Source organism: Ahaetulla prasina, chromosome 7 (assembly GCF_028640845.1).
Source record: "Ahaetulla prasina isolate Xishuangbanna chromosome 7, ASM2864084v1, whole genome shotgun sequence".
In the NCBI taxonomy this organism is placed as follows: domain Eukaryota; kingdom Metazoa; phylum Chordata; class Lepidosauria; order Squamata; family Colubridae; genus Ahaetulla; species Ahaetulla prasina.
Window position 1 is genome coordinate 69,146,499 of NC_080545.1, and position 144,179 is coordinate 69,290,677.

Genomic DNA, 144,179 nt, shown 5'->3' on the forward strand with positions numbered 1-144,179 from the left:
ATGAGCCTTGGGAGTAAATGAAATCTGAGATGATAAAGCACTAAAATTAAAAATGGAGTAATGGCAGCTCTTTGTTTATGTAAAGAACCAAATGGATTTTTGTACAGTTTTATAATAAAAAACTCTTTTCCCAGTGGGAGGGTATGTCCTGTCAGATATGAAACATCACTAAAAGAACACATGGCAAAAGTGTACAGTCCTGAGTAGAGGCAAACTGATATAGATGCTGCACTATAGCCAGTAAGTCTCAATTTTAGACTTCTTTATATAGTTGAGTCTTCTTTATCTGGTGACTTGGAATCTGACATGTTTGGAGAAATGTTCCCCTCAGAATTTGTATTATGCTTTTCACATAAAGAAAACCAGCATAAAATTGTGACGAGACCTGTAGGTTGAGAAATCCAATAAAGAAGACTGTGTATTCCAACTAGTTCGCTGCAAACTATAAAACCTCCCTTATTACAATTTAGAGTTTTACTAGATTTATTGTATTGACCATGGTTCTCAAACTTCATACTTGGTTTACTTTAATGCACAGTTGGAAGAACTGAAAGACCAGGTTAGGGAGAGATAATATAGGAGAAAATCTAGGTGATGTATGTGACCACTATGAGTCAAGAACATTTAACAATGGACAATTCCTGCAGAAGGGAATTATCTGAATATGCAGGTTTTCAAGTGACAATGGTGAAGATTTTTTTAGCTATGAATGGGAACACTTGCCCAAAGAAGGACAAAGGAAAGCAAGGATGGTAGGAATGTTCTGCAGGAGAGGCAGCATGATAAATGAATCTTTGCAGCTGGTTATACTTCTTATCGCAGTGTATGTGACACACATAAAAAACAAAGGAAGCAATTAAAAATGGGGAAAACCCCTGGTACAGATGGTCTTACAGCAACTTATTATAAAAAAACACAGGATGAAATATTAGGCCCACTTAAAGAATTATTTAATCAGATACAATTAGGAGTGGGAATACCCCCGTCATGGAAAACGTCTTTTATTTCACTGATACCGAAAGAGGAGCAAGACTGCTCTAAACCTGGTAACTACAGGCCGATTTCACTTTTAAATAATGATTATAAGATTTTTGTAAAAATAATAGCAAATAGATTAATGTTAGTTTTACAACAAAGAATTCATACTGATCAATCTGGTTTTATAAAAGGGAGGCAGATGAGGAATAATGTTAGACAGATTATTAATATATTGGAATATTTGGAAAAGAAGAATACTTCAGCGCACTTATTTTTTGGATGCAGAGAAAGCCTTTGATCGATTGCATTGGGATTTTTATTTAAATTAATAGAGAAATGCAATTTGGAGACTGTTTTATTAGAATAATTAAAGCGATTTATGGAGAGCAAACAGCACAGATTATAGTAAATGGTAGTTTGACAGAAGTTATTAAGATTATGAAGGAACAAGACAGGGATGTCCCTTATCACCATTATTGTTTGTTTTGACTCTGGAACCATTATTAGATAAAATACGAGAATTAATGAAAATAGAGGAATTAAGATTAGACAATATGAGTACAAAGTTAGAGCTTTTGCAGATGATGTAGTGGTTACGTTAAGGAATCCTATAAATTCAAGTAGATATTTGTTGGAAGTAATTGATAAATATGGAAAGGTATCAGGATTTAAAATAAATCAGAATAAAACAAAAGTGATAATTAAAAATATGTCTATACAACAGAAACAAAAACTAGAGGAAATGACAGGATTTGAGGTAGTAAAAAGGTTAAATATTTAGGGTCTATATTAGCTCATCGAACAAGAAACTTTATAAGAATAATTATGACTTGCTATGGCAAAAAGTTCAGAATGATATGAGTGGCTGGAAGAAATTGCAGTTATCCCTATTGGGGAGGATTGCGGCTATTAAAATGAATGTGGTACCTAGATTTTGTTTCTGTTCCAGATGATACCAATAATTAAAAAGGATAAAATTTGGAAGATTGGCAGATTGGGATTAACAAATTTATATGGCAGGGTAAAAGGCGAGGTTAAAATGAAAATAATACAGGACTCACGGGAAAGAGGTGGTTTAAGAATGCCTAACTTTAAACTATATTATGAAGCAGTAACCCTTTCAGTAATAAGTGACTGGTTTAACTTAACAGAGGAAAGAATTTTGAATATAGAAGGTTATGACTTGTTATATGGATGGCATGCGTACTTATTTTATGAAAAAAGTGGATAGGGCTTTTAAGAATCATGTGTTGAGAAGTGCTCTTTATGGTCTGGAAAAATATTCCTATAAATTAGAATACAAGATTCCTATGTGGGCGAGCCCTAGACATGCAATAGAGAATATAAATATAGAACAGAAACAGGAAATGATTACATATAAAGAACTTTTGTATGCTGAAGGAGGTAGATTGCAATTAAAATCATTACAGGTATTAAATGAAGAAGGGAGGAATTATACTTGGTTTCAATATGGGCAAATAAGTGCTAGATGGAAAGAAGATCAAAAAATTGGTATAATGCAAAGGGAGGAAAATTTAATAAAGCAAATTAGAAATCAGACCCAGGAGCATATAAAGAGATTGTATAATGTGTTGCTTGAAATAGACTCGGAAAAGGATTTGGTAAAGGATTGTATGATAAAATGGGCACAGAATATTCAGGAACCAATAATGTTGGAAACATGGGAGAAAATTTGGGTTAGAAATGTTAAGTTTACACAAGCACAGAATTTAAGGGAAAATTTTTATAAGATGTTTTATAGATGGCACTTAGATCCCAAAAAATTATCATGTATGTATCCTAATATCCAAGCGAAATGTTGGAGGTGTGATTGTGATGATGCTACATATTTTCATATTTGGTGGACTTGCAAGAAAATTAAGGTCTTTTGGATAAGAATTTGGTGGATTATTCAAAATGTACTGAAGAAGAAGATAAAGTTCCTGCCACAATTTTTCCTTTTGGGAATTATAATGGATTGTAAAGGCAGTTGGAGCTGCTAATGTTGTAGATCTGGAAATTCATATTTTCCCCCCAAACAGGTTGTCTTTTTTCCCCCTTCGTGTACATTTTGTGAGGAAAACTCATATATTATTTTCTCCACATTGATAACAGCAGCTGCTATTCTTTATTTTAAAGAGTAAACAACACCTATTTCTAGCATCAAGCTGTACATTTCGGAAAGCAGGCTTCAAGGAAAATATCTCCAACTTTACCAATCATAGCTTTTCAAATATGGTAACCTTAATCAGCTGTACGTCAGCTGATGAAAACTTGAAAACCATCACGGATCCGCTGTTAGACCCCTTGCAATTTGCATACCGAGCAAATAGATCAACAGATGATGCTGTTAATATGGCTCTGCACTACATCCTACAACATCTTGAGTCTCCAAAGACCTATGCAAGGGTCCTCTTTGTAGACTTTAGTTCAGCATTCAATACAATCATTCCAGACATTCTTCTAACTAAGCTAAACCAGCTACAGGTACCGGAACAGACTTGTAAGTGGATCACAAGCTTCCTAACAAACAGGAAGCAGCAGGTGAAGCTAAGCAAGATCACATCAAATACCTGTACAATTAGCACAGGGGCCCCCCAAGGCTGTGTGCTCTCCCCACTTCTCTTCTCTCTGTATACCAATGACTGCATCTCCAACGATCCATCTTTTAAGCTACTGAAGTTCGCAGATGACACAACAGTGATTGGTCTCATTCGAGACAGTGATGAATCCGCATATAGACGAGAGGTCGAACGACTAGCCTTGTGGTGCAACCAAAACAATCTGGAACTGAACACACTCAAAACCGTAGAAATGGTGGTAGACTTTAGGAGAAACCCTTCCATACTTCCACCTCTCACAATACTAGACAACACAGTATCAACAGTAGAAACCTTTAAATTTCTAGGTTCTATCATATCACAAGATCTAAAATGGACAGCTAACATCAAAACATCATTAAAAAGCACAACAAAGAATGTTCTTTCTGCGCCAACTCAGTAAGCTCAAACTGCCCAAGGAGCTGCTGATTCAGTTCTACAGAGGAATTATTGAGTCCGTCATTTGCACCTCTATAACTGTCTGGTTCGGTTCTGCAACCCAACAAGAAAAACACAGACTTCAGAGGATAATTAGAACTGCAGAAAAATAATTGCTACCAACCTGCCTTCCATTGAGGACCTGTATACTGCACGAATCAAGAAGAGGGCCGTGAAAATATTTACAGATCCCTCACATCCAGGACGTAAACTGTTTCAACTCCTACCCTCAAAACGACGCTATAGAGCACTGCACATCAGAACAACTAGACACAAGAACAGTTTTTCCCTGAAGGCCATCACTCTGCTAAACAAATAATTCCCTCAACACTGTCAAACTATTTACTAAATCTGCACTACTATTAATCTTCTCATCGTTCCCATCACCAATCTCTTTCCACTTACGACTGTATTACTGTTGCTGGCAATCCTTATGATTTATATTGATATATTGACCATCATTTGTGTTGTAAATGTTGCACCTTGATGAACGTATCTTTTCTTTTATGTACACTGAGAGCATATGCACCAAGACAAATTCCTTGTGTGTCCAATCACACTTGGCCAATAAAATTTCTATTCTATTCTATTCTATTCTATTCTATTCTATTCTATTCTATTCTATTCTATTCTATTCTATGAACTAGTTACCTACTTCTACAAGAGAACATTTCTCAGTGTTTCAAACATTCAAAACTGTGCAGCTTTCAAAGCTGCATAATATTAACCCAAGGGCCAATCTGCAGAGAAGACTTGTTTAAACCATTAAAATAGATGTTATTACAAAAGAGAACAACTATTAGGATGACTGCTACAGCATTCTCCCCACAGTTTAATTACAAAACAGTGTGGTTAATTAGGAATGACAAAGAAATGATAGTGAAATACATGAAATACAACTCAAAAGTTCCTCTTTATGCTATTTTCTATTAAACCTGAGGGAATATCTAAATTACCTGAATTATATGCAGTTTGTACAAGGAATTATTATGAATGGCTTTGAAAGCTCACAATTATTTTATCTATTTAGTTGTTTAGGACAATCTTTTCATACAGTGCTCAGAGTATTCTTGGCAATCAATGAGAAAGGTAGGAATTAAACATGCAGTAACAGTACCCATTACTTATATTTGGAACTATAGGTCTTTGCGCCCACTTCCCCTCCAACACCTTATTAAACATCAACTGATTTGTCATAAAATCTTTCCATTTTTTTGATTTTTCATAACCATAGCATTTGCATTCTCCAAGAAATGCACCACAATCTTTTTCTTTCTTTAACTAGAAATTCTGTGTAGAGTATGGTAACATGTGAATTTGCCTTTATCTCTTCTCAAAATAAAGGAAGGAGCTGGATGTTTTAAAGAACGGAGAAAAAGAAGAAGCTGACTGAAGGCAGTTAATGCTTACAACATCAGATAGGAAAGCGAGAAAGAGATAGACAGAGAGATAGACAGAGAGAGAGAGAGACCAAGAGAGAGAGAATCTTTTTGTTTTATTCTCCACCCTTATGTAAAACCAGTCAAGAATTGTGATGGTTAACCGAGGCTTGACAAGGAAGATATCCAAAGGCTCTCAAGACTAAGAATGGGATTCTCAAGAACTTACAAGAAGCACCAGCAAGGATGTCCCACAAACAAAGGCACTTACGCAGGGTCTGGGAATGAATAAGCCAAGAAGAAATGACCATACTAACAAATAAACAGATATTAGCCATAGGAAAAGCCTTCCATGAGCCTTGGGAGTAAATGAAATCTGAGATGATAAAGCACTAAAATTAAAAATGGAGTAATGGCAGCTCTTTGTTTATGTAAAGAACCAAATGGATTTTTGTACAGTTTTATAATAAAAAACTCTTTTCCCAGTGGGAGGGTATGTCCTGTCAGATATGAAACATCACTAAAAGAACACATGGCAAAAGTGTACAGTCCTGAGTAGAGGCAAACTGATATAGATGCTGCACTATAGCCATTAAGTCTCAATTTTAGACTTCTTTATATAGTTGAGTCTTCTTTATCTGGTGACTTGGAATCTGACATGTTTGGAGAAATGTTCCCCTCAGAATTAGTATTATGCTTTTCACATAAAGAAAACCAGCATAAAATTGTGACGAGACCTGTAGGTTGAGAAATCCAATAAAGACTGTATATTCCAACTAGTTAGCTGCAAACTATAAAACCTCCCTTATTACAATTTAGAGTTTTACTAGGAGATTTATTGTGTTGACCATGGTTCTCAAACTTCATACTTGGTTTACTTTAATGCACAGTTGGAAGAACTGAAAGACCAGGTTAGGGAGAGATAATATAGGAGAAAATCTAGGTGATGTATGTGACCACTATGAGTCAAGAACATTTAACAATGGACAATTCCTGCAGGAGGGAATTATCTGAATATGCAGGTTTACAAGTGACAATGGTGAATATTTTTTTAGCTATGAATTTTTTTTTAAAAAAAATCAGTTTTTTGGGTTGATAACATATATCTTAAACCAGGCTTTGGAGCTAGTTTTTTAACACTTAATTTCTTTATTAAGCATTAAGAAAAATATACAAGACATTAAGGTTAGGTCTCCATGAATTTCCTTACCAGGAAAAGTAGATACGGATGCTCAAAAATTCAGCACCCTTCTAAGAATACTGATGTGTTCCAAATCCGTTGGCGATATTCATTTTGATCTCTGAATTCGTGGAGAGCCAACCCTAAGTGGATTTCCCCCCTAATGGGATTTTCCCATGCATTTTACCAGGAAATGTAGACCAGGCAAGCTTGAAAAGTCAGTGTCCCCCCAAGAATACCCATACAGTCTGAATCCATTGGCGATGTCCATTTTGCTCTTTCAATTAACCGAGACCTAACCCTAAATGGATTTGCTTCCTAATGGGATTTTCTCATGTATTTTACCACAAAACATAGATAGGGCTCAAAAAGACAGTGCCTGCCTAAACAAATGCATGCATTCTGAATCCGTTGGCGATATCCATTTTGCTTTCCAAATTCATGGAGACCTAACTTTAAGGGGATTTCCCCCCCAGTTAGGATATTTCCATGTATTTTTTGCAGATAAGGCAAGTTCAAAAAGTCAGTGCCCTCCTAAGCATATCCATATGCTCTGAATCTGTTGGCGATGTCCAAACAAACAGAAATAAAATAAGTAAAATAGAAATAAAGAAATGAGGAATGTAAAAATATATAGGAAATTAAAAATTTCCAGCTGAAAAAAGTCTTCACCTTTCTCACTTGAAAATCTGCACATTCAGATAATTCCCTTCTGCGGGGATTGTCCACTGTGAGCTCCATGAGCAGATAATGTTTTAAAGATCAGGTTGGAATACATATTGTATAAAATCACTATACTCAACTATGATTTGTTGAAATAGCCCCAAATAACTGGTCATAGATTAGCTAAACCATAAACTATAGTGTATAACCCCAATAGCTGGCTTCATGGAACGTGTTAAAAACATAGCAAATAAAACACAGCATGGCTTACATTGTTACATGACCTGATAGATACTCAAGTTTCTATAGTGTGCCCTTACCGGATGCGCTCCACTGGCTGTGCTGACTCAAGATGGGCATTTTATTCAGCAAATTAGAGCAGTCAACCCAAAAGGGTGCCATACAGTATGCCAGACTGAAGTCTATATTTACTTGCCTGAAAATAATGGCAGAAATTCTGTATAGACTTCTATTAGTATTTCACTGCAGAACACAATAAATATATCAATATATCTAAAATACACAATAATGGCATCCATTTAAGGAGATTAACATTTCTAATGCCGCTTTGTATATTTGGGTGAAGGCTGGATAAAGGACCAGTCTCTGAAAACTTAAGTGGTGGGTAGACGAAATTAGGTTTTACATCCAATATATAGTTGATTTTGCTGTAAAATATTCTGTTACTTGTTTTATGAAAACTTTTATGAAGAGTCATACTATTTATGGAATTATTTTATCCAGTTATATTTTAAGTTTACTTTCATTTACTGATGATGTAGTTTGTATTTTATCATGTAGCACAATAACCATTGACCAAGTCATGGTGTTTGTGTTTTATAAATGCCAGGATGATAAAGTGATTACGTAAGTTCTAGTCCTTCCTTAGACATAGAAGCTGTCAGGATGATTTTGAAGCAGACTAGAAAGTTAAAAAAAAAAATCATGTCTACCAACTTCTACTGTACCAGAGTGGTAAATTACATTCCATAATGTATGGAATTTATATTTCATAATTAGTGAAGAAGCCCTCATCTTGTAGTAGATTGATTCAGTCTGATAATAACAAAAATATTAAGATTTATATCTTGGCTTTATTTTGTATCAATCAAAGTGGTGTATATACTGCTTTCACTTCCTACTTTCTCTACAATCACAACCATGTAAATGCATTGGGGTGAGGGAGAGTGACCGGCCCAAAGTCACCCAACCAGCTTTCATGCCTTTCATTCCTTTCACATTTCTCTCTTTCTCTGTCTTTACTATAATTTGTACATGCCAAGCATACACAGCGCTGTCAGCCATCGCGTCACCTTGATTTAATGCTTTATTATGGTATCTTCCATAGATGCCGATGACTGATTAGTTGTAATTATTTAATTCCCCAACCTGGAAGAATGTTACTGTTTTTCATTCATTCCCAGAGATTGCAGAGAGGGGATTCGTTTAACTGGGGAAATTGCAGGCACCCTAGTTAAAAGAAGAAACTCTAAGACAGGCAGTCCAAAATTCACTTTAACTATGAATTGCTTAGAACTGGAGTAAACTTGATTCACATAATGTACTAAGCCAAAATAAATCAATCCACCCGATGGCTTAGTATCGAGTTCTCCAATGTAGTATTGGGAGGTACCAGTGTGCTTCTGGAACTTCGCTGGACTATGATGGACTCCATGACACGCCTCACTGTTAATAATATTTTAATTTTGAAAGAAGGAAATGGGAATTGGGCATTCTGGAAAGCACCAGTCTCCATCAACATCTTTATTTTCAAGAATGCTTCAAGGCCTTCAATGGATTCCAGAAGAATGATTAGAAAATAAACATTGTAGGTGACATAGGGCTTTATTAGGAAATGGGAACACTTGCCCAAAGAAAGGACAAAGGAAAGCAAGGATGGTAGGAATGTTCTGCAGGAGAGGCAGCATGATAAATTAATCTTTGCAGCTGGTTATACTTCTTATCGCAGTGTATGTGACACACATAAAAAACAAAGGAAGCTTCTATGGTACCATAGAATTTTTTTTGACCACAGCCTTGTCACCAATTGGTTTTGCTGAATGGCCTGAGAATCCAGATAGAATAGAATAGAATAGAATTTTTATTGGCCAAGTGTGATTGGACACACAAGGAATTTGTCTTGGTGCATATGCTCTCAGTGTACATAAAAGAAAAGATACGTTCATCAAGGTACAACATTTACAACACAATTGATGGTCAATCATGCTTACAATGCAAGGCTAATACCACTCAGTTTTATAGCAATTTTGTATAAAATACGGAAGTTGTTTGATGAAAGATTTAGGAAGCAATATAAAAACTAGTTTTTAGTATTATAGTATTCTATAGAGGAATTACTGAGTCTGTCATTTGCACCTCTATAACTGTCTGGTTTGGTTCTGCAACCCAACAAGAAAAACACAGACTTCAGAGGATAATTAGAACTGCAGAAAAAATAATTGCTACCAACCTGCCTTCCATTGAGGACCTGTATACTGCACGAATCAAGAAGAGGGCTGTGAAAATATTTACAGACCCCTCGCATCCTGGACATAAACTGTTTCAACTACTACCCTCAAAACGACGCTATAGAGCACTGCACACCAGAACAACTAGACACAAGAACAGTTTTTTCCCGAAGGCCATCACTCTGCTAAACAAATAATTCCATCAACACTGTCAAACTATTTACTGAATCTCCACTACTATTAATCTTCTCATAGTTCCCATCACCAATCTCTTTCCGTTTATGACTGTATGACTATAACTTGTTGCTGGCAATCCTTATGATTTATATTGATATATTGACCATCAATTGTGTTGTAAATGTTGTACCTTGATGAACGTATCTTTTCTTTTATCTACACTGAGAGCATATGCACCAAGACAAATTCCTTGTGTATCCAATCACACTTGGCCAATAAAAATTCTATTCTATTCTATTCTATTCTATTCTATTCTATTCTATTCTATTCTATTCTATTCTATTCTATTCTATTCTATTCTATTCTATTCTATTCTATTCTATTCTATTCTATTCTATTCTATTCTATTCAGATCAGCTGCATGGCAAGTAATTTCAAATACAAGCAAAGGTAAATAAACCATGAGTTTAGATGAACTAAAATAAAGACAGAATATTACATAATTTCAAACTTAAATTTTTAACTAATAGAATCTATTAAGAAGAAAGGAATATCCAAGGCAGCATTTGTCTGGTTTAAGGGCCCATTTTCCCAAACAGGAACTCTATTTCTTGTGTTTGTTGTCTTTCAGCTTGTCTTCTGCAAACTTTACTAGATTTTCATTTAGGGGCTTATTTAAATTTAAATATTTTTCTATCTCTATGTATTTTTAATAGTTAATTTGTGGTTTTTTGTATTTTAGTTTTTGAAAATTATGAATAGTTAATGCTACTGGGTGGTTTTTATTGTTTCGATTGTCCTTTTAATATTTTAAATATTTTAATTGGCTTGGTTGCTTTGATGTTTTTTTCCTTTCATTTTAAGGGCTGCCTCAAATGTTAACCAGAATGCAGTTCCTCAATTTAAAAAAATGCATAACGAGTAGCACTTTTTCATGCCTGCTGTGACCAATCTTCCCATTTGCTGGAATGAGGTGTCCCATTTTATAGATCAGATTTGGAAGATGAGGTTGTTGCACTATTAAATACAACAAAAGATCAGTTTAATAAAATATAGGGTTTTAAAAAAAAAAATACATAGGATATATACCAATTTTATTTTTTTGCCTTGGGGAACTGAATGCGTGAACTGCTATTGCTGCATATTGATATGTAAGCGTTCCCTAGAAACCACTGTAGATTTCTTCTCTGTCCCCCCACTTATGCACACAGGGGAGGCATTTGTCTTCCTTGTGTTATTTCCTAATAGCTGCAGACTCAGAAGCTCTTAAAATTCTTTATTTGTCTTGCATAGGAAAAAGATTTATAGCCAACACTAATCATTAGCCTATGCTAACTATTAAAAATGTATAATATCAGAAAAATAAAATATTGATTCCACTGGTTAGTCTGATTTTGTTTTCCTATTATGCAGCTTTGGAGGTGATTGTGCTAAGAAAAACTAGGTTGCTTTTGTGCTTGATTCCAAATTGGGCCAATTCTAAGATAATCACAATTAATCCAGTTAAAAACAGAGAAATAACATTTCTTTGCTCAAGATTCCAGAATGCCTCTGCCACTCAGAATAGAGACTATCATGGACTACATAGGCATATAGTTCAAAATCTGACTGCCATACTTCAGCTTTGCATCGAGAAGATCACAGGTTGTCTTTTGCAAATTTCTCTTTTCTCAAACCTATAATATGCTAATAATAATCAATGGAAGGACATTGTTTGGGAATGTAGTTCAATGATTTCTTTTTCCAGGGCAGGAAGAACAATATTGTCTGTCCAAATGCTAAATCAGGCAAGAGAATCAGAGGACACAAGTTTTTGCCACAATAGCACAATGTTCAGGAATGAGGGAAGTAACAAACAAAAAACAAAAAACAAAAAACCAACCCAAAACAAAACCCACACCTTTATTTTAAACTGGGACCTTAATTCACTCTGGAAATTTAAATAGGAGCCATCTGGAAATCTTTGGTTAATTTAGATGGAGTTAAATTAAACACCCATAGGTTTAATGGCATTTTCTTTCAAATCACTGGAGGCATTTCAATGCTTTTGTTACTGACTACAACACTGGCACATATACAGCAGAGGTGTTCTGCATTGCAAGTGGTACCCAGATATCAGAGGTGGGTTTCAGCAAGTTCTGACCAGTTCTGGAGAACTGGTAGCGAAAATTTTGAGTAGTTTGGAGAACCAGTAGTAAAAATTCTGACTGCTCCTACCCCCATCTGTTTTCTGCCTCCCAAGTCCCAGCTGATCGGAAAGAAATGGGGATTTTGCAGTAACCTTCCCCTGCCATGCCCAACAAGCCACGCCCACAGAACTGGTAGTAAAATTTTTTGAAACCCACCATTGCCAGATATGGAAGTAGAAAAACAAGGAGGCAATCATGGAACACCTAGACTCTTCACATTGTTGTATTCACTTTGTGCATTAAGAGAAGCAAGGAGACATGCTGGCCACTGTCAAGAGAGTGGGAAAAATTTCCACCATTCAACAGGTAAGGACAAGAGAAGGAAGTGGAGGTGTTACTGTGGTTTGGCTTCAGGAAGGAAAAAGTAATGGCAGATATTCTTATCAAAGCTGCTAAGAAGGGCTGCTAAGTTATGCTTGAACATTTGTCCTGGACTGAAATCTATCCCCATCATTGACCTTTGAAAACCCAATGGCATTGGAGGAATATGCAAGGGTGGCATTGATCTAAATTGGGCATGATCCTTGCGTACCTCATGAACCTATGCAGAAGTTATTGGGTTACCCTGGTGTGTGTTTATACTGTGCTTACTTAAAAACCGTGATACAGTTAATCCTTCTGGAACCCTAGTCCTTCTTTAAATAGCCTTGTGGCTTACTTGTCAAAAGCACTACAGGTAGTCCTTGACTTAAAACATTTCATTTAGTGACCGTTCAGAGTTACAACAGCATTGAAAAAAATGACTTACAACCATTTTTCACAGTTACAACTTTTGTAGCAAACCCCCCCCCCACCCCTCAATCAAAATTCAGATACTTGGCAACTGGTTCATACTTATGACCATTGCTGTGTCCCAAGGTCAACCAACCTCAATGGGGAAGGCAGATTCACATAACAACCGGGTTACTAATTTATCAATGGTAGTGATTCACTTAACAACTGTGCCAAGAAAAGCCATAAAATGGGACAAAGCTCACTTCACAAATGTCTCACTTAACAGAAACGTTGGGCTCAAATTTCATTAAGCCGAGGACTACTTGTATTTTGCACCAGAAAAACATATTACCTTTTAGAACTAAACATATTAAAAGGAGCATCATTAACTATGTAGAAGCTCAGCCAAATAGCAAAACATTTTAAAAAAAGAAAGAAATGCAAAACAGGAGATGGGGCCAAGCCCTCCGGCGTATTATCATAACATCGCCAAACTTCTTCTTTTCTGCCCCATCGCTTGTTGCTTTTCAGATGGCGACATGTGGTCCTAGCACCGCACGGCAGGTGCCTGGATTTCTGACCCCAGGTACAGCTCCGAGGCAAACTCTGTACGCAGACTCCTCCCCGTGGAATCCACGCATTCCGCGAAAGTTTAACCATAATTTATTAAGCTAAGCACAACCGGCTAGGTATATACAACCCACCAAGCCGGGCTCTTAAATCCCAACGGGGGATTCCCTCCAGGCGCGAAACCAAAGCTATCGCCTTATGCCTGAGCGCGGCTGCCAACCCAGCCACAGACCCTCCCGCTCCTTTGCTTTGCCAGTGACCACAACCACCGGTGGCTGCTAACCTGTTGAGGCCAAAGGTGTATGCAAGGAACGCGTGAAAAGCGCTGGAGGTACAATACAAAAAAAAAAAATCCCGCCTAGCCACCCCGCCTGCGCCTTGCTACAAAACAGAGTTAGGTTGAGGATGCCTGGGCCGCTTAGCTGGCGGCCACTGGCCTCCTCCGAGTTCTTTTCGGCTTTTATTTGCCATCCCCGGCCGCGGGGGTGAGTTTCTCCCCCTCTGGGAATGGAATCCAGCCGCGCGCATTCCTGAGCTGGCCGAGGGGCTGCCGGGACTTGTTTGGGCTCAAGCCACCTCGAATACTTCATTTCAGTTGCCAATCTGCCTCTGCCTCTGCCTGCCTTTCCGCCCACCTCTCTGGCCCGGGAGGAAGCGGCTGTTGACTGCGGCCGTCAGGTGCGCGTCTCGGCTCGAGGCGGGCAGAATGTGTAAGTGAGGAGGAGAGGGCGAGGAAGGCAGGCGGGCAAACGCGAAGAAGGACCCTCTTCAGCTCGGGAGTTTCCTCCCTCTGCAATTAGCCCGTCGGCTGAGAAGTTTTAAGGTAACGCGAGCCCTCGTGGTCCGAGTGGTGAGAACAAAAAAAGAAAAGGGGGGGAAAAAGCGCATTTTTCCGGTGCTGGCGGCGGTCTTAGGGATCTTTTGTTTCTGCTGAGCAGATGTCAACAAATCCTGCAGCAACTAAGGCCAAGGATGTAAAGCTGAGGTGATGCCATATTTGTCTTTTGTTTTCTCTTTCTCTCCCTTTTGCCCCACTTCTTTGCAAAAGGGTCTAAATGGTGCTGTTTCAGGGTTGATAGATAACAACTTTGAAGAAGCACAGGCTACATGATGTTTCTCAAGTGGCTTAGACATGAGGCCCAAGATAACTTGGGAAAGCTTGCTCTACCTTTGTCTCTCTAAGTCAGGAAGTTTGTAGAATCCAGCCATTGTGATTTATTCATCAGATAGTGGCTAAAAGTCATATTTCCCCCCTCCCCCATGAGGATGGAGACATTTGTCTGCAGTTTCTGCTGTGAAGGAGTAGTCCTGTACCTAGGACCTTGTCTCCTTATTTTAATTCTCTCACACCTGCAGATCTGAGTTGTGTGGCATTAGGTCTTGGTTCTGGGGATTACCCTTCGGTGGTTTGACTTAAACCCAACTGTGATTGCAGATTTCTTAAACTGCCCGCACATTGTTGTAATTAGACCATTGTTTATATTTGAATAACAAGGTCATTTAAGGTGGAGTAAAAGTTTTAATATCCATAACCTTTCTCTTATAATTGATTCATAATATTATGTGACAAAGTGCAAGCTACGTGTACTTTAAATATTCAAGTTTCAGGAGAGAGAGACAGGTGTGGCAAGGGAAGGAAGGATATTTAACTATGTAGAGATGAAAAGAAACATCAGCATTTAGCAAATGAGATAAAAGGCAAGTATTGTATTGTAGTACTGAGACAAGATACTGTGCATTTTCAGACTAACTTAGGATACTCCAAATTCCCTGAGAAGCATGATGGACAAGAGATGTTTATTATGGCACTGAGAAGAATGTGTAAACTTAAAAGGTTTTCAAAAGAAAACTTGGTTTAGTACTATTTGGATCTGTGGCACGGCAAATAAGGTAATATGGACAATGCAGTGGCTATTAATGGCTATTTTAAATAATAATTTAAATATAATAATTTAAACTTAATGGCTATTTTAAATATTTTAGTTTTATATGAATGTATGTTTTGAATCTGTTACTTTCTTTCACTGTCAAGGAATAGATATATAGTTCTTTGGATTCAGGATTTATGCAGTCTAGTAATGCAGAAACTACATAGCCTCAAGGAAACTATGTGTATGCGATGAGATATGTACGCTATGAATCAGCACCATGTTTGCATGTCTGGGATTGATGATTCAAAACATTTCCTTAGAGTTCTGGCCCTTTTCTCTTAATCTTAGTTAGACTTGAGAGAATTAAAGACCCGAACCTGCTCATATTTAGCTCATAGAGAAATAGGACTGTCATTTTCACTGCTCTAAGTAACATAAATGGCTTTTTCCAATCTGAAGTTGTTGGTAAATATAAGCTAGCAGTTGTTAAAGTTTCAAGAACCCAATTGTGTTTTGGTGTAACTAGTTCATAGATCATGCCATGAATACTTCTACACAAATATGCCATTGTGCCGTTTTCATTTTCCCATCCATTCTAATTGATTAGAAGATGATGTGCATAGCTTGAAACATGAAAACAACTCTATGGTGACAGAAGGAGAAGTGGTAGATGAAAGGAAGCTAGGAGATAGGAAATGATGCCTTTTTGCCAGTGACAGAACAGACTCCTGATAAATGCTGCCATTTCAGTAAAATATCAATTGAGCCATCAGTAGGTAGATTTGGCTCTAGGATGCAGCAAACATCATGAGATTGGATAAATTGTGACCTTAATATGAACTAGCACAAAGATCTCACATGGAAATGCCTAATTCACAATGTCGTTTGAACTTAGTATATTGTGAACTCCCAGTCATTATGGATGATGACTTTGTAGCTGATTAAACAAACCATAACAAGATAGAACATGTGTTAATATGATGTGTAAGTCCAGACTATCTCTGTGGCTTCTCTACATTTATATAATTTGTTGAAACAAGCCATAATGAACTACGTAGCTTACAATAAAGCATGATAGGAAAATTCAGTCATTATAGTAAGCCAAAATCAAACCATTATGAAACCCACAAACCAGGGATAGATACAGGAAAGATATCATTTGATAGGGACCTAGCAATTTCTGTTTTTCTGTCTTTGGCCCTTTATTTACCATGTAGTGCCTTATTGGGAACCATTATTATGGGAGACAGACTACGGGATAAACTTTTAATTTTAATCTATGAATATACGATGCTTCCTTATGCTATATCATATAATTGATTTTTCTAGCCTACTTCCATTTTCTGGTTGCTCTCAAGCATTTCCACTATTCAGAATTGAAGTTGGTTTATCCCAAGAATTCCAAGCTATGGATTCTCCCCACAAATGGCACATCTCAGTTCCTTTGGACACAGAACAAGCTGGTCTGTATACTTTGAATTTATCTTTTTAGCTCTCTTGTCTTGTTGCTTGTATGCCATGAACAGAGTAGACCACATTATTTTATCTTCACTCTGTTGCTTCTGTTTATAAAAAAAATATTGCTATAGCAAGATTGTTTGGCTGAACAAGGCTGGTGTGGAAATGGAAGCACAATATGCTGCTATAGAATTTAACTTTGTATGAACCAATTTCCCCCCAACCTAAAGTCCTTCAGATGTGTTAAACTAAAGAGTTCCCATAACCCCCTCACCATGAGTGGCAGCTGGGTTATGGGTTATTCAGAAAGTTGTTTAACTAACTTCCATAATGTACAGGCTTCCTGGTAATTTGCCTTGAGTTCTCAGTAACTTGTCAAATTCCAATTCCCTTTGTTAAGGAAAGGCAGTTAAAGTTAGACTTCAGAATCAAATATGACCCTTGTTTCCACAGTTGTGTAATGTATCCATTCCTGCTGGCTATAACTGAAATTGCTAAAATGGTTTTGGTAGAAAAGCAACTATTTGGATCTGTATCTGTGAAGACTTTGGATATGCTAATCTTCTACTTGACTGTTTAGTGCTTTAGAGAAGGCTGTGGGAACTCCTTGAAGAGAGAATAGAAGAACAGCAGGAACTCCTGCTCAGGCAACCAAACAGCTTATCTTGCTGCTTTGGAAGCTCTTAGAAGCTTTGCTCTTTTTTGAGGGAGCGGACTGCATGCATTCCTAGTAATTTTGTCCCCTGGAGTAAAGTCTAAGATTTTTTTTTTAGTGGAGATAATAATTGTAGCTTACTTAATATTAGGGGCGTTGGTTTATATTGGAAGGAAGGGCAAGGGAACCTATGGCTCTCAACATGTTCTCCTTATTGACTGGGATATGTAAATAATAAATAATAGTTAGGACTTTTGGGATTGTAGTTTAGCAATATTTGAAGGGCCCCAAGTTGCCTACATCTGTTTGAATAATTAGTATACTGTTGTTTGCTTATTGAAGCCTTCTTCACATTATTGAATTGCTGGATTTTCCTTCTATGTGGAGCTGTATAGACACTAAAATGCCCTCCCACTCTGCTTGGTTTGGCCAAAAAATGATGGTCTCTAATATGTATGTATTAAGTCAGTGTTTCTCAATTGTGGTCACTTTAAGAGGTCTGGGTTTCAATTCTCAGAATTCTTTATCTTGAAGTTGGGAGGATTTTGTAAATGGCTACTATTAAAGTCAGTCAAGGCTATGGTCAGTCAGTCAGATCTGAAAACACACTGTGGCATTGTGGTATTGTGAGAGTATATGACTATTGTCTTTCTGCATGCCACTTTGGCCCTTTTGCTTCTTCTGTTGTTGTATGATGTGCTAAATTTGGTGTAGCCAATTGTATGAATGCTACCATTGTAGTTTGTCAGCAAATCATGGCTTGATACAAGAAAGAGAGTGAGTAAGATTAGATTTGGAGACTTGGATGATACTGAGAGTTTCAAACTGAGACTGAAGGCTGAAAATTGCATGAATCACTTGAGCCAGAGAACTGCATTTAGATTATTTCATGTTTAAGACAGGAATAAGAACTAAAGCTTTCACCAAGAAGATAGGTTTTTAAATAGATTAAAAATAGGAAAAAATAGTGACAAAATTTAGATGTTTGGTCAGGGACTTCCAAGACTTCATATATCAGGTAATTCTAATAGATGCCGTCAGTTAAACTGTCGTAATCTCCAGCTTGCACAGCCATCTGAAATGCATTATAATTTGGAATTCTTTTTACTCTGTGTCCTCGTCATCCTTGTTGACAGTATTTATTTGCAGGTAATTGTTTTCTCTTTTAAGCAGGAGTTCATAACTTGCAGACTATGCTAGATGTGGCCCCTAACTTCCCTTTTTACAACCCTTGGAGCTATTTCTGACTTTAATAGTTCTTGCCATTTTGAGATGGAAAGCATAGGAAAATTATTATGTATATTATTATTATTATGTATATTATTATTATTATTATTATTATTATTATTATTATTATTATTATTATTATTATTATTATTATTATTATTATTATTATTATTATTATGCTGTGCAGAGATTTGCATTTGAAAGGCAGATTGTGATTTAGAGATTTTGTAGGTAGATAGCACATGCTTGGAACACGTTAAAACAGCCACATCTTTTCTTAAGCTTGTGCATGGTCCCTATTATTTTGTGTGCCTTAAAATAAGAATATTATAGTTTTAAAAAACAAAGAAACTCCCCTAAGACTCCCCTCCCAAATTTAATTCCATGTTTATGCAGAACGTAGGTCTTGGCATGGGGTTATTTGAATGCCCACCTTGCTCCAACTTCATATGAATGCTCCAATACTGGAAGCTTTTAAGAAGTGAGTGGACAGCCATTTGTCTGAAATGGTATAGGATAGCAGGGGTTTGGACTAGAAGACCTCCAAGGTCCTTTCCAACACTTTTATGCCCATCTCACCAGATCCAGCAGACAGGGCATGTTACAGGTTCCGTCGTCTAGGGAGTTACATTTAATGGGCCTTATGCAGCGGACCTTCTCTGCAGCAGCCCTCACATTCTGGAATATTCTGCCCTCTGAGATGAGGTTGGCCTCATCTTTTCTGAGCTTCTGAGGCTTTTTCAAGATTTGTTTGTGTCAGCAGGCCTGGGAACTCCAGGGATTAGTGAGCTAGTGAGGTGGGTCTGCTATTATTAACATTCCTTCATCTGCCTTTTATTTTTTACTTTAGCTTAGTTTTCTATAGTTTTGATGTTTGATGTTACTAATTATGATTTTTAATGTGTTTATTGAATATTGTAAGCTTCCCAGAATCTAAAAGTAAATATACTTTGGTGCTCACTCTCCAATAAAGAACAGCCCTAGGCCGGTTCAATTTTCTGTGCAGAAGTTGAAATCCCCACTTTAACCTTCAGTATACATTAAAATGATGTGAAAAATCCAATTCCCAAACTGTTTAAAAGCACCTCAGGAAAGTAATGTCCTTAATTTCAGTATTACTCAATATGTGTTCATAGGGCTTGAAGATGGTATCAAACAGGTCCAAAATCTTTCTGAAGAAGAGGAAGAAGAGGAAGCTTTGTGGGAGAAGATTGAGAGTGTGAGACACCAATTAACTCGCTCTTTGAATCCAGAAAAGCTGACACCCTACTTGCGCCAATGCCGTGTGATAGATGAGCAGGATGAAGAGGAGGTGCTGAGTGCCTATCGGTTCCCATGTAGGAGCAACCGAACAGGTGAGAGATATTTGGAATTTGCATGGAGGAGAAATCAGTGGAAAGTCTCTTTTTTTGCTTAAAGTACAATACAGAGAGTTAGTTGGGTTTTGCATGAAAGGAAAGGCCTGTTCAAGGGATTCCATCGTGACTCTGTGGTACCTTAAAAAAGCCATGCTACAGCAGACCAAAGCTCCATGTAACCAGCAATTTCTTTACCTTAAGGCTTTATGGAACTGAAGTCTAACTTAGATATTCTGAAAGCCCAGCGAAAAGAAAAACAAAATCCACCTTCTATATTTTTAATTTCTGTTTAATTTCTGTTATTGATATTTTTATTTCTTTTTGCTGTTGATGGTGATGGAGCATGCTAATGGTATAGTATTGTATAACTTTATTGATTAGTCAATTGACCACAGCAAGAGCATGTTAATATGGCCATTGACTTAAGTCTACAATTGGTTGTCAAGTATTGGGGTCATAAAGTGAATTTACAACATTTTTTAGCTGTGTCATTAAGTGAATAACCACATTTACTGCTAGTTTTCAGCATAATTACATCCATAATAAACCATTGATGGGCAGACTCCATTTGAATCATAACTTGAGAACTACCTGTATTTTTTAGAGCAGGGGTCTCCAACCTTGCCAACTTTCAGACTTGTGGACTTCAACTCGCAGAGTTCCTCAGCCAGCTTTGCTGGCTAAGGAACTCTGGGAGTTGAAGTCCACAAATCTGAAAGTTGCCAGGGTTGGAGATCCCTGTTTTAGAGAATAGATTACGGTTTCTTTTTTGCTTAACCTTACATAAGACCTAAGGAATTTCCCTAAATCCTGCTGTCTTGACTTGGCTCTCACATCCGGTTAATTTAGAAGGCCTTATAAAGCTGTTCTTATAAAGGTTAAACCAAGTGGCCTTTTAACAATTTTCGGCTTTATATTTCTAGAACAGGAATAGGCTACTGTCTTAAATCCTAATTTATGATTTAGTGTGATTGTAAGCCTAGCTAATTGTTATTTATTCAATCATGGTTTAATGAGCCAGAATTAAGCACATGATGGCTTCATGTCATATGCAATCACCAAATCTAGAATTCTGTTTGCTAATCATTTGTATCCTATCCATGTGATTTTTTTTTTTTTAATCTCTGCAGGACTCCTGATGGATATGCTTCGAAGGCGAGGGAAGCGAGGCTATGAGGCATTCTTAGAGTCCTTGGAGTTCTATTATCCTGAACATTTCACCCGATTAACAGGAAAACAACCTGTTCAGCGTTGCTCTATAATCTTGGGTAAGAGATTGTAAGCAACACGATATTCAGTCAGATTTAGAGAAGGTTGATTCTACTTTGGAAGAAGGAGGGCCTTCAAAGCTCTTGATAATGTAGTTTGTATGTATGCATAAATGGATGTTTTATTCTGCTGGTATGGAGAATTTTATGTGAGATATCTGGGCCCGAATTGTACTGAAATTTCTATATTTGTCATTTTTGTTTTTGTTTTGAATGCCTTCCTAACATAAAGTGGTTGCCATTTAGAAGATGATATACTCTAGAACTGGCCTTTTATTGGCTGATCGGACACTGGTTAGGTCCTATACTAGGACCTACCTAGTGGCAATGAGGGAAGCGAGACGTTGCTACGTCTCCTCCCTCATTGCGTCGGCAGATAACCGCCCGGCCGCCCTGTTTCGGGCTACTCGCTCTCTCCTTCAACAGGGAGAGCGGGATGACCCGTTGCAGGGACGTGCTGAGGAGTTTAGTGGTTATCTATACGACAAAATCGTTCAGCTTCGGGACGGCCTGGACCAAAATTGGGTAGATCCAGGTGGGATGTCAGAGAGCCGTCTTGTTGAGACTATTTGGGATGAGTTTGACCCTGTGGCTCCCGAGGACATGGACAGGTTGCTTGGTAGGTTGAACGCCACCACATGCTTACTGGACCCGTGTCCCTCGTGGTTGGTGCTGGCACAGGAGGTGACACGAGGCTAGCTCCAGGGGATTACAAATGCTTCTTTGTTGGAGGGGGTCTTTCCGGCCGCCTTGAAGGAGGCGGTGGTGAGGCCTCTCCTCAAGAAGCCTTCCCTGGACCCAGCTGTTTTAGGTAATTATCATTACCTAAATGCTTCGCGGCGAAGGTTGTAGAGAGTGTGGTGGCATGTCAGCTACCCCAGTACCTGGAGGAAACCCTCTATCTAGACCCATTCCAGTCTGGTTTTCGGCCCGGTTACAGCACTGAGACGGCTTTGGTCGCGTTGGTGGATGATCTCTGGAGGGCCAGGGATAGGGCTTATTCCTCTGCCTTGGTCCTATTAGACCTCTCAGCGGCTTTTGATACCATCGACCATGGTATCCTGCTGCATCGGTTGGAGGGATTGGGAGTGGGAGGCACCGTTCATCGGTAGTTCTCCTCCTATCTCTCCGATCGGTCGCAGACGGTGTTGACGGGGGGGCAGAGGTCGGCCCCGAGACGCCTTACTTGTGGGGTGCCTCAGGGGTCGATTCTCTCGCCCCTCTTGTTCAATATCTATATGAAGCCGCTGGGTGAGATCATCAGTGGTTTTGGTGTGAGGTACCAGCTGTACGCTGACGACACTCAGCTGTACTTTTCCACACCGGACCACCCCAACGAAGCTATCGAGGTGTTGTCCCGGTGTCTGGAAGCCGTACGGGTCTGGATGGGGAGAAACAGGCTCAAGCTCAATCCCTCCAAGACGGAGTGGCTGTGGATGCTGGCATCCCGGTACAGTCAGCTGCAGAGTCATTGGCCCCAATGGAGAGGGTGCGCAACTTGGGCGTCCTCCTGGATGGACGGCTGTCTTTCGAAGACCATTTGACGGCTGTCTCCAGGAGAGCTTTTCACCAGGTTCGCCTGGTTCGCCAGTTGCGCCCCTTTCTAGACCGGGATGCCCTATGCACGGTCACTCATGCTCTCGTGACATCTCGTCTGGATTACTGCAATGCTCTCTACATGGGGCTCCCCTTGAGGAGCACCCGGAGACTCCAGGTAGTTCAGAATGCGGCTGCGCGGGTGATAGAGGGAGCCCCTCGTGGCTCCCACGTAACACCTCTCCTGCGCAGACTGCACTGGCTGCCTGTGGCCTTCCGGGTGCGCTTCAAGGTTTTGGTAATGATCTTCAAAGCGCCCCATGGCATAGGGCCGGGCTACTTACGGGACCGTCTGCTGCCACCGAATGCCTCTCACCGACCCGTGCGCTCTCACAGAGAGGGACTCCTCAGGGTGCCGTCGGCCAGGCAGTGCCGACTGGCGACACCCAGGGGAAGGGCCTTTTCTGTGGGGGCCCCCACCCTCTGGAACGAGCTTCCCCCAGGTCTTCGCCAACTTCCTGACCTTCGAACCTTCCGCCGCGAGCTTAAGACACATCTATTTATCTGCGCAGGACTGGACTAGAATTTTAAATTTTTAAATGTTTAAATTTTAAATCTGGTTTTAAATGGGTTTTATTATTTATATCTCTATTTTAAATATTCGGCCTATGTAATAAGTTTTTTAAATTAATGTTTTACCCTGTATATATATATGTTTTTTTTATATGGCTGTAAACCGCCCTGAGTCCCTAGGGAGACAGGGCGGTATAAAAGTGTGAATAATAAATAAATAAATAAATTAAAACAATCTGCTTTTAAGATTTGAAGAAATAAAAATAGCCACATGGATATTTTTTATATCTACCTTACCAGGAAAATAGCAAGAAGCTTAAATTTGTCTTTGGTTTATGGATGACATCATTATTCAGGGCAGTACTATAGAATGCTTCATGATACCAAGATTATGTTTCTGTATATTGGTTAACTGTTTTGCCTTTTCTGTGCTGCTTCCACTGATATATTTTTTGTTGCTGTACGTGAATAGATTCCTATATTGTCATAACACTGTTATCTGTGAACAAATGTTATTTTTATTTGAACAGATCTCTTGCAAAAATAAAACCAAAATATATAGTTTGAGCTCACTTATTCTTAAAATAACCCACTTTGCTTGCATTTTTATAAATTGCCATGTGATTGTACAGTTTGTGTTTACTGAATGCAGAATATGTACATAATAGATATGCATTAGAGAAACATTTCCATATTAGAAAGAGGTATGTAACAATAAATAAGCGTCACAGAGAATCTGGTGCAATTTTCAGGAAATACAAGTTGAGATGCACGTACATTCATATAGATTTGAGCAAAGGAATTTTGTGTGCCAGAAGCGTCAGATACTTAAAATTTTCTAATAGAACAGTTTTATCACGAATAAGTGGTATTTTGCACCTTATGCAGCTAAGTGTGTTGCTGCATGCTTGCAGTGATGATTGCCGCAAATTTTAAGCATACATGCATGTTTATAAACATGCTATTTCACATATTAAGTGCTTGCAAGTTAAGTAGATGTTTGACAACTTATTTTATGAATAGAATAGAATAGAACTCTTTATTGGCCAAGTACGATTGGACACATAAGGAATTAGTCTTGGTGCATATGCTCTCAGTGTACGTAAAAGAAAAGTTACATTCATCAAGAATCATAAGGAATTTACACATGAGATGTTCTGACTGATGACTCCTAGCATTTTGTCTACTCGTGGCACTAATTCGATGACCATCGTCTGTCCCTTTTCCAGATGAGGAAGGTCCTGAAGGCCTGACTCAGTTCCTGATGATGGAGGTGAAGAAGGTGAGGGCCCAACGAAAGGAGCACCTGGCCAAAGAGCACCAGCTCCAGATAAAAACCCAAGGCTTAGAAAAGGAATGTTGCCAGTTGAAGCAACAGCTCCAAGGATTACAGAAAGTGCAAGAACGCTGCCAGAGGTTCCAAGAAGACTGGGATACCAACAGCCTGGAGCTGCTGAGGCTGAAGGATGAAAATTATTTGCTGGCCATGCGCTATGCACAACTATGTGAAGAGAAAAACACTGCTGTCTTAAGGAGTAGGGATCTGCAACTTGGGGTATGGTGAGCAATTCAGTATACTGGAATCATGTCCAAATTAAAGCAAGCTCTCTTCTCTTGATTGATTAAAGGTTATTTTGTTACTAAAATATTTGGGTAAATGTGATCCTAGTAAAAAAGAATTATGAAAAAAGTACCAGAAAATCAGTTCATCTTGGTTCCAATGTCTTGGCACTTTATGCTTTGTTGTTTTTAGTTGCGAAATCGTGTCTAACCCATCATGACCCCATGGACAACGTTCCTCCAAGCCTTCCTATCCTCTACCATCCTCTGGAGTCCATTTAAGCTCATGCCTACTGCTTCAGTGATTCCATCCAGCCACCTCATTCTCTGTCGTCCCGTTCTTCTTTTGCCCTCAATCTTTCCCAGCATTAGGCTCTTCTCCAGTGAGTCCTTTATGCTATGTCTAGTATAAAATTGCTTCTCTTGTCCCTTAATTTTTTTTTTTTTTTTTGCAAAATTTTTTTATTTTTCCATAATAATTCCCACAATTTGACCAGTGTACAATACAATCACTTATCCAACAATCAGTCCTATACTCAAATTATACTCAGTCAGGGCTGCTCGACTGCCACTCCCCCCTTTAATCCTTTCTTCCCTTCTCATCCTTCTTAAACTTCCCCCACCACCTTCTCCTCGCTTCCTACTTCCTCCTCTTTCCCACTTCTCACTACCATCCTTTCTAACCCTCTATCTCCTTCTTCTCCTCCTCCTATCCTTTCTTCTCCCTTCCTTCTTTCCTCCCTACCCACCTACCTACCTACTTTCTTCCTTCTTTACTCCTCTTTCCTTACCCTTTCCCTTCGGGAGTGTTTGCCGAGCAGTCCCGACATTACACCATTCCAACTTGTTTAATTCTACCATTATTCCTGTACAATGGCAACCAATCAATTTATAGTCTTCCCCTTCCCCACCTCCTTCCCTCCTTGCATCATAGTACAATTTCAAATTAGGCATTTTTAAACCCCCTCTTTCCCTAACGTCTTGCATTATTTTTAACTTTATCCTCGGTTTTTTACCCTTCCATACAAATTTATTAATCCCTTTTTGCCATTCTTGTAAATTTGCATCTTTCTTCAAAATTGGAATCATTTGAAACAAAAATAAAAATCTAGGCAAAACATTCATTTTTATAGCTGCCACTCTTCCCAACAATGATAATTGTAACTTCTTCCATTTCTCCATTTCTTTAATTACTTTTCCCCACAATACCTCATTTCTTTAATTACTTTTCCCCACAATACCTCATAATTGTTTTTATATAATTTTACATTCGATGCTGTAATGTATACTCCTAAGTATTTAACCTTTTTAACTACTTCATATCCAGTTATTCTTTCTAATTCTTCCCTCTGATGTGTATTCATATTTTTAATTATCATTTTTGTCTTCTGTTGATTCACTTTAAACCCAGATACCTTACTATACTGATCAATTGTCTCCATCAAATATACAGCTGAATGTATTGGTTGAGATAAAGAAACAACCAAATCATCTGCAAACGCTCTTAATTTATAATCTTGATTTTTAATTCTAATTCCTTTTATTCGATCTAAACCACGTATCTTACTCAATAATATTTCCAAAGTTAGAATGAATAATAATGGTGACAAGGGACATCCTTGTCTAGTCCCTTTCTCAATCTTGAAAGATTCTGTTAATCCACCATTTACTATTATTTGAGCTGTTTGCTTTTGATATATAGCCTTAATTGCTTGAATAAAATAATCCCCAAATTGCATTTTTTCTATTACTTTAAACAAAACTGCCAATCCAATCTATCAAAAGCTTTTTCGCATCCAAAAGAGGAATGCTGCTGGAACCTGGCTGTTTCCTTCCAAATATTCAAGTAAATTTACAATTTGTCTCATATTATATCTCATCTGTCTCCCCTTAATAAATCCTGATTGGTCATTATGAATTAATTGATTCATCAGTGGCATCAATCTATTCGCTAGTATCTTAGCAAATATCTTATAATCAGTATTTAAAAGCGATATTGGCCTATAATTCTCTGGTTTAACACCATCTCGATCTTCTTTAGGTATTAATGAAATAAAAGCTGTCCTCCATGAAGGAGGAGCTTCTCCTCCCCTTTGTATTCTGTTAAATAACTCCTTAAGTGGTACAATCATCTCATTTTGTAAATTTTTATAATAAGTAGTTGTCAAGCCATCTGTACCTGGTGCTTTATTCGCTTTAAGCTGCTTAATTGCAAACACTATTTCCTCTGAAGAAATTAATTGATTCAACTCTTCCTTTGATCTACTGTAATTTCTAAAATACCGTGGCCCTGTAAATATCTATCTATATCTTTATCACTAATCACATCTCTAGAATATAACTTAGTATAATATTCTAAAAAAGCTTTTTTAATCAAATTTTGCTGATATACTTCCTTACCTCTATATTCTATTTTATCAATTATCGTCGTTTCTGTTTCTTTCTTAATAAATATGCTAACCACCTTCCAGGTTTATTAGAATTATTAAACAAATTATGTCTTACATATTGTAAATTAGTTGCCACCTGATCTGCCATTAACATATTAAATTGACCTCTTAATATATTTATTGACTCTTTTGTTTTACTATCTCCTGGATTGCCTACCAATAACTGCTCCTTCCTTTTAATTTCCTCTTCTAGTTCTTTTCGCCTTTTGTGCAGTCTATTTCTATATTTATTATTCATCTCTAATAAAATTCCCCTCATATAAGCTTTACTGGTGTCCCAAACTATCTCTATAGGTGTCCCTTTATCCATGTTCAAAGAAAAAAATTCCTTCATTAGAGTTTTACATTCATTTACATTTTGTTCATATTTAAACAAGTTCTCATTCATCCTCCACGACCTCCTGGCCTCTTTTTCCCGATCTAACTCAAGCCATACCGGCTATGATCAGACAAGGTTCTAGAACAAATTTTGTCTTCTTCACTCTGAAAACAAATCATTAGTAATTAAAATGAAATCAATCCTAGAAAAAGATTGATGTCTGTCAGAAAAAAATGTAAAATCTCTCTCTTTTTCATTGCGTTCTCGCCATACATCTCTCAATTCTAAATCTTCCATCAAATCAAAGAATGCCTTTGGCAGTTTTACACGATTGGAAATATTTCTAAGACTTCTTTTATCTTTCTGGGTATCCATCACTCCATTCCAATCACCCATTAATATATAAGTTTTATAATCCCAAGATGTTATTCTTTTATGTAAAAACTTATAAAATTTTTCTTGTTGTTGATTTGGTGCATAAACTCCTATTAAAAGTATTTTTCTCCCTTCCAATAAAAGTTCAATAGCAATATATCTTCCTTGATTATCCGCTTCAATTAATGTTGCAGATAAATTACTCTTTATATAAACAACTAGTCCATTCTTCTTTTCTGTAGCAGATGCAACAAAATGTATTCCCAATTTGAATTTATCAAATATTTCTGGTCTAATGTTCTAATATGTGTTTCTTGTAAACATACAATGTCATTTTAAATTGCTTCAAATAATGAAATATCTTTCTTCTCTTTTGTGGTGAGTTTAATCCATTGACATTCCAAGATAAAAGTCTAATTGCCATTATCAGCAATCGGAAACTTTTGAAGCACCAGCCGCAAATCATATCTTTCTTTGGGCCTTGCTCCTCCCACTGTTTCCGTCTTGGTAATAGCAGATTGAGCCTGTTGAGCCTTTTCTTCTTGTTCCTTGCGTTTGACAGCTGCTCTTGTCATCCTTGGCTCTTTTGGAATCTCTGATCCCATCTTAGACACATCCAACGCTTGTAAACGGTCTTCTTCCATTACTATCACTTCTTTTTCTTTAATTTCACCTTCCTTTCTCCTACCATCCGGAGATGGTGGACTTCAGCCTTAAGCACATAAGCATAAAACTCTTGTGCTTTACTGACTGTATTAAGATGTGCTATCCCTTCATAGTAAACTATTATACCAATTGGGATGTCCCATCTATACTCAATCTGACGTTTTTTAAGTTCGTTCACCAAAAAAGCAAACTCCTTCCTACCTCTCAACATTTTGGGGGGAATTTCCTTTAGTATTAAAATGTCTTGGCCGCTTGAATCTTGTCTCCTTTAAAAAGCTTGTAAAATCTCATTTCTCACTGTTCTAGTAGTAAAATAAATAACAATGTCTCTGGGAAGATTTCTTTGTCTTGCTATCCAGGAATTCACACGATAAATTTTATCAATATAAAGGCCACATCTGCTGGCGAACTGCCAAAATCTCTGCAAAGGCCTCCGAAAAATTTGCTTCAAATTCTCATTTTACATTCTTTAAGTCCCCGGATTCGTAAAGCAAGTTCCATTGCTCTATATTGTACCAAAACAATTTCATCATCAACTTTATCCATTTTACTTGAACTGCCTCAATCTTATTTTCCAATTTTAAATTAACTTTCTTTATTTCTTCTACTTCCTGCTCCAATAAAATCACATTTGATGCCAGACCCTGTACTGCTGACACCAAACCTTCTTTAACTTCTTTATTTCCAGTTTGAATTTCTAACATCTGTTTTTTCATCTCTGACATTTCTTCTGTAATTAATTTAAACTTATCCTCTATCTGGGAAGTTTGCCAATTCATAGCATCGTTAAGAGATTCTTTCATAAATTCTTTCAGGTTATCCTGAAGTGCTTCCAAATTTAATGATTTTGTATCTGCTGTATGTGCTGGAGAGACTCCCGGTGTTAATGTTCCTGGGGTTTTGTAACAGTTGACTTTAATTGTTTTGCTGCCATCTCTTAAAATTTCTCTTTAACTTAATATTACGTATAAACCTTTTAAGTCTTTTTTTTTTTTCCAGTCTCAGTATCTCTTCTCCCTTCTCATTACAATGTTTAAAAAAAAAAAATTTTCCAGCTGGCCTCAGCTATAAACAACAGACAGTGAGACTTGTAACACTTTCGTTTTCAACTGTGTAGCTCATTAAAGAACGATCGGCATTTTCACTTTGAAATCAGATCCAAAACTTAAAAAAAAAATAACAGGGAATTGATTGATTACTTGCTTTTATAATTAGAGCTCTCCTGTTTCTGTTCAGTCCGGTATTATCTTCTTTAAGTTAAAATTGGTCCCGGCTAATATTACGTATAAACCTTTTAAGTCTTTTTTTTTTTAAATCAGTCTCAATATCTCGATTTCTTCTCCCTTCTCATTACAATGTTTTAAAAAAATTTCCAGCTGGCCTTCAGCAATAAACAGTAGACAGAGAATTGTAACACTTTCGTTTTCAACTGCGTAGCTCATTAAAGAACGATCGCCATTTTCACTTTGAAGTCAAATCCAAAACTTAAAAAAAAAATAATAACAGGGAATTGATTGATTACTTGCTTTTATAATTAGAGCTCTCCTGTTTCTGTTCAGTCCGGTATTATCTTCTTTAAGTTAAAATTGGTCCCGGAAGTTGGTCGCGGCAATTAGGTCTGCCGGAGCAGGAAAAAAGCCTCAGATCTGGAGCACTTTGAAGTTCTGAGGGGGCTTAACCCTTCGAGCCCCCTGGTATCTTCCAGGAGCTCTAGGGAAGCTCTACCTCTGCTTCCTTTTGCTCACCACCGCTTCTTCTCCCGAAGAGGGGGGTTTCCGAACTGCTGGACAGCTGATTGTCGCTGTCTTAGCAGTCCAACATGATCCAGAGGTTGGTGACCAGAAAGATCACCTCCATTGCCAACGGAGCCAACCAGGAAGTCTTGTCCCTTAATTTTTCATTACATTGTTCATTTGGAGGCATTCTCACCTTCACCTGTTACTTTCTAATTCTGTTCTCTGCTAAGTTTACTGCTGTCCCTTCCTATCTGCCCTAAGGTTTTTCTCCTAAGTGTGCCCAAATACACTTAATCTACTCTTAGCTCCAGTATAACTCATGACCCGGATGATAGTCTTAAATGCCAACCCCCTCCTCCCCCGGATTTGTGAAATGCCAACTGTTAAACATTTTGAAATTTGAAAATTAGATTGTATTTGTGCCAAGTTGAGTGTAGTTTCTATTCAACATGACTTTCCTTTATGTCTGTGACCCCACTTAGCTAGGAAATTCCGTAGTTTGACATTGCGGGTGTCTTTTTTTTTCTTTTCTTTTTTAGAGAAGATAGATTTATAATTTTAGATCTAAGCAGAATCTTGGAAAATCAGTGACTGAACAAATATGTTTGGCACTTGTGTTTATGAGTCTTTATATTAGAGATGTTGATAACAAAATCGTGATTTATAAATGTATTTTAAAATTTACTCTGTACTAACAGTTTTCCGTTTGCTGTAATTGTGCACTTCTGCTAAATCTGTTGTATGATCAGCAAGTATTCATGCAATTGCAAAATACCTAATCACCTTAGACAGAAAGCTAATTTCCCAGGGTAATCTTTGTCCCTTGGTGATGGAATTCCCAAGTTACCATTTATGTCTCTGAAACATTTTTTCCACTCTTTAGCTCAACTGTCTCCCAAAATCACTTTCAACCCTCTGTTGGCAATAGTCTGTTTAAAAAACAAGTCACACAAAGACAACAGATGGGGAGAGATGAGGAAGAATAAGATTAAAATACTTGCAATATTATAGTTATGATAGTGGCTTGAGTTGGAGAAAGCAGGGCATTTTTCCAAATGTCTCAAAAGTGTTTTTTAAGGTAGGAGATTGTTTTATGTGTATAATCTAAAACTTAATAGCAGCAAATATACAGTGGGTCCTAAGGTCAGATGATTAACCTCATCAGCATTTTTTAAAATGCAGCAGTTTCAGATTGTATTTATTATTGGAAGAAAAGAATAGTTTGTGTTGTAAATTAGGTATCTTTTGGATGTGGTAGAACTGTGTGGCAGCAAAATAGTTAAAACTGTTGGACTTGATCCAGTTTCAAATTCCCACTTTTCCATAGAAAATTACTGGCTGAATTGGGCAGTCTCAGACACTCTGATATTGAATTGCAGTTCTGGGAATAAAACTACCGTGTTTCTCCAAAAAGACGACCCACCTTGAAAAGAAGCCCTATCATGTTTTTGAGTGCATGCGATCAAATTAAGCCCTATCTACAAAATTAGCTCTAATTAAGACCCCGCCCCCCCCGGGGTGGGACAAGGCACATAGGTAAAAAATAAGCTAGGGTGGGGATGAGGGTGTGGAGCTGCCCTATTTACCAGGCCTTGCACACCCTGACACCTGCCTTGTCTTCTGTGGCCGCTTCTTCTGCAGCCGCTTGCCACCACTTGCACAGATCGCTCTGGCCTCTGTTTTGCCTTCAAATGCTTGCTGGCATCTACTATCTGCAGCCGATAACAGAGTTCCAGATCAATCTGGAGCTCTGTTATTGGCTGCAGATGGCTTTTGGCAGGCATCTGAAGACGAAATGGAGGCCAGGGCGATGCATGCGGGTGGCGGCGAGCGGCTGCAGAAGAAGTGGGCCAGCAGTGGGCTCCTGCTGGGTGGGGCTGTTGGTACCACCACCATGGGGGTGAGTCAATAATTGGAACCCTCCAAAAGAAGGTCTAGCTGTCTTTTCGGGGGTCAAAAGAAAATAAGACCAAGCCTTCTTTTTGGAGAAACACGGTAGGAGAGACTTTCCCCCATTTTTTATGCTCCTGTAAATTCTGAGAGGAAAGCTGTAATATCTATGGAGAGTCTCAGTCATCAAGGTCATGGTTGTCTGAAAGGTGCTTTTTCAAAAAGCGTCAGGACTTAAAGGAGAACCGAACAAGTGTCTTGGATGAGAAGCGAAACATCTTCAAGGAAAATCAAAGTCCTGTCGCCTTTTGAAAAAACACATTTGGTATAGATGTGATACATCCCCTGCCCCACTGTATCCATCTTCCCAACCAGTATAGCCAGGGATGAGAATTTACGAATTGCTTACCTGGGAGTTGTAGTCCAGGATGGGCAAGATTGTTCTAAATGGCAAGTGCAAACATAGGATTAAACCCCGAACCAGAACCAACAAGGTAACAAACAACTAAGACGAGGACATAGAAATAACCAAACCAACCCGGAATACTATGATATTCAATATTTCAGATATTATTCACATACAGTTTTAAAATAAAACCCAGGCACAAGTGTTGGATTCAGTACTTATTGATCATAGCAAGTTTAACCATTCCTTGCCATTTTAATCTCAGCCTGCCTAACCATTTAGGAGGGCATCCTTTGATTCCTTGAAGTATTACTCAGTTTCCATTGCAAACTCTCATTCTAATCTTTGTAGATGGAATACAGGTAATCCTCGATTTACGACCACAATCGAGCCAAATTTTCTGTTGTTAAGTGAAAGATTGGTTAAGTGAGTTTTGTCCCATTTACTATCTTTCTTGCCACAGTTACTAAGTAAATCACTGCAGTTGATAGGTTAGTAACCTGGTTGGTAAGTGAATCTGGCTTCACCATTGACTTTGGTTGTCAGAAGGTCGCAAAAGGTGATAACATGACCTTGGGACACAGCAACGATTATAAATATGAGTCAGTTGCCAAGCATCTGAATTTTGATCACATGATCATAGGGATGCTGCAAAGGTCATAACTGTGAAAAATGGTCATAAGTCACATTTCCAGTACCATTGTAACTTTGAATGGTCTGTTGTAAGTCAAGGACTACCTGTAGTCACCAGTTCTTGCAGAGTCAGAAGACTGAGCCAAGTTCTTCAACCCAATGTAGGATTCTTTCTTACTATAGACTCTGTTACATTCTTTGTAACACATATAATGCTAGTATTATGACATAAGCAATGAATGAGAGGGAGCAAAGTGTCTCCTATAAAAATGGCAAGCCTCAGGTGATTCTTTTGACTAAATCAAGAAAGGGTTTAAGTCAGTGATGGCTAACCTTTTTGCCATTGTGTGCCTGGGTAGGTGGGTCACACGCTGTTGTGTCTTGCCCGCTCTCACCACAGCCAGGGTCTGCTTATCTGCTTCCGAACGCTGAAGAATGTCCTCCCGGCCCCAGCCCTGGCTCCATGCCCAGACAGGCTGAGGAGGGGGCATCTCCCGGCCCCAGCCCTGGCTCCATGCCCAAGCAGGCTGCAGAGGAGGGAGCACCCCCCGGCCCCAGCCCTGGCTCCATGCCCAGGCAAACGGAGCAGCTAGACCCCTCCCCCTCCTCCACAGCATGTGAGCCTGAGGAAAGTTTATTTCCAACAGCTGCTGATTGGAGTGACCCTCGCATCAGAAGACTGGATAGGCAGAGGCAACAGAAGGAAGGGAGGGGCAGGCCTTAATGAGTGCTGAGTCATGGAGCCGCACCCCATGGCCTATATAAAGGATCTGCTTTCTGGCAGTCTCTGAGTCAGGCAAAGTCGAACTTATCTTGCTGAAGTCACTTTCTGGTCTCCTGCCTGCTCTGAGGACTTTGCTAGGACTTTGGGCAGAGCTGCAGAGGCAAGCCTGATTCGGATTTCCCTGACCCGGCCGTCAGCGGAGGAGTGGGACACGACACACGCGCTCACATGCCCACATCCATAATTCTATGCGCCCTGCCCCTGTGCATACCCCCCCACGCTCCTGGCACATGATGGCCCGGTAGGCCCGTTTCTTCTCTCTCACCAGGCTCTGGAGCCTGGGGACAGAAAAAAACCAGGCTTTCTGGTCCCACCAGAAGTTGGCAAAGGGGCAGTTTCTGGCCTCTGGAGGGCCTCCGGGGGGGTGGGGGTGGAAAAGGCTGTTTTCACCCTCCCCAGACTCCTAAAAAGGCTCTGGAGCCTGGGGAGAGAGAAAAACGGGCCTTCCCCACCACCCCCTGAAGCCCTCTGGAGGCAGAAGTTCCGAAAATCAGCTGGCAGAGCTGAGCTCGTGTGCCCACCAATATGGCTACGTGCCATAGGTTCGCCATCACAAGTTTAAGTCTTGACTTATGGTCCCTCCTCAATATTCTCATCTCCAGTTCAAAATTTCCAGAGTTCCAAATATTTCCAGTCATCTTTTCCAGACATCAATAAAGGTAAAAAGAAGCTGCCTTATTCTAGGTCAGGCTATTGATCTATTTAGTCCATTATTGCCTATTCTGATTGGCAGGTAGTTGTCAGAGGTCTGAGACAGGGGTTTTACATATCTCTTGGGTCTTGATCTTTTTAAGTGGATATATCACATTGCATGCAATTCAAGCCCGCTACAAATAGCCTATGAACTTCAGGTAAAGTAGCAATTCTAGATAGCCATTCAGTTTTTCCTAGCCTTCCTAACACATCATAAAATTCTGGGCCTTTTTTGTTTTTACTCTTTTGCTTGGCCTTATGTCTACCCTCCAGATTATAATTTATCTAAGGATATGTGTAAATTATAATTGCATTTAATAATGTGGTGTCAGATATTTATTATATTCCCCCTTTTTCCCCAATTATATTATGTCCCTGAAGAATAAGCCACTACCTGCTATTTTACTGTTCAAAACCCTATGCATATTGATGATGCTGTAAAAATGATAGATGGTGGCAGTTCTGGCCTTTTTTAGTTAGATCTGCGCTTGAAGTGACTTTTGTATTTGCTCTGGGAAGGCATTATTTTATGGGCCAGGGCAGAACTATTCCTAATTTTCTTTTTAGCAAATTAAACAAGTTATAATTGAGGTGGGACATTTTTTCATGTTAAATGAAAATGTAGGATGAATTTTGAGAGTGCATGTATATATACTTATATGCTTTGAAATACTGCATATACATTATTCTGGTTATTTCAAGATTTGCTATAGATTTTGATTATTTCAACATTTATCTTTCTTTGTGCTTAATTTAATAGCATGATACCAATTTATTTGTATATAATATTTGAATTCAGTCATCTTCATTACTTTATCTCAAAAATCTTTAAAACTATCAGAAAAACTGGTATTATTGTACCATATTGCAGATGAAAGTTATTGATTTTATGGTAAAGTCAAAATTTGAAATACATGGTTCATGGTTCTTCACAATTCTACATGTAGCTTATTGTTGCCTCGTACTATGAGATAAGCTGCATATAAATTTGATAAATTTGAACAACTCAGGCTAAAATAGAATAGAGCTATGGTTAATGAAAGACAGACTCATTCTTATATATTCATTAATCCCTTTAGTGTGTGACTATTTATAAAAGAAAGAAAAAAACTTAAGAATCTCATAGCATTGATCACTTTAACATGATGGATTATTGTGTACTGCAGTTTCAGTGTGTTGTATATGTTTTCCATTTTTGTAGGAATGCTTGATTGTTAAATGCATAGATTGGTAGTGCTTTTTTTTTAAATTGTAGCTCCTAAAATAATTTTGATCACACTGTTGAAATTTCTGGCATGATTTCCAAAATTGGAGGCATTCATTTTTTGCCATTTTTTAATGGGAAAGACATGGAAACTTGAAAGCATAAACCTAAGATAACAGTGTTAAAAAAGCATAATTCCCACTCAAACAGAAAAGAGGAAAAATCTCAACCCTGCCTGTGTGTGTGATGCAACCCATCAATTTTACTTTAGTATGGCTTTTCTTCCACTTTCCTACCACCAAACACTGTCCATGGTGGTCTAAGATGTAGGTTTAACTAGATTATCCTTGTGTCTTTCTTTTAGCTGCTTTCAGCAGTCTTAGAATTGCTCCAAATTAAATGCAACCCCGGGATTCATCTGAAGTGCCAATCACTAGAATTTGTTCTGGAGTTTGGTAGATTCTTCAGATAAATCCCAGGTAAGATTACATTTGAAACCATTTAAAAGCAGGTAGAGGTATAAAATAGATGTCAAGTCCCCATTTTAAATAATGTTTTCACTCCAGATACTTGACAGAATTTATTAGACAACCCCTTGGTTATTTGATTTAACCTTAAGCAATAGGCATGTCTATTTCCTCTTTATGCTGGAAACTTTAAATTTAAATCTATATATGTGTTTAGATTAGAAATTTTCTTTAAACCACTATTCTGCCTTCTTTAAACTAGTTGTCACCAATCATGTTGGATAGCAATGTCCAACATCCTGTGTCAGTGAACGTGGTTGGATGTGTTGGCCAGGAAGGATGAGTGTTGAAGTCTAGCTGGAGGAAATAAAATTGGAGAAGATATGTCTAATCTCCTGGATGTTTTTTATCTATTATTTTAAACGTTTTGAGCATGTGTCCAGTAAATGATTGGCTTGCCAACCCACAAATCCATCATTACATTCAGAAATAGGGCATATATTGTGAGGAGAACTCACTTATATTCCAAAATACTCCTTTCTTTTTACTACAATATTTATTGACTGTGAACCATTCAAACGTTTTATGTAGGACTTAATTTTGATTAACTTCCCAATCAAAATGAAGCCCTATATAAATGTAAACTATTTGTTTCTCTAGTGTTATAATCAATGTAGTGCTGTATTATCTGTTTCAAATTTCAGATAGATCAGTTGAAGTGCAAGATCACTGGTATGGAGGAAGAGTGTTCCCTATTGAAGAAACAAACATTAATGGCTCCTCAGCGGGAGGTGGAGGATCATGGATTTACTGACATTTCTGATTTGCAAACTGAGAATCAGAGGTTAATTGCTTCACTTCAGGAGTTGCAGAACGTAATGCAGGTATATTCTGAAAAATGTGGATTTGAGAGTAATTTATAGAAGCATTCTCTACTCTGAACCTTCTCCTGTGTGGGGTCATTTTTGTATTTAAACTGGGTCAGCATCTGAAAGAGCAACCTTGGTTGCAGAGGAACCCAAACATCGTAATTCAGAGTATCAGACAGTTATACCAGTGGTGAAATTCATTTTCCCTACTGATTCTGTGGGCGTGGCTTGGTGGTCATCTGACTGGGAAAACCAACTATCACACTTTACACAAAAATAACACAAAAGCTACACAACTGACTCACGCACAATGCAAAAACAGCTGGACTTCACACAAAATGGCCCCTGCAACAAGCAGGTACCTCACAGTCACAGAGAGCGCAAAAACAAACTATCGCACTTTACACAGAAATACCAGTTTGGGCAGTAGATAGTAAAAAATGCTTTAAAAAGTAAAAAAAAAGTTCTGACTATGTGAGAACAGCTGATTGTCCCAGCTGATTGTCAGAACTATTTTTTTTTACTTTTTTAAAACATTTCCTAATTATCTATTGCCCTAAACCAGTAGTAAAAAAAATGTTTAAAAAGGTTCAATCAGTTGTGCTGCGTGATTGTCGGAACTTTTTTTTTCTTTTTAAAGCATTTTTTTACCAGTTCGGACGAACCAGTAGCATTTTCACTACTGCTTCAGGCGAACTGCCCCGAATCGTAGCATTTTACCCCTGCATTATACCTTCATTATTTGATATTGTGCCCTGAGACTCCAGCTATGGACCTTCCAAGGTACTTCATTGTTAGTCCAGATTTCCTACTTGGTGCCTTTGAGAAGTTTTGAACTTCACATAATTATTCAGGCAACAAAGTTAAATTGGCTTGGGGTAATTTGTGCATTGATTTATATGTTTGGAACTCAGATATCAGGGAAGGCTGCTGAGGACTTTAAAGGAAACCATTTAATCTGCATATAATTAAAATTTCTGTTTTAGAATTTCATTCTGGGCCTGTGACTTGGTTGCTACTTCACACTAACTCTTTTTGTTTTAGATGTGATTTGCTTAACAAGTAAACAATTGATTCATATATTGCATGTAAGTCATAAACAATGGCTTGCAAAGCCTTGTTCACATATTTAGCTGTGTCCAAATAAAACAAATCATTTTGGTTTGATGTATAAATCCAGTCTCTTGGTGCCAGGACTATTTTTTTTTTAAACCAAGTGATAAAGACTTTACTATTATAATTGAAATGGCAATGGGTTAGTCAAGAAGAAATGATGGCAGGTAGGCAGTCATAGAATGGATTCCACTTCATAAAAAGTGTCCATGAAAGAGACCTAAAACAAGATGAATCTACAGCATCAGCATGTATTGCGGGCCCAATTAGCAAAAGAAAGCTCAGGACTGTATTAGTTGGAAGCATGCGGAAGAGGCCTTCATCTTGCAATAGATAGACAATGGTTAAAATGATGATGATGATTTTTTTACTAGCACTATATTTCTACTACTGTTGTTCTAGCTGGAATTTAAGCATACCGATGGTAGTCCAATATAATTAAAAGGGCATCTGATTGGTAAACACTAAACTAGTTATATGTGTGATTTTACGTGTAGACCTTAAACAATTAAAGGGTGAATGCCAGCAAGCCTGTTCCTTCCTTTCCAGCAATGCCTTGTATTTTTGTGAATCACAGTCTTTGTTCCCTTCTAAATTACCTCATCACAACATTGACAAATGTTTTTCCTTGAGTGGCTTCAGTACAAAGTAATCTTTTATAATAAGTGTAAGACTTGCCACCCAGCCAAACATACGACGTATTGCATTAGAGTTGTGTTCATTCTTGCACTGGTGCTGGATCAGAACCTGAGTCGATAGAGTGCTAAAAATAAAATATATTTTAGAAAGAGGGCCTCCAACACTGGCTTAGATGCTGCTAAAATATCAGTGGGTGGTATGAACAGCTGTGATTCTCAGCTGTTTCAGAGATGTAAACAGCCTGTTATATCTGGGTTACCAAATAACCCCTATTTTTACTCTGGAATATATGAATATATATAGTTTTGAAGTTTTTCTTTAATTTATGATTTAAAACTATCCTGTATTATGGGTTCCAGTTATTTGGTTATTTACATAAGTTATCTCATGGTGCACAATTTACTCTAATTTGTTTTAGTTTTGGTGAATATTACTTCAATACATATAGTTTTTCTAGTCAACATTTTTTTTATTGAATTATAAAATATTATAAAATACAAAATGCAAAGTAAATAGAAAATAATAAATAAATAAAATAAAATATATTTTAGAAAGAGGGCCTCCAACACTGGCTTAGATGCTGCTAAAATATCAGTGGGTGGTATGAACAGCTGTGATTCTCAGCTGTTTCAGAGATGTAAACAGCCTGTTATATCTGGGTTACCAAATAACCCCTATTTTTACTCTGGAATATATGAATATATATAGTTTTGAAGTTTTTCTTTAATTTATGATTTAAAACTATCCTGTATTATGGGTTCCAGTTATTTGGTTATTTACATAAGTTATCTCATGGTGCACAATTTACTCTAATTTGTTTTAGTTTTGGTGAATATTACTTCAATACATATAGTTTTTCTAGTCAACATTTTTTTATTGAATTATAAAATATTATAAAATACAAAATGCAAAGTAAATAGAAAAGCAGTGGGGGTGGGGAAAAGGAAAGGAAAAGTGAGGAAAGATAAGAAAAAAAGAAGCATTGACGTCTGACACTGTCTGTTACAATAAAATTAATATCATATCACAACTTTTTGCTTTTTCATAATATGAACAAGCCATTTCTATAAAGCTCTATCAGTCTAATTGGTAAAACCCAAAGTAAAATTTTCATTCCTTTCCACATCAAGCACAAAGTTCAGAAGCGGTCTCCATGTGGAAACAAAAGTATTTATGTTTTTTTCTTTAATCAAAGTAGTCAATTTTGCCATTTCAGCCAACCCCATCAACTTCTGCAACCATTTGTCCATAGTAGGAAGTGTCCTTCTATTTTTGTGCATACAATAGTCTTGCTGAGGTCAACATATAACAAAGTTCCAAAAAAAATTTTCAATTATTTTTCCATTACACCCAAGAGCAAAAGCTCTGGTATCATTTTTATTTCCATTTTCAAAATTTTCTGTAGTAAAATACGAATCATACTCCAAAAATTTTATGCTTTATAACATGTCCATCATAGATGGTAAAAAGTCCCCTCTTTACTTTTACACTTCCAACATTCATTTGACATACCTTTATGTATCTTAGATAACGTATCTGATGTTAAATACTAACGATACATCATCTTATAGAAATTTTCGTTTAGATTATAATTTAATGTAATGTTTAAACCCATCGTCCACATATTTTTCAATTGTTCAAGCATCACATTATATCCAAAGTTTCTTGCCCACTGAGTCATACAATGTTTTACATGTTCATTTTCCAAGTTCAATTTCAATAACATTTTATAGATCTTAACAGTAATATGTTCATCGTTACCACATAATGAAATTTCCAATTCATTTTTAACCAAGTCAAATCCATAACATTTTTTATCTAGCTTAAACCTTTCTTTCAGTTGTTGATAGGTAAACCAATGGCAAACATAACCTTCTGATTCAAGTTCTTCCCTCATCTTTAGTATTGGGTCACCAGAGTTAAAAGATAAAATTTTACCGTAAGTCAATCAATCTGGCTTTGCCACCATTTCTTTTATAAAGAAGGCTTCCTGTGGTGACACCCAAAGGAGTAACTTCATAGAGAGCCTTGTTTTATATTCATTCCAAACTCTTGGTATGGCACGTCTAACAAAATGGTTATTAAAATCCACATTAACTTTACTTGTATCATACCATAAGTAGCCGTGCCATCCAAATCTAAATTCATGGCCCTCTATTTTATTTTATTATTTTATTTATTTATTATTTAAATTTATATACCGCCCTATCTCCCTAAGGACTCAGGGCGGTTCACAGGCAATTAAAAGCAAACATATAAATACAATTTAAAATAACACATAAAAAACTTATTAAATAGCCAAATTATTAAAACAATATAAATACTAAAAACCCCATTAAAACCAATAAATTTAAAAAACTAACCCAGCCCCGCGCAAATAAATAGGTGTGTTTTGAGCTCGCGACGAAAGGTCCGGAGGTCCGGAAGTTGACGAAGTCCTGGAGGGAGTTCGTTCCAGAGGGTGGGAGCCCCCACAGAGAAGGCCCTTCCCCTGGGCGTCGCCAGATGGCACTGCCTAGCCGACGGCACCCTGAGGAGTCCCTCTCTGTGGGAGCGGATGGGTCGGTGAGAGGTATTCGGTAGCAGCAGGCGGTCCCGTAAGTAACCCGGCCCTATGCCATGGAGCGCTTTAAAGATTGTCACCAAAACCTTGAAGCGCACCCGGAAGGCCACAGGTAGCCAGTGCAGTCTGCGCAGGATAGGTGTCACGCGGGAGCCACGAGGGGCTCCCTCTATCACCCGCGCAGCCGCATTCTGGACTAACTGGAGCCTCCGGATGCCCCTCAAGGGGAGCCCCATGTAGAGAGCATTGCAGTAATCCAGACGAGACGTCACGAGGGCGTGAGTGACCGTGCATAAGGCATCCCGGTCTAGAAAGGGGCGCAACTGGCGCACCAGGCGAACCTGGTGGAAAGCTCTCCTGGAGACGGCCGTCAAGTGATCTTCAAGAGACAGCCGTTCATCCAGGAGAACGCCCAAGTTGCGCACCCTCTCCATCTTAAAGCCAATGACTCGCCCCCAACAGTCAGCCGTGGACTCAGCTGACTGTACCGGGACGCCGGCATCCACAGCCACTCAGTCTTGGAGGGATTGAGCTTGAGCCTGTTTCTCCCATCCAGACCAGACGGCTTCCAAACACCGGGACAGCACTTCGATAGCTTCATTGGGGTGGCCCGTGTGGAAAAGTACAGCTGGGTGTCATCAGCGACAGCTGGTACCTCACACCGAAACCACTGATGATCTCACCCAGCGGCTTCATATAGATGTTGAACAGAAGGGTGAGAGAATCGACCCCGCGGCACCCCACAAGTGAGGCGCCCGGGCCGACCTCTGCCCTCCTGTCAACACCGTCTGCGACCGGTCGGAGAGATAGGAGGAGAACCACCGATAAACGGTGCCTCCCACTCCCAATCCTCCAACCGCGCAGCAGGATACCATGGTCGATGGTATCGAAAGCCGCTGAGAGGTCTAATAGGACCAGGGCAGAGGAACAACCTCATCCCTGGCCCTCCAGAGATCATCCACCAACGCGACCAAAGCCGCCTCAGTGCTGTAACCGGCCGGAAACCGGACTGGAACGGGTCTAGATAGACAGTTTCATCCAGGTGCAGGGGAAACTGATATGCCACCATATTTCTACAACCTTCGCCACAAAGCGAAGGTTGAGACCGGACGATAATTACCTAAAACAGCCGGGTCCAGGAGGTTTCTTGAGGAGGGCCTCACCACCGCCTCTTTCAAGGCGGCCGGAAAGACTCCTCCAACAAAGAGGCACTCAGAATCGCCTGAGCCAGCCTCGTGTCACCTCCTGAGTGGCCAGCACCAGCCAGGAGGGGCACGGGTCCAGTAAACACGTGGTGGCATTCAACCTACCCAACAACCTGTCCATGTCCTCGGAGCCACAGGGTCAAACTCATCCCAGACAATATCACCAAGACCACCTCAGACGCCCGCCTGAATCACCGCAATTTTGGTCCAGGCCGCTCAAGCTGAACGATTTTATCGATAGATAACCGTTAAACTCCTCAGCACGCCCCTGCAACGGGTCATCCCGCCCCCCTGGTGAAGGAGGGAGCGGTCACCAAACAGGGCGGCCGGGCGGTTATCTGCCGACGCAATGAGGGAGGAGGCGAGCAACGCCGCATCCTCAGTGCCACTAGGTAGGTCCTAGTATAGGATCTAACTAGTGTCCGATCAGCCTCTGAACGGCTAGACCTCCAAGAGCTCTCTAGGCGCCTTCTCCGGCGTTTCATCCCCCTCAGCTCCTCGGAGAACCAGGGAGCCGGTTGGGATCTGCGCCAGGTCAGAGGCCGCAGAGGCACGACACGGTCTAAGGCCCAAGCCGCAGCCCATTCCCAGGCTGCGGCTAGTTCCTCTGCCATGCCGTGAGCCAGACCTCAGGAAGTGGCCCAAGCTCCGTCCGAACCTCTCGGGTCCATCAGGCGCCTGGGACGGAACCAACGTAACGGTTCCGCCTCCCGCGGTGTTGAGTAGCGGTCAGAAAGTCCAGGCGAAGGAGAGAGTGATCTGACCATGACAAAGGTTCTGTGACTACATCTCTCAAATCCAGATCCTTCAACCACTGACCAGAGATAAAAATCAGGTCCAGTGTGCCTCCCCGATGTGAGTGGGGCCATCCACTACTTGAGTCAGGTCCAGGGCCGTCATGGAAGCCATGAACTCCCGAGCCACTGTCGATGATGAGCCGGTAGATGGCAGTTAAAGTCCCCATGACTAAAAGTCTGGGGTCTCCACTGCCACCCCCGCAAGCACTTCCAGGAGCTCGGGCAGGGCAGCTGTCACGCAGCAAGGCGCCAGGTACGTGACCAGCAAGCCCATCTGACAACTATGACCCCACCTCACAAAGAGGGATTCACATCCAGCAATCTGAGGGACAGCGGTCTCCTCGGCTCTAGACTCTCTTTAATAACAACCGCCACCCCCACCCCTACCCTGGGCCTCGGCTGATGGAATGCACGGAAACCCGGTGGGCACATCTCAACCAGGGCACACCCTTCAGTGCCCAACCAGGTTTCCATAACGCCTATAAGATCCGCGGCACCCCCCTGGATAAGATCATGTATTAGGGGGGCCTTATTGGCCACGGACCGTGCGTGGCATAACATAAGACGAAGGCCCAGGCTCTGAGGGTCTTGACCATCCGGGGAACGGGAGAAGTCAGAGGATCGGGCACGCGATCGCCTGCATACATCGAACGCGTGACCCCTGAACGACCGACAATCCCCTTCCGCCATATCTGCCCCTCCCACTTACCGTGCAAATGGACTCACCTCACACAAACCACTGATGATCTCACCCAGCGGCTTCATATAGATGTTGAACAGAAGGGTGAGAGAATCGACCCCGCGGCACCCCACACGTGAGGCGCCTCGAGCCGACCTCTGCCCTCCTGTCAACACCGTCTGCGACCGGTCGGAGAGATAGGAGGAGAACCACCGATAAACGGTGCCTCCCACTCCCAATCCTCCAACCGCGCAGCAGGATACCATGGTCGATGGTATCAAAGCCGCTGAGAGGTCTAATAGGACCAGGGCAGAGGAACAACCCCATCCCTGGCCCTCCAGAGATCATCCACCAACGCGACCAAAGCCGCCTCAGTGCTGTAACCGGCCGGAAACCGGACTGGAACGGGTCTAGATAGACAGTTTCATCCAGGTGCAGGGGAAACTGATATGCCACCATATTTCTACAACCTTCGCCACAAAGCGAAGGTTGAGACCGGACGATAATTACCTAAAACAGCCGGGTCCAGGAGGCCTCTTGAGGAGGGCCTCACCACCGCCTCTTTCAAGGCGGCCGGAAAGACTCCTCCAACAAGGAGGCACTCAGAATCGCCTGAGCCAGCCTCGTGTCACCTCCTGAGTGGCCAGCACCAGCCAGGAGGGGCACGGGTCCAGTAAACACGTGGTGGCATTCAACCTACCCAACAACCTGTCCATGTCCTCGGAGCCACAGGGTCAAACTCATCCCAGACAATATCACCAAGACCACCTCAGACGCCCGCCTGAATCACCGCAATTTTGGTCCAGACCGCCCCGGCTTGAACGATTTTATCGTATAGATAACCGTTAAACTCCTCAGCACGCCCCTGCAACGGGTCATCCCGCCCCCTGGTGAAGGAGGGAGCGGGTCACCCAAACAGGGCGGCTGGGCGGTTATCTGCCGACGCAATGAGGGAGGAGGCGAGCAACGCCGCATCCTCAGTGCCACTAGGTAGGTCCTAGTATAGGATCTAACTAGTGTCCGATCAGCCTCTGAACGGCTAGACCTCCAGGAACTCTCTAGGCGCCTTCTCCGCGCTTTCATCCCCTCAGCTCCTCGGAGAACCAGGGAGCCGGTTGGGATCTGCGCCGGGTCAGAGGCCGCAGAGGCACGACACGGTCTAAGGCCCCAGCCGCAGCCCATTCCCAGGCTGCGGCTAGTTCCTCTGCCGTGCCGTGAGCCAGACCCTCAGGAAGTGGCCCAAGCTCCGTCCGGAACCTCTCTGGGTCCATCAGGCGCCTGGGACGGAACCAACGTAACGGTTCCGTCTCCCTGCGGTGTTGAGTAGCGGTCAGAAAGTCCAGGCGAAGGAGAGAGTGATCTGACCATGACAAAGGCTCTGTGACTACATCTCTCAAATCCAGATCCTTCAACCACTGACCAGAGATTAAAAATAAGGTCCAGTGTGCCTCCCCCGATGTGAGTGGGGCCATCCACTACTTGAGTCAGGTCCAGGGCCGTCATGGAAGCCATGAACTCCCGAGCCACTGTCGATGATGAGCCGGTAGATGGCAAATTAAAGTCCCCCATGACTAAAAGTCTGGGGGTCTCCACTGCCACCCCGGCAAGCACTTCCAGGAGCTCGGGCAGGGCGGCTGTCACGCAGCAAGGAGCCAGGTACGTGACCAGCAAGCCCATCTGACAACTATGACCCCACCTCACAAAGAGGGATTCACACCGCAATCTGAGGTACAGTGGTCTCCTCGGCTCTAGACTCTCTTTAATAACAACCGCCACCCCCACCCCTACCCTGGGCCTCGGCTGATGGAATGCACGGAAACCCGTGGGCACATCTCAACCAGGGCACACCCCCTTCAGTGCCCAACCAGGTTTCCGTAACGCCTATAAGATCCGCGGCACCCCCCTGGATAAGATCATGTATTAGGGGGGCCTTATTGGCCACGGACCGTGCGTTGCATAACATAAGACGAAGGCCCAGGCTCTGAGGGTCTTGACCATCCGGGGAACGGGAGAAGTCAGAGGGATCGGGGCACGCGATCGCCTGCATACATCGAACGCGTGACCCCCTGAACCGATACAATCCCCCCCTACCGCCATATCTGCCCCTCCTACTTACCGTGCAAATGGACTCACCCTCACACAAAGGAACACACTCCCCCCCCATAACCTCCGAACCCATTAGATAGTCGCCACGAGCACGCGCTGGGGCTGTTTTCCCTCCCGACGGGCTACCCCCATCACCCGCCCTAACCCTCCCACCCCTTAAAAATGGGTTCAAGTAGTTCTAGTAACCATATAGTTTCTAAGAAAAGTGTTCGTGAGGAAGAAGCATATGGATACAATCAGTTATATAAATCTATTACACACTCAGCAAAATATTGCCATTTCCATTATACTCTGTAATTTTTTTCTGGAGTAGTTTAAGGACTCGTCCCGGAAAGCATGAAATTGTACGGTTCTTATCTTGGAAGACCTGAGCCCATCTGCCCATGTTCATAATCATCCATAAAACATTGCTTAGCTATGATGTTTTGGCTGTACGGTTTCAATCTGACATAGCTTGTCTCTTTAGCGTAAGTATTTTTCACTGCTTAGATCCCCTCATATCATTCATCTAAATATAATCAAAACTAGAGCTCTGCCTATACATTATTGACTTCGACAGCTACTGTGGCTTACTGGTTTAATGCAGGCAGATGCAGAGTCAGCTTATGGAAGCACCATCAGGGCTGACATTACTATTACAGATACTGAGACAAGCATCTTGGGCTTCAAAAGGAAGCCAGTATATAATTGTGGAATATATTTCTCTACTGACAAGGAAGAGAGAGATCTGCTTGTGTGGTTTTCAAGACAGTAACTTGATTGACCTTAGAATCAATGTATCCTGATTTTGCATTGCTCTGTCTCAGACAGCAGAATACCCCAGGTTTCTCTTGCTGGGAGTGAAAAGGCTGTTAAACTGCATCAATCTTATAGTCTCAAATAGATTTAACAGTCATTCTTTGCTTAGAAACTAAGGGGCCAGACTTGCTAATTGGCAGTTTTTACAATTCCTCCTAGACTAGAGGATTCAGAATTATTTAAAAGCAGCCGTGAAATTAAAAATGGCACAGCACTGGTATGAAGTTAGTTGCATAAATGCACCTTTCACTTTTGGTGGTAGTGAGGATATATAGATATTGAATTGATAACCCTTTCTTTTTTTTAAAAAAAAAAAAAGGCCCTTCCAGTGTTAACTGAGGATGAAGGGTGTTAAACATATCTGGAGGTTGTCAAGTAAACAAAGAGTAGACTAGATAGAGAACTCCACTCTGGAGCTCCTGCTGGAGATATTTTAAAATATTCCCTAGGCAAGCCTGCTAATTCTCTTCTTTTTTCCCCAAAGGCCTTAATTATCCTGAAATCATTATGTCCTAACACAGTGTTGGCAAACCTTTTTGGCACTGACTGCTGAAATGGGAGCGCACGCATGGGGGAGCACCAGAAACCAGAAGAGCAGCTCCTGGTTGTTCATGCGCATGCCAGGAAGCTGAGCTTCCGGTTTCCAGTGTGCGCATAAATGCTGGTCACCTGGTCTTCTGGTTTCTGGTGCGCATGCACATGTGAAGACCACCTGGCCGGTGTGCATGTGTGCGTCGGACCCCGGAAGAACAATGGGTGACGGCTCGCGTGCCCAGAGAGATGGCTCTGTGTGCCACTTCCGGCACTCCTTCCATAGGTTCGCCATCATGGTCCTAGCAGATGAGTGACTTTGCTTCTTTACTACTTAGAAAGCAAGGGAAGACCAGGCTCCGGGCTCTGAGAGGGTTCTTCTAGACATTCTGGAACATGATTGGAAAGAAGCACAAGCAGACAGACAGGAACTGTGTCAGAAGCTCAACTCCTTACAAAACGAGCTACAGTGTGCTGAACAGCTGAGAGATAAGGTAAGATGCCGTAACACTAACCCCAAGACATTTAAGCTTGGAGATGCATGTTCCAGACATTAGTGAGCAGGGAATGTCTGTGCCATGGGCTAAAGGCAGTCAAGATATTTTTGGACTCTAATCACTGATAGTCCTTAATTTGTTCTACCCTTTTGAAAAAAGCCAGTAAAACCTATGGAAGGAATCGTTTGCAAATTGAGACAGACAATGGAAGATGATAATGCTCCCATTTCCACCCCTGCAAACATATATATATATGTTTTCTGAGATTTTCGCAGGTGTTTGTATGTAGGTCTTTGGTTATTCGGGTTTTCTCCCATGTAAAATTGGAAGTGTCTTGGCAACGTTTCGACGAAGTCTCATTCGTCATCTTCAGGCTTCAGCTTTGCTCCCAGAAGCACGACTAAGGTGCCTTTTCCCTTCCACTAGAAGACATGTAAGAAATGAAAATATCCTCTACTCTGGTAGAGGATCGAAATCAATTGGTTTTGACTCAGTGGTGGATTGCTACTGGTTATCCGCGGTTCGGGAGTGACAGTAGTGGAAGTGTTGATGTGAGAGCGAACCGGTTCACTCTGACTGTCAGCTGGGCCCTCCCAGGTATATAAAAAGGAAAATAAGATTCTAATACTATTCATGGATCTCACTATTGTTAGAATGAACACCTTCATAGAGGTTAAGCAGTTTGGACCTCAGCAGGAAAAATCTTCCCTATCCTCCTTCCAATGTCTTTTAAACATCAGGTACATGCTTTCTAGACTGGAAATTCTAAATTTAGTCTCTTTGTCCTAAGCTATGCATGATAATTAAAAATGAGGTGTAAGCAATGCAAAACAGATGATGTACACTTTCTTCTTTCTGAACTCGGGCATTTGAAAAGAGATTGCAAACCCCCAACTGCCTTTGTTTAAGACCTGAACATTTACTTGGGAAATAATCCATCTCTGGAATGTCTTTCTCAGTATCTGCAAGAAATGGAGGATTTACAATTGAAATTCCATACTCTGCAGAAGAACTGTGATCTGTATAAGCACAGAATGAACACCGTGCTGACTCAGCTAGAGGAGATTGAGAAGGAAAGAGATCAGGTAAATTGCTTCTCCTCTGAAATATTTCCTTGGTTTATAATTACAGTATACAGTTAAGATTAAACCATGTGTTAACCATGAGGTTCTCGCTACTCCATTTCATGCTACTCAAAGTAATGGAAAAATACAGAAACCATATAGGAATGATAAGATGGAAGAATTGTGCTTGTTTCCAATCCATCCTGTTTCCCAGGGTGGTTCTTCATAGATATTTGTGTAATATGATCTCAGCTCTTAGATCAGATAGAAACATCTAGAAGTCTGTCAGAATTGTTTATTTATACCAGTTCTCGGTTATTTGGGTTATTTTTATTGAATGTGCTCTGTTCCATTGCTATTGCTCTGCAAGTAGTTGTATACTGATTGAATTATATGTCAATGCATTCTCATTTCTCTGTATTTCAGAGAGCTATCTTACTGTAATTTTACTTTCAATCAGGAAATTCTTTGTTTAGAACGGCCTGGTGAATACCAGAAGGGAGCTGAAAAGAACTTTAATAAACCATGGCATTTTATCTTTTTGATTATTGGATATTCAAACAGCAGAAATTATGCAGCAATGTGCAAAATTGGATATAACTTATTTAAAATGTGTTTTAGAGAAAAGAAGAGCATATGCTATGCACAATTCTGCCTATAATCTCACCCATCAGTTCCCCTTCTTCACTGTTTCCTTTAGGCCATTCAGAGCCGAGATGACATTCAGCTCCAGTATTCCCAAAGCCTCATTGAGAAGGACCAATATCGTAAACGTGTTCGGACCTTGGAGGAAGAGAGGGATGACTTGCTGAGCAAACTCACACAGGCTGAGGGCAAGATCCTCACCCTTGAAGGACAGTTGCAGCGATGCTCGTGTAACAGGGGGCTTGCCAAGAAGGTATGTTTGGAGGAAAAGAGAAAGACAATAGAGGAGAATATTTGTAACCCAGGGTTCAAATGAGAGGTCCTTGGTGTTCTCTGAGCTTGGTTGTTTTCTTGCAGATATTTCATTACCTAAACTAGGTAACACCACAGACTGGCATTGATGATGTTGCCTAGTTTGGGTAGTGAAATGTCTGCGAGAAAACAAGCTTAGAGAGCACCAAGGGAACTTTGAAAGAAAGACGAGAAGGCCAATGTCTTGTTGGGAAGGGAGACTAGAATTTAAGGGAATTGTCAGGCACAAAAGACAGGACTACACAGTTCAATTAACAGATTTATTGCTAAAAGCCTATGCATAGGAATCTTCTCAACTAAAGTGCAGCATCTGTTTAGAGTTAGATAAGGGTCAATAGCACTCAAGGGGGGGAGGGATTGGACTTAATTCTCTTGTGGCTACATAAGGATTTTAGGTCGATTCCCCCTTTCACTCTGCCCCTCCAGGTTCTGCCATTCCTTCTACAGGAATTCAGTTAAGCTTCTTAGAGAGGAAAAGGGCATGTGAGTGGCGATATAAGCTATCCTCCATGCCCTCATCTTCTAGATAATTGCAAGAGTGAGAAATCAGAAGATAAGAAGTACATGTAAAAAATAGCCCTACCCATAGTCCATCAAGAACAATAGTCCATCAAGAACAATAGTCCATCAAAAACTATTATCCAATAGTCCATCAAGAAGGCAAAAAGGACAGATAGATATTTTAATTTTAAACTACATTAAAGTCTGTAGGATTTAAATTGTCCCAAATTCTTCTTCAAGCCTTTGATATTTTATCAGAATGAAACAAAGACAAATCCCATGTCATTCATAGGATTCTAGCCTGATATTAAAAAATCGAACAAATTTTGGTACTACAAAAATGAAATTTCCCTCTGAAATGATTGAGTCAGCCTGGATGACTCTTAAAATCAGAAAAGGAATGCTCTTTTTACACTCCATAGAATCAATGCAGTAAATGAAGTAATGCAAAGAATTCTTGTCTGAAAATTAAGGCCCAGTGTGTGTCTGTATAGGAATAAATCTTAAGGGATGAGTTTCTTTATTGAAATATCTTGCATTCATTCTCTTTTTTTCTCTCCTCCTGGCTCCCAAGATATGTTCCTCTTCTCATTCACTCTACAGCAGCAGTTGGAGCATAATAGAGAAGCCTATGTCCCCGGAGGATGGGATTGTAGATTCACCAGACATCCTGGACATTGTGTTCCCAAGAGACTCTGTAGGGCCAGATGTGGTAAGAAGAGATTGCATAAGCTATGAACTAAAAAGGCACATTCTTAAATGCTCAGTTAATTACAAAGAATTAGATGGCAGAGACTAGTCAGTGCTGACCTACTGAGGTATAATTTTCAAAATCTGTCTGATAGTGAGAAATGCTGTAGAAGTTGTAATTCAGCAAAATGTGGAGGTCTATCTTGTGGTGGCTATTAATGAAGAAAGACAATTGATGCTTTTTGGAGGAAAGAGCTGATCTGGTACAAGATAATTTTATATGTTCTTGGAAACGATTGCTGGTTTTCTGTTTATATGGCAAAAACTGATATCCGAAGCTGACAGTATACTTAGTAAGGGCAAAGTTGAGGCTGTAAGTCAGGTTCCTACAACTAAATACCACCAGGTTGTATTAAGAATCTTGTTATAATCCCAAAACATCTAGAGGGTTCTAAATTGGGGATTCCAATCCCAGCATATCTGTGGGAACTTGCTCTTTTATGATTTTTGACAAGAACTGATGAAATCTCTGTTCTAGAACCAATAAAATTATGTAATGTTCTGCACTGTGTTCAGCAGGTAGGCAAGACTGTCACAGCCACTACTATTGGCCTATTATGTACTGGACTCCTACATTAGGTAAATACTTTATTGCAGGAAGACATACTAATCAGTTAATGAGAGAGTGCAATGAATCTGAATCAAGAAAATTCAATTGAATTGAAAATTTGGTGGAGTATTATGACCACACCGTTAGTTCCCAACACCATTTCTTTAGGAGACACTAACATCTAATTTTGAGCATGCAGGTTTAGATGAGTAGGGTTTCATGTTTATTAAACCAGGAAATATAAAATTACAAATGACAATCCAACTTTTTAATGAAATCTGTGGCAAGTCAATATATTTGTGGGGCCCTTTTTTATTCTGGTGTCTTCCATATGTACTGGAATACATGCAAACTTGTATAGTTCAATTCTGTGGTAGAAGATTGGGGCCAGCCTCAAAACTACCCTTGGTTTTCCATACTTGTTTGCTTCTTAAAGAAGGATCTTCCGGCTGTAGCCTATGTTCTCTTCACAGTTGGCTTCCCGATGGAGGAGTAGATTCCAGGAACAAGTTGGCTTCTATGCCATTTGCTTCCTGAAGTTGTCTCTTTCCTCTCAGGATGGCTTTTGCTTGGGATGTTTTTAATATTCTATGAAGTTGCTGGTGATAACAAAATGATATAAGTACAAATAGAACTTGAAACTTCCCCTTGTATTCTATCCTAAATCTGCAAACTGGATACATTAACTTCTCATTAGAGTTCTGGTATTTAGGCTACCATTCACCAATTTGACATTTTCTAGAAGAGTTGGGTTTATAGTCCATTGGATTCCCACCCATTATGACCACTCAGAATAACTCAGTTATCAGGTTAATGAATAGTGCTAAGTAGTTGAGGCACCAGGCTAGAAACTGAAAGACTAAATTCTAGTCCTGTCTTAGCAATGAAAGCCACCTGGGTGACGTTGGTCGGTCACTTCCCCTCAGCCCAACTCATCTCATAGGGTCATTGTGGGGAAAGTAAGAGGAAGAAGGTGTGCTGGATATGTTTGTTGTGACCGAAGCCCAAGTAGTGATTACCAAACACAATTCAGTTCTGAACAAACTTATTTTATTAAAACAGCTGAGAATTAATTCATTCTCAGCTTAGTCCAAAACAAATTCTTCATAAACAGTCCTTTGGCCTTATATTTCTTGTCTCTGGCAATCTGCCAAAGGCTTTTCTTGACAACTCCCCCACAAAGTTCAAGAGTTGCTGACAAGAAGCAATGAAATCAACGTTGCTTTTCCACAAAGAACCCAACAGCTCGTTGCTGCTCTTTTAAGCCTTATGGGAAAAGGCCAATCATCTTCTCGCCTTACTCCTGAGTCATCCTTTTTTTCTTCAGCTGCTCTTGCCTTCTGGCAGCTCTTCTCATGCATGCACTAGGAACAGGCTCCTCCTGTTCCTCTGCCTCTCTGCTGTCCGTCTCTGGAGGTTCCGGAGTCCGCGCATCGCTCCCAGATGGCCCTGGCCCCATCCCTGCCTCCGATACACAGCCCTCATCCGGGTCTTCCCCTAACTCCAGGACTGGCCCATCGTCCTCCCCAGCCTCCTCACTGTCCGACTCCGCTGCTAGGCTGCTGGCAGACAACAACGTTCTCCACTTTGAGTTATTTGTAAAAATATAAAGATGGGTTAGAAATAATGAAATAAAAAATATCAAGCCTAGCTAAAGAATGATTGAGACAATGAAATGTGGGATGGAGAGGTAAGAACTTGTGTAAATTAAACATATGTTTTCTGCTTTTCTTAGGAAGTGACTCCAGACAGAGAGAAAGAAATTAACCGGCTCTCCATCTTTCCCTTCCCACCATGTGCAGGCTCTATACTTCGACGGCAGCGTGAAGATGGGACAACACCTTTCAAGAGGTATCACTTAGAATAGGCTATAAAGAAATTTCTCTCTCATTACCTTCCTGAACCATGGGCTTGTCTTTGGGAGAATATTTCCTGCTGCATCACACACTTCAACATTAATGCATTTTTTTCTCAACTTTTGCAACTTTAAGGTGTGTGTGAACTTCAATTCCCAGAACTGGCTGGGGAATTCAAAATCCACACATCTTTAAGTTATCCAGGTTGAGAAACAATGCATTAATGTATGACTGGTAGAGAAATATTGTACCTCAGACATGTAGAACTGCAGTGTTACTGTGAATTCTGGATTGACTCCCTTTCACTTAGTTTAATTCAGATTGTCAAATGTTTGGTAGAAACTCATTCAGTGCTGAATTTGAACAATCCAGTCTCTCCTCTTTCTGAAGGTTCTTTCTGCCAATCAGTTTTCTGTATGAGAATTAAAATATTTATGTTCTGGAAATGGAATGAAGGGATTGAAGTCATGTCAGAGAGCACAAATAGGCCAGGCAAGAGACAGGGGCACCTTAAATTCTAACCTAATCCCCAGAGGTTTTAACTGTTCTGTTTTGGTGTTCCAAGTAAGAGATTTTAAACTCTCGAATGAAGGAGACAGACAAAGTGGTAATGAAGTTACCTCGCTCAGGTTACATTTTTTTTTTATCAATATAGATAATACGATAACATGGTGGAGCATTAATGAACACTGGAAAGGAACTTCCCACTATTTTATATGTCCTATGAATTATTTGAAGAAATGAAAGAATATTAATGTAAGAGATTTGATTTTGATTTTTTTGTAAAAAAATATGTTTTTCCTCATTGTGTTCTGTGTTTTTTTTTGTCTTCAGTTGGTCTTATGGGTCCTTTGGTAGCATGGATGACCTAACAGGTATTGCTAGTCATGATTTCCTATCAAACATGTTCATCTTGAAAGCTACAAGAGGGATTATTGGGGCAAGCGGAGAAGAGACAAAAATCACCTGCATGAATATGCATCCACTAGGGGGCACACTTGTCCCATGCTTCAGCTGCTAGTTCTGGGTTAATTATCCAGGGGCTCACTGGTGTCCTGCATGCATGCTTGGCTCTCAAGTTATTCCTGTTTGGTGTACTTAATTTATTGGGGAGGGGGAGTGGTTAGACAATGAACGTGATTCAGATTCAGAAGAGTAGAAACTGGAAAAGATGAATGTTTCAGCTTCTGGCTGTTATTGGTTCTTGGTGACAGGTTGTAAATCTCTAAAGCCTGTCTCACTGTATATCCTGAGAGATCAGATAGTTTTGTGGCATTCACTACCAAGGCATCTAACAGGAAGATTAACATTTAGCCCAATCCTGTCCGGAATTTTGCATTTAGATGTTAAGGATGCCAAAATTATGCCCAAAACCCAATCATTCAATGCCTAAATTCAGTTCAAACTTCTCTGCTGATTCCTTGAATGGACATTCACAGTCCTGATTTTAATGTAATATGGGGGTTCTTTAAAGATGCCATATTTACTCCATGACTTGCTATCTTTGGAGGGCTGATATCACCCAAGCTTGTGACCCAAGCTTGTAGGTGTGTAGGTCCTTTACTGAGTTCCACCCATCTGATGGCACATTAGCCTTGCAAAGGAAAGAGCCTTTCCATTTGGGGTTTTGTTCCCATATTTATGTCAGTGTTTTTCCTCCCCTGAACCTCCCCAGCTCTCTACATGCAACATAAGAATGAATAATTTGAACTTGCTCTCCATCTTTCTCCCTATCAGGAAGCATCACCACCACAGCCTCTTCTGCCAGGTCACCTTCATCTTCCAGCAGTGCACACACCAGAGCAAAATCAGAAGCCTGCCTGTCCGATGATTCTGATCAACAGAACTTTGCCAGAAGGTCTGTTTGGCTTCCTCCTCGGTTTCTAGAGACAGCTTTATTGACACAAGTGTCATAGATAATAAGACTGTCCTCTACCATCCCAGCTCAAAGCTCAGCCCCCTGATGCTGCAACCTATAGGTACTATTTATGATGCTACCACCACCTACTTCCTTGCCAGTTCAGAACAGCAGGCACCAACTAGGGAAACTGCTACATCATGAGAAAGGCTCATCCTACTGTTAGAATATAGTCTTTTCTTTTTAGGAAATGGAATCCAGATTTGAAATCATCTTTCAAATTTTCAGTTATTTTCTTACTGCAATATACTTCTCTGGGGCAGTTCACATTAAAAAAGAAAGAAAATGCACCCCCCCTCCATTAACACACAAATTATATTAGATCCAAAGAATTTCAACAAAACAAAGCAAACCTTGTTGACAGGTAAAATATAACTTTTATTAATCTGGCATCTTCCAAATGCAGTCCAACATGAGCACTGCAAACTCTCATATTCTCCAGTAGGCCTGGTAGCTGGGGGTGATGGGAATAGTGGTGCATTACATCCTAATATCAGGTTGTTAAAAGCTGGAAAATTTCCAGCTTAAAATCTAGCAACAATCTTTCTTGCACAAGAAATGGAGGCTGTTGCCTAAGGTGTTGCTGTAGCTGAGATTAGGTAGATCTATATATATAAAAAAAGGTACTATTGTGTCAAGACAAAAAATTAAGTTTGGGATTCATGTGTCCTTAGGCTGCACAATAAAAATACCTTGCCTCCCTAGGACCTAGCAGTGCCATGAATTTAGTTATTGCACAGCTCTTCAGATGAAAACTCTGCAGTAGTTGTAGAAAATCCAGCCTGTCATGGTTCTGTGATTGATGCATGGTGTAAACTAGAACATTTTACTGGATGTGCCTCTATTGTTCTTGTAAAACAGAAGTCATAGCCATCTCTCCATTTATGCAGAGGCCAGAATCTAAATCCCTTTCATGGTTTGCTTTCCCTTTTAGATCGGTTATGGTGCATTTGTCCAACACAGGTTCCCTGAGTGTTCCAGGAGCCCAGAGCAGGGGACTGACAGAAGACATTTCCATCCTTGGAGGAAACAGAACTGGGATTTATATCCAGTGGGTGAAACCAGGCTCAGAAGCTGAGAAGGCAGGACTCCAAGAGGGATGTCGGCTCCTAGAAGTATGAATAGACCTTGCTTCTGCAAAATTATGGCTAATTTCTATGAAGGAAGAGTTGGATAAGAAAAGGGAGAAACACTTAAGTTTTGGACATTAATATTTGAAGCATTTATTTCAGTTCCACTTTTCAACATATATCTGCCATTCCCATGCACAATTTTAAAGCACTTTTTCTAACATTCCCTTTCAGTTTAACATTTTCAGTTAATCTCAAATCATTTTATCACTTTTATTTTTAATTCCATTCACCAATGAGGCTCCTTGTCTTGATTTTCTGCCAAATTCCAGAATTTAAAAAAAAAACTCCATCAAAATTGCTCTGTGTTTTCTTCATAACGATTCCTTCTCTTTTATTACATTATTTGCCATAAATACTATCATTCTCATTTTTGCTGCAGCAATCATTTTCTTATATGGATTTTTTTCCCCTCGTCCACAAACTCTTTCAGTTTATCATTCCACCAGGTGTCCATTCCAAACTCCCCATTAATGTATCTTTACCTACTTTTGTGATCCTCAGTAACATAATTCTCTGCTTCAGGCATCTTCTATATCCTCTTAACTTACATCTACTTTCCATTCATTCTCTTGGAAGATTAATCTATCGTCTAATACTTTTTCATGTGAGGCTCATACTTTCTTTTCCGCCAGACTTCATAACTTCAGACTTATATCTTTCATGGCTTTCTTTTTTTATTCCATGACAATTTTACTCTCAAGATTTACTCTTGACAGCAAAAAAAAAAAAAAATCTGTCCCATATTCAGAATCGCTCAGCGCTTTTATATCCTTCACTAATTCTCATCATAAAAGGTCAAAATAATCATGAATTTAGATTTGTATTAATACCTTTGGTACATGTGCATGAAGAGACTTATGTTTAAATCACATTTTTGAAGCACACCTTTTCCTGAGCAGGTGCTCAACATATAGTCACCGTTCTTACTTAATTTTCAATTTCTTGAAGATCCAGTCTCTTTTTCTGTATTCTCTCCTCTTGCTCTCATCTATCCATTCAGGAAACCTAACAGTAATTTTTACCATGCATCACACTCATTCAGAATACTGCATAATTTCCACCAAAGTCTGTTTCTTCTGCTTTTCTCACATTAATACAATTCATTACAATTATTAGCAATCTATGGATTCCAAACTCCCTATACGCTAATAGCAACCTACTGTAGATGAAACCAATTCATACTTCCTGATATAAATTTTAGTGCTTATTTTTCATATATTCTAATTCATAGTCTTTTATGTGCCATGGTTATCGCAAAATTGTCCGAATATACTAATCTCCATCCCACACCATAGATTTGGTTAATTTAGGCTTTTACTGAATATTATTTAGTGATATAGAAAATTTAGATGAAGTTACCAGGTCACATGTAGCTTTCTTTGCTAATGATAAAAACAGTTAGTTTTGCACATTTTGGCCAATATGCTATAAGATAAGATCCATTTTACTCCAAGCATATTCACACTATTCTGATAGCTAGCAACCCCAGTCTAGTGATTACTTTGGAAACCAACATATTATTCCTGCATTCTATAACTTAGAGGCATAACTCCGTAATACTTTTTCATGTGAGGCTCATACTTTCTTTTCCGCCAGACTTCATAACTTCAGACTTATATCTTTCATGGCTTTCTTTTTTTATTCCATGACAATTTTACTCTCAAGATTTACTCCTGACAGCAAAAAAAATAATAATCTGTCCCATATTCAGAATCGCTCAGCGCTTTTATATCCTTCACTAATTCTCATCATAAAAGGTCAAAATAATCATGAATTTAGATTTGTATTAATACCTTTGGTACATGTGCATGAAGAGACTTATGTTTAAATCACATTTTTGAAGCACACCTTTTCCTGAGCAGGTGCTCAACATATAGTCACCGTTCTTACTTAATTTTCAATTTCTTGAAGATCCAGTCTCTTTTTCTGTATTCTCTCCTCTTGCTCTCATCTATCCATTCAGGAAACCTAACAGTAATTTTTACCATGCATCACACTCATTCAGAATACTGCATAATTTCCACCAAAGTCTGTTTCTTCTGCTTTTCTCACATTAATACAATTCATTACAATTATTAGCAATCTATGGATTCCAAACTCCCTATACGCTAATAGCAACCTACTGTAGATGAAACCAATTCATACTTCCTGATATAAATTTTAGTGCTTATTTTTCATATATTCTAATTCATAGTCTTTTATGTGCCATGGTTATCGCAAAATTGTCCGAATATACTAATCTCCATCCCACACCATAGATTTGGTTAATTTAGGCTTTTACTGAATATTATTTAGTGATATAGAGAAAATTTAGATGAAGTTACCAGGTCACATGTAGCTTTCTTTGCTAATGATAAAAACAGTTAGTTTTGCACATTTTGGCCAATATGCTATAAGATAAGATCCATTTTACTCCAAGCATATTCACACTATTCTGATAGCTAGCAACCCCAGTCTAGTGATTACTTTGGAAACCAACATATTATTCCTGCATTCTATAACTTAGAGGCATAACTCCGTAATACTTTAAAGCAGGGGTCTCCAACCTTGGCAAGTTTAAGACTTGTGGACTTCAACTCCCAGAATTCCTCAGCCAGCAAAGCTTAAACTTGCCAAGGTTGGAGACCCCTGCTTTAAAGCAACATTGAATTGAACGAAGCATATCATAAGCTTATTGGTTATTCAATATCATCTATTTGACTGTTACAAAATATGAATGCTACACTTTTGGTCTATCCCAGGGGTCTCCAACCGTCCACAAGTTTTAAAGGGACCAAGGTTGGAGACCCCTGGTTTATCCAATACAGCTGTTGTTATGTTTCTAAAGCACTAAAAGAAACAAAATCCTATTTGATAGATTATACATTTTTGTCCCCAAAGTGAAAACAGAATACTGGAAACGAAGCTGCTCTAAGTTCCTTTCCAATTTCTATCTTTTGATTCTGGTCATTGCACTATACCAAACATGATGGAGTTGCTTATGTTTCTTACTGATCGGCCTTCTCATCCAGTATCTGATTAAATGTTATATTTCTCAGCAGCTGATTGATTTTCAGTGTATGTTATACTAGCTTGAGGAATTGCTAGTGCAGTTAGTAATTTTTGATTTTGAACTAAATTGTCTCCCCTTCTCTCTCCCTCAGGTTAGTAATATATATTATATCATTTGTTTAGAAATACAGCAAGTCAATTCTACCATATTTGAGTACCTTCTGTTGACCAAAGTTTTGGATTGTTGTTCCGAAAGAATGCCCTGATGGTGGCAAGCCCTTTGAGACAGACAAATTCAGAAAAAGATAATTACTTGAATTTCTGGAACAAACTTTAGTTCTAGTAGGATAATGTAGCAGAATCTTGAAAACCTGCCAAAGCAATTCTTCAGCTGAATTAATACCCACCATAATTAAGATGGGGTTACTCTGGGTCTGTTTCTTACAGTATATTTCTCCCTCTTCTAGATCTTTAACAGCCCTGCTGTTTTTTTAAATCTTTAATCTTTCCTACAATGGTCTTCCTTTCTCCTCCTTCTATATTTCCAAGGTCTGTTAGATATTCCATCACAATAAGAGAATAATAAAAGTGGAATTGTTTATGATGTTAGATTATTCCATGTGTCTGACTTAGTCACTGCTGTTCATCAATTTTATTTACAGCCAAAAGGTTTTAAAAAGGTTTTTAAACACATTTTGGGCCTTTTGGCCATAAATAAAACTGCTGTTAATGTAGCCTGCATACACAAATTTCTCTTGCGTATAGTTTTCTCATATAATGACATTGGGCAGAAATAACCAAGCACGGAGCATGCATCTACCAATAAACAAAAGGCTATAGCCTGTTTGAGAAAACTTTGGAGAAGTTGTTTGTTTTAAGAGCTTACAAGACTTCCATTCCTTGTTTAAAGGAAGATCTAAGAACCCAGCAACAGCTTTTTTTCAAAGATCTGTTAAGGAAGCCTCCTATCTATTTTATATTCATCAATTGTCTCTTGATTTCTTGAACAGCTTACAGTTACAAAGAAGGTAACTGTAAGCCCAGAAATGTTATTCTGAAGCTAATGATTCTTCTCCCTCCCTCTCCCTCTCCCTCTCCCTCTCCATCTCCATCCCTATCCCCCATCTCTCTTAGCTTAGGGAGGCACAGCTGAATGGAGAGGGGCTCTCTTTGGAGAACTGCACAATGGAGGTTGCTCACTTAAGCTTGTTGCAATGGAAGGACCCATCTGCTCTTCTGTTCTCACATGACATCAGAGGTAAGTAGCTAAGCAGATGGTGTTGTGTTTATTTATCTTAGATTCATTTGGACACCAAACTTGAATATATTCTGCATTTGTGTTGACGATATGAAAATATATACAAATGAACACCTGATTATTTATTTTTCATCTCTAAAGAGCATCTAATTTTCTGGTAGGATGCTGGTCTATATTGATCCTTAAAAACTTTTTCCTTTCTTGTATTCTCTTCTCTTTATTAGGCTATCAGCCTCTCAAAGAAGCATTTGATTCCAGAAAGAAAATTCTTGGTGACTCATTTTATGTGCGTACTAACCTGAGCCTCCTGGAGCTTTCAAACCCTTATGCTCTATGTGTGAAGTGTCGAGAAATCCTTCATGTTACTGATACCTTGTATAAGGGGCAGTTGGAATGGTACTGTGCTCGTGTGGACCCCTTCACACTTCGAGACTTGGACAAGGGCACAATACCCAACTACAACAGGTAATCATCCTGGAGCATGTGCCCCTTGTTCATGTACTAAAATTACTATTTTGTGCTTCAGAAGGGGGAAAAAATAGACCACTCCATTTTCTTCACCAGAGATTGTAGCTCAGTCATTGAAGATGAGCTACGAGTGCAAATTCTAACCCTAATATCTTCAGCTAGGTAGAGAAAGAAGCAAATGGGCGTATGACGTGAAATCAGAGCATGCAATGTTTTAATAGATTCTTAAGCCAGCTTTCTATTCTTTGTATAACACCATTTTTGTGCTTATTATAATAGAAAAATTGTGGTAACACGCAAAGCAAAGCATCACTATGATATGTTGGTGTTGTAAATGCAAGGTTTGTAGGAAAGCAGGGTTTTGTTGCGGGGGGAAGGAGATTCTGATAGCCCAGCTTATTTTACAAAAGGTCCTGTCTATCATTCATTCGTTCGTTCGTTCATTCATTCATTCATTCATTCATTCAATGAATGAATGAATGATGATCTTAAGTACATTTTGCCTACTAAATGTTGTTAAACTCTAGGCTGCTGGATTTCTCATCAGTTCTGCAAAATGTTATTTTTAAAAATATTTTAAAGTTATTTGTACTATTTAGATAGTATTATTAGAATAACTTTAGATACACTTGTGTTTCCAGGGTTAGCTGAATTTTATTCAGTACTGTGCTCTTACTATCTTGCCATCAGAATTCTAGAGAAAACTGGGCTGATATGTGTGGATAAATGCATGTAGACGAGATGGAACTGACAATCTGGAGTAAGTAGGGTGCTCAGTGGAGAGATTTTAATTTGCCAGGCTCATGTTCAAATGAGTCAGAAATATCCATAGGAATATTCATGATCAAAAACTTTGAGATTTCCTCCAATATCTCTGGGGAGAAAGAAATGACAATTGGATAAAGATAATGGAAATAAATATAAATTTATATATATATATATATATATATATGTATGTATGTATGTATGTATGTATATGTATATGTATATTTTAAAAAAAATTTGCTACCCCAACCTAATACCACCCAGTATGTTGAATTACATATTCTGTTGTACACAGCCTGCTGATGGAAATCATGGACATTAAAATTCCAGTGTAATTAATTATAGTATCAGATTGGGGAAACATTTTGTTAAAGAAACCATTGATTTAATAATCTATTACCTACTATAAAATAAGTTTTTTTAAAACCCTGTGCATTGGCAGCAGGTTTCAGAGTTGAGCTTAGCAGAGTTAATTCTCAATGCAGATGGTTGGCATAGTGTGTGTGTATACATACACACACACACACACCCTTTTGAAAAAAAGTTTTCTTTAGAGTTATTATTTTAATTATACATTATTTTATGCATAATTAATTTAACAGTGAATTGATTTGGTCTATAATCTGAAGTTTCCTGGGGCTGGCTGAAGAATCATATGTTGCTTCACCAGCAAAATAGGGGGCTATACAGTAGATCCTCCTGGCTATTGTCTAGATGTGTAAACTTCATTCTCAGAATTCTCAGTAATGTGAATGCTCAGTGGGAGGTCTAAGAACTTATGGTTATTCATGCCTTGCTCACTTCCCAGCTGTAATACACTATATGAGGGTGCCCTTGAAGTTTCTCCTGGAGTTACAGTTGGTCCAAAATAGCAGCTCACGCAGTGCTGTGTGCCTTTTGGTTTTACCCACCTTATAACATTGTTGTGCAAGCTGCACTGGCTTTCTCTATTTCTTTCTGCTGCTGGTTACCACCTTTAAAAGTCTTGCATGGCATAGAGCCAGGTTACCTTGGAATGCAGGTTACCTTGGGATCATCCATTCTGCTAGATTGGCTAGAGTAGCATTGCTCCAGGCCCTTCCCTTAAATATTGCCATCTAGTCTTTTCTACAGCCATTAAGGGGAAGAATGTCCTGTGGAACATTCTTACCCTTGAGATCTGAAAGCTATCATCCTCTCAGCCTTCTGTGTGGATATCTGACCACCCCCTCCCAAGGTACTGGGACCTTAAGGTTGTAGCCTGGGAATTGAAGAGATGATTTGAAAATTTTTTGCTTGGGATCCTGCCTTTTCTTGATTTTTCTTCCCCCCATTATCATTGTTGTTTGCTGCTCAGAATTGTGTACCACAAGATGGGCAGCTATATAATGTATTTAAACAAACAAACAGGAAGTTTGTCAATTCATACATTTGGGTGGGATCCAGATTAAGTTAAATTGTGTAGCTACTTCATTCTGCTACCGCTATGAGTGGAAAACATGGTCCATTAGAGTGAGCATACCTGAAATAGGCAGCTGATCCATCTGACTTCATATTTACTCCGGGATTAATGTAGCGATTTTCCTACCACGGTAGTCATTTGGTGGGGAGAAATCAATACTTCCCATTCTGCCAAGGCATAGATAAAAATGGTGATTTGCCAACAGATTTCATTCTTCTACACTGTAAAATACAAGGTGGAATTGCTCTCAGATGCCTTGTTGGTAGCTGTTTTACTCCAATCCCATTTGGGATTATGTCTCTTTATTTTAGGGTAGTGTTTACATTGTATTATGGGAAAACATAAAATGCAGCTTTTCACCTGAAGGGCAGATCTATGCAAATAGAAGCAGTCTTGATTCTCAATGGTTTCCATTGTGATCTAAAGGACAAAGGATAAAGGCTTGCAAAAGGCCAGGACATGCTGTGAGACATGCATGGCAGCATTTTAAGGGTGGAGGGGAGGGCCGAGGAAACTATTCTGCTGTCTCCTATATAAGTTAATGTTTATGTTTTGAAAATGAAAATTTAAGGTACCCTGTTGTGGAATACTATTACACAGAGGACACAAGATAGCTCAGTCTTTATTAAGAGGCATTTCCCCAGGAGGAAGAATAGGAACTAGCACATCATTACGAGAAACGGAAGTTGGAGTTAGTAACAACCTCCTGTTCTGGTGCTATATAAAATGGAGAGCTATAGTTACGGCTTTTAGTCACCAAATGATCATAAAAATGACAGCTTTTTGGCATTGGTATGTCTTGGGATATCTCTAGAGCAGGGGTCGGCAACTCACAGCTCTGGAGCTGCATGTGGCTCTTTCATCCTCTGCTGTGGTTCCCTGTCGCCGGTCGGCTCCACAATTGATAGATCTTTCAGTTAGGACAGGTAGAGGAAAAAGGGCGCTAGGAGGAGACTCTATGGTAGGGGAACCGGACTTCCGGTTGGCTCCAGAATTGAACAGGGGACTTCCGGTTAGGAGCTTTGTGGCTCTTTGAGGTTTAAGGTTGCCGACCCCTTCTCTAGAGAGTGCTTGGCATTTGTTCTGTTTCATTTTAGGCTGCCAAGAGTCTGATTTTCAACTGATGTCATTCTTTCAGGGCTTACCAGCTCTTGAAGATACAGGTAGCAATGTGGCAGAAAAGCTGCAGGAATAAGGTGAGCTGGAAGTGAGAGACCGGGGATGACGGATGGGTTACCTAGAAAGAACTAATAGTTCATCATTGATTGGAATTTCCATCCAACATATCTGGAGGCCACCAAGGTGGAGAAGGTTAATTTTACTCATCTATATTCTGCATCACCAACAGTAAAAGGTGACTGCAAATATTGCTCTTCTTTCCACTAACCCAGATAAATGCAGATTGAATACCGAACAGTGAGAGAATAATATTTTATACAAGTTCAGAAGGACTATTTTTTATTATTATTGCATCATATTATTAGAGTACAAAGCCTTATTGTTGTTAGCCATAATGGAATCTGTTCTTTCATCTAAGGGTCTCAACCTGGCATAAAAGTGATTATCTAAATTTATTCTACCCTGTGAGATGGGCTAAACTGAGGTAAAGATTGAACGGCACAAGGTCATCAAAGAAACTATTTAACTGTGGGTGATTTGAACCCATTTTCTTTATTCTAAATCCTGCATTTTATCTATTACTTTATAACACATCATAATCCAGTTGAATTTAAGTCAGAATTGTTACTTTGTCTTTATCCTACAGAAATAAACTCATTTTCATAATCAGTCCACTGCAGGGGCCAATTTGTTAGAATCTGATAAATAATCTGTTAATTCCTGTTCCGCTGCTTTCCTATTTGCTTTTATATTTTGTATTTTATTTTATCTTATAATTCAATAAAAATGTTAATAATGAGAATTGGATTAATAATCAGTGTTAAATAGTAAAGTTAAGGAGGAAGGAACCAGATAGCTGATTTCCTACCATATTGGTAAAGTAAAAATACTTTATCAGGAGGTAAGAACCCTGTGTGGTAGTACATTAGTGGTAGCTATTTCTGTGGTGTATTTTCTTTCTGGAGCTGAAAAAAAAATGCACTTTTAAATTTTATTTACTTATATTTTGTATTTCTTAACTGCCCATCTCCCTTAGAGATTTACATTTTTTCTTTAGATTCCTCTAAAACTAGTGATATGTCTTACCTTTCTCAGCGAGCTGCATCTCGACAGTCTACTTAGCTTCCAATAATAAATATGTGGGTGTAATTTTTGCTGAATAATGCATTCTTTGTGTTTCCTCTTTTCCCTTTCTTCCCTCTTTCCTTTGGTCCTTTTAGCTGAAGAAACGGACCTTGAAGCAGCTTCGCCTGGTGAAACTCAAGAAACAGGACGAGAACCTTTGGCCGGACTCTTGCCCAGGTAAATTGTGATTTCTCGTATGTCTCTGTCCACAGATGGATGGAAGAAGCTTAAAGCTGTACTTCCATTTTAGATTAGTAACTTCTGAGGGACAGTTCTTCCTACCAGGAGGTGTTCTCTATATTCTGGGACATTAAACCTTTGCACGTTCATAAGAAGTTAGAAATCGATGCTTTATTAAGATTCTTAGCCTGCCTTTGAATCATGCTGTCAGGACAGTTTACAATAAAATATTAAAAGCCTGGTAAATAATTAACATATACAAATAAATGTAAAACCAGGGAGTCTTCTAAAATCAGCATACAAATAATGCACTGTATGAAACATCCTAAAATAAGTTAAAGGGGTAATAGAAAGCAAAATCAGCGGGCACCAGAAAGACATTGGATTAGGTGGCAGGCGAATCTTCCTAGGAAAGAGTTTTCAGAGCCATTATAGCTCAGTTGATGAAGAATTGTTTCTCCTAATAACTATCACAAATGATTGGGGAGAAGAGCCTCTGATGAAGATCCAAAATAAGAATATGTTGTAAATCCGGTGTGTATAGTACCTTTATCTGTGAGTGTGCATGCATGGGGAGATAATAATGGAAACATAGATTGCTATATGTAATTGAGAGTTTGGGATCTTTCCTACAATACATTACTCACCAGAGGAACAATTTACACTGTCTTTATATGCATGCACATATTTCAGAAGCTTCTCCAATCTGGGGCCTTCCAGATATACTGTTCCGACAATCCTGTTACTCTCGACCTGCTGCCTGGGCACAATAGATATGTACTTCAGTATATCAAGAGGTTACCAGAGTGCAGATGTTTGCTTCATGGTTCCACACATTCCTTCATGTATGTTGAACAGGGTGCTGCTTATTTGTTTTTAATCTCGGGACATGGCTGATTTAATTTGTAGCATTGAGACAGTAGTGGTTTAAGTAATGCATGACCCAAACAGCTCCACCCCTTCTTTGCAAATACAATATACAACTAGAGGTAGTGCTCGACTTAATGACCATAACTGAGCCCATTGCTAAGCAAAGCCCATTGCTAAGTGAGCTTTGCCCCATTTTACAAGCTTTTTTTTGGCCACAGTTGTTAAGCAAATCACTGCAGTTTTTAAGTGAATCATGCAGTCATTAAGTGAATCTGGATTCCCCCATTAACTTTGCTTGTTGGAGCCTGCTGAGAAGGTTACAAATCATGGTTACAGGATCCCTGGACAATGCAAACTGCCATAAATACTTGCCAGTTACCAAGCATCTGAATTTTGATCATGTAACCATGGGAATGCTGCAATGGCCATAAGTGTGAAACTGGTCATCAGTCACTTTTCTCAGTGTCTTTGCAACTTTGAATAGTCACTAAACAAATAGTTCTAAGTCAAGGACTACCTGGAATCCTCCTCCTTATCTGGTATCACTCACAGATCTTCCCTGGTAAACCTGCATCTAGAAAACCAGCAAAGTCTCTCCCATTACTCATTGCTTTCTACCTATAGTTGGAGTTGAAAAACCATACAGTCTGGTTCGTCCTGTAGTGGTTCAGACCCGTCGCCCCGTCATGCTTTCCCCTGGATGCTTAGCCCCTCTGCTCCTGAGGAACCTTCTGGACCTCCCTTCTTCAAGTCACGATTTCTGCTTCAGCCCAGCGGGTAAGCTAATGTACGGAGTGTCCTAGATCAGGATTTCTAACTCAGAGTCATTCCGGGATGTGAACTTCTGAGTTGAATGCAGGTAGCCCTCGACTTACGACCACAGTTGAGCCCAAAATTTCTGTCGCTGTGCGAGACATTTGTTAAGTGAGTCTTGTCCCTTTTTATCACCTTTCTTGCCACAGCTGATAAGCGAATCACTGCAGTTGTTTTGCTAGCGACGTGGTTGTTAACTGAATCTGGCTTGCCCATTGACTTTGCTTGTCAGAAGGCTGCAAAAAGCGATCACATGACCCCAGGACACTGCAACCATCATAAATACGAGTCAGTTGCCAAGTGTCTGAACTTTGATCATGTGACCATGCAAATCCTAAGTGTGGAAAATGGTCATGAGTCACTTTTCTCAGTGCCGTTGTAACTTTGAAAGGTCACTAAGCAAAACTGTTGCAAGTTAAGGACTATCTGTAATCTTCCTTTCTTATCAGGAAGCACATAAGCAGTTTCTTTCTCTCTGAGAGTGTCTCCCCATTCTGCATCTTGAAGAGAAGCGGAACAAAACCTTGGAAGGAGGCCTCTTGCTTGCTGTTTCCACATTGCAAAGAGTTAACCATGTGGGCCAGAAAAATCGAATTCTGAGACACTGCATTCATTTATAAAAAATAAAAACCACACCAGCCCATTTGAATGCTCTGCGAGATTGCAGCAAAAAGCTGTTCTTTTCCTAAGAGCTTCATCACAGGGGTGAAATCCAGCAGGTTCTGACAGGTTCTGGAGAACCGGTAGTGGAAATTTTGAGTAGTTCGGAGAACCGGCAAATGCCACCTCTGGCTGGCCCCAGGGTGGGGTGGGAATGGAGGTTTTGTAGTATCCTTCCCCTGCCATGCCCACCAAGCCATGCCCACAGAACCTGTAGTAAAAAAATTTGGAATTCACCACTGCTTCATCTGCTAATTCTACAATCATTTGCATGGCAGGTTGAAATCTATCCGTGACCTGGGGAACATTGAGATAGTATTCAGACTGTGTGCACAATAGGATGCATAAGAAACTCCTTCTGAGAGCAGAATCCTTGGATAGGTCTTGAAGAAAAATGGCTTTCCCTTCATAGATCATCTTACAAAAAACATTGGAAATTACGATATAGTAGAAATTCTTTATCTAGACAACCTTGTCTTCTATTAATTCTGCTGTTTCTAAGAGCTTTCTTCTATTGCTGCTATCTTTTTTGCTGTCTCTCTCAACACTAACTTTTTTCCTTCCCTGATGACAATGTGGGAGAATAAAGGGAATCATCTTTTGGAGGAAAAAGTAAAATACTGAATAAACTAATCTGCAGTTTATTTCTTTGTAGTCACAGCAAAAGTAACAGTAACAATGCTATCCCCTTCACCATTTCTTCTGAATCTCCATGTTTTCTTACAGGAATGCTTTGTATGTTGTATGATGGGATATTATCCCATCACATCTGCATTGCATATTTTAAGATGTGTCCAGTTGACCTTGTGTGGGATGATGCCATTTTGCCTTTTGTTTCAAGACAATAAAAATGTCTTGGGTTAACCCCATTTTCCCCCCAATCCTTACTTAGTCCTAGTATTCAGCAGACTTCAGTCCAGACTGCAGGATTAGGTTTTAATCCTCTGAATACTTAATGGGAAGTAAATACTATTAAATTCAGTGGGGTTTATTCTGATTAAAGATGCATAGGAGGATTGAGGGTGACTGTCTTAACTTATAACTTGGAAGCTTTTTGTGGCATTCAGCCCATGCTTCTTAGTGCTATTCCCCCCCCTCCATATGTTTCACTATCCATCTTTTGTTGTTGCCTCTTTTCACAGATAACCTTGCAAACCAAAGAGGATTCTGTGCTTCTTCCAAGAATTTTGTTAATGCTGAGAGACTCTTTCAGACTCAGAGGGACTGTGGGATGATCCACATGATCCAAGAAGCTATTAAAAAGGTAAGAAAATGGACCCAGCAGTTCCCGCTACTGAGAGGTGGGGGTGAATTGATTTTATTTATTTGTTAGATTTATATCCACCCTTTTGTTCAGGAACTCACGGTAATGTACACTCCTCCCATCCACAACAACAAACCTGTGAGGTAGGTTGGGTTGAGAGAGAATGACTTGGCCCTGCACCCATGCCTTTGGTACTGGTGACCACCTTTAAAGCGCTCCATGGCTTAGGACCAGGATATTTACGGGACCGTCTACTGCCATCTTCTATCTCCCAGCGACCGGTGCGTTCTCACAGAGAGGGACTCCTTAGGATGCCGTCAGCCAGACAATGTCGACTGGCGGCCCCCAGGGGGAGGGCCTTCTCTGTGGGGGCTCCTACCCTGTGGAACGAACTTTCCCCTGGACTTCGTCAACTAGCCGACCTTCGGATCTTTCGCCGCGAACTTAAAACCTATTTATTCCGTTTAGCTGGACTGGCTTGATTTTAAAAATTTTAATTTGTTTTTATGGGTTTTAAATTTTTGTAAATTTTTTATTGGGTGTTATTAGATTTTAAATTTTCGGCCAATTGAATAAGTTTTTTAAGGGGTATTCTTAATATTATATGTATTGTTTTTCTTTGTATTTTTATTCTGGCTGTGCACCGCCCTGAGTCCTTCGGGAGAAGGGCGGTATACAAATTAAAATAATATTATTATTATTATTATTATTATTATTATTATTATTATTATTATTATTATTATTATTATTATTATTATTATTATTATTATTATTATTATTATTATTATTATTATTTGTGCATTGGAACCAGTGCAGCATTGGAATCTCAGACATGATATGTTGAAAGGGGTTGCTTTAGTGTGGGAACTGTATGAATTAAACAAACGGTCCACTTTTTGCTTGTGCTAAGTGCTATTTAAAAAATATATCTGTAGAGCTGGAGGCAGAACGTCTATGTTGCAAATTTAATGTCATGAAGAGACTGATGGCCCATAGGCTCTTCTCCGGTAGATTAAAAATGCAAGATCAGCAAAATAGACAACGGAAGGTATAAAGCAGTCTTCTCAAAGTATGCTTTTTGGATCTGACGACAGTGCACATAATCCACCAGCCATCAGAGGGATGGCAGTTCAGGAAGATTAGTATAAGCTTATCAGAATATAGAAAACCAAGAGGATTTCCCTCCCTGTATGAATAGGAGAAAAATGTGGTCCAGTTTTGGACAACCTTACAGCATTCAGTCAATAAAACGGAACGAAAGTAACAAATAAAAGGATTGGTAACTATTTGTGGCAGGGATCTTATGGTTCTGAGAGCAAGCCAAAATTTATTAGGATGAAGCTATCCCAGCCTTCTGGATGACAATTGAGAACATTCATCCTGCTTAAAATCCTCCTATTGAGTGGCTGATACATGGAATTACATAAAGGGCATAAGAATGTGGGCAACCACTTTGCAGAAGTTCAATGAATTCTTATTAAGTTGTGCCTGGTTACTGATTTCCGTGTGAGAATCAGCACTGCTCAGGTCATAATTTCATCTTGTTAATTTTTTCTTTCATTCTCTGACCTTTGCCGAGCTCATGAGATGTATATATATATCTGTGGGAATATTTAGTCTTCAGATAACTCAGAAGACACTTTGTCCCTGAAAGAGTCCAAATCCAATGTTGACATATAATAGATAATATTGTGTCTATTATATCAACTGGCTCGGCCCTTCAGTTCTTTTTTCTTCCTTGTAAATTGGTTGTAAATTCCATCTTTTAATAGAATTACTATTGGAAAAGCAATAAGTTTTCATACTGTGGGATTTGATTTAATATAACTAATCCGAAATAGGTTATTTCTTTTCCATCTGAATCACTAAATCTGTTGGATTTCTTCACAGAACCAACACTGTCTGCTGGAACTGGAGGTCCAGCTGGTAAAGGACCTAATTAAAAGTGAAATATACCCTATCATTATCCACGTTAAAGTCACTGAGAAAAAGATCAAAGGAGTCAGGTATGAATAAAAGCTCTTCTCAGAATTGGAATGTGGGTGGAAAGAGCTACTGTCTTCCCAAATACAAGGCAGAGATAAAGATTGGAAGAGAAACTGCTATCAAACAAGAGTCATAGAATGGGTGGGCAAAATTTAATCTTGTAGGATCTACTTTATTTTTATTAATACCCTAAGATCCATTAAGAAGATCTTGTAACAAAGGATGAATATTAGATGGATGCTAGGAAATAAATCGGCATGCCAAATTCATTCTACCACCTAAATAAATAAATATATAAATACCCATATCAATCATATGTTGTACATCACCAAAGATCTATTAGATCAATATTCTCTCCACCACTTCCAAATCCCATCTTGACTAATTTATAGGGCTTATTTGGATGGTTATTGTATTTGTTGCAGTTGAAGAAGTTCTCAATATATACGATGAATTAAAAATACAGTATAACATACGGATAACCATGCTAGTTTTCAAGTCTACGTATTCAGAGATCTTTCATGTTCTGCAGCCAGTACATTTGGAAGTGATCAGAAAAGAAACTGTTCTCAGGATATTCAGTGATGGACTGGTTAGGGCATCAGGCTAGAAATCAGCAGAAGGTGAGTTCTAGATCTGTCATGAGTCGCCTACCTAGGAAGAAAGCAATGGCAAACCACTTCTGAAAATCCTTGCCAAGTAAACTGCAGGGACTTATCAAAGCAGTCTCCAAGAATTGGACATAATTAAATAGAAGAAGAAAAAATACTACTGAACCCTAAACAGTGATATTTGACTACCTATCATAGCCTGGCATTTACAGTCTGTAGTATAGTAAACCTTCAATTTCATGGACTAATGTGGAAAGGTCCTTTAAAAAGCAAATGGCATTATGGCATTTTATGCATGAATGAAAAGAGTATAATATGCATGAAATGTAAAAAAATGTACAAATAGCGTCTGGACTGATTCACCAAGCAGCAGACTTTTTCAGATGTTCAGGCAGCTTACTGCCAACAGGTTGAATTTTCAATATGTGTTGTGATGACAGGAAGGTGGATCCTAACGGCTGTGAACCAAATATTTCTGACAAGGAAAGAGACGTTCTGATTTCTGTGTTCAGCACAAAATACGTACAAAAACACTTGGCTTGAGGCTTTGGTTTAATATAAGTGTAAATCCTGAAATGTAGCTTAATCAAGAAATTGTGGTTAAGCAATTGATAAATTAGCATGAAGAATGAATCTAGCCAATGAGTAACAGCAGCTAAATTTCCTTGGATGATATATGACTCTCCTTGCCTGTTTTGTCCAGAAATTGCCACCTCAACAATATGCATTTGCTATAGTTTATTTACAGTTTCATGGAAGAGCACTAAGAAACAGTTGGCTTAGCTAGAGATTTGAATGAATTAATATTGACTTTATATGAATATCCCTCACCTGTTGCCACCTGTCATTCTTTTTATATGCAGAAATGTTTTAATCTACATGTTAAAAAACACTCTTGATAAGAAATATAAATTATTTTTTTATTTTAAATTAGATTACTGATCCATCTTGGCAACATTTACTAGCACTTTCCCAAAATGTAAATATTCTTGCTTGGGGACATATGTTCTATTTAGCCAAGTACCTCCCCAAATATATTATGAATGACCAGGTTTCACTAATACCGGTAAACTCTGACTTGTCAGAGCAGAAAGTCCACTCTCCGCTATTATTGTTGAATAACAATATTATAATTTGTAATATTGCACTAATATAATTATTAGTGCTAACAGCAGCCAAAGAATTTGTACAGTGGCCCATCTGTCAAGCAATACAAGGACTGCAAACTTAGGAAACAAGAATTACTGGGATTTCTGGAAAGATTTGTATTGCTATTAGAGTAATGCAACATAATCCTGAAAGCCTGTCAAAGCAATTCTCCCGTTCAACTGTTACCTAGTGTAATTAAGGTGGAATTGCTCTGAATGTCCTTTTCCTTATTTCCCCTTCTTCTGGACTAAGGAATCTCTTCTTTAAAAGCACAGTTTTCTCCTTAACTTTCCTGGGATCTATTAGACATTCCATCACACCATCAATTCTTGGAATTAGAACATTAGACTTAAAATATGCTTTACTAAGCCTCCATCAACAAAAATGTCATCCGTCTCTAAAAAGTTACATGATTAATGTTGCATTTCACTTCTGTGTTCTTTTTAGGACCCTATTAGGGAAGCCAGGACAGCGAGAATCTGAGGTGCTGAAGAAATGTCAAAGAGATGAATGGGTTCTCCATACTTTACCCTGTTCGTGGGTATGGGTAGATCCTCAATCCTGGAGCAGTGCAGAGGACCTGGTAAAGGTGGTACGGGCTCACATCTTCCAGGAACAAACCAGGATGGTGTGGGTTGAGGAGACTGATATGTGATAGATGATATTGGCGTATTCACTCATACAGAAGAATGGCCTCTGCAGGACAGAGGCATAGGCTCTATAACTCACCAACATTGCCTTGTATTTGTCATTTACCCCACATAAAGTGGACATTTGGTATATCTGGCATGTTCATCATCAGGGACATTTCTTTTTTTCTTAAGCTAAAAAATTGGGGGTTAATCAATGAATGCATATAAATAAAAGGAAACTATGGCTAAAACTATTGGTTTTGGTTTTGTGTGGTTTCATACTTTTTAACTATAATTAATTTTATCCACTTCATCAACTGATAATTTTAATATACTTTACAAACATATATAAACATTTTTTACGTATGTTCTTGTTAGACATATTTTTGCAAGTCTTTTTCCATAATATATTTACATGTGGATTATATGCACTTTTGTACATAGCTTTATTAGATACTTAAACTGGAGAACCATTTTGAAAATTATGGAGACATGCAAATTAATACATAATTGTATTTTGATTCTTGCATTGATACAACATGTAGCTGATACTAGCTAATCCTGAATATCTAAGCAGAGATAAATGAAAGAGCACTAGAAAATCCTGAGGCTATAGGCTGCTCTGGGAATTCAATTTTTTTTAAATCCTGAAAGATGGTAATTAATGACAAACCACTTCTGTATTGTTCCCAAGAAAACCACTTGAATATGTCATGAAATCACCAGCAATAGAACCAGTTCAGGAAATTTGCATTAGCTTGCATTAAATGTGCCCAATGAAGCTTGCATTAACATGGGAATTCAGAATTGTCACCATTTCCAAGATTATTGTCTGATTAGCAGGGCTGATTCTACCATCAGGCAGAGTAGGGTTACAGTTTCAAAAAAGTAGTTTAAGATAATCATGGAATTCTAACAAGCTACTGTATATATAAAATTGAAGTCTTCAATTCATTGTTTTAGTTTTGCTCTCAAGATAAGCTTGATTTTCTCCCCCCAAATTTAAGAAAAAAAATCTGAGTCTTGACTATTAATACATCTTTATTTAGGGAGATCAGGAATTCTTTTGTTGCATTACCTCAGCTAGCAAAATCTCTTACAGATTGTGACATGGATGTTGGCAGAGGTACATTGGGCCACCTCAATGAACAGTTGAGGCAGAGCTGATCAGCTTTCTTTGGCTGATCTGCCTTCTGAATGAAGGCACTGTTGCCTAGTGAATCAAAGTGACTGTTCCACTGATTAAAACTGCTTCAGAGAATATTTCAGAGGGGTGCTGTAGAGCATAAAGAAGATGATCAAGATGACCTTGATGGAACTATGCAGGTACTGTTAGGCAAATGGGCTGCAATAACAGTCAGAAGCAGCTCAGCCCTGATTGTTATGTAGGAAGACAGCACAATCAGATTTACAAGATTCTGTTATAATAGTCAATCTCAATAAAATTGTTTTAATCTTATGGAATTGATTTCCTAGTCTGGTTAACTAGTGAGGCTGATAGCTGCTTTGCTGATCTCTATTAAAGTGAAACACCCTTTCCAAGAACTGAGTCTGTGCTGGCCCTATACGCTTCTACTCTTATCTCCCCCAACTTTTCTTTTCATTTTCCATGTTCCCTATGATTCTTAACTCCTCCTTTACTGCAAGAGAACCGCATGGTTAGGTGTTTGTGGGATGTTTATAGTGGAGGATATGTATATAGGCATTGTATTCACACATTTCAGCAGGTAGTGCCCTTCAATTGATATAAAAATAAGCTCGAGAGTCTTTTCATTACGCGCTTTATAGCATGTAAATTATTCATGCTCTCCCTTTTTCTGATGACCTGATGCAAAATAAAATAGCATTTGCAGTGAAAATGAATTGTTCATGGTTGTACAAATTAGGAAAAGTATAGCACAACTAAGATTAAAGGAAGTTAAAGCTGCTCAATATAATCTCTTGGGCAAGAGTTGCATTGCCTGTTTTTCTTTAATTGGTTTCATAGATCCGTCTAGGACTTACTTACTAGAGCTGTTGCATTTCTGAGGGGGGTCAATGGCACGATTCTTTGTGCAGATGGAGGCAGAAGAGAAGACACTGAAAAATATTAACTCATTGCTTACTCTGGCCTGCTATAAAATGAAAACAACCATGGCTTAATGTGGCCACTAATAATATTTAAATCTGCAACAGATCAATCGTTAGAAATACTTTGTAGAAATCAGGTAAAAAATTGTTTAAAGTACCTTTTGGGTTAAGGAAGTGACTTAAATAGCTTCCCAAGAAATGGGACTCCTCTTGCCCCATCCCAACAAATGAAGGGAAACAGAAAACAGTAAGAATTTAAGCAAAATACAAAATTGGAGCATGACATTTAAGGCAGTGCAGTTTTTACCTTCAGATTTTACTTTGGCAAAGTCATCAGAGCATATGCCAGTGAAGTTAGGAAGCATAGAGCAAAACCAGGGTTTCTTAAATGGGACACTCAAGTTCCTGCCTATCTATATACCATTGTTAAAAATTGAAGCATTCTGGCCCTTCAGCTTCATCAGTGCTCTTATACACAGGATAGTATTCCTTCTTGAGGGCCTTGGATCCAAGAGGGCTCAAATGTAGATGTCCGGTTAGCCTGCAGATTGTCATTTCAAAGGGAATCATGTTTGGGTACTAAATCTGGTGGCCCCTGTTACACAGAACAGGAAGGCCTTAAATTCTGCTTTTGGCTGGTTAACTATATTGTCTTGCAGGTTTACCATGTGAAACAGCTCTAGTTCTTTTTGCCTAAAGAGATCTGTCTGCATGTTTTCTTTGTATCCATGCATTTTCCCATTTCTTGACATTTGCATATGCACCACATTTCATGTTTCCCCCCATATTGACAAATCTATGAGACTAAGAAACCTGAGTCAGCATTTGAAGGCTGGAGGAAGAAATCCTTCAGACCCCTCTCAGCTGAAAGCAAAAACAGGTAAAGGAAGATTAACCAGCCACACTCCAGAGTGCATAATTGATTATATAGCAGCTGGAATAAGAGTTTAGTGTCATTTAATAAAAGTCATTAAAGATAACTTGAAAAAAATGTCTTCCATGGTTAGAAAAGCATCTTCATTATTAGCAAAAATAAAATCGTTCAGTTGATTTCTCTCTCTTGTCCCTTCCTCTTCCATGAAATGCTTCATTTTCCAAGTTCTAGAAATAGTTTAATAGTATTAATCCTGGCTGTGTTTTTTGCCTGAAATTTTGCTAACATTTGAAGAATTCATGATCAGAATGCATAAGGACTCATGAGAATTCATTCCAGGTGGAGACTTTGCAATTTGAACCCTGCTTAGGTATATTTACCATGCTGTTTTGGATGATGGGAGTTCTAATTGATCAGATCTATTGATCTTATCATAGGTTTTGAATGAGGTAGCCTCTTGTGGTTCTAGCTGTAATTCTGCTGTTGAATGTTAATGTAAAGTTAGGTTGTATTGGATTGCATCATGCTGAAGAAGAGAGATGCATGTCTTCTCTTTTTGGTTGCATATATGTTTCAGCCCTGCATCTCAATGCCTTGGTTGGAAATTTAATACATTTAAAAATGCAAATCCCTCTTTTCTTTATCACACAGTGTAGCTAATCATATAAGAGTACAAATAAAAATCAGGAGCAGATCTTACTATAAAATGCAAATTGCATCTAGATTAAACATCAAAATCTATTGGATAATAAAACAAATCCCTTAAAAGAAGGGATGCTGGCATATTAATGCCAGAATGTCAATGCCATAGCAGAGAGGATCTTATTTAACTTCCAGTGGAACTTAATAGTGATGCTATTACTATAGGCAGAAGCTCAGGAATCCAATTAAACTGCACAGGAGGATTGTCACCCATAGCAGGGCTGACTTGCCACAGTCTGAAGTAATAGAAGGAACAAACATTACTTAAGACCAGTGAGTCCAGAGCATTACATTATATTAATATGCCAACATCTTTTAAGGAGAAGGGAGATAAATGGGATAAAGGCAAGGCCTAGTTCAAGCCTCTCAAGTACAAAATGAATGGTACCAGGATGTTGTGAATCCATGCAGCTTTGCTGGATCAGGATAAATACGCAGAAGTTTTTTTTTAATTGCACAAGGAGACAGGCTGTGGCATCCTGCACAAATTTGCTTTTCCAGACAGTCTTCCAAGTGTTGCTCTTCTTAAAGTACCTCATTACACTCAACCCTTGAGTTTAGCAAAGCATGGAAGATAGCAGTTGAGTTTGACCAGGAAGGTTTGAAGGATATTTACTGTAGCAGTGAGAATGAAGGATCCAGATGATTTTATGCTGGAAGAGTAATATAATAATAATTTATTACTCATTTAAACAACTCGATGCTGAACAATCAATAAAGAACAATACAGTAAATGGTCCCAGCAATAGGCTTGCTGTCTGTAAATCAAATAGGCAGCAGATATACTAAATTAACAGCACTGGTAGCAGCCCTGTGCAGGCTTCTGGCTCCAAGTCAATTCCTCTGCAACATACATCTGCAAATGTCAATGGATGAGGGTGCACACTGCTGTGTTCTCCGAATCCTAGGAATAAATGTCTAGGGTACAGTTGAGGAGGTACTATTGAATCATATTTATGAATGTTCTACATCAGTCAAGAAAGACTTATCACTGCAGGAAACTCCAGGAAGCTGTTGGAGTTCTTTACTTGTTATGCATTTTCTGTTCACACAATCAACCAGTTTTGGGTTCACAGTGATTGCCATTTTCTTAGTTCTCAGACTTATTTTTAAAAACATTTAAAACCTGTTTTTGGAAATAGGTGGTAACAATCATATTGGTGTGCCAACCGGTTTAGCTCTGCCTGGTAAGGCCTGTTATTAAGAACACAAAGCCTGCAATTACTGCAGGTTCGAGCCCGGCCCAAGGTTGACTCAGCCTTCCATCCTTTATAAGGTAGGTAAAATGAGGACCCAGATTGTTGGGGGGGCAATAAGTTGACTTTGTAAATATATACAAATAGAATGAGACTTGCCCTATACATTGTAAGCCGCCCTGAGTCTTCGGAGAAGGGCGGGGTATAAATGTAAACAAAAAAAAAAAAAAAACCCGATTCATTCAGTTCTCCAAAGAAGTAGTGATGACAGCTATATATATGTACAAAATTAGCCACTGCAAAGATACTATGTGAACTATAGTGTCGTACAAAATCCGCCATAATCCACCTAAAGAATATTTGGTTGCAAGGTCTACATACACTTGCCGAATGAAACGTGCTTAAAGCTGAGGGGCAGAGCTACATCTTGGAGGATGGCAGGATAAAGTAAAGACAAATCATGGAAAAATGAAGTCCCAAAAGCACGTGCCAATGGGTAGGTTAACAAGCGCAAACCAAGAGAATTTCAGAGACCAACCAGCTTAAGAAGAAGCAGGATACATCCTCACCAATCTGAATGATGTTAAGCTGGGAGAAAAAGAAAGGGAGTCAGGTCCCTAAGGACATGTTGGCTAGAAAGTTCTCATATCTAAACAGCATCCCTGAAGTAAATGAACAAATTACCTTGGAAGACATCAAAGGCTGCCTTCAGATAAGAACCAACGGATGGGAAAAAACGACGAAATGGATTCACTCCAGAAAATCAAAATCTGGATACTCATCCAACTATCTCAAGGATGGAAAGTATTTGGGTATAAATAGACATTTAAAATTAAATATAGCTCATAAGAGGTAGTGGAACAGTAAAAGGCCAGCTTCTCCCTATCTTAATGTATGACCTTGAACTGCTTTCTCATGCTTGTCACTTTTTCAAAACTGAAGTTACTGCTGCTATCCCCTTAACAGTTCATCCATTTCTTCATCAAAGTCATCTTTACATTTCTCTATGTGAACTGACTAAATTAGTGCTATGCAACAGTTAAAAAACCCCACAAAAATAACAAATTAGTTCCCAATTCAAGTAAAATTAAAAGATAAAGATCCATAAAAGCTATAAATATAGGAGTGTGCAGTTGCCCATCAACCATTTGGAGCAAGCTAAAGAGGAACACAGAAAATGCGCTCCCAACTTTTTCTGTTTATAATAGTTTGAGACAGAGCATAATTAACTTAACATAATTACTTGGCTATTTCTTTTCAATAATTTTGTTATTCTTTATAACAAGGGTCTCCAACCTTGGTCCCTTTAAGGTTTGTGGACTTCAACTCCCAGAATTCCTCAGCCAGCTTTGCTGGCTGAGGGACTCTGGGAGTTGAAGTCCACAAGTCTTAAAGGGACCAAGGTTGGAGACCCCTGAATTATAATACTGTATCTTTCTTCCGCTTATAGTACTAAGGCAATGTTTTAGAGTTCTAAATAGTTGCAAACAGTTGCGGTAGGCATAATTTTCAATAAAATGTTATTCCAACATTTAAGAAAATGGAAACCCCCCAGATTCAGGTCTGTCATGTTTTAGCAAGACTACTGTACAGGGAATCCTTGATTTATGACCATTCATTTAGCAAACAGTTCAGAATTTTTCAGTACTTAAACAAATTGACTTAGGAGTGGTTTTCACACTTAATGTCCATCGCATGATCAAAATTCAGGCACTTGGGAACTGGCATGTATCTGCAATGGTTGCAGCATCCTGGGGTTATGTGAATGCCACTTACAACCTTCCCAAGAGGCTTCTGACAAACACAGTCAATGCGGGGCGGGGGTGGGGAGAGCTGGATTCACTTAAGGACTGCAGCAAGAAAAGTTATAAAATGTCAGGCCCCAAAACCCAAAAAGGCAAGTGGTGATTTTTCCAAGCAGATTTCTTCATTGTTCCATACCTATAGACAGATTTTTGGAAATGCTCTACTATCTATATCAAGTATACACTCTGAGAACTATTAGGGAGGGACTGTCTTCACCCTCTTTCCCTAATAAAATATCTGGACTGAGCTGCCTCTTATTCATCTGGAATGCACCCCTCCCTTCTATGTTACTACATTCCATCACGTCAGTTGAGGCATGACTTGCTTAATGACCCCATAACAATAGCATTTAGACTTACATACCACTTCATAGTGCTCTACAGCAGGGGTGTCAAACTCGCATGGTCATGGTGGTGTCACATGATGGATCAGGACTCCCTCCCCCTTTGCTAAACCCGGCATGGGCATGGCCAGCGCATGACGCATTTGGCCCTCAGGACCATGAGTTTGACAACTCTGCTCTACAGCCTCCCTAAGCGGTTGACAGAGTCAGCATATTGCACCCAACAATCTGAGTGCTCGTTTTACCGACCTTGGAAGGATGTCATAAGCAACTGTGTGGGCCAAACCTTGAGCTGGTCAGGATCAATCAAACGCCATACTGTATTCTAACCACTGCACCACCATGGCTCAAGTGACGGCATCTCTTAGCAATGGAAATTCCTGCGCCAATTGCAGTTTTAAGTCAAGGACTACCTGTATCATGTCTATTCTTTTTAGACTCACAATTGATCCATTATGTCAGATGTAAGATAGCAGCTTAATGAATAATGAACTCCTTTACATATTGAATTCCATGAGATTTACTCCCAGGGACATGTGTCTAAAAAGGTTATTTGATTGATCCCATGAGTGATCTATCAATTGTCTTTGCATAACAATAGGAACGTTGTTTCTGTGGAAAGCAGAATACTGTGTTTTTAAATGCCATCCATACTTAACTTCAAATCAGTGGAGGAAATCCACTGTTACTGCCTGAGAGAGAGCAACTAGCTTCTGTTTAAAAATCTCTAAATACAGAGAGTCCATTTCCTTCCAAAGCAATTTGTTCCATCACTGAACAGCTTCTGTCACAGGAGAGTCTTCCAAATGTTTGATCAGTGTCCCTTTCTAGTCACTTCAACCAATTAGTTCCGGTTCTACTTACCAGGGCAAAAGAAAATGTGAACTACAACAAGCATCATCTTCATAAAAGATACTTTGAGAAAAGAAAGAATGAAATTTAAAGGCAGCAATTGCTGTCTGCAGCAATTATCAGCACTTATATTAAACTAATGATTTTCTAAAAAAACTTGGGACATGCTTCATAGACATTTTCAGTCTAATAAATGTTTTAATTGATTCATTTGTCAGGTATATTGATTAAATGTTGAAGCCCTACTTAGGATCCCATTGTGCATTAGTTATGCTCTGCAATATATAGTAAGTTGAATTTATATTAAACATGTTGTATTCAATTTTTTTGCTATTCTGCTATTATCCTGTGATTGTTGGTTGATTATTTTCCTAGTTGGCATCAATGCTTGGCAACAGGACCAGATAAATGTGGTAGTAGCAGTTTATTGATTCATGTTTGTTTTCTCTCTTTCTCAATATATAGTTTTGCCTTAGTGTCATTGTTAGAGACAGATGGGACTGACTCATAGCTTTATGCCATTCTGTAAAGGACAATCTGATGTCATTTTCACATCATCTGCAGATCACCCTCTACCCAGTGGTGGGATTCAGCCAGTTTGCACCACTTCGGGAGAACCAGTTGTTAACTTTCTGAGCAGTTTGGCAAACTGATTATTGGAATAAATCATTAGGGCAGAGAACCAGTTGCTAAATGACTTGAATCCCACCACTGCCTCTACCCTTATATAGGATAGACAGTTCATGCAAGGAGTTACCTGGAAGTTGCTTGTGCTACAAACAGTGCAATAGTCCAGAGTTCTGTGCTTTTCCCACAAGCCACGTGCCACACATTTTGCAGAATTACAATTCTGGAGAACAGTGCATGTTGGACATAGGACCAACCAATGATGTCTAGGGATAGCATAGGGAGGACCTGTAGGTCAACAGCAGCAAACACAGTTTACATGCTGAACTTTCAAATATCAATATCCTTGTCGTGTCCCACTCCTCCGCTGATGGCCAGGTCAGGGAAATCCGAATCAGGCTTGCCTCTGCAGCTCTGCCCAAAGTCCTAGCAAAGTCCTCAGAGCAGGCAGGAGACCAGAAAGTGACTTCAGCAAGATAAGTTCGACTTTGCCTGACTCAGAGACTGCCAGAAAGCAGATCCTTTATATAGGCCATGGGGTGTGGCTCCATGACTCAGCACTCATTAAGGCCTGCCCCTCCCTTCCTTCTGTTGCCTCCGCCTATCCAGTCTTCTGATGCGAGGGTCACTCCAATCAGCAGCTGTTGGAAATAAACTTTCCTCAGGCTCACATGCTGTGGAGGAGGGGGAGGGGTCTAGCTGCTCCGTTTGCCTGGGCATGGAGCCAGGGCTGGGGCCGGGGGGTGCTCCCTCCTCTGCAGCCTGCTTGGGCATGGAGCCAGGGCTGGGGCCGGGAGATGCCCCCTCCTCAGCCTGTCTGGGCATGGAGCCAGGGCTGGGGCCGGGAGGACATTCTTCAGCGTTCGGAAGCAGATAAGCAGACCCTGGCTGCAGTGAGAGCGGGCAAGACACAACAATCCTGCATCTCTTCTTAAAAGGATCATGGAGCTAGTGGCAAAGAAATTTCCCCAAAAATTTGTTGCAGACAGGATGGGTTATTCTGAGATAGATCCCATATGAGTAAATTATGATATTCAAAACTGGGTATTGAATTAATACCCTCCATTGCCACATTTTACTCCCCAGTGAGCTTTTGACACAGCTGTTTAGCAGGCTACAGGAAATGTAGTTGGTTGAAAAAAGGATGCAACAGTGTCCCTTCCGAAACACTCTCCTTGATCACAGTCATAGATAGAAGATTGAAAGGTTCGTGACTGAGTGTCATTTTTATTTCCTAAATAAATCATACGCAAAAAATGTGACAGATGAGCAGGCATGTGATTTATTTGGTTCATTGATGGCCTACTTTGCACCATCCTCATCTGATGTTCTTTGTTTAATAATTGAATTGTGATTGAATTTGTTTGTGTTTTGAATATGAGTACATGACAAGGAAATACTGGCCCAAGCTCTACTTTTTATGAACACCTGCTCATTTCTTATTCATTGCATCCCCAAGAATCTGCTCCCATGCTCCACTCCAATGTCATATGCAGTTTGTGGGCAAAACAACTGCCGCTACTTTGCTAGATAGACAAGATGACCTGGTACAGGGAAACTTCCTACAATCATAAAGTCAAAGCATTTTAAAGATTTTTTAAAAAAGATTAGGAGATGGTGCAGTTTTATGCTATTCTAGAAAGAAGAACAGCCTCAGAGTGGTTGCATTTCCCTTCCATGTCATTTTTATCGGCTGAAATGACTGTTTATATAGCTGCCCTTTCTCAATAAAAGGGAATAGGAGCAATTTGAGAATGGAAAATGGCACAAAATTACAATAAACAAATTATTAAAATCCTAGTTCTAGATGCCTTTCTATATTACTTGTGCTACAGCTATTATGTTTTGAGAAATGATGATCCTGTTTACGCATGACACTGCAACAGAGATGACTCTGAAGAGTAGCAGCTTTTACATAAACATGTTCTTGAAACATTGTACTATTTAAGTGACATTGCCAAACAAAGCAATTTCACTGGATGGAGACTGAGCTACTCCATATCATTGGGAAATTGGAGAGTAAGGACATGTAGAAATCAATGCTGATGTAACTGCTATCTTCCTTCTAAAATTAAGATAAAGGACATAAAGGTATCCTTTAAAAAGTTGAGCAAAGTATGATCTCCAAAAAATACTACTAGAGCAGGGGTGTCAAACTCGATTTCAAGAGCTGCGGTGGGGCAGTGGTTAGACTGCAGTACTGCAGGCTACTTCTGCTGATCACTGGCTGCCAGCAGTTTGGCAGATCGAATCTCACCAGGCTCAAGGTTGACTCAGCCTTCCATCCCTCCGAGGTACGTAAAATGAGGACCCAGATTGTTGGGGGCAATATGCTGACTCTGTAAACCGCTTAGAGAGGGCTGTGAAGCACTATGAAGCGATATATAAGTCTAAGTGCTGTTGCTATTGAGGGCTGCATCTGGGTTGTGTTTGACCTCGGGGGTGGGTGGCCGTGGCTGGGGTGGATGTGGCAGTTTTGCTTTTGTTTTGCTAGCCCTCTGCCAATGCGCAGTCCCCCTGAGCTCTGTTTTCGCTGGCAGAGGGCTGTAGGAGGTCATTGCGGCCAAAAATGGAGCCTGGGAGGACTGTGCAGGCCTCCCCCCGAGCTCCATTTTTGCTGGCAGAGGCAACATAGGCTGATCCTTTGCTGTTTCCACGGTGACCCTGCGGGCCGGACCTGGCCTGTGGGCCTTGAGTTTGACACCCCTGTGCTAGAGGAATCTAAAAGTTATTACAACAGTTCATTCTGCCAATGTCTTCCTCTTGTGTATCTGGGTACCTTTATGTTCAGTATTGTTATGAGCAATTGGTGAGCTATACTAAGATGAAATGGAGGGAAACACCTTGCATTAGAGTTGATGGACGGATAAAACTGCATAGTTGGGCACTCTCACAACTGGAGATGTCAAAAGGGATTTGAAAGCCGAAAAGGAATTTCAAAATCTAGGTCAAACGACAATATGTACGTATCTTTTTTTTTGAGATGCCACTGGTAATATTCTAAAATAAAACAATTTTAATCAGGTCATATGCTCATCAAAGCAAAGAAAAAAAGAAGGGTGCGTATAAAATGCAGAGCAGCACGATCTGGTTGAAATGAATGACAGTCCCTTATGGGGAAGAGTTTAAGAACAGAAGAGGAATATAATACAAGAGAGATATTTAAAAGATGGGGAAAGATGCCAACTTGTAGCAACTTGTCTGTAAGGTGTTATGTAAAATTAGCTTATATTTGTATGTGTGTGTGTGAGAGAATATTTAGATAGCATCAGCATTTTTCTTCTCTTACTAGGCTAGAACTGCCAGATATCCATTATTTTGCAAAACTCCTACTTATTGAAAAAGCATGTAGTACACTATGCTACAATATTTTTCCAAACTACTATGGAGCTTTGAACATCTTTCTAAAATTCTGTGTTGGCCAACTGCAACAAAGACTCCTCATTCAAATTACACTGCAGATCTTAATATATTAATGGAATAAGAGTCATACACAAAGTCTAGTAAACATGAAAAAAGCAGCAAGACCTCATTAAAAAATGTTGAAGACATGACTGGTATCTTGAGTTTGTTAATCTGAGAATGCTGCATTTGAAATTGAAGCTTTTGGATGAGAACAGTGGTGGTGATGGGAGATGAAGTGAAGAAAAACAAAAACAAAAGATACTGCTCTGACACTCCCAGTTTCTCCTCATAGACAGAAAAGTGCAGTGGATACAAATAGTGAGAAGAACAATGGCAACAATGCCTTCCAAGAATCTGGGAACTAACATCTATACTGAGTGAGCATCAGTCTCAGCTAATGGTTACTGGGCAAAATGGCTCTTTGGAAATAAATATTGTGGTCCTTTAATGGGTACAAAAATGTCCAGTGGGATTTTTGATAAACCAAAATCTGAACTATTATAGTCCAAGATATAGATTTATTACCTTATGTATTATTATTTGTGGGACGCGGTGGCTCAGTGGCTAAGACATTGAGCTTGTCGATCAAAAGGTCGGCAGTTCAGCGCAGAGGTGGGTTTCAGCAGGTTCTGACCAGTTCTGGAGAATTAGTAGTGGAAATTTTGAGTAATTTGGAGAGCCGGTAGTAAAAATTCTGACTGGCCCCACCCCCATCTATTCTCTGCCTCTCAAGTCCCAGCTCATCAGGAGAAAATGGGGATTTTGCAGTAACCTTCCCCTGGATTGGGGAGGGAATGGAGATTTTAAAGTATCTTTCCCCTGCCACGCCCACCAAGCTACGCCCACCAAGCCATGCCATGCCAGCCAAGCCACACCCACAGAACTGGTAGTAAAACTTTTTGAAACTCATCACTGGTTCAGCGGTTCGAATCCCTAGTGCTGCGTAACGGGGTGAGCTCCCATTACTTGTCCCAGTTTCTGCCAACCTAGCAGTTCGAAAGCACGTAAAAAATGCAAGTAGAAAGTTACCTTTAGGAAGGTAACAGCGTTCCGTGCACCTTTGGCATTTAGTCATGCCAGCCACATGACCACGGAGATATCTTCAGACAGTGGTGGCTCTTCAGCTTAGAAATGGAGATGAGTACTGCCCCCTAAAATGACTAGCACATATGTGCAAGGGGAATTTTTACCATTACTTATTATTATTTACGACCACAAATTTGTAGAATGGAATATGAATGAAGGCAAAAATTCCATATTTTGTAATATAAACATTTAACCAAGACAGGGGCATGTATATATTCTCACTGAACCAGAAGGGGTGGGACTTTTGTCCAGGGAAGCAGGTCTGAATCCTAGTGGAGTGGGGTATCCAGAAGTTTCTTCCCTCCCCCCACAATAAAACTGGAAATGGGAGAAAGTTCTGCCCTGCTAGCTGTTGCTCTGGTATCTGCCATTGGTGCAGGTTGTGTGAAGTGTTGCAATTGCTCTGGAGCGCAAATGGCTTTGAATGTAGGAGCCAAGATCCCCCGCGTCACCCCTGTGAAATTCAGTTTGCAGCAAATAAAGGGAAATGGAATTTATTCCTAAAACAAATATTATACCCTGGTCCTGTTCTTAAAAACACCCTGCATTTAACTTGAGGATGTTGAAACAAAGGAAAAGTTCGTTTTACTTTTTTCAGCATCTGGATACGATAAAGCTAGAATGTACTCTTGCAGCTCTTCAGTTAAACAGTCTTATTTATATGCAAGCGAGCTTGAGAAATCAGCATTGCAGGGTTAACGTCTGCAATACCCCTGTAATTTTTCATTACTGAGAAGTTGAATTCTTCATCAGGAATGGGATAATTTTTATTGCCTGACAAAGCTGCAGAGGAAGAAAGAACTGGGAGAGAGGCAGATGGCTGGGAGATGGGAGATTTCCCTGGAGACAAACAGGGACCGTCCTAACTAAGGCTGTCAAATCCATAAAAGGGCTTGGGTGGAGCCTGCCATTTACAGCTCAAATAAAACCAAGCAGGGAAAGGGGCCAGCAGACAGCTGGCAAGACTAGAGAACAGCACTTCCCTTTTCAGCCTTCGTGCCATTTCTGCAACCCAGTAGGCAAATTGCTTTGGCTTTTAAACACTCAGTTAGAGGGAGAGAAAAAATGAATCTTCTCTTGGCAGCTCAGGAATGTTCTGCACAACGTTTGTAATTTATTTTGCAATGAGAATTCAAAGAGACACAGGGCAAAATATCACCATCATCAGAGTGGTGGGATTCAATTTTTTTTTTTACCACAGGGTTCTATTGGGTGTGGCATGGCTTAGTGGGCATGGCAGGGGAAGGATACTGTAAAATCTCCATTTCCTCCTGATCAGCTGGGACTCCGGAGCCAGGGAATATATGGGGGCAGGACCAGTCAGAGGTGGTATTTACCGGTACTCCAAACTACTCAAAATTTCTATTATCGGTTCTCCAGAACTGGCCAGAACCTGCTGAATACCACCTCTGATCACCATCATCACCAACATCATCTTCCTGCTTTAGACTGCATAGTTTTCTCACCTGTTGGCCAGTTATCTTTTACCCCAGTGTTCTTCAGGTCACCCCAATTCCTGCAACTCTTAATGGAATGAGATAGAGAGAATGATGAAACAGAGCTTTTTGGTAATTTCTGCATGGTTTAAAAAAATGTTGCAATCTCATTTGGTTTCATTCCACAACATTTTAGGAGTATTGCTTACTCAAGCCTCACCTGTTAGTTTCCTCTTTGAAAACACAAAAACTGAATTTGTAGTGCAGACACCGAAGCTAGGAAGAAGAAGGTCCGTTCCAGGAAAAAATAGACTGGCCAAAGAATGTAAAAAACAAATAATGTAAAAAAATTGTAAACATCCTAAAGGAAAACAGTAGCTATGTAACCAAGCAGTTCTGCAAGTAGGAAAGTTCACATTTGTAAATTAATGAAGCCAAGACTTTGTACATATAAAAGAGCTTAGAGGAGAGATGATAGGTAAAGGAAGGATAGATAACAATAATACACATAGAATTTTAAATGGACTAGTTAAGCCAATCTAATTAAACCAATTACATATCAATCTACTTAAAGTACTGAGTTTCAGAGTATGCTAAGGTATTTACTCCAGTTGTAAATATTTAACTGTAGTAACATAATCACATTGTAAATTTTTGCTCTTTGTGTTTTTCAAGGTTTGCATATACAGGAAGTGATATTCTCTGAGCCATACAGGACTGTTCTTAAACAAGGTATTCATATTCCTGAAGGAAGAATGAATAAATCAAGATGTCATCTAAGCAGAAGAGGACAAACTTGCTTGTAAAATCCTGAAAAATACTGTTCAAGTGTTGAACTATTATGGGAATATTGCATAAGCCAGATGTCATCACTGTATAGTCAAAAATGGCCAGACTGGGTATGAAAAGCTGTCTTCCAGTTTACATTGTTTTGCATACTCTGAGAATAAATTTTGTAAAAATTTGGAACTTCCTCAGATGTTTAAAAATTGGATTATGATCAGTAATTATGATCAGTTTAGTAATCATTTGTTGCAAAGTTTGTTATCCTGAATTTTTCTTCACAAATATATATATATATATATATATATATATATATATATATATATATATATATATATTTATATATATATATATATATATATATTGGTTTCCCAACTTCATCCTGCGGATAAAGGAGAGGAGCAAATGAACTTGCTTTAAAAAAAAAATTCTTATGAAGTCTTGCAGAATCATAAGATTAGGTTCTGAGAGAAGTAAATCCACCCTCCTGGGATCTTGGCTCAAGGGTTCAATCTATAGGGAAATAGGGCATCCATGGGTATGATATAGTGATAGACTAATTAACTTTATATTCACCGAAGATGTCACTGAGATTTACATATTTGTTTTGAAGGCTGGGCATCCCTTCTATTCCAGTTGCTAGAACTGCTGGACGCATGGAGGGGAAATGCTTCATGCAGCTGGGGTGAATTGTATAATATGATTCCTTTCAAAGGGTGATCTGAGAGGCAAAGTTATGGAGCTATTGAATGCCCAAAATCACTGGCAGATGGGCAAAAAGTCAGGTGCTCTATGTACTTTTAAAATTCCAACACAACCCAGGCCTCTGGCCCAGATATAAGGGATCTCCCATCAATTCTTTCTATGTAATGAGGAAATTAAGCAGCATGTCTTAGAAACTTATGGATCTCAGAAAACGTGAAGCCCATGAAATTTCTCATGGCTCCAGAATCAGTCATGGCATGGTTCATAAAGTTAAGAAACCATGAATTTGAAACTTTTTTTTAATCTTCTCCTCCTTCTTCTCCTCCTATCCTTTCTTCTCCCTCCCTTCTTTCCTACCTACCTACCTACTTTCTTCCTTCTTTACTCCTCTTTCCTTACCCTTTCCCTTCGGGAGTGGTTACCGAGCAGCCCCGACTTTACACCATTCCAACTTGTTTAATTCTACCATTATTTCTGTACAATGGCAGTCAATCAATTTATAATCTTCCCCTTCCCCCTCCCCCATTTCCCCCCCTCCCCCCCCGAGACTTCCCAGAACAGAATACAGGGTATTGTAACTAACAAACATAATCTAATCTAAAATATAACATAGAACATATTCCATTTCACACCATTACCCCATCACACTATCAATTCCCTTCTTTCTTAAACTCTAATACATGTCAATTCCTAACTTCACTCAAAAACTAATTGATATTTTTTAATCTGATACCTATTTTGAATATAATCAATCCACTTTCTCCATTCCAAAATATATTTTTCTTGTGTACAGTCTTTCAAATAGGCAGAAATTTTTGCCATTTCTGCTAAATTTGATACTTTACTAATCCATTCTCCAATTGTAGGTAAGTCTTCTTTCTTCCAATATTGTGCAATCAATAGTCTTGCCGCAGTTATTAAATTCAAAATCAGTTTTGTCTCTATAACAGTGCAATCTGGAATTATTCCTAATAAAAAGAACTGTGGAACAAACTTGATCTTCTTTTTCAAAATGTTCTGCATAATCCACCATATTTTAATCCAAAAGGCTTTAAATTTTTGCAAGTCCACCATATATGATAATAGGTAGCATCCTCACAATCACATCTCCAACATTTTGCTTTCACATTTGGATACATACATGACAGTTTTTTAGGATCTAAATGCCATCTATAAAACATTTTATAAAAATTTTCTCTTAAATTTTGTGCTTGCATGAATTTAACATTCCTCACCCAAATTTTTCCCCATGTTTCTAACATTATAGGTTGTTGAAAATGTTGTGCCCATTTTACCATACAATCTTTAACCAACTCCATTTCTGAATCAATTTCTACCAATACATTATATAATCTCTTTATATGCTGTTGACCTTGATCTTTTATTTGTTTTACCAAATTATCATCACTTTGCCTTATACCAATTTTCTGATCTATTTTCCATCTAGACTGCAATTGTCCATACTGGAATCATGTATAATCTCTCCCTTTATCCCTCAATTTATCCCTAGATTTTAGCTGTAATTCCCCTTTTTCCATAGTCAAAAGCTCTTTGTAAGTAATAACCACCATTTTTTGTAATATATTTATATTCTCTATCATATGTCTGGGGATAGTCCATATTGGTATCTTTCCATCTAACTTATATTGATATTTTTTCCAAACCCTCAACAACGCACTTCTGACCATATTATTCTTAAATGTCTTATCAATTTTGAAACTTGACAGGCAAGCTCAAGTACTGGCTAAGCACAGTAGTTCTTGGCACTGTGAGGCTAGCTGGATGGCCATAGTCTAGAGTTCTATAGCCTGTTTCTTGGCATGATTTCTTGGCTGGATATGTAGTGGCCTAATGCTGTCTCTAGACATCTGCATTTAGTCCTTTTATTCCAGAGATAAACATGGTATTATTCCATCTATTTTCATGGGCTCTGCAGGTTGAAAGGATGTGACTAAAGATCTTGACTTTGGGGGGTCTGAAAGGAGGTTGCAATCCAAAAGGGGATTCAAGGAGACACATCTTGGTGTGTTTGGAGGTACCCATCAGTGGTGGGTTGCTAACAGTTTGCCTGGATTGGGTGAACCCATAGTGGTGGCGGCGGCAGGAGGCTCTGCCCACCCACCCAGACATTTCTGTGCATGCACAGAAGCATCATGTGCGCGCGTGCCGCGCATCCATGAGCAACCAATAGTGATGGGATTTGAATCCCACTACTGATGCCCATCAACAATATGCAGGCATTGATGGATGAAGTTGTGCAGAAAGGCAGAGCATTTTAATCTGATGAATTTATTCAGGATCCTATATACAAGTCCTTCCTTAAACTGGTCCATCAGAACTGCTAAATTCCACTCCAAGTTTGTCCCATTAAAGTGATGTTACTTACATAAACAACTACTACCTGGCTTTCCTGCTGTATCTCGCAGTTGGCTAGAGATGACTTAGTTTGAGTCTTCAAATATTATCTCTAAGAGGTTGACAGCCTCATCATAATTAAACAGTAATGGGTTCTGTTGAAACAGCAGAAGATTAGTCCATTTGACCACTTAGCCAAAGAGTAAGATAATTAGAACCCCAAATTTAAATTAGCTTGTGGAAAAGTCTTCAGAGTGAAAGCTCAGGTATAGATTGCATTGGGCCAGAAAGACTGAAACAGAGCCAAAATCCCATCAACATTTTCAGGTTCCAATACCTCAGGGGTTGCCACAAAGAAGAGGGAGTCGGGCTGTTCTCCAAAGCACCTGAGGGTAGAACAAGAAGCAATGGGTGGAAACTGATCAAGGAAAGAAGCAACTTAGAACTAAGGAGAAATTTCCTGACAGTTAGAACAATTAATAAGTGGAACGACTTCCCTGCAGAAGTTGTAATGCTCCAACACTGGAAATTTTTAAGAAAATGTTGGATAACCATCTGTCTGAGATGGTGTAGGGTTTCCTGCCTGGGCAGGGGATTAGACTAGAAGGCCTCCAAGGTCCCTTCCAACTTTGTTGTTGTTGTTGTTGTTGTTGTTGTTGTTGTTGTTGTTATTATTATTATTATTGTTATTGTTATTGTTATTGTTATGTATTGCTACAGGGCATTTACACCTGGTGCATTCCATCTACCTCACATGGTCAAATGGAAAGCTTTACTTGTAGTTCTTGGTTCCACTTGCTCCACTTCGGTTATTGCAAGTACTGTAAAAGGGCACTCTACAATATGAGCATATATGGGGGGTGGCAACCAAGCTATTCTGTGTTGCCAATTACAAACGCACAAGGTATTTATTGTAGTTCTAAATTTTTATTTTTGGTACATATTGGAAACTACATACTTTGTACTTAGCAAATAGAAAACTGAAATCTTACTTTTTAGATAGTCTGGATCAAACTCCTGGCCCACAGACCGGATGCATCACGCGCTGGTCACGGCCACACCTGGTTTAGCAAAGGGGAAAAAAGTCATGTGATGCCACTGTGATAATGTGAGTTTGACAACCCTGATTTGGATTGATGGTCTGGAATGACATAATGCTTGCTCAGATATAACCCCAAAGTGGTCAGGTAGCAGTCCAATGTTCAGCAAGGAATCCAAATACAGAATACAGATCAGATCATAGCAAATGGCATCAACAAAGTTTAATTGCCACAAAGAATCAGTTAAGGTGCAGCTTCTACAGCCCTTACTATCAGTTTGACTCCTTTGCTGTTCACAGTGTATTGCTGGGCTAGAGACTTTGCCTAGCTCAGACACTGGATCAGCTGACTCAGCCTCTATTGGTGTTTCCTCAGATGTGTTTTCTTCAGCTAATTGCTCTGGTGTGGGTTGAAGAGGTTCATTTGGGTCAAGCACTTCAGCTCTTACATCTGAAGACTTAGACTGATCCCTAACAGATGGTCCATGAAAGACAGACTTGACCTCTTGCTTGAAAGATATTTGGCAACCCTTTCTTTTTTATTTCTCCTTGATGTTGTTTCTTGCCTTTCACCCCATTTTTTGTTGCATTCTACTCACATTGATAGGATGTTGAAGGCATAAGTTAAAGTCAGTCTCTTTGTGGAGATTGATTGTTGCTTTATTAAGTCAAGCTTTGTTCCATGTCTGATGTCATGAGACTAATTAACAAATCAGTGAATTACTTGGTTGGTAGGTCCACATTTCTAATAACTCTATGGCTGAATAATAAGTTGTAATATATAGCAGTTATGATATTTGAGAAATATTTTGTGGGAAAGGTTTTTTGAAGAACAAAATATGAAATTGGTCTATTTGAGCATTTGAGGATGGGTCAGTTTATCCTACCATTGCTTTGTCATTGCAAATAAAATAAAAAGTTGTTTTCATGCCCACAACTAATTGGGATATCTGGTTGAGCTCAGATGCCATAAACCTCAGATAGAAAAATGTAGTGTTGTTATATGACTTATAGTATCTTTTTTTTCATGTAAAATCATGCAAGACCAAAACAAAAACAAAAACTTTTAGCTTTTATGCAGTAACACCATAGAAAGGGAAAAGAGCCCAGAAAAATTTCCCCCGTTTGAATTTTTTTTCTACAGCAAGACAAATCTATATTAACTTACACTGCAGGAAAATTTCCGTAGTTTGCAACTGGGAATTGGAAACATTCAGGGTTTTTTTACAGACTCTTTTTACAGCTTTCTCAATCTGGTGCCCTCTAGACATGAGTTATAGTTTAACACATTTAAAGAACACCAGGCTGAAGAAAGCTACTCTATCATAAAACCTTAAAATCTGCTCCGGTACAAGAGAGTGAAAGTCATAAGCTTCTGCTGAGTAAGGCTCAAGGTTGGAAGCACCAACCAAGCTGATAGCAAAGTACACATGATGAGTATGCCTTAAATCAAGATTCCTCAGTTGATTTTCATTTGGTTCTAGGTTCAGACCTGACCTGTTTTTAATCAAGGTGTGCCTATAGTTTGGCAGAATTCAAAACTATTTACAACGTCAAACTGTCTATAATGGGCCTCTGGTGGCTCAGCAGATTAAGTCTGTCTGTTATTAACACAGCTGCTTGCAATTACTGCAGGTTCTAGTCCCACCAGGCCCAAGGTTGACTCAGCCTTCCATCCTTTATAAGGTAGGTAAAATGAGGACCCAGATTGTTGGGGGCAATAAGTTGACTTTGTATATAATATACAAATGGATGAAGACTATTGCTTAACACAGTGTAAGCCGCCCTGAGTCTTCGGAGAAGGGCGGGATATAAATTCAAAATAATAATAATAATATTTTGATATAAATTCAAAATAATAATAATAATATTATAGAGAAGAGAATATAGAGAATATATAGAGAATATAGAGAATATTATAGAGAAGAGCAACAAAGATGATTAGGGGACTGGAGGCTAAAACACACATCCTCGCATCCTGGACATAAACTGTTTCAACTCCTACCCTCAAAACGACGCTATAGAGCACTGCACACCAGAACAACTAGACACAAGAACAGTTTTTTCCCAAAGGCCATCACTCTGCTAAACAAATAATTCCATCAACACTGTCAAACTATTTACTGAATCTGCACTACTATTAATCTTCTCATAGTTCCCATCACCAATCTCTTTCCATTTATGACTGTATGACTATAACTTGTTGCTGGCAATCCTTATGATTTATATTGATATATTGACCATCAATTGTGTTGTAAATGTTGTACCTTGATGAAGGTATCTTTTCTTTTATGTACACTGAGAGCATATGCACCAAGACAAATTCCCTGTGTGTCCAATCACACTTGGCCAATAAAAATTCTATTCTATTCTATTCTATTCAAAGAACGGTTCCTGGAATTGGGTATGCCTAGTTTAATGACAAGAAGGACTGGGGGTGACATGATAGCAGTGTTCAGATATCTCAGGGGTTGCCACAACGAAGAGGGAGTCAAACTATTCTCCAAAGCACCTGAGGGCAGGACAAGAAGCAAGTGATAGAAATTAATCAAGGAGACAAGAAACCTAGAACTAAGAAGAAATTTCTTGACAGTTAGAACAATTAATCAGTGGAACAACTTGCCTCCAGAAGTTGTCTGAATTTTCCATTTGTCTGAAATGGTATAGGGTTTCCTGCCTGAACAGGGAGGTTGGACTAGAAGACTTCCAAGGTCCCTTCCAACTCCTCTCCTCTCCTCTCCTCTCCTCTCCTCTCCTCTCCTCTCCTCTCCTCTCCTCTCCTCTCCATTCCATTCCATTCCATTCCATTCCATTCCATTCCATTCCATTCCATTCCATTCTATTCTACATAAACAGTAGTGACTTTTCTGGATCCCAGATAGATTTATCCTTTTAGCCCTTTCTGGAGAAGCAAAGCACTATATTTGACACCTTGTGTGTCAAAACATAAGTTGTAACCCTTTGGATGATATAGTTCTTCTGCTGTGTAAAAAGGAAGAGATAAAGTCATTTTCATTTTGAACTTACTATTCTAGTAAATCCTTGAGGGCAGGTGCTGCATGCCTATGCAGTCTTTGCTGCTAGATGGTGCTATGTTAGTATATTTCAGAACTTGGCCACTGAGGGAAGGATTAGTTATTGTAGCAAAATGATTTCTGCCCCTGGCCTGGGCTCTAATCTGAATCCTCTCACTCTAAATAGAGAAATCGATTAGCCACATGTGATGCAGATGCCAAGCAAATATCTTCCACAGCAAGTTCATGGATTTGTAACTCTTTGAATATTCTATTGCTTTCACTGCTCATTATCCTACTGGTAAACTGTCTCATCCATCACTTCCTTTTATCCAAGAAAAATAACATTAGTGTCTCAGTGGAACTGAAAACAAGGAGAAAGAATGAATCACATTGATCTGAAGAGGTTTGGTGGGGTGTGAGAAGGAATGCATTGTTGAGCTTTGACTTTTTCATCTAGCTTCGTCCAATATGGATCTTTCCACATGAGTTGGTCTGCAAGTCCCATCATTCAGGATGTCTGTACAACTCAAAGATCATCAGAATTGTGAACTGTGTAATGTTGAGAAAGGCTGTTCTAGGTCTTCCTACTACTAGGTCTTTGGGAGATACTGGATGAATCTGCCTTTTGTTATAGGTAGTCCTCAACTGACAACCATTTGTTTAGTGACCATTTAAAGTTACAATGAAAAACATGAGCAACGTCCATTTTCCACACTTACAATCACTGCAGCATCCTTGTGGTCATGTGATCAAAATTAGGAAACTTAGAAAATGTTCTACAGATGGCATTTGCCTCCAGCAAGAATAACAAAGTTGTTCCAAAACACATTGCCAGCAAGCTGGAAATGTAAACAGATACCGGGTTCCCATTACTATATGTAATGGACCTGTCCAATGGCAAAAAAATATTGGTTAAAGATAAAAAGATGGTTAGAAGAAATGACAACATAACAAATAGATTTAAAACCAGAATTATTCTTGCTAGGCATATTACCGGGAAAATATAATAAAAGAACTACATGTTTAATATTACATGTGATTACGGCAGTGAGAATTATGTACGCACAAAATTGGAAAACCGGAAATATACTTATACTTGATTATAGATTAAATTGTATAGGGTGATTAGAAGGGAAGATTACATTGTATGTATTATTTTCACATTATGAGAAAAATGGTTATAACTATGTGTATTTAAAAACTATGTGTATAACTATGTGTAGTTAAAAACTATGTGTATTTAAAAAGATGTGATACAGACAGTGCACTGCTGTTGTAGAACTGGAAATGTTATGTATAACAAAGGAAAATGCATAATAAAAATGATTTTTTAAAAAAGGAAACTTGGCAGCTGGCATGTATTTATGACAATTGCAGTGTCCTGAGATCACGTGATCACCTTTTGTGATCTTCTGACATACAATGTCAATGGGGAAGCTTGATTCACTTAGCCACTATGTTGCTAACTGAACAACTGCAGTATTCACTTAGCAACAGTGGCAAGAAAAATCATAAAACGGGGCAAAACTCACTTATCTTGCTTAGCCATGGAAAATTTGGGCTCAATTGTAATCGTCAGTTTAGGACTATCCGTACATCTATTTTTGTTTTTCTTTGCACATACATTATTTCACTTCTAATTCCAAACTCTTTAATACTCTTTTCACTAGTAATCTCATATAGCTAGGCCAATTATATATTTCACTGAGGTAGATTTGCATGAAGAGCTTACATCTGTCAACTCTGTATGAGTAATTCTGCTGAAAATATCCCAATGACCCCAAAGGTTAGTAGAAGCAGACAAAAGAGAACACCTGATTGTCCAAAACACATATTCCTTGTGGGCTTTTTCACACCTATTCTTTTTAGATGTACGTACGTAACAATGTTCTACAGCACATTTATTTATTAAATTTGTATAGCTACCCAAGTCACAAATGTAATTCTGGCCGATGCACTTAATTAAAATAACAAAAACCAAACAATTAAAAAAACTATTAAGAAATTAAAACAGTTAATAACTATAAACAAAGAAAGCAAAAGTACAGAAGAGTGTATTCCAAAACTTACAAACATTACAACCATTTTGTGGGTTCCATACTTTTATGGGATCCCCAGGCTGGATGATAAACCAGCTTTCAAGGGCCTTCTGGAAGGTCTGTAGGCCAATCTCACCTCAAAGGGATGATGTTCCAGAGCACAGGTGATACAGCAGAAAAGAAATCTTCTCCTGAGTCCCACCAGATGAAGCTCCTTAGCAGACAGGAGTTAATAACATCCCCCATTTATTGGACCTGATGGCATGGAAAGATGTAATGTCACTGCCTTGTCTCAGGTCATGTATGGCTTTAAAGCTTATAACCAGCACCTTGGATTGAATCTGGAAGCAGACTGGCAACCAATGCAGCTCATGGAACAGAGGTGCTTAGTGCTAGGGTCACAAATAACTGCCCAAACCACCACATTTTGCAGCAGCTGAGGCTTCTGGATGCTGCTAAAAGGCAGCCTTGTGTACAGTGGGTGATGGTAGTCCATTCAGGGGATGATCATAGCAAGAGTCACTCAGAGTCCTCATAATGGGCACAACTGGTATACAACATGCAGTTGTGCAAAGGTCCTCCTAGCCATGATTACCACCTGTTCCTTGAGCAGAATCATGAGTCTGTTGTTCCCCATTTACAGCAGGGGTGTCAAACTGATGGCCCATGGGCCAGATGTGTCATGTACAGGCCACGCCCAACCCAGCTTCATGAATGGAAAAATGTCATGTGATAGTAATGTGACGCCACAAGTTTTATACCTGTGCCCTACAGCCTTTGACATCAAGCCAGGACATCCACAGCATTGTTTAATTCACTAGGGTCAGAGATACGGAGCTGGGTTTATCAGGATATTGATGATACTTTACCCCTCAGTGATAGATGACCTTGTCCAGTGGTTTCATATAGATGCTAAATGGGAGCAGAGAAAGTCCTGAATCCTGAAGCATCCCATACAATAGATTAACACTGACTGGAACTGGCCTTGGCAGAATGGAGAAAACTAATATAATACAGTCCTACCTACTCCCAACCCAGAGAGCTAATCCCAACCTGTGGGGCTGATCCAGAGGATACCATGGTTAATGGTATCGAAAGCTGTTGAGGGGTCAAGTAGAACAAGGATGGCTGCAATATCCCCATTCTTCCCCGTTCCAGTTTTTATTTGTCCTCCTTGCAACTGGACATCCATTGGAGGTTCCATCTTCTGCTAGCGTCCTACCACCTGGGATTTTGCCATCTTAGCATCCTTCACCGATTCGTACTTTTCTATGCGTTACGCTGCACATGAACTCTTGCGCCTGCGAGGTGCCCCCGCCTCGCAGGAATGGCCCACTTCGTTATCGAGGGCCGGCCTCAATGACGGGTCTTGGGACCCACAGAGGTGGCATGCGAAGAGGAAGAGCCTTTGGTTTTTTTTTGATAGGGCATTTTTAAGGGGTGGGAGGGAAAGGGCGGGTGTTGGGGGAAACCCGTCGGGTGGTGGTCCAGTTCCTGCGTATGCTCGTGGCGGTAAGTTAATGGATCCGAGAGTCATGGGGGGAGTTTGTGTTCCATCTGTAGAGGGTGGTCCTATTTCCACGGTAAGGGGGAGGGGCAGATATGGTGGGAGTGGGGGCTCATATCGTTTTATGGGGGGGCGCGCTCGATGCTTGCAGGCGATTGCGCGCCCCAAGCCCTCAGACTCCTCCCGTTCCCCAGATGGTCATGACCCTCAGAGCCCGGGCCTTCGGCTGATGTTATGCAACGCACGGTCCGTGGCCAATAAGGCCGCCCTAATTTATGACCTTATTCAGGGGGGTGCCGCGGACTTTATGGGCGTTACGGAGACCTGGTTGGGTGCAGAAGGGGGTGTGCCCCTTGTTCAAATGTGCCCGCCGGGTTTCCGAGCATTCCATCAGCCAAGGGCCCAGGGCAGGGGTGGAGGGGTGGCGGTTGTGATTAGAGAGAGTCTGGAGCCGAGGGAGACCACTGTACCTCAGATTGCCGGATGTGAATCCCTCTTTGTGAGGTGAGGTCATAGATGTCAGATGGGCTTGTTTGTCACGTACCTGGCTCCTTGCAGCATGGCAGCAGCCCTGCCCGAGCTCCTGGAGGTGCTGGCTGGAGTGGCGGTGGAGACCCCCAGACTTATTGTTATGGGGGACTTTAACTTGCCATCGACCGGCCTGTCATCTTCAGCTGCTCGGGAGTTCACGGCTTCCATGACAGCCTTGGACCTGACTCAAGTAGTTGATGGCCCTACTCACAGTGGGGGTGGCACTCTGGATTTGATTTTCATCTCTGGTCAGTGGTTGAAGGATCTGGACTTGAGGGATTTAGTCATTGAGCCTTTTTCATGGTCAGATCACTTCCTCCTTCGCCTAGACTTTCTGACCGCCACTCAACACCGCAGGGAGATGGAACCAGTATGTTGGTTCCGTCCCAGGCGCCTGATGGACCCAGAGAGGTTCCAGACAGAGCTTGGGCCGTTTCCTGAGGGTCTGGCTCACGGCACGGCTGAGGAACTTGTCGTGGCTTGGGAACAAGCCGCGGCGGGGGCCTTGGATCGTGTCGTGCCTTTGCGGCCTCTGACCCGGCGTAGGTCTCAACCAGCTCCCTGGTACTCAGAGGAGCTGAGGTCCAGTCGTTCGGAGGCTGATTGGACACTAGTTAGGTCCTATACCTAGTGGCAATGGGGGAAGCGAGACGTTGCTACGTCTCCTCCCTCATTGCGTCGGCAGATAACCGCCCGGCCGCCCTGTTTCGGGTAACTCGCTCTCTCCTTCAACAGGGAGAGCAGGATGACCCGCTGCAGGGACGTGCTGAGGAGTTTAGTGGTTATCTATACGACAAAATCGTTCAGCTTCGGGACCAAAATTGGGTAGATCCGGGTGGGATGTCTGAGAGCCGTCTTGTTGAGATTGTTTGGGATGAGTTTGACCCTGTGGCTCCCGAGGACATGGACAGGTTGCTGGGTAGGTTGAATGCCACCACATGTTTACTGGACCCGTGTCCCTCCTGGTTGGTGCTGGCCGCACAGGATGTGACACGAGGCTGGCTCCAGGGGCTTACAAATGCTTCTTTGTTGGAGGGGGTCTTTCCGGCCGCCTTGAAAGAGGCGGTGGTGAGGCCTCTCCTCAAGAAGCCTTCCCTGGACCCAGCTGTGTTAGGTAATTATCGTCCGGTCTCCAACCTTCGCTTCGCGGCGAAGGTTGTAGAGAGTGTGGTGGCATGTCAGCTACCCCGGTATCTGGAGGAAACTGTCTATCTAGACCCGTTCCAGTCCGGTTTCCGGCCCGGTTACAGCACTGAGACGGCTTTGGTCGTGTTGGTGGATGATCTCTGGAGGGCCAGGGATAGGGGTTATTCCTCTGCCTTGGTCCTATTAGACCTCTCAGCGGCTTTTGATTCCATCGACCATGGTATCTTGCTGCACCGGTTGGAGGAATTGGGAGTGGGAGGCACCGTTTATCGGTGGTTCTCCTCCTATCTCTCTGATCAGTCGCAGACGGTGTTGACGGGGGGGCAGAGGTCGGCCCCGAGACGCCTCACTTGTGGGGTGCCTCAGGGGTCGATTCTCTCGCCCCTCTTGTTCAACATCTATATGAAGCCACTGGGTGAGATCATCAGTGGTTTCGGTGTGAGGTACCAGCTGTACGCTGATGACACTCAGCTGTACTTTTCCACACCGGACCACCCCAACGAAGCTATCGAGGTGTTGTCCCGATGTTTGGAGGCCGTACGGGTCTGGATGGGGAGAAACAGGCTCAAGCTCAATCCCTCCAAGACGGAGTGGCTGTGGATGCCGGCATCCCGGTACAGTCAGCTGCAGCCTCGGCTGACAGTTGGGGGCGAGTCATTGGCCCCAATGGAGAGGGTGCGCAACTTGGGCGTTCTCCTGGATGGGCGGTTGTCTTTTGAAGACCACTTGACGGCCGTCTCCAGGAGAGCCTTTCACCAGGTTTGCCTGGTTCGCCAGTTGCGCCCCTTTCTAAACCGGGATGCCTTATGCACGGTCACTCATGCTCTCGTGACATCTCGTCTGGACTACGGCAATGCTCTCTACATGGGGCTCCCCTTGAGGAGCACCCGGAGACTCCAGGTAGTTCAGAATGCAGCTGCGCGGGTGATAGAGGGAGCCCCTCGTGGCTCCCATGTAACACCCCTCCTGCGCAGACTGCACTGGCTGCCTGTGGTTTTCTGGGTGCACTTCAAGGTTTTGGTAATGATCTTCAAAGTGCTCCATGGCATAGGGCCGGGTTACTTACGGGACCGTCTGCTGCCACCGAATGCCTCCCACCGGCCCATGCGCTCTCACAGGGAGGGACTCCTCAGGGTGCCGTTGGCCAGGCAGTGCCGACTGGCGACGCCCAGGGGAAGGGCCTTTTCTGTGGGGGCTCCCACCCTCTGGAACGAGCTTCCCCCAGGACTCCGTCAAATTCCTGACCTTCGGACCTTCCGCCGCGAGCTTAAGACACATCTATTTATCTGCGCAGGACTGGACTAGAGTTTTAAATTTTAAATGTCTAAATTTTAGATTTGATTTTAAATTGGGTTTTATTATTTATATGTCTATTTTAAATATTTGGCCTATATAATAAGTTTTTTAGATGAATGTTTTACTTTGTATATTTATGTGTTTTTTATATGGCTGTACACCGCCCTGAGTCCCTAGGGAGATAGGGCGGTATAAAAGTATGAATAAATAAATAAAAAAATAAATAAATAAATTCTGCTCCCACCAGAAGTCATCCAAAAGTGTGAACAATGCTATTTCTCTACCAGGCCCAGACCTGAAACTCAACTGAAAGGGATCCGCTTAACAAAATCATATTTCATAAAGCTGGGTTCATCAGGAAGACTCTGTATTCAAATTCTATATGGATCCATATAGCTGGTGAATGGAAAAGCTATTCATTGACTCTAAGCCAGCTGAGTCACCTTTGGCTAGTCATGCTTTCTCAGTCCAAGGAAGGAGCAAACCACATCTGAAAATCTTGCCAAAACACTACAGGAACTTGTCCAGGCCATCTGTTGTGTCTCGCCCGCTCCCCCTGCTGCAGCCGGGCCCCTCTTATCTCCTGCCAGACGCTGATAGTGCTGAAGAATGTCCTGGCATGCCTCCAGCCCCCAGCCCTGGCACCGTGCCTGGACAGGCCGAACAAACAAACCTCCCTCCGATAGCATGTGCGCCTGAAGCCAGCCACGAGCTGAGATTACCAACAGCTGGAGACGAAACGATGCAATGGATAGACCCACGCTTCTGGAGAATGGAGAGGTGACGTCACCAAAAGGAAGGGAGGGGCAGGCCTGGATAAGTGTTGAGTCATGGACTATATACCCCATGGCCTATATAAAGGATCTGCTTTCTGGCATTCTCTGAGTCAGGCAAAGTCTAACTTGGATTGCTGAATTCAGTTCCTAGTCTCCTGCCTGCCTTGAGAACTCTGATAGGACTTTGGCAGAGCTGCAGAGGCACGCTTGATACGGACTTCCCTGACCTGGCCGTCAGCGGAGGAGTGGGACACGACACCATCTCTGGGATTTGGCATGACTGAACAGAAGGAAAAAAAAAAGGAAACTGCTTCTATCCTCTCAAACCATCTTTGTTTCTACCTCATCCTCACGATTCTTTATACGCTACATTTTTTCATTAAATTTCTTATATCTTTCTTTTTAGGGTCTTTTCTTGGGCTTTTCTGTCATGTATTCTGTCCTTATTCTTTGTACATGATTGAAACACCACAATGTACTTTTTCCTGGTACTAATCACTACCTTTGTATTCAATCCACATCCATAGTGACGTCATTACTTCTTACACTTACACTTTTAAAAAACTAATCCATTTTCATTGTATTAAATTTTTATGTTTCTTCTAAGATGCCTAACTTTCTCTCACATATATAATACGGTGGGCAGAAGCCAACTTTTTCATGTTTGCTTCTTTAGAAACATTATTTTTCATGAAGCGCACACAACATATTTCTGACTGTTTTTCTACTGGAATTCGATGTCTTAAAATCCCTCCATCTAATAGATTCGGTATAAAATGATATATTTAGAAGGGATTAAAAGATTGACATTTAAATGAAATGGAAATGAATAAAATTAAAAATATTGGGATTATTAAAATTGAATTTAAATGACAACATAATTGATTTGATATAAAAGGATTTATTTAGAAGAGGAAATTATATACAAGTATAATTAGCCTTATAAATGATTGTGATAGAAATAATATTGATGATTATAATAGTCAAATATTGACTATGAAATATAGTAAATATTTCATATAGTAAAATATGAAATATATTTTATAACCCTGAAAGTGTAAAGGAATTGTATCAATATTGGGACTGTAAAAATTGTATTATAAAAAAGGAATTATTTGAAGGGGAAAGTTGGAATGAATTTGAAATGGAAGTTAGGTTTACTCAAAAAGGGGGTTATAAAAATAAATGGGAAGAATTGTACTGTTTCAGGTTAAATGGTAAAATGATTAATTTTTAGATAAAGATGATGTAAAACAAATAACAAATATATGATTAAAAGGGTAAAATAATGGATACAGTAGTAAGATATGTTAAAATTTGGTCCATGTTTGGGAAAAATTGAAACTAAAGAAATAATTGTGAAAAATTAAATGATTGAATGACTGTGTTTAAAGTTAAAGGCAGTGGTGAGATTCAGCCAGTTCGCACAACTTCAGTAGAACTGGTTGTAAACTTTCTGAGCAGTTTGGTGAACTGGTTGTTGGAAGAAATCATTAGGGCAGAGAACCGGTTGTTACATTATTTGAATCCCACCACTGAGTAAAGGGTTTCAATAGATTAAAAAAGTGTGAAAAACATATGATAAAGGAAGAAATGAAGAGAATAATTTGAAATAGGTGAAGATAAGGAGATGATGGTGGATGGTAATATTGATCATATATATTCTATAAAAAATATAAATAAGAGATAAAAGGGGGAAAGTAGATATTGGCAGAAATTGGAGTATATATAATAAATATGGAGAAAATAAGCTGTATGAATTTTGACTCGGTCAATACTCTATTCAGAAAATATGTATTTTATATTTGTGTGTATGAAAAAAAATAAAAAAATGTTTTTTTAAAAAAATCCCTCCATCTATTTTCCCATCCTTAGTAAGCATCCTACCATCATTTATTTACTCTAGCTTTCACCACTTGTATATAACCTGTAATACAAGTATGAGAGAAGGAGGGATCTGAAAATTAATACATTGTACAAATATTTGCTGCAAATTGGTCAAGTTCTCAGTCAACAATATGCCATCATTTGCACATAAAATATATACATAGATTATGTCCAAAAACGAGTACCAGGTGTCCATAAATACACAACTAATCTTCTTGTCTTACTCCCTGCTCCATGTTGAACAATTCAGTAAGCATTCCAGAATAAAAGAGTTGGAAATGACCTTGGAGGTCTTTTCATGCATATTGTTTTTCCATTATATATTGATTTGATCACATTTAGTTACAAATTTTCAACACGGTGTCTCTGCAATACATTCCACAGTTCCAGCTTGTTCACTTTATCACCCACTTTCACTAAATCAACATACATATAATCAATACTTCTCAGGTTCAAACCGTTGTCAGTGATCTGCTTAAAGAGCAAAAATCTGGACACGTGCTTTGCCTAGAAAATGCACAATTTCCCAATGTGAGAGCAGAGCCAGAAACAAACAGCCTGAAACTAGAGTAGTCCATTATCATATCAAGGAACAAAGTCTTCCTATGGAGGCAGGGAAAAAGTTAAACCTTGACTCCATTATAAATATGGCTCACATTCAGTGGTATGCTACTGCCGGCTCATACCAGTTTACAAGAGCCAATTGTTAAATTTTCTGGAATCTTGAGAGTGGGTTGAGAGCAGAGTTGAACTGAGCTACTATAACTGATGTGACAACCAGCTGTTTGATTGTGTGCAGTGCAGTGTGGTGAAGTGGTAAGAATGGAGCTGGCAGAACCAGTTGTTAAACTTTTACAGTGCTACCATACCATCGCTTGCATTTTATACCTGGATGGTAACTTTTCCTGTTCTTGCAATAAATTAAATTATCAGAGACCAGCTGCCTTGAAACACGCCTGGTAAGCCTGTCAGCTGCAGTTGTATTTCCCTAAGTGTGCTCATTGTCACATTTCATACCACTTTGACCAAAATTCTCCCAAACAGCTTCCCAACCATACTTAATATACTAATCCCACTGTAATTTTTGCATTCATTGTTGCTAACTATCTCTCATGATGGAGAAATAAAAGCATTCTTCCAGATGTCGGACATTGAAGGAGTCTTCAAACAAACAACAGTCTACTTGTACAGTCACTCCATAAGCAAACATCATCCATATTTTAACATTTCCTTAATTACTATTTACAGCTATACTTTCAGTTTTATCATTTTTCAACATTTTCAGTGTTTATGATTTCCCTTTCATCAATGTTTTCTTACGAAATAACACTTATAGCATTCATTTTAATTCCCCTCTTTGACATATTGCTATGGTTTCCATGCAAATTCCAGCATCCCTTCATTTCAGTTTCATCTCAAATAAATTCACCCTTTTTATTTTTAATTCCATTCATTTTGCTGGAGGCTTGCTGCTTAGCCCTATTCATTCATTTCCCAAACAATTTTGTTTCTCATTTAAATTGCTCTGTTTTCTCTCTGCCTGTTGTAATCTTAACATTCCCTTGCATTTTGATTATATGTTTGTAACCATCTCTCTCTATATATATAGATATGTGCATTATAAAATACCTTTCATCCTCATTTTTGTAGGAATCTTTCTCTTATATGCAGCCACAGCTTCTTTTATCATTCCACCAACCATCCTTTTCCATACTTTGTGTTAGTGTAACTCCACAAACATGTGGAGTTATTTCATTTTGCAATGTAAGTTTAAAGGACCATTTTTTTTACCTGCCTGATCTGGTCAGGCGGAATGGGTATGCTTCAGGCTAAGGAGTGTCTATTGGCAGAAGACATGACTTTTCTGTTGTAATGCCATCCTTATGGAATGTTCACCTTCTGGGAATCAGGATGGCCCTGAACTTGCTGGCCTATCATAAAGCCCTAAAGATCTGGCTCAGTGCCCAGGCTGGGACCACAAATATGTGTGGGTACCCATTTCTTGGTATTGGTGATGATGGGATATGTATTTTAATTTTTGTAATGCTTGTAATTGTTAATTTTATCCAGTTCCCAGAGTTACTTGTTGTGGTTGGCAGCCATATAAATTGATTGAATGAATGAATAGAACTTACATCTATACATTCTGTTGGGAGATCTAATATTTTTTCATAAGAGGATATACACTTTCTCTTGTACTTTCCTTCTCATCTCTTTAACTTCTTCCACCCTCCATATTTTTCTCATTCCCCCCTCCATTTATACTTGACATTGCCAAAAATGATCAATAGCTTTCATCATCATTGGAGCCTTCAAAAACTCAATTTTACATCATATGTAATCAAAGCAATCATGATTTTATATTTGTATGTTCTTTTGCCATCTCCACTTAAGAAGAAACATGTGTAAATTGCTTCTTCATGAGAATTAGACCTACTTCTAAGTAATTATTCCAAACCAATCACCAGTCTTTCTTATTGATGGTTATCTGAATAGGCCAAAACCTTTTTCTACAGACTATTGTCTCAGTCCCATCCTTCCAGTCACACCATCTACAGATATATGCCCTTTCTCTCCAGGGATCACATTAATTTTGAATAATATTTCCCCCCTCAAATGTACCTCTCCATCTCCCATTATCACTATTGACTGACATGAAGCATGCAGCCAACATCAGCCTATAGATTCCTATATTTATAACTACCTACAACAGCCATATGATAACAGTTCATATTTTCTGAACCATATTATAGAATTCTCTTTTATATTTAAATTTATATCTTCTGTTCCCTGCACAAGATCAGATTATCTTTATCAAAATCATCCTCCTTCTCTTAGTTTCACAGACTTGCTCAACCTATCTACTTTTATTTATATAGTTCATTAATTCATACTTTTTACAATTTGATTCTAAAACACAGATACAACAGTCATTAAAATATTGACCTGTAGGCATTGCATTCCACCACCCATTTTGGCATTTGGTTGATCAAGACATTCACATAATGCTTTTTAGTACAATAAAGAATATGTGGCCTAGGTCTACCAACCTTAGCTATACTCATGTCACTTACCACTTGCTAACGGATAAGGATAATATCAGTGGTTTTGACACACTTAGACATGCCACAAATGCAACCGAATGGTAGCTTTAACCTAAGTAAATTCACATGCTATTTTATGCAAACTATGACATCTGATCTAGTCATTAACTGCAAACTAAGAGCATTAAACTCTAGAGGCCAGAAACAGAACAGAAAATTCATTTTGGAGCAACAACAAACATGGGATTCAATATTTTTGCTACAATACAGCATTGTCTCTCATGTAACATGGCTGAACCTATCAGTTCACTATTTGTGGGAGATTGAGGGCCCACTCTTTTCAGTTTCCAAATAATCAGATACATTGCCCATCTAACATCTAACCAACTAAGACTAGTTGCATAATAGGAAAAGACTTTGGAAACATGTTTACTGAATAATGTAGGGTTTCCTGCCTGAGAAAGGGGGTTAGACTAGAAGACCTCCAAGGTTCCTTTCAACTCTGTTATTCTGTATTAGATTGTATTAGGTACATGCAGTGTATTGACGGACATACACTGAGAATGAGACGTTGTTTTGAACATTTCTATGATATACAGAGAGTTTACGTTTACTTTGACAGAGCATATTGTTCCAGAGGAGGGCACCTGATTTATATGTTTATAAATTTACATCTTCTGTCAGTAAATAGATGAATGTGTATTTACCATATTCTTTCATCCTTGTTACATTTCCAGCAAATGTGTCTTCCCCCCACCCCTATTTTACAATTCTCCTTTTCCATGCCTTATAGTTGTTTCTCAGTTTGCTCATTCTTCTGGAAACAGGAGACTCAGTGTCGTATTCAAGGCTGGTGTATAAAAAGGTTTCATCCCAGCTATTCCCAAGGGAGGACCACGTGCTTTGGTGACTGTCTGAATGACTATGCCCTTCTTTCAACACATTAAGCAAGCACAGTGCATTACTCACCCTGCAGGCAGCTGGTGGGTAGATTGCTTAAGGCTTGTATCTTGTTTCATTCCCCTTGGCTTCTTGAAAGTCCATTTTCTGCTTGAGAAGAGCTACTTTGCTGGATGTGATCCCCAGTCTGCCATTGGGATGGAAGAAGATGCCACCAGAGGAACTGGGAGGAGAAGGGAAGATCTGAGAAAAAGCAGGGAACCTATAGGTATATGCAGTGAAAGGCTGAATGGAAACAGTGCTGAAAAGAAATCTGACTAGAAGATAGAACATATATTGGTATATAACCTATAGGTACCTTATACACCAGGGGTGTCAAATTCGATTTCATTGAGGGCCACATCAGGGTTGTGTTTGACCCTTGACCACGAGGGGGTGGGAGGCATGGCCAGGGAAGCGTGGCCAGCTCAACGTCACTTGTGTTGGGGGGCCCTGTGGTGGCCCGAGTGCTCTGCCAGTGAAAATGGAGCCCGGGAGGACCCTCCCAAGCTCTGTTTTCACTGACAGAGGCAATGTGGACTGGTTCTTCACTGTTCAGATTCAGCCCACGGGCCTTGAGTTTGACACCTCTGTTAGACACCAATAGATGTTCTAGTCTCTGTTCAGATTTCTTTTCATCACTAAGTTTCCATTCAGCCTTTCACTGCATATTTTATTAACATTAATGTAGGATTTTTTGGGGTTAAGAGATCCCTTTGATGATGATCCATTGGATCCATGGCATATTTAGGGATCAGGAAACACCATTTGGACTGAAGAAATGTGTTTGTCAGTTTTGGAAGACAATTTCTTTTTTTGCTTCTTAACTGCCACATATTTTAGCTGGGGAAGTTGGGAGGGGGTTGTTGTTAGTCATAAGTTGATAGAAAGTTAGTCATAACAACATTCCATATTCAAGGACTTTTGCCTGCATCTGATGGAGACTGCTTGAAGATTGTATCCAGTTGAGTGTGAAGAGTTGATTGGACAATGCGATGAACTTGTGGATGTGGGGCAGGGCTGTGACCTGTTAGCTGGGTGTGGAAAACCTGGAAGCTTTCAGATTCGGGTTTTCCCAGATGTGGCAACATGACATTTCTAATAAATTGGAACTTTGAGGAACCTCAAGCCTCAGAGCTTTATTTCATAGGGGGTGTTCCTTGGAACCCTGACAGTGATATACTAAGATACCTCTCACAACATGAAGTTGTATTTGCCCTAAGCATAATGTCAGCACTCTTGCCTGCTTATTAGGTACTAATACTTGTCCTGCTTCCAAGCTGTGTGTATGACATTCAGGATATTGTGTGAAACTTAAAATAAGTGCTCCCCCTCCCCCCGGCTCTCTCAGATAAGCATAGGCCAGGCTCTCATCATTATGGAAAGACCCCTTGTTACATTTATATACAAGTAGTCCTTGATTTATGATTGTAATGGGGTCTGTCCATTGTAGTCATACGTTGTGATAGTCATAAAACAAGTCACCCACAAAATTGACTTGATTTTAGAATCATTTTTGCAGCAGTTGTTAAGTGAACATGGTAATTATAAAGAAAGCACAATAGTCATTGAGCAAACCAATTATTTTCTGGTTTTGCCAAAAACCAGAAGCAAATGCTAGTTTTTGGCAAAAACATCATAAAATGCAGTCACATGACTGTGGGACACTGAGAATGCCCGTAAATGCAGGCTGGTTGACAAGTGCTCAAAGACCAGTCATAAGTCGAGGGCTACCTGTACTGCCTTATGGTTCAGAAAAAAATATCCAACCCTCTGCCCCCCCCCCATTCATATGAATAAAATATGTAATTCACATAAAAGTTTGGAAATATTCCTGAATACTGTTTTAAATACAGAGACAACGGAGGCCAACTCTAATTCTAAATCCTGAGATCTGGGCTGTCCATAGCTTGGGAGTGATGCAGGAAAAAGTCTCCTCCTGTGTGACAGAAGGATCATCCTCAAACATTCTCCAAATTTCATCCAGCTCCAAATTTCATCCAGCAAATGCTCAGTCTTACATATAGGAAAAAAGAACCCAAACACTAAGTACATACTAGATGGACATTACCTTACTGACGACCCCCATCCCGTTAAAGACCTTGGAGTTTTCATGTCAAATGATCTAAGTGCCAAAGCCCACTGCAACTACATAGCAAAAAAAGCTCTAAGAGTTGTAAACCTAATCTTGCGTAGCTTCTTTTCCAAAAACACCACACTACTAACCAGAGCATATAAAACATTTGCTAGACCAATTCTAGAATACAGCTCACCTGTTTGGAACTCTCACCACATCTCTGACATCAATACAATTGAACGTGTCCAGAAATATTTTACAAGAAGAGTTCTCTATTCCTCTGAAAACAACAAAATACCTTACCCCACCAGACTTGAAATCCTAGGCTTAGAAAGCTTGGAACTCCGTTGCCTCCAACAAGACCTAAGTTTAACTCACAGAATCATCTATTGTAATGTCCTTCCTGTTAAAGACTACTTCAGCTTTAATTGCAATAATACTAGAGTAACTAATAGATTTAAACTAAATGTCAACCGCTTTAATCTAGATTGCAGAAAATATGACTTCTGTAACAGAATCATCAGTGCTTGGAATACTTTACCTGACTCTGTGGTCTCTTCTCATAATCCTAAAAGCTTTAACCAAAAACTTTCTACTATTGACCTCACCCCATTCCTAAGAGGACCATAAGGGACGTGCATAAGCGCACAAACGTGCCTACCTTTCCTGTCCTATTGTTTTTCTTTTCTTCTTCATATATATATATATATGCTTATACCTCCTAATATTTACTCATATTTATATGCTATATAATCTTTTTGTATGATACCTACATATATTGTTGTGACAAAATAAATAAATAAATAAATAAATTCTCTCTTGCAGACTTTAATCTTGACAACTTCATAAAACAAAAAGTGGTCCATTTAAGCAGTAGATCCTAAGCTATGTTGGGCTCTAAAAATGAGTACCGGGCTTTAAACTGTGTTAGAAAAGTAGTAGGCAACAAATGCACCTCCTTCATTTCTCTGGGATACCTGTATTTTATGACAATTAGCATCTTCATTACCTCATCTTATACCAACTGTGACTTCTGGACAATTTTTAATGGTTGCCCGAAATAGTATATGTTGTGCAAAAATTCTTTGAATTTTTTTTGTCCTCTCTTTTGGATATGTTTTTATTTTTTTAAATTTTTTTTAAATTTTTTAAATTTTTATTTTTTTATTTGAATTTATATCCCGCCCTTCTCCGAAGACTCAGGGCGGCTTACACTGTGTTAAGCAATAGTCTTCATCCATTTGTATATTATATACAAAGTCAACTTTATTGCCCCCCAACAATCTGGGTCCTCATTTTACCTACCTTATAAAGGATGGAAGGCTGAGTCAACCTTGGGCCTGGTGGGACTTGAACTTGCAGTAATTGCAAGCAGCTGTGTTAATAGCAGACAGACTTAGTCTGCTGAGCCACCAGAGGCCCTTTTGGTGATCTGTTGTTGTTGTTAGTTGCAAAGTTGTGTCCGACTCATTGCAACCCCATGGACAACGTTCCTCCAGGCCTTCCTGTCCTCTACCATCCTCTGGTGTCCATTTAAGGTCACACCAATTGTTTCGGTGACTCCATCCAGCCACCTCATTCTCTGTCATCCCCTTCTTCTTTTGCCCTCAATCTTTAGGCTCTTCTCTGATCAGTCCTTCCTTCTCATTAGGTGATCTGTATGTAACTATTATAATTAGTCAAGGCAAGATTAACTAAAGGCATGGACTGTTCACAAAATTGGTCAGTTTAGAACTTTATTTTTAAGCCATTTTGAAAACTGGTAAAAGGCCTCACAGGAGTCCATACAACAAGACACATCTCCTTAAATTGTACTGGGAAAAGATTTTCATCAGCTGCTTTCTTAATGGGTGGGGCAGGGGAGTGAGTGGAGTCAATCTAATTCTTTAGATGCTTTTGCAAATGGATAGCAAGGCATCTTTCTGTTGTAATTAACAAGTTATTGGAAGAATTTCATGTCCAGCATTTTCTTCTCACAGTAACCAAACTGGCGTCTCTGTGTTGCTCACAGGCAGGAGATGGAAACATAGCCTCTCCTGCCAATGTTCTCCTGCAGCTGGAATTTGGAGGCAAGTTTTTCCCAGGTCAGAGGCAGCATGGAATCTCAAGCCCTACACCCCTTGATAGGCATGTTCTCCATGAATTTATCCATTCCTCTTTTAAATCATCCATGTTAGTAGCCCTCACCTCAATTTAATGATATGCTTCCTCTGCTCTAAATCTCCTTCCAGTTGGCTTCATTGTATAATCTCAGGCTGTAGCATTTTCTCCACTTTTGTCATGCCAGGCACAATTTTATACGCCTCAATCAAGTTCTATCTCAGTTGCTTTTTTCTAAATTAAGTCCCCCCCACCTTTTCTCATTGGGAAAGTCCCTGATGTAGTACTGTTCTGCCTGTGTGCCCGTTAAAGGGAACAAAGAAAACAGGCTACCATTTTTTAGAGAAGCAGACCAGGGTTAGCACTGAGTTATTTCTCTTTGAAGTTTTGATATGGGGTAGAAGGATTAGACTTGTTTCCTATTTGCAAAGGATGGTCCTGTATCAGAAGGGCTGTCACAGAACAGTCCTCTATATTTGATAGTGTTCTCTATTTGAACAGCGAGTCCAAACCAATTTAAAAATAAATAACCTAAGAGCGACAGGTAGAAACCTTGAAATTGCCTATCAAGAATGAGCACCTGGACAGCAGCCTGATCAGACAAACAGCTTGCCTGACCAGCCTTGCTTACTATGGCATTATATTTATGTTTAAATGATTATGACTTCTTTACATTTGAATTTGAAGACATAAATTATCACCTGCACTTTTAATGCAAACTTTTCTTTGATTCCCCCTCCCTCTATTTTGGAGATGTGTTTCTTTCTTTTTTTTGTTTTGGTGATATGTATGTAAATACTGTAATTAGCTTTCAGGAATTGGAATGATTCCTTCCTTCCTTCCTTCCTTCCTTCCTTCCTTCCTTCCTTCCTTCCTTCCTTCCTTCCTTCCTTCCCTCCCTCCCTCCCTCTCTCCTTCCCTCCCTCCATCTTAGTTAGTATAATACACCTGTAATGTTTATGCATTACTCAGAGTGGCATTGATTTTTTTAAAATACCAATTACATTGATAACACAAACAGGTGGAGCACCCAATGGACTCATTCACCAATTGTTTTCTTTAATATTTTTTTGGGTGAGGGGGGTGTTGTTTAAAAGTCAGATAATGAGATGGAAGAAGGCAGAGATGTTTTCTGCCAGTCATTATTTTCCTCCCCCGCTGGTGACGCTTACCCAATTACTGTATGCAGAGTAATTACATTAGCAATGATAGCACCAGCTGAAGGAAGAATCTCATTTTCCGAGTAGCAAAATGCTGAAGCTCTGAGAACTGTGAAAATAAGATATGCCTTCAGAAGGAGCACTATCTCAAAAAGAAGAAGAAAAAATTCAGCGCCTCAGGAACACATGAGTAATAGCTATGTCTTTCTGATGCGGTTTTTAAAAATAAAAAATGTTCCCAAGATCTGCTGACTTAATTTTTTTTAAAAAAGCAGGTTAGTGTGAAAATTAGCACCACATTAATGAGACCTATTTTCATAAACAACAATTATTTCCCTAATACATACATATTTCTTAGCTTTCTTCTATTTTGGTTTTTTTCCTGCCTATTTATTTCAGATCCTCCACAGAACTATACAATCTGTTCTGAGTGAAATTATTGATTGTTTAATATCTGAAGATCCAAAATAGGTTTGTCATATTATGTCAAGGGTGTGCCAATTGGACTTCGATTCCCTAGACTAGGCCTGTCAACCTGGAGGCCTGCGAGCCAGATGCATCACATGCAGGCCATGCCCAATCCGGCTCCACAAAGGCAAAAAACATTGCGATAAGTCACGATACGTCACGTGATGCGATTGAGTTTGACACCCATTCCCTAGACCCATTTATAGGGATCTGCAGCATGTAGTTTTTTTTTTTTAAATTTGAATTTATATCCCGCCCTTCTCTGAAGACTCAGGGCGGCTTACATTGTGTAAGGCAATAGTCTCATCCTATTTGTATATTTATATACAAAGTCAACTTATTGCCCCCCCAACAATCTGGGTCCTCATTTTATCTACCTTATAAAGGATGGAAGGCTGAGTCAACCTTGGGCCTGGTGGGACTCGAGCCTGCAGTAATTGTAACTGCAGGCAGCTGTGTGTTAATAACAGGCTGCATTAGCCTGGTGAGCCACTTCCCAGCCCTTTTTTTAGTTAAAAAAAAGTCATGGTGGCCTTAATGATGGGTTCACAACTCCATCTGTTTTTTATATGCATTGCAGACCCAATGCCCATGAAAAACAAGCAAAGATTTGATTGCACCAACATGACCACCATCTCGACTTTTTTGACCACACCCTGCAAACACCTCTACACTCACATGAGCGTTAGCTCCACTGAATTCTGTGGGCTCTTTCCAAACAGCTATTTGCATACATGCTGCAGTGAAGAAAGAATCAATAGATAAACAAATGGCTCTACAGGTAGTCCTTGATTTATCATCACAATTGGGACTGGAATTTCCCTTGTAAGTTGGTGCAGTCATAAATAAGTCAATATGTGACTTTTCTCCCAACTATTTTACCATGGTAATTAAACAAATCTGGCTTCCCCCATTCAATTTGTTTGTCAGAAGCCAGCTGGGAAGGTTATAATTGACAATCAAGTGACCATAAGTGTAATGTATTACTGTAAGTTTTGGCGGGAGTTTTAGGCGGGAAATATCTCGTTCCTGATTGGTTGCAGCCTCAGGCTGAAGTGTATATAAGGAGAGGTTTTTCTCCAGAGTTTTGCTGGGTCACACTATATTAAAGAGCTGTTGTCACTAACCTGGTCTCCTGCCTCGTCAATACCCGAACATAACATTGGCGACGAGGATGGGATCTTGAGGCAGAGCACCAGAACAGAGCTGAACTCACTACGAGAATCAAACCCAGCAAGGTGATAGCGAATGCAGCGATGACCGGCTACACGCCACCCACTCCGTTTGACCCTGCCCAGGAAACATGGGGAATATATATGACCCGTTTCGAAAGTTTCCTGGAGGCAACGAGTTACAGGAGTCTCCGACAACCGCAAACGGGCTTACTTCATAAGCCACTGTGGGTCCGCAGTCATCGCCGTCGCAGAAGCCCTGGCGGAGCCAACACCGCTACACTCCGTGTCGTGGCAGACCCTTCAGACCCTCCTGAAGAATCACGCACCGCCCGTCCAAATACGCTCGACGGCACGAGTTTGGGGAGCGCAGGCAACAAGAAGGCGAGTCTATCAGCGACTACATGGCAGCCCTGAGACAAGCCTCCAAGCATTGCGAGTACCGCGATCTGGACGAAGAGCTGCTGGAACAACTTATACGGGGGTCAGAGACATCCGTTTGAGGAGACGGTTGCTAGCCAAGAGCAACCTGACATTGGCAAACGCCTGGACGAAGCCAGAGCCCATGAGATGTCCAACCATGCAGCAGACACCTTACAAAGCGACTCACGCCGATGGCGGGCGCAAAGCCGAGCACAGTCCACCACGAAGAAACCTATCGTGAGTCAACCAGCGAAGAGGAGGAAGAAGTCCACTACACCGGAAAATCGACAAGGAAGACCCGGAGGAATGCGGAAGCTGCGGGGCGACATCAGCGCCAAAGATGTAAGTTCAGGGACGCCATTTGCGGCGGTGTGAAAGGAAGGGCACCTGGCTCAAGTCTGCCGAGCACCCCAACCTTCCCCGAAAATTCAAATCGCCAATCAGAGCGGCTCTGAGTCAGAGATGCAAACCCCACATTCCCGCCGAATTTCAAACCAGCCAATCAGAGCGCGAGATCGGCAAGGCGACCGCGATTGGCCAGGAAAGAAAGAGCGCAAGTCAAACCGAATGACTGTTACCATAGACCACGCAGCTACCCGCATCAAGAAAAGATCTTCACTAACCCAACAATTGAAGGCGTACCGTGCGGCTGGAAGTAGACACAGGATCCGCCATCACAATCATGTCCTGGGACACTTTTGTGAAAGCCTTGCCGACATCGCAAAGCGCAAGCTACAGAAACAACGGCTCCGGGTGCAGGATTACCAGGGCAACCGCATCCCTGTTCGAGGGACAACGACCGTCGAGGTCAATCACGGACATACGAAAAGACCCTGCCCATCACGTTAGTCGAGGAACCTTGCCAAGTTTGCTGGGGCTAGACTGGTTCCGGGCGTTGGGAATGGGGTGACTGGCGTCCACCGGAGCGGATGCAACCTGCAAAACGCCCTAATGGAGGAATTCGCAGACGATTCGAGGACCGTTTAGGCAAGTATAAGGGGACCCCTATCTCCTTCAATTTAGACCCCAAATAGCTCCCATTAGGTTAAAGGCAAGGAGGGTTCCTTTGCACTCAAACCTAAAATCGACAAAGAGTTAGATAAATTAGTCAGCCAGGGATACTAGTGCCAGTTGACCATGCCAAATGGGAGACGCCAATCGTCACCCCTATGAAACCAGACGGGTCCATAAGAATTTGTGCGATTACAAGGCTACCTTGAACAAAGCATTGCAAAAGAGCGCCTACCCAGTTCCAGTAGTGCAACACTTATTGCACTCACTAGGGCACGGACAAGTTTTCGCCAAATTAGACTTGGCACAAGCTACCAACAGCTACCCGTAGATGCTAGCACAGCGGAAGCCCAGACCATTGTAACGCACCGGGTGCCTTTAAGTGCACCCGTTACAGTTTGGGGTGAGTGTGGCCCCGGGCTATTCCAAAATTTGATGGAGCGACTCTACAAGGGTTACCGGGAGTCGTGCCCTATTTCGATGATGTGTTGGTATCAGGGGAAGATTTAAGAGAACTAGGGAAGCGATTAAGGAAAGTTTTGGCCATTTTTAGGACGGCAGGATTAAAAGTTAATGCAAGCAAGTGTCAGATAGGCGTCGAATCTGTTGAATTTCTGGGTTATAGAATAGACAAAAAGGATTCACCCACTGAGAGCAAAGTCAAGGCGATAAAGAGAGCCCCAGCACCCAAAAACAAGACAGAACTCCAGGCTTTCCTGGGTCTGGTAAACTTTACGCCGTGTTTTTAAAGACAAGGCAACCGTTGCTGAACCGTTGCATAAATTGCTTGGAAAAAACACAGTTTGGTCGTGGGGGAAGTCAGAGAATAGGGCATTTGAGGCAGTAAAAAGTTTGCTATCAAGCGATAGCCTGTTAATACAATACAATAACAGGCTGCCGTTAGTATTGGTTTGTGATGCGTCCCCCTATGGAGTAGGAGCTGTACTTAGCCACAGACTCCCAAACGGCACAGAAGTCCCTATAGTGTTCTATTCACGAACGATGTCCCGGCTGAGAGGAATTACAGCCAGCTAGATAGGAGGCTCTAATAGTGTCAGGGTGAAAAATTTCACGAATACGCTTTTGGAGAGACTTTGACATTATCACTGACCACAGACCACTATTGGGCTTACTGGCTGGCGACCGCCCAACGCCAGTGGCACTATCACCCGGCTGACCAGATGGACTATTTTTTGGCCGCCTACTCTACAAACTGCAGCATCGGCCTGGAAAGAGCTGGGGCATGCGGACGCACTGAGCAGATGCCCATTGCCCGGGGAAATCGAGGACCCTACTCCGGGCACCCCCGTTCTACTAATTGACTCTTGGGACTCTGGGCCAGTCACATCGCAGGAAGTGGCTCGGCCTCCTACCGGGACGTTGTTTTAAGAACTGTAATCGGTTGGGTTCAAGGGATGGCCACTGCCGGGCGACGTTTAGAATTTGTAAAGAAAAGAGGGAATTGTCTGTGCAAGGGGTGCCTGCTCTGGGGGATAGGGTGGTAGTTCCAGAGAAGCTGAGGAAAAAGTCCTGGAACTACTGCATGAGGTCACCCAGGAATTGTGAGGATGAAGGGCTAGCCAGGAGCTATGTCTGGTGGCCCCTAATGGACAGGAAATCAGTGACAGGGTTGGCCGATGCCAGGTATGTCAGGAATCCAGACCACTACCACCCACGGCCCCAGTGTTGGAGTGGGAGAAACCCCAAGGCCCTTGGTCCCGCATTCACATTGATTTTGCCGGCCCTTCCACGGCCAAACATTTCTAATTGTGGTGGATGCATTCTCCAAATGGCTGGAGATCATCCTAATGAAATCCACAACCGCTGGAGCTGTCATTTCAGCACTAAAACACCTTTTCGCCACGCACGGCTACCGGACACCCTCGTGTCCGATAACGCCCACAGTTCACTGCAGCATTATTTGAAGGGTACCTGGCTGAAGAGGGCATCCGACATGCCCTCTCAGCGCCGCTCCACCCTGCGTCGAACGGCCTTGCTGAACGCTTTGTTCGAGTGCAAAGAAGCGCTATCACGAAGCAGCCCGGAGACTGGCAGGCACAAATCGACGATTCCTAACTGTCCAACACAGGACCCCTGTGTGGCCACCGCCGCAGCCCAGCCGAGCTATTAATGGGGCGGAAGCTAAGGTGCCCGCTAGACCGGCTACACCAACTACGTGCAGGACGGGTTCAAAACAAAACCAGATAGACTCCGGGAATTAAACATAGGAGACTCAGTGTGGGCCCATAATTATAGCGACGGCCCAAACTGGAAGAGGGGATAGTCATAGACAAACGGGCCCCAAATCTTATCTAGTGGAAATAGACGATGGCAGAGTTTGAGGCGCCACATAGATCAGCTAAGAAACAGATTGAGCGATAAGGCAGAATTAGGCGAGACAGCCCTGACTATGATTTAATTAACCCCACAGCTGACTGGAGCCGAGAACAAACAGAAAGCATAGAACCAAACAGAGACTTATCTGAGTCAGGCGAGGTCCAGCGACACCCTCAGGCCCCTCGAGAGGACAGCAGGTCCGAGCCGGCGAATAATCCAGGGCCGGATGGCGGGAGGAGGAGCTCAGAGGAACGAAAAGTCCCTCCGCAAGCTCGACTCAACTCCAGAAAGTGAACTGCGAGGTCCGGGAGAGTCAGGAGACGCCCCACGTACCTGCAGGACTACGTAGAGAAGTAATATGCAAATATTGGCAAAGTGCCTTCTGGGAGGGAAGGAGTGTAATGTATTACTGTAAGTTTTGGCGGGAGTTTTAGGCGGGAAATATCTCGTTCCTGATTGGTTGCAGCCTCAGGCTGAAGTGTATATAAGGAGAGGTTTTTCTCCAGAGTTTTGCTGGGTCACACTATATTAAAGAGCTGTTGTCACTAACCTGGTCTCCTGCCTCGTCAATACCCGAACATAACAATAAGATACTACAGTGGTCATAAATGTGAGCTGTTTGCCAACTACCCAAATTGCAGTCATATGACCTTGGATGGTGAGGGTCATAACTTCACAGTCGGACCATAAGTCATTTTTTTTTATTTACATTTATATCCCGCCCTTCTCAGAAGACTCAGGGCGGCTTACAGTGTGTAAGGCAATAGTCTCATTCTATTTGTATATTTACAAAGTCAACTTATTGCCCCCCAAACAATCTGGGTCCTCATTTTACCTACCTTATAAAGGATGGAAGGCTGAGTCAACCTTGGGCCTGGTGGGATTCGAGCCTGCAGTAATTGCAGGCAGCTGTGTTTTAATAACAGGCTATCTTACAGCCTGAGCCACCACGGCCCTGTTGTAACTTTGAATAGTTGTAGAATGAATGTTTGTTCTAGAGGACTAGCTGTGTTCAAAACCAGCTGACTTGTGCTGGCAGAAAGGAGATAAGGGAGTAGTATTTTTACTCTCCCCTTCAGCAAATCCCGTTCTGGGAATTTTTTTTTTTTAAATGTACAACTTCATCCCACTAGTTTCTATGGATGTGTCACAGATCAACCATTGCCTTTTTTGTATGGGTATCTGAGGGTTACTTTCCTAACATACATTCCTTCTACATTCTTTTATAGTAAAAATAACAATAGCCATAAAGCATGACTTTCCCAACCTTTGATTTACACTTGTGTCCACTCTTTCCTTTATTACTTTTATATGCCCCCTTGCTACGGAATCACGACACTATATGTGGTGTCCTTTATTTTAATTTCATCCCAGTCTGTGAAAAATGCTAAACCAAGACAGATGATGACTAGAACTGGACCGTTCCAGTAAGCTCCAGAACTGGATAGGCTTTAGGAACTGGGTCTCCCCAGCCCTGGCTTAATACTGAGAATTAGTGTCAAAGGGATGTACAAATCGTCTGTGAGTGATTCTTCAGCTTGCACAGAAGTATATATGAAACACTTCTTTTTGAATTGTTAAAGTAACCAAATCATTTCCCAGGCTCCTTGGGATTCTGCTCCAGTCCACTGGTGGGATTCAACCAGGGTAACAACCAGTCTGCTTTGGGTGCGCTTCCAAATGGGCGATCCATGCGCGTGCAGTACATTGGAAAACAGCATCTTCTACTACAGCTCCGGTGAATAAAATAGCTGAGGCGTGGCAATCCACGCTGCTCCACCAATCAGCTGGGCTTGAAACAAAGGAAATAAAGGTAGGTATAGTGCAGAGGTGGGTGGGCCCAGCTGATCATTGGAGCGAACTGGTTTGCTCTCAGCTGATCGTTGCAGCTACCGGTATTGTTGTGTCTCGCTCGCTTTCCCCGCAGCCTGGTCCCTCTTATCTCCTGCCGAACGCTGAGGAATGTCCTGGCATGCCTCCAGGCCCCAGCCCTGGCACCATGCCCAGACAGGCCGAGCAAGATGAATGGCCTGACGTGCTTCCAGCCCCCAGCCCTGGCTCCATGCCCAGACAAACGGAGCAACTAGACCCCTCCCCCTCCCCCACAGCATGTGAGCCTGAGGAATGTGAATTACCAACAGCTGGAGCCTGGAGAGATCCTCGCTTCGGGAGAATTGATAGGCAACGTCAGCAAAAGGAAGGGAGGGGCAGGCCTGGATAAGTGCTGAGTCATGGAGCCACACCCCATGGCCTATATAAAGGATCTGCTTTCTGGCATTCTCTGAGTCAGGCAAAGTCTAACTTGGATTGCTGAAGTCACTTCCTGGTCTCCTGCCTGCCTTGAGAACTCTGATAGGACTTTGGCAGAGCTGCAGAGGCACGCTTGATACGGACTTCCCCGACCCGGCCGTCAGCGGAGGAGTGGGACACGACAGGTATGCCTGAACCTGTCTGAACCAGCAGAATCCCACCCCTGCTTCAGGCTGTCTATATACATCTATTATACATCTTGGCACAAATGATCTGTCCCAAAAGGATGTGCTTTCTGTGCAGAATGATTTCCAGAGCTTAGGGTATGAATTTAATAGCATAGGTTGTAGGCTTAACTTTTCAGAGGTTTTACCAGTACATAAGGAACAAAAAGGTAAAGGCCAGCGTGTAGTGGAGTTTAATGTGTGGCTAAAGGAGTGGTGTAAAAGGGAAGGCTTTGGTTTTATTAGTCATGATGTCTGCAACTGGTCCAATGAAAAATTGTACAAAAGAGATGGATTGCATCCATCAAAGAAAGGGACTGAGTTACTTAGCAATACATTCACAGATTTTCTGGATAAACATTTAAACTGAACAGTGGGGACAGAGAATTAACTGATATAAAAAATTTCTGTCCCCAGCAATCGAAAACTAAAAGGGTTATCAGTGCATGTAACATAGATGTCTGTATGGGTAAGACTATCAACCATGCTATCAAGCAAAACCAAGCATTTAACAGTGAGTGCCATACCATGTGCACTAAACCAACAGGTGGCAAGAAAGTAGGGGCAGTCAACACAGGTTATGTAGACAGTAAACACAAGATCAATCCAAATGGACTCAAATGTCTATACACCAATGCACAGAGTATGAGGAATAAACAGGGTGAATTAGAAATCCAAGTAAATGAGGGTAGATATGATATTGTTGCCATTACGGAAACTTGGTGGGATGAAACTGACAAATGGAACATACAGCTAGAGGGATATAAATTATTTAAAAGAAATAGACCAAATAAAAGAGGAGGTGGAGTTGCACTATATATAAGAAATAACTACATCTCTACAGAAATAGAGCACAACAATGATGAAAATCATCTTGAATGTATTTGGGTCAATATAAAAGGGGTGAAAAATGATATTGCCATAGGTCTATACTATAGGCCACCCAACCAAACAGAGGAAGTAGATGAACTTTTTGCTAGTCAGCTAACTAAGGTATGTAGGAAGCACATCACAGTAGTAATGGGGGATTTTAACTACCCTGACATCAACTGGGAAACAAACTCTGCACCAAGTGGAAGATCCAACAGGTTCCTAACAAACCTAGCAGAGAACTTTGTTTCCCAAAAAATAGAGAAGGCGACGAGGATCAGCCATATTGGACTTAATTCTCACTAACAGAGATGAAATGATAGAAGGTGTTGAAGCTACAGGAACCTTGGGGGCAAGTGACCACGCAATATTGGAATTAGACATTAAGCAAATACAAGTAGTAGAACAAAGTCAAACTAGAGTCTTGGACTTTAAGAGAGCTAATTTCAATAAACTTAGAGAGAGCTTGAGAAGGATTCAATGGATGAGAATCCTCAGGGGGAAAACAACTCAAGAAGCTTGGGAAATTTTGAAAAGTGAGATTATAAAAGCACAGTCTAACACAATACCAATGAAGAAGAAAAATAGTAGATCTCAAAAGAAACCAGCATGGATGCATAAAGAACTATCTGACAAATTGAAAGACAAAAAGGACAAATATAAAAAGTGGAAAGAGGGGCAAATAACTAAGGCAGAATATCAGCAAATAGCCCGAGCCTGCAAAGATGAAGTGAGGAAAGCTAAGGCTCACAATGAACAAAGGCTAGCGACAAAAGTAAAAAATAACAAAAAAAGCTTCTTCCAACATGTTAAAAACAAGAAAAAAGTCAAGGAAACAATTGGCCCATTGCTGGGAGAAAGTGGCAAGAAGATGACAAGCAACAGGGAGAAAGCAGATCTACTTAACTCATATTTTGCATCTGTCTTTACACAAAAGGAAAAACAATCCAACCTATCAAAACAGCACTACAAAAAACAGATTAGAAACACAAGTTAAAATAGGGAAGAAAATGGTAAGTGAACACCTGTCTACCCTAGACGAGTTCAAATCACCAGGACCGGATGGATTACACCCCAAGGTTCTGAAGGAACTGGCAGACGTGATCTCAGAACCACTGAACTATATCTTTCAAAGATCCTGGAGCACAGGGGAGCTGCCAGAGGACTGGAAAAGAGCTGATGTAGTTCCCATCTTCAAAAAAGGAAGAAAAACAGATCCAGGAAACTACAGACCTATCAGTCTGACCTCAATACCGGGGAAGATTCTGGAAAAGATAATCAAGCAACGAATCACCGAACACCTAGAAGCAAACAAAGTAATAACCAAAAGCCAACATGGGTTTGTCAAAAACAGATCATGCCAGACTAATCTTATCGCATTCTTTGACAAAATGACAAAATTAGTAGACCAGAGGAATGCTGTCGATATAATTTACTTGGACTTCAGTAAAGCATTTGATAAAGTAGACCATAACCTACTACTAGATAAAGTAGAAAATGTGGGTTAGACAGCACCACCACCAGATGGATTCGTAACTGGCTGACCAACCGCACTCAACGTGTAGTCCTCAACGGAACTACATCCACATGGAGGGAAGTATGCAGTGGAGTACCCCAAGGCTCTGTTTTAGGCCCAGTACTCTTCAACATCTTCATCAATGACTTGGACGAGGGATAGATGGGAACTCATCAAATTTGCAGATGACACCAAGCTGGCAGGAATAGCCAACACTCCAGAAGATAGGCTCAAGTTACAGAAAGATCTTGACAGACTTGAACATTGGGCGCTATCTAACAAAATGAAATTCAACAGTGAAAAAGTAAGGTTCTACATTTAGGCCAAAACAAAATGCACCAGTACCGTATATGTGGTACCTTGCTCAATAGTAGTACCTGTGAGAGGGATCTTGGAGTCCTAGTGGATAACCATCTAGATATGAGCCAGCAGTGTGCAGCAGCTGTTAAAAAAGCCAACACAATTCTGGGCTGCATAAACACAGCGACAGAATCAAGATCACGTGAAGTGTTAGTACCACTTTATAATGCCTTGGTAAGGCCACACTTGGAATACTGCATCCAGTTTTGGTCGCCACGATGTAAAAAAGATGTTGAGACTCTAGAAATAGTGCAGAGAAGAGCAACAAAGATAATTAAGGGACTGGAGGATAAAACATATGAAGAACGGTTGCAGGAACTGGGTATGTCTAGTTTAACAAAAAGAAGGACTAGGGGAGACATGATAGCTGTGTTCCAATATCTCAGGGGCTGCCACAAAGAAGAGGGAGTCGGGCTGTTCTCCAAAGCACCTGAGGGTAGAACAAGAAGCAATGGGTGGAAACTGATCAAAGAAAGAAGCAACTTAGAACTAAGGAGAAATTTCCTGACAGTTAGAACAATTAATAAGTGGAACGACTTGCCTTCAGAAGTTGTGAATGCTCCAACACTGGAAATTTTAAAGAAAATGTTGGATAACCATCTGACTGAGATGGTGTAGGGTTTCCTGCCTGGGCAGGGGTTGGACTAGAAGGCCTCCAAGGTCCCTTCCAACTCTGATGTTATGTTATGTTATGTTATATATGCAGGTGAATCCACAGTTGCTTTGCTCTTTACTATAATACTTTGCAAAGCATAGGGGATGTGCATACATATGCTTGTGCAGATAACACAAGCAGCTTCTGAAGCATGAGCCTGGAAAAAGACGTGGCTGGTGTCATACAGACTCCTGCATATGGGACCATTGCATTCATTTAACAACTGTTTGACATTACAATGTCACTGAGAAAAGTGACAACACCCCCACGGTCACGTGATCTAATTCGGGTCCTTGGCAACCAGCATGTATTTACAATGTTAGCTGCCTTCTGGGGCCACGTGACCATCATTTGTGCCCTTCTCAGCCTCTTCCAACAAGCAAAGTCAATGGGAGAAGCCAGACTGCTTAATGACTGTGTGAGTCACTTAGGAAGGATTTGCTTAACAATGATGGCAAAAAAGCTTGTAGAACTGGGCATGACTCACTTAACAACCATCTCATTTAGTAATGGAAATTTGGCCCCAATTGTGGTCATAGGTTGAGGACTCTCTATGTAGGAACAGATCTGTGGAATAGGCTGGGCATTAAAATATTGGATATGTTCCTCTCTGAGTGCTCCTAAAATGTTGGATGGAAAATTATTTATGTTTCACCTGTATTGTGATTTTACGAAAATTGCACCCAATCTAGTAATGCATAACAGGGACCCTTCCACAATTTGGACATTGGGTTGTTGTGGTCCTTCTTGCATGTTCTGAGGCACTTCTTTCAAAGGATTTGCACAGCTCTGTCATATTATGCTAATGCTGAGTGTTGAGAGTTATCTGCAGGCTCAAAGGCTATTGCCAAAACAATGAAGGTACCATTCCACCAGTATGATATAATTCTACTCTTCTATACAAAGTGCACATACAAAAGGGGCAGAGCTTGCATCACAATGGCATAATATTGTTCCATCAAATGCCCTTCTTGATCCTTCTGAGAATGCCTCTGCATTGTCCTCATGAAATATTAAACGATACATAAACTAAAATGCACTTTAAGCTTGCCTAGAGAAATGTTACATTTCTTTATGCTGGGGAGAGAATAAATTTGTCTTTAGCCTGTTAATGAAGTTTGGGAGGAACCAGGAACAGACTCCTCAAGTTTCTTCCTCAAGTTTCTTTTTTTATTAGATGACTATGCCATATTCACTACTAGTAGTACTTTGAAGAGTACCGACATCCAGCATTATTTTGCAAAAATGGTAGCTAAGTTTGATGGATTTTTAGTTAGTGGCTGGAGGTGAGCAAATTTACTTGAATTCAGAAACATATGAGAGACATCAATTTCAGCATGGGTGTGGGGACTTCATGGGTGTATTTATGATGTATGAAAAATGCTGGGGAATATAAATATTTGCTGTATGAGTCTCTAAAACTAAACTTTGCCTTTGCAGACAAAGAGCCTCCAACTGGAGCTATCTGGGGTTCAATACGAACATATAAATAAAATGTAAAAATGAAATCAGCTTCATTTGAACAACATGGAGTATGGCGCAATTGATGGAATTTTGGATGGTTAGATAAATTTTCTATTACAGAGCAATGGCAGTAGGAACAAAATATATACTTCTTTAGTGGTTTTATAGCTTTCTTTCCAACCAGTCATAATTCATTAAAACTAAATTAGATATATAGCTGTGTTTATTTACAGAACTTCTGCTTTGGCCTTCAACAGCTTTAACAAGCCTGGATTAACAGGTTGGATACCACCGACAATTCAATAAACAGTAATAATAGTTATGGAATCAAGTTAAAATAATATCCTACTCTTGAATCTATCACTTGCCATTTATTTATTATATTTCACTTCTATACTACCAAATCTGCCCAACTTCTCTAGATGGTTCTGCCACTTTGATGAGGACTACCTGAACACATAAGTTACACTTACGTTTTTGTCTTTTTGTTGGCAAATCCAGCCAAAATCAGCCAGTACGTATATCAAAACTGTTGCCAAACATCCAGGTAGTAAGTACAGGTAGTCATCAACTTACAACAGTTCATTTAATGACCACTCAAAGTTACAACAGCACTGAAAAAAAATGACTTATGACAGTTTTTCACACTTATGACTGTTGTAGCATCCCTACGGTCACGAAACCAAAATTCAGATGCTTGGCAACTGACTCATATTTATGACGGTTGAAGTGTCCCAGGATCATGTGATCCCCAAGTCATCCATGTGATGTCACTGAACATCTGGTATCCACAAATATTATAATGGGCTGTGTGTGATAGAGTGTGCTCATTAGCAGCACCCACACTAAACATTTCAGGTGAACTGAAATCCTGTACTATCGAGACTTAAATCTACTAGAAGCTTGTTGCGGCCTGTCAGCCACTGGCCCCTCCAGCAGCCAAATCAGAGGAGGAGGAGGAGGCATGGGAGTCAAGGTCAGCATCAAGGCAACCTGAGAGCTCCGAGGGGGAAGAGGGAATGGAGTTGGCAGAAAGAGAGGGAGAGGGAGGGAGGGAGAGAGAGAGAGAGGGAGGGAGAGAGGCAGAGTCTGAGCCATCCGTCACCCTCAGATGGAGAGTCAACAGCCCCAGAAGAAGAGGAGGAACAGCTGGGTCCAGTGCCTGATGCCCGGATGCACAGAAGGCAGAGAACAGGAGAGCAGTGGAAAGCTGTGGGCCGATCCTGGGGAAGGAAGAGCCACCTCTGCTAGCAAGGCCTCACCCTAGCTCTGGGGATAAAAAGCAGGGAGCAGAGATGAATAGATGTGGCAGACAAGTATTCATCTTCTGGCCAGACAGCCTTGTTAGCTTACATTGAGAGGTAAACTGTTTGCCGAGCTGCCAGCACTCTTAGTAAAGGAATCTTTTGAGTTCACTTCAGAAGGTTTGCTGTGTTTGGGGAACTGGGTCAGAACAAAGCTTCACAGTTACAGGAAGTCGCTCCACTATAGATAATCATATTTTTTCTTGTGGAGAATGATTCTGCACTGATGCCTCCAGCATCAATCCCTTTTCTGATGGAGGGAAGGCATTATTTTTTGCATGTTAAATTCAACACTGGAATGCATAACCTAAATAATGTTAAAGAAGATTTCATAGAGTCCTAACATAAGGGATATCAACATATTGAATCTTTTCTACCTCTCACTCCTAATTTAGTTGGAAAGGGACCATAGATCAGTGGTAAACATCTGTTTTGTATAAAGAAACTGCTATCTATGGTAGATTTACCATATCTGCAGTGGTGGGATTCAGCCAGTTCGCACCACTTCGGGAGAACCGGTTGTTAACTTTCTGAACAGTTTGGCAAACTGGTTGTTGGAAGAAATCGTTAGGGCAGAGAACTGGTTGTTAAATTACTTGAATCCCACCATTGCATATCTGGAATGCGAAAATCTATACATTAGGTAGCAGTGAAGAGATACAGAAAACTCCAGTTAAAAGAGAGGCAAGCAAGAAATACTTCTATGTGAGACCTTGAAAAGCCATTGCTGAATTGCAATCAGTTGAATCCACAATTCTTGCAAAAACTATAAACATAGGTGTCTGTAGCAAACAGATTTATTTATTCATTTAATTATTTACTGTAATTTCAAGTCAACTGAGATCATATGGACATATTGACAAGTGTAAGATGATGTCACGAAGCAAGCTCCATCCTTACATATTTATGTCCTACTGGCAGACACAAGTATATGTTGTGTGTTTCTTTCAAGATACTGTGTTTCATCACTGCCTGCCTCATTTGCAGATGCTCCTTTGCACTCTGCCTGCCGTTTTGCAGATGCCTACACACATAAACCGTGGAAATTTTGAGAAAATGCCAACCATTTCAAAATGTTGACTGTTGTAGGATGGGGAGTGAATGTTAAGGTGGCAGTTATGGAATCGTGCCTGATCTGAAAATGGCTGCTATCCAGTATTTATGTAACCAACAAAAACAGCAGAACCTCTAAATGGTATAAATATGGAAGACTTTAGTTAAAGACATTTGAAATTCAGTGTAAACTGCCTGACATAGAAAACAGCTGACGAGGAAAAAAAAATCTCGACAGTGCTAAAAAAGACAATGTATTTGTTGCTTTTCTGAGACTTTTTGAGAATGAAGTCCCTTTTTGATCTGCTGCAAATCCCCTGTGGGTTGGTAAGCAAAAAAAAAAGAGGAAAGTGTTTTCAAAACAGAGCAGAAGTTTTTCTGTGGCAAATAGGCAGCTGGCCAAAATGATGGCAATTTGTTAGAAAATCCTATATTCTCATATGCAAAAGATGTTCTTGCAAAAGATGCTAAAGTTTTCTTTATAATTATTTCCTTTTATTCCTTTCTTCTAAAGGCAAGTCTTATAGATGCCTACTGAATAATTGTCAGTGATATTTACTTCTGGATAAATTGCCTATCTCTGAGTCCCCACCTTTTTGAGAGAAGCAGGGGTGAAATCCAGCAGGTTCTGACAGGTTCTGTAGAACCGGTAGTGGAAATTTTGAGCAGTTTGGAGAACCGGTAGCGGAAATTTTGAGTAGTTCGGAGAACCAACAAATACTACCTCTGGCTGGCCCCAGAGTGGGGTGGGAATGGAGATTTTGCAATATCCTCCCCCCAGGAGTGGGGAGGGAATGGGGATTTTGCAGTATCCTTTCCCTGGAGTGGGGTGGGAATGGAGATTTGGCAGTATCCTTCCTCTGCCATGCTCACCAAGCCACGCCCACAAAATCATAGTAAAAAAAAATTGGATTTCACCACTGGTTAGAAGACATAATTTAACAACAAGCTTGGATACTCCAAAAAAAATGGCAGCCAATGGGAGGGGAGGGGCAATCACAAAGCAGCTGTTTATCAGAAAGTTAGTTTTCTGATAAAAAATGGATTAGCTTTCTTGTCACCCATTTAGTCTCCCAAAATGATTACTACCACTTCAACTAACCCTTCACTTTTTTTGGGTGTGGTGAGAAGGAGGCTAAATGGGGACGTTTCCAGATAAAGTTGTGAGCTATAGCCTTCTATAATTTTTATTTTTAAAAAATGGCTCTGAGGTTTGTGCAGTATTCAGAGGTGTTTTGTGGAATGAAAATGATGGCTGAGATTGGCACTTGCTTTGCAGCCTGTTCGCTTCCAATTTAATTAGAAATCTTTTAAAAAGTCAGGAAGGACATGGAACCATTTCGGTGCCAAGGGGTGGGCCTCTGGATACTATATCAGGGATCTAAGGATTTATTACTTGTTTAGTATAATTTTTGAAATATGAAATTAAGACAATAAAAGGTCTCTGAAATGAAAATACCGACCGTAGCAAAGAAATACACAAAAGCAAAATGAAAAAGTTGTTTTAATCAGTAACTGGCTCCTGAGCCGAGCCAAAGGAATCGGTGCTCCCGAGGTAAACCTTACCGGCCCTTCCCCCTCACTTTCGGAGTCACTTTGGGGCATGGGGCCAGGTTCAGGGGCTGGAGTCACAACAAATAGAATAACAGAGTTGGAAGGGACCTTGGAGGTTTTCTAGTCCAATTATTGGTGAAATGCTCCCGGTTCAGACAGGATCACGTGAACCAGCAGCGATGGCAGCTGCTAGTTCAGAGAACCGGTAGCAAAAATCCGTGCCCCCGCCCAGCTCAGCCGCGCAATCATCAGAGGCCGAAAAAATGCTTTTAAAAGCATTTTTCTACAACCTCTTTGGCTGAAGAGGTTGTAAAATGCTTTTAAAAGCATTTTTCTACAACCTCTTTGGCTGAAGAGGTTGTAAAATGCTTTTAAAAGTAAAAAAAAGTTGGCCACACCCAGCTTGTCACATTATCCCCACAGCAAGCCACACCCACAGAACTGGTAGTAACAAATTTTACATTTCACCACTGATCCACCCCCTGCTTAGGCAGGAAACCCTACACCACTTCAGAGTGGTTAAGCTATCCATAAATTAAGCTATCAAATCGTACTAGGAAAGAAATAAAAACAATATAAATTGAAAGATACAAGCAACATGGTTATAGTAATAAGTGGGAAGAGATAGATACTAGTATAAGGAAGAGAGGAATAATAGTAATACAGTCTTAGTAAATTATTTGACAGTGTTGTGGGAATTAGTTGTTAAGCAGAGCGATGCCATTCGGGAAAAAAATGTTCTTGTGTCTAGTTGTTCTCACTTATTCCTGGTAAGGCTGCTCAGAGTCTTTGTGTCCCATTCTTTTATTCCAATCACGCTTCTATATATTGAAATCCCACATGAAATACAGAGCAGCCCAAGCTGTTTGGCTTGAAGGAGAAATTAGATCACTCCAAATTTATCTATAGAATATATGGTGGCAAATATATATATTCATGACTAAAGACAGCCCAGGATCCTTTACTGTATCTGAAAACAGCAGAATAGCTTAGGACCACAGGTCTAAGAATAGCATCTACTAGAGTAAGTGTAGCGTTTCTGCATCTGTGCCCATGTAGGGGAAACCTCTGAGCTGTCATTTTATAAGGATATTTTGCTCTGACAGTGTTACTCAATATCCATTACACATAAGATTATTCCACATAATTAAATTATACCATTCCAATGGTTTTACAGTTTCTTTATAGTTCTAACCAGGTGTCCTCTTATAAATACCAAACAGATGCTGTTGGTGAATTATTTGGGCTTACATTAGGGTTATAAATTTTACATGTCATCCGTATGGCTAATACTAAGGAATTGTACTCATCAGCTCTACATAAGACTTTGAGGAAGCATTTTTACAGATTTTAGTCCTTTGCTTTTATCACTATCAAATGTTCACTGAGTGCTACTAACTATGCTAAAAAGTAATGAAATAAAAGATTTGATGTGGCTAAATCACCTGCCCCTTATTATACTTTCCAAAAGTGCTAGTTTCATTTGGATTGTTTCCTTTTGAGTCCAGATGATTCTAATATCATATTACTGCCAGGTTTGTAGTTTAGAATTGCCATAAATATTGAAAGCAACATGAATAATTAAAATATTTTGGCAGAACAGACATCTTTATTGTGCAGGTTTTTAAAAATCTACTAATTGTTTAAATTAACCAGTAGAACAGCGGTGGAGGAATCAGGGGATGACGGCCTCATTACGTCCTCTGACTGGTCTGGTTCTGGCTCCTGGAGCCGAGCCAAAGGAATCGGTGCTCCCGAGGTAAACCTTACCGGCCCTTCCCCCTCACTTTCGGAGTCACTTTGGGGCATGGGGCCAGGTTCAGGGGCTGGAGTCACAACAAATAGAATAACAGAGTTGGAAGGGACCTTGGAGGTTTTCTAGTCCAATTATTGGTGAAATGCTCCCGGTTCAGACAGGATCACGTGAACCAGCAGCGATGGCAGCTGCTAGTTCAGAGAACCGGTAGCAAAAATCCGTGCCCCCCCCCGCCCAGCTCAGCCGCGCAATCATCAGAGGCCGAAAAAATGCTTTTAAAAGTTAAAAAAAAAGCCTCTAATGATCGTGCAGCTCAGCTGGGATCATCAGAGCCTTTTAAAAGCATTTTTTCTACAACCTCTTTGGCTGAAGAGGTTGTAAAAATGCTTTTAAAAGCCTCTGATGATCCCAGCTGAATTACCTGATCGTCAGAGGCTTTTAAAAGCATTTTTTACAAGAAGTTATAAAAAAAAGGCTTTTAAAAGTAAAAAAAAAAAGTTGGCCACACCCAGCTTGTCACATTATCCCCCCCACAGCAAGCCACACCCACAGAACTGGTAGTAACAAATTTTACATTTCACCACTGATCCACCCCCTGCTTAGGCAGGAAACCCTACACCACTTCAGAGTGGTTAAGCTATCCATAAATTAAGCTATCAAATCATACTAGGAAAGAAATAAAAACAATATAAATTGAAAGATACAAGCAACATGGTTATAGTAATAAGTGGGAAGAGATAGATACTAGTATAAGGAAGAGAGGAATAATAGTAATACAGTCTTAGTAAATTATTTGACAGCGTTGTGGGAATTAGTTGTTAAGCAGAGCGATGCCATTCGGGAAAAAAATGTTCTTGTGTCTAGTTGTTCTCACTTATTCCTGGTAAGGCTGCTCAGAGTCTTTGTGTCCCATTCTTTTATTCCAATCACGCTTCTATATATTGAAATCCCACATGAAATACAGAGCAGCCCAAGCTGTTTGGCTTGAAGGAGAAATTAGATCACTCCAAATTTATCTATAGAATATATGGTGGCAAATATATATATTCATGACTAAAGACAGCCCAGGATCCTTTACTGTATCTGAAAACAGCAGAATAGCTTAGGACCACAGGTCTAAGAATAGCATCTACTAGAGTAAGTGCAGCGTTTTTGCATCTGTGCCCATGTAGGGGAAACCTCTGAGTTGTCATTTTATAAGGATATTTTGCTCTGACAGTGTTACTCAATATCCATTACACATAAGATTATTCCACATAATTAAATTATACCATTCCAATGGTTTTACAGTTTCTTTATAGTTCTAACCAGGTGTCCTCTTATAAATACCAAACAGATGCTGTTGGTGAATTATTTGGGCTTACATTAGGGTTATAAATTTTACATGTCATCCGTATGGCTAATACTAAGGAATTGTACTCATCAGCTCTACATAAGACTTTGAGGAAGCATTTTTACAGATTTTAGTCCTTTGCTTTTATCACTATCAAATGTTCACTGAGTGCTACTAACTATGCTAAAAAGTAATGAAATAAAAGATTTGATGTGGCTAAATCACCTGCCCCTTATTATACTTTCCAAAAGTGCTAGTTTCATTTGGATTGTTTCCTTTTGAGTCCAGATGATTCTAATATCATATTACTGCCAGGTTTGTAGTTTAGAATTGCCATAAATATTGAAAGCAACATGAATAATTAAAATATTTTGGCAGAACAGACATCTTTATTGTGCAGGTTTTTAAAAATCTACTAATTGTTTAAATTAACCAGTAAATGAAAGTTGTTCTAATTTTCGGTAATTACTTTATTGTCTACAAGCAACTCATTCAAAGAAGCAACAGTATAGATAGTCCTTGATTTATGACTGGTCACTTAATAACTATCCAAAGTTACAATGGGGTAAAAAAAATACAATCTGTTGAAGTTACAAATGCTATACCATCCTGTGGTTACATGATCACATTTCAGATGCTTGGCAAAATTTATGACCAGTTGTAGCATCCTACAGTCATATGATTGTGTTTGTAATCTCTCTCTCTTTTTTTTTTGGCCGTTTTCCAGCTATGAATGCCCATCGAATATAAATTGCAATATACCTCTATTATATATCACTATGTAATGAATATACCTGGGGCAGCGTGGAAACCATATTGGATTTAGTTAGTGTTGATATAAGACAGAAAACATTGATATTTTTACTTTGTTTTGTCTTACTAATGCATTATTTCTAAAAGAGGCCCATTTAATCCAGCTCAGTGAAGTTTATTGTAAATTGCCAAAACACAATTAAAAAATATTTCTGCTAGACTGTGCAGTTTTCTAAATGATAACTCAGAATTAAGCTGCAGTGACTGTAGTGGAATTTACTTCCAGTAATTGCTAGGGAACTTATTCCTTCTGGGCAATCAAAAGATAAAAGCAATCAAAAAAGTCCAGCCTTGCCAAGAAAAAGAAGAAGGAGAAAGAGGAGAGGAAGAAGATGATGATAAAAAAAGAGAGACAAAATTAATATTTATTTAGTACATCAGGAACAGGACAATCCAGTGCATATATACTTAGAAATGCTGTGGAGAACTCAGTGTGATTCACATATTCATGGACTTGTTCTGGTCCAGCATCTCAGTCTTACAATATCACCGTATCTAGATAATAACATCTATTTTAATTTTTAGAAAATGATTGATAAGAGCATCATATTTTTATTTGATTGCCTTTTTTTAGAACAATTTTCAAGTGTTTTAACAAGTGATTGCTCTTTTAACAAATCAGATTATCATAACCGATGACCCCCCCCCAAATCTGTATCAAAAATAATCCAACACAAAACAAGTGTTTTCATTAGGTTGGGCAATGAATTCAAAAGAGTTGTTCTGCGACATGTTTTAGGGCAAGTAAAACATGTTCCTTCCCATGATTCATTGCAAGGCTTTGAACAGTCTCCCCAGCTCTGTAGTTATGTGTACTACCGTATTTTTTGGAGTATAAGATGCACCGGAGTATAAGACGCACCTTAGTTTTTGGGGAGGAAAATACGAAAAAAAGCTGATTGGCAGGTGGATTGGCCTCCCGGAATACCCTCAATCAGCTGTTCCCAGAGGTGAATTTCAGCAACAGGTTCCTTGGTTGTGAGCTCTGCCTTGCTTTTTTTTTCTGCCTCTGAAACTTCTGAAACTTAGCTTCAGAAAAAACTTTTTTCTGCCTCTGAAAGCCTCCAAAACAGAGTTTCAGAAAAAAAAGTATCTGAAGCTCTGCTTGGGGGCTTCTTTTCTGAAGCTTTGTTTTTGATGCTTTTTTTCAGCCTCTGAAACCTCCTTTTGAGAAGCTGGGTGGGGCTACATTTGGAGTATAAGACGCACCCAGATTTTCACCCTCTTTTTTTGGGGAAAAAGGTGTGTCTTATACTCCAAAAAATACGGTATATGCATGAATAGTGACTTCCCTTTGCAGGTGATTTCACCTAAGGGGGGAAAAAAAGAATTTTATAACAATTTAAATAAATAGTATTTTTTAAAATTCCTACATTATGAATCAATATATTTGGAAGCATACCAGCGAACAAATATTTATGTATCTTGATACACCCTATATATACACTCTGTTTCAGAGCACCATATGTACATACATACATACATACATACATACCAAGCCTATGTATTCTTTTGCAGACAAATCCTAGTAGCTGTTGAAGTTTATATTTTCAGAATATGACAAACAGCCATATGTTTATTTCTCAGGAACCAGTGTTGCAAATACATTTTTAAATGTCTAAAAAAAGACACAACTGGTTAAGTCTGCCATTATAAACTTATTTATTTGAGAATGTTTCCTGTGCATCAGTGGGTTTTATTCCTGTATAGCTAAATTATGTGGTTTATGGGCTACGTGTAGCACCAAAATTAGATCTGTGACTCCCCAACACTTCAAGACTGTATACAATTTAACTGGAAAATGGCTGAATTTTGGCAGCAAATTTTTATTTAAACACAAATCAGGGGAGGAGTGGGGGGGGGGGAATCCCAAGATCAATTCTTAAAATGTCCTCAATACTCTACAGATCCTAAAGTTGCCCCTAATTGTTGACCAATTCTGGCAGTTCATGGTTTTCGATATAAGAATGGGAGCAGTTTGCCTCCAGGTGTTTTTGAGTCTTATTCCAAATCTTGTCCTGAAAAAGAAAAGTCAAAACCGCTCAGTGCGGGGTGGATTATTTTCTTTTTGCAGAAATGTGAACAAATCACTAGCATCCCTTCCCATTTTAAAGTTTTAAACTGAAAAATGTTATGATTCATTTTTATGTGGCACAGGAAGTGGGCCAAGAGGAGAAAGCTGCTTCAGTGGCTATTAGCACATTTCTCTGCTCTCCAGGCAGCTTGGATGTCAGCTCCCATAATGCGCCAACCATCTGCAATATTGATTCCTATTGCAGGTCAAGAAGAATGTACAATGGGAGCAGGGTGAACTCTTTAAGCATACATTTTAGAAGAACACGGAGGCTGCCCCTGGAAAGGCTCGGAAAACACTTCGTCAAATGCTTGCTTCCACTTTTCAGAAAGAGTTCTTTCCCTCATAGGAGAAAAAGAACTTTTTCCCCTCCACTTCATTCTACCTCAGGGTGCTTCTGGATTTCTTTTAGTATTGTTAGCCTATTTTATTGTTGCACGATGGCAGAGGATGCTGGGGTTTCTTTTGCTTATAAGTTTTTTTAACCACATGCCACCTCATCTTAAACAACAAAACCAGGAATATTTCTATAATGGTGGTTTTCCTTGGGATTTAATTCAAGTGTGGAAACTATGGTGTGTGGAAACTGGTGGCTGCCATTGGTGCATAGAGTGAAAGAGAGGACAATCACATAATGTTTACTTTCTAAGTTGTGTAAATCCCACATTAATTTTTGAAAGCTTAACAAAATAAATTAAATTAAAAGAATTTGAAAATGATTGCAACTATGAAACATTTATTTTTTTAAAATCTGTTGCGTCATCTTATCTGTTGCCCTAGTGTTTTTTTTGTGTTTTTTTTGAGTAGTGGTAAACTCCTGATCGTACCAGAAGTCATCCATGATCTCCCAAGTGGTTGCATTGTGAGCTATATCAAATTAGTAGGGTTTTTAAATTAAATTAAATTTATTTATTTATTTATTAGATTTGTATACTGCCGTTCTCCCGAAGGACTCAGGGCGGTTCACAGCCAATAAAAATACAAAAAAGTGCCCTGTCTCACTCTCACCTGGAGAATCTGCAGGAAATCCACAATTTCTGGCTAATGAAACCAGGGAAATGGTGCAGGAAGAAGAAAGGTGATATAAGAAGACAGTTGAATCCATGCTGAAGTGAATCAGAGCTTGTAAAATGAAGGATTCTGGTCGTGCAGCAGTGTTAAAAATTTGTTGCTCAGAATCCAATCATCCTTGCTTGAAGTTTTTCATCCATTGCAGTGATATAATATTTTCTCAGTTCTGTTGGGATGTGTCATATTTTATATCTGGGAGTAATGCAGTTCCTTCCCAGATGAACTCCTTCATTGTTGCTGTTGATTGCTGGAGCCAGACTCACTCCGTTTCACTACTGTCTGCAGTACAACATCTTCCTATCTGTTATGTGCAACCAGATCACCTTTGAATGGGGATCTCTGCAAGTCTGATTGAAATGCCATTGGGATTTTCTTGGTAAGGATTTGCAAAAGAGGGTCAAGAGGACAAGAGCAAGCAGGAGGGCAGTCATTCACATCATCTCCTTAGTAATTGTGACACTGATTGAATCAATCATACGTTATTTAGACAAGGTTTTCCTGACAAATGCTTCCCCAGACACTTCTCTGCAGTAATAGGTAAGGGATTGCAAAAGTCAATTAAGTAGCTAATAAAACTTCTGCCAGTCAGGGCATGAGGGGAGAAACTGTCCTTCCCTGTAGAGCACATATGCACACACTAAGAAATTGCTATCCTCACTCAAAGGATCCTGTCTAACATTTGAGAATGCAAGTACTGGAATGCATACTTGTATGCTGCTGTATAGGGATATTCTACCTGAATTATCAAAATCATCAGCCAGCATCCACGAATAAGTCTATGTTAAGTCACTTCTGACGACATGCTATTTCCCCATATTGAAATGTATGTACATAATCTCCCTCTCCCTCCCTCCCTCCCCTTCTCTCTATTTCTCTCCTTTTCTCCCTCTCACCCCCTCCCTCCCTCTCTCATCTGAGCGTGCATTTGAACACGCAAGAGAGGACTTTTACCTTCACTACATGCAGCCTAAAGTGGAAGATCCCTGGATCATTTGCCTCGGCTCCAGGTGATTCCGCTGGTTGTATAGATGAGCTTTGAGACTTTGCCTTTCTCCATACAGCAAATGCTGAAATGCCTCTAGAAATGAAATATAGTTAAAATAATTATTTATAGGTTTCCAAAAATTATTTAAGAGTGCATAGCAATCTTAGCTGGTGGTGAAATGAGACAAATCGTGCCTATAAGCAGAAGTGTTAGCAATATATCAGTGGAGTAAAGGACGTAGTGTCATTAGCTTTCTCTTTTTTTCCACCTCTGTAAGTCCCTCTCAACATTGGTTAGTTTCTTTAGATATTGACTTATAATACCTAATCATTGCAATTCTGATTCCATATGGTGATTTTATTATGGTTTTATCTTAATTTAATTTTATCTGCTATGTTGTATCACTTTCTCTCTCTGTGTCTCTGTCTCTCATTCTCTGTCTCTGTCTGTCTGTTTCTCTCTCTCTCTCTCTCTCTCTCTCCCCCTCTCCATCCATCCATCCATCCATCCATCCATCCATCCATCCATCCTTTATTTAAAATAAATCTGTAATTTTTGCAGGAACTCTGTAGATTCCATATGCTAAATAAAATAAAAATAAGCTACAGCATTTTAAAGAAGAAATTGAATACTATCAGTCCAGGTTTTCTTTCCCCAGTTATGTCCTAACTGTTAGCTTGTTATTTACAAAACATTGGCAATGTTGGGCAGGTGATAGTTTTAAAAAAAGTAAAGCCAGAGAGGAATAACATCAGTTGCTACTTTGGGTAAAGATCATATAGGAGAAAAAGAAAACCTCACTATCAGAAAAATTGTGTGGTTAGAATAGTGTTGGTTTCATTTCTGCTGTTTATTGAGTGCTGACTTTATTGTCCTTTAAAACCGAACGTTTATTGCAAAACCTGAAACTGAAGCCAAACATTCAAGGTTGTACAAACCCAAGGGGCTGGCAGGGCGTATTCTGGCAGAGGCTCTTATTAAATCTGCACAGGGTTAAAGAACCAGAGGCATCAACTGAGGCATTTTGCAGCAACGTGGTTTTAGAGCATCTGGTGCTGGATGGGACATTGGGGAGCACACACAGCCCTTTTGCCCTCTGTAGCAAGAATTCTCTTTGAATATGCCTTTTTTCCCCTCCTCCTTCTCTAAGTTCTGATCACTTTGCTTACCTTATTTTTCCAGATACTTTCTGGTGCCCAGAGTAACCTGGTGACATGTGTTCAGAACCTGTGCTGGTTGATGGGCCAAGTCCATAAGGCCAGCACTCTTTCAAATTCCTGTTCAGTAAGAACTACTGGAGGAAGAAAGTAAATGCAGTGTATTGAAGCAGGCAGTGTCTAAGCAGAGAGCTGTTTTTGGATTACTCACTGTAAGAAGATTGATTGGGATGTACCCCAATGTCAGTCTGATGCCAGCCAAAACAATCAAAACCATATAAATAAGCTGGGTTCCAAGTTCCAAGTCTACTTTTTGTGTTTTATCTTTTGAATTCATTAATATTGTATTTTATGGTTGTTAGATTTAGCTTATTTTCTTTTCTTGTGTGTCATCTTTTGAACAGATGTCCAGAAGATGTAGACATTCATAAGAGTTTTGAACACCATTGTGAATCTCTAGTTTCCCCTGTGGTAATGCTAAATATGACTTTATCTTTACTGTACCTGCCTTAGTAGGCTAGAAAGGAAGGAACAATGGCTCTCTTTCTCCATCAAACAGGGATTCTTCATCCAACAAGAGCCGAGGTAGCGCAGTGGTTAGAGTGAAGCACTGCAGGCTACTTCAGCTAACTGCTAACTGCAGTTCGGCAGTTCAAATCTCACTGGCTCAAGGTTGTCTCAGCCTTTTATCCTTCCGAGGTGGGTAAAATGAAGACCCAGATTGTTGTGGGCAAGAGGCTGACTCTGTATAACCACTTAGAGAGGGTTGTAAAAGCACTATGAAGTGGTATATAAGTCTAAGTGCTATTGCTATTGCTATTCCTTCTAGGCTGCTGCTCTAGTTTGTCAATAGTTTGCCTAGTGGGAGTGGCAAAATGTAAAACTCTAGTCTGACTCCAAGTCCTATTGTGGTCTGAATGCAATTTATTGATGTTATATTATCATATCCAGGATCATTATAAACATGTTCTTTGATTATACAAGATTAGGACATGGAACATATTTTCTCTGATTCTGCCTCCAAGCTAATGTATTCACCAGGAGCTTTGGGTTAGTTTTGATGGCAGGCTATTCTGAAAAATAATAATCAAGATCCTCTTGGAAACATTCACAGCTAAAACAAGGTTTGAATCCTAATCTCTCCCAATGCTAGTTAAACTACTACTCAATGCCAATACCCTTGGGCTGTTCTACCATAAGCATCAAATTGCTTTCGCCTCCCAAATTATGAATTCATTGGCTTTTAAAGTATGGAGGTTTACAACTTTGACATTTTACTCCAATGAGGACTTTAATGGCTGCCATCTTTTTAATGTGCCTCAAATCTCATATTCTGTTTGTAGGAAATGGATGATTTTTTTTTCTGAAAAAATGCTCTGATAATAATCAATGTACAATTATTTTTCCCTCTGAGAACATCAATGAGATAAATGAAACCTCCCTTCAATAAAATAGAAAGTAATTAATGCTTTGAAATGCTTGGTAGACACTTTTTGGAAAAAAACCCAATGCATGAATGAGTTGGGAAGAAATTCTGTTATTATCATAGTCATCATCATTATGATAATCAATAAAACATGTGCCATGTGTTGTCTCTGGATAGGGTGGCATGGGCCCTGAAGGACCAGGACATGGTACAGTTGTGTTCCTCCTGGACTCTTGACTTCAGGTGGGTGAGATGGAAGCTGCGGCCAGAGGGCCTTTGCCCAGCTGTAGTTGATGAGTGAGAGGACCTGGCTATGTTGGCTCACACACAGAGAGATTACTGCAATATGCTGAACATGAAACAGCCTTTAAAGAACACCTAGTAGCTTCAGTAGTGCAAAGTGCAGTCACAAGAGTGGTCATGGTTGTTTGTTGATGAGCTCATGTTATGTCTATTTTGTGGACTCTGTATTGACTTACTATTAAATTACTTCTGAGGGCAATTTAAATTGTTGCTTTTCCTATAAAGCCCTTTATGGTTTGATACCGACACATCAGGTCCACGTCTCTCCACTAGAATTGGTCCACCACTTCAGTCATCTGAGAGAAGGTGTGGTTCCTCATTTGAGGGAGGTTAGGATGGCTGAGGCCTGGAGGCATTTTTGTTATTGAACTGGCTCTCTGGAATGACCTCCTATGAGATACATAGCTGGGCTCAATTCTGGTTGCCTTCTATAAGCTCTTTTAAATTAAGTTTTTCTCAGGGCTGAGTTTGGAGGTTAATGCTTGATGAACTGTCAGTTTTATTTTGTATAAACTTTATTATAGTTTTTTTTTTAAATTTTTTGATTAGCCTATAGGCCATATCAATGTACAGGTTCAAATACATATTACCAATAAAATTCTAAACAATTTAAAATGAGAGTAGGGTAAAATACAATGGTTATAGGATAAAATACAATAATTTAATACATAAACATGTAAAATAGAATAAAATGATATACAATTTTATTTCTGTATCATCCCTGCAATCTACCTCAATCAGGCCCACATATGCCGATCTCAGTCAGACCATTTTAGTTAGAAACTGTGCTGTATTAAATGTCATTTTCAATTTCTGGCCACACATGAGGTACATTGTTTTAATATGGGCCTTTTACTGGGCCATACATTTAATATGTGAATCAAGGTACTTATCTCTCACCCCCTTATATAATTATGGTTGTTGTTTTATGTTGTAAGTCTTCAGAAGTCTTTATATGATATGATCAGATATGATACAGGGTGTAAATGTAATATATAAATAAACAGCAAAGAGAATCTTTTTCTTTTCCTCTTCCTGGATGTATTGGCACTGCATCTACAAGAATTCCCATCTGCCATGATCTCCAACACTGCTAAACTGGGAGACTGCCTCACTTTTAATCATTAATTTATAATCTGCAAGAAGAGGCCATACTGCACAGTGACCTTCTCTTTGGAATGTCAGTTTCCTTTGGCTCTTGAATTTCAAAAAAACTACCATAATTATTAGTAAAGAAAGCAGAAAAGAAGGCAGAATTCATAACCTGACAATTGGGGATTATTGAATAAAGAAAGCAATTGTGCTTAAGCTATACCCTACAAATTGCTAAGAGACTTCCAAAAAATGGAGAAATGATGATAAATTGGTTATTAAGGTGTTGTTGTTAAGAAGGATTTCTATTATTATTGCAGATTGTAAACATAGTTCAATTCACAAACACTATTGCAATGAAAGAGGC

The 144,179-nt window shown here is 40.1% G+C and overlaps 1 protein-coding gene across 5 annotated transcripts; it reads left to right on the forward strand.

Moving 5' to 3' along the window:
* The first annotated feature begins 13,967 nt into the window (after positions 1-13,967).
* On the forward strand, positions 13,968-74,597 carry CARD10 (caspase recruitment domain family member 10). 5 transcript variants are annotated; one of them, XM_058190917.1, is made up of 23 exons: positions 13,969-14,179; positions 15,102-15,246; positions 16,557-16,690; positions 19,704-19,922; positions 21,056-21,193; positions 24,532-24,857; positions 37,190-37,369; positions 48,124-48,279; positions 49,242-49,367; positions 50,047-50,244; positions 51,379-51,516; positions 53,840-53,955; positions 54,795-54,835; positions 55,698-55,818; positions 56,813-56,993; positions 61,137-61,260; positions 61,485-61,725; positions 65,073-65,130; positions 66,274-66,355; positions 67,853-68,005; positions 69,844-69,965; positions 71,856-71,971; positions 74,159-74,597. In XM_058190917.1, the coding sequence occupies exons 3-23, from the start codon at positions 16,636-16,638 to the stop codon at positions 74,364-74,366; spliced, it is 3,099 nt and encodes a 1,032-aa protein (XP_058046900.1). In that variant the 5' UTR covers positions 13,969-14,179; positions 15,102-15,246; positions 16,557-16,635; the 3' UTR covers positions 74,367-74,597. The 5 variants fall into 5 exon arrangements, 4 of the variants coding, with proteins under 4 accessions (XP_058046900.1, XP_058046902.1, XP_058046903.1 ...); XM_058190918.1 differs by lacking the exon at positions 13,969-14,179 and adding an exon at positions 14,190-14,341; XM_058190919.1 differs by lacking the exon at positions 15,102-15,246.
* The last annotated feature ends 69,582 nt before the right edge of the window (positions 74,598-144,179 follow it).

Excerpts from the sequence above, each read along its gene's own strand:
- CARD10 (XM_058190917.1), top strand. The coding sequence starts at position 16,636 with ATGGATTCTCCCCACAAATGGCACATCTCAGTTCCTTTGGACACAGAA. Across the intron at positions 21,194-24,531 it reads GCGTTGCTCTATAATCTTGG|ATGAGGAAGGTCCTGAAGGC; the intron begins GTAAGAGATTGT and ends TCCCTTTTCCAG. Across the intron at positions 50,245-51,378 it reads ACAGGGGGCTTGCCAAGAAG|ATATGTTCCTCTTCTCATTC; the intron begins GTATGTTTGGAG and ends CTGGCTCCCAAG.